The following is a 144179-nucleotide window of genomic DNA, read 5'->3' as shown; positions in this document are numbered from 1 at the left end:
GACTCCTACAGCTGATAAATACCTTCAGTAATGTGGCAGGATATAAGATTAACCAAAAAAAAAAAAAAACAAACAAACAAAACAAAACAAAAAAAAAAGCAACTCTCCTATATACAAATGATAAGTGAGCTGAGAAAGAAATCAAGGAAACATCACCATTTACAAGAGCCACAAATAATATAAAATACCTTGGGGTAACTCTTAACTAAGCAATTGAAAGACCTGTATGACAAGAACTTTAAGGCTCTGGAGAAAGAATTTGAAGAATATATCAGAAAATGATGTATCTGCTAGTGAATGGTGTCACCCACATTCAACTGAATCTTCCCACATCAATAAATTTAATTAGACAATATCTGGATGGCATGCCTGCAGGCCCATCCAAGGTAGGGAATTCTTCACTGAGACTCTCTTCCCAAATGCTGGGTTGTGTCAGCTTGACAATTAAAGCTTGCCATCACAGACAGTGGATAAAGTAAGGGGATCAAAAGGTATCTCAACAGCCTTGCCTTAAAATGGAGAAATTCCATGGGGAGCTGACATGATTCAACAGGATACACCAGCTTTCTCAGAACAACTTTTGGGTTAACACCACAGAAATGAAATTCAGTAAGATTCAGATAAGAACATTACAACATTATGAGAAAAGATCTGGATCCTTTAAAAAATAAATAAAACACCAATAATAGCGATGATCCAGAGAATTTCCAGATTCTGATCCCTGTAGAAGCAGTTTGAAAATACAGCTCCCAAGGCTAGCAAGAGAGCTAAGTTAACAAAGAGTCTTGAAAGGAAGATTTCCTGAGTTTGATCCCCAGAATCCATAATAAATAAATAAATAAATATATTAAAGAATAACTACCAAGCTTTTACAGGTATAATTTTGTAATCTTAGCTCTGGGAAGCTGAAGTTATGCAAACTCCTGGAACTTGCTGGCCAACCAGTAGAGTCTACTTAGTAAGTTCTAACCCAGTGAATATCTTATTGCAAAACACAAACAAATAAACAACAAAAGTGGGGTAAATCTGGTAAATGACACCTGAAGTTGTCCTCTGGCTTACTTATACATACACACTTACAAACACACACACACACACACACACACACACACACACAAACACAAACACAGATACAAACACAACAAAAAAATAGTCACTCTTCAGTTGAAGGGCATCTAGGTTGTTTCCAGGTTCTGGCTATTACAAACAATGCTGATATGAACATAGCTGAGCAAATGCCCTTGTGGTATGATTGAGCATTCCTTGGGTATATGCCCAAGAATGCTACAGCTGGGTCTTGGGAGAGATGGATTCCCAATTTTCTAAGAAAGCACCATGTTGATTTCCAAAGTGGCTGTACAAGCTTGCATTCCCACCAGCAGTGGAGGAGAGTTCCCCTTGCTCCACATCCTTTCCAGCATAAGTTGTCTTCTGTGTTTTTGATCTTATCCATTCTGACAGGTGTAAGGTGGTTTCTCAGAGTCATTTTGATTTGCATTTCCTGGATAATTAGGGATGTTGAGCAATTCCTTAAATGTCTTTCAGCCATTTGAACTTCCTCTGTTGATAATTCTCTGTTTAGTTCTATAGCCCATTTCTTAATTGGACTGTTGGATCACGCCCTCTGGATAAGTGAGACAATTGAATAGCTTGAACTGTTTGGGAGGCATCCAGGCTGTGGGACCAGGACCTGTCCTTAGTGCATGAACTGGCTGTTTGGAACCTTGGGCTTACACGGGGACACTTTGCTCAGCCTGGAAGGAGGGGACTGGACCTGCCTGTATTGAATCCACCAGGTTTAAATGAATCCCCAGGGGAGTCTTGGCCCTGGAGGAGATGGGAAGTGAGGGGAGGGGATGGGGGGAAGGTGGGGGTGGGGGCAGGAGTGGGGAGGACAGGGGAACCCATGGCTGATGTGTAAAATTAAATAAAAAATATAATAATAATAAAAAAATTAAAAAATAGTCACTAAATACTTTGACATCCCTACCATTGTGATAATCAGACCATATTCTCATCAGCATAGATACTTAAGTTGATCATATCAAAGATCAGATCATGCCCTTTTCAAACTTTCTTCTGCATTAGAAATTTTGTATCTTGCATCTTAACCTTCAGTTTAAAACTTAGCTACTATGGTACAACATAGCCCATATATATTCCTCTCTATGTTGTGACTTCATAATGAACAACAAGTGAAGAAGAGAAATTGTACCCTGATTCAGAACTGTCATCACAGGATAATGGGAAAAAAAGGTGTGTATTTTTAACATTCTTTCCATGGATTATCAGTTAATGAAGGAATGAAAGAAATCTTCCCACTGACAAATCCTCAAAAACTACACCTTGTTTTTATTTATCTGCTAGGGAGATATGGCCTTGGGTCAAGATGCATACTGATTTGTAGCAGTGACTAATAGTCTAGTCAGATATCTAATAAAGAAAGAGCAGTAAGAAGGATTTTGTGGTAGAGTCTTGGGGAAAGAGGATGTGGCTAACAATCAAAGAATGAACTCAGAGCAGTGCTAAAAATCACTGTTCATGACAACATAGATCCAAAAAAGATAAAAAAAAAATAAAAACCAGGTCTTTCATTGTAGATTCAATGTACTTAGAAAGTGCTTTTCAACACATAAAACTATGTGTTTATACACAAAGACTAACTAGTATCGTTCAATCTGCTTGCATATTCAGAAAGAAAGGCTAAGCTCCAATACGTGGATTTTAGCCTCCTTTCCCAGCCAAATCAGTTTTCTCAATGACCTTAGAACCAAGAAAAGAGATAGAAAGAGATGGTTCAGTGACTAAATGTTGCTCTTGCAAAGGACCTGAGTTTGCTTCTCAGCACCCATGTTAGATGGCTTACAACAACCTGTAACTCCAGCTCCAGGGGATCTGACACCCTCTTCTGGCCTCCACAGGTACCTGCACACACACAACATGCAGTCACATAGATAGATGGCAGACAGAAGTAAATGACATAATAATCTTTAAATTAATATATTATTTTATGTGTACGGATGTTTTGCTTGCATGTATGTCTGCACCACATTTGTTCAGTATACACAGAAGTCAGAAAAAGGTGTTGGATTTGTTATAATGAGTTACAAATGATTGTGAGTTCCCATTTGTGGGAGCTAACAATTGAACCCAGGTCCTCTGGAAGGGCAGCCAGTGCTCTTAACCCCTGTGCCACCTCTCCAGTCCCAATCATTTCTTTAAGAAAGCAGTTAAGGGGAGTGTATCAAGCCTATCTGTGTGTTTAACTACATGGGCATTCCCCTTAGGAGGCTCTACTTCACTATTGCTCTTGCTGAGGTTACCATTCAATCTGTAAGATGCCACCACACATTAGAGTTCCAGCTAGCATTCTAGTTGTAGGCTGATTACATGTGACCCATTTCCTTGCAAAGGGGGCAAAGATTTCTCCCTACCAAATAGACACCTAATCTAGATGTGAAGTGACTCTCCTTGCCACTGTCAATATCAGCCATCCATGAAATTACTCAGTGCCTTCTGTTAGGATCCAACCACGAAACCAATTCAAAATAAAATAGAGGCCAATGCTTGGGAGGTTCTTTGGCCTTATTTTCTATCTCTCAAGCTGTAAGCAACTGATTTCCTATATAGGGGAAAAATCAGCTGGAATTTGGAGAGACAACACATTTCAGTGAGAGATGTTGTGCTTCTCCCATAGAGATAACTGAAGTGCTATGAATAAAGAATTCACAGTTGAGTAGGCAAGGGCAACTGCTAGTATTATAGTCAATAATCCATTTCAAATGTGTTAACTTCTTCACGTTGTCAAATTAGGGACCTTACTGTGTAAAGCATAGAGCCCCTAATCATACCTTCACTGAACTACAAGCTAAAAGGATAACTCAGCTTTGTAGTACTCCTAATGTAAGTAGGGGAAAAGCTGGAGTGGAGGAGAGAAGTATTTATTACTATTGAATTTATTCATATTTAATCCAACTGCCCATCACAAATCTGATAGGAATAGTAATATCTAGAATATGGGAAGGTTTGGCTGAAGAGATGGCTCAGCCATTAATGACTATGCTCACAACCAAAATTATAAGAAAATGGGGAGGTTGGGGGAGGGCTGGGGAAAGGGAAGGGAGGGGAAACTTTGGTTGGAATGTAAAAACAAACAAACAAAAAAACAAAGCAAGAAAGAAAATGAATACTTCTCATTGACTTACCTTCTATTTTACAATCTTGGTGCTCAAGAACATTTTTTACTCATTTTGAACTTATTTCTAATTATGTGTACGAATGTGTGTGGATATGTGCATGTAAGTGCAGTAGACTGCAGAGTACAAAAGGGGGCATCAGAGTCCCAGAACTTCATTTTCAGATAGTTATGAGCTGCCTCACATGTGGAGTGAGAGCTGAACACCAGTCCTCTGCAAGGGCACTATGCAATTTTTACTACCTAGCCATCTTTCCAGCCCCAAGACCCTTCTATTTAAATTGAGGATTTTACTTCTACTAAAGTGAAATTGTGTAGTAAATTCATGTGGCACATGGAACAGAGAGTAAAGACAGTAATTCATGCATAAGTGTCATATGCAAAATCATGAGTATCTGTCCCACCATGCAATTTCACAGTTGCCAACAATAAATACATTAAACATTTTAATATGGATATTTCTTTCATTCTTCCATCTTACGTGTATAATCTTGTGAAGGGAAAAATTTCTATTATTCCTCTTCTAGATAAAGTAAATTGCATCTGGTCATGATTAAAAAATTAGTATCCTAGGATACTTTACAGTTAGAAAATACAGTGTAAATGAGAGTTTGTTGGGCTGCAAGCAGCAACATCTAAAATCAAGCTTATTTTAACTGTCCTATGACTGAACAGTCATAAATAGTGGTATTTTCTCAGCTTAGCTTCTTACCTCTCTTCTGTATGTCATCTCCCTTTTCTATATCATTTAGAAGCTGGTAGCCTTAAATAGAATGTTCTTTACATGATAATATACGAATAATACAGTAAAGGAAACCACTACTTCCCTCCTGTCTTTGTCTAAAATTTGGTTATTATTTTTAGTAACCTTTAGAAATTTCTTCTCAAAACTCACTAACTAGAATTAAATTGTATTTCTAATGCTAAACATCTCTGGGATATAGAAGATGCTGCTATATATATAAAACATGGAGGCAGGAGTACAGTCACTGCTGAAGTATGTGTGGTAGTGCAGGAAAAGACAAAAGATACAAATTACCACTGATGGGGTGATGTTTAAAAGGGCAAAACAGAGGCATATGTAAATAGTTAACCAGTAATGTCTACTATAATCACTACGGTGGTTTGAGTGAAAAAATGTCCCCCTTAGGCTTTTGTATTTGAACACTGATCCCCAGTTAGTAGCTCTAATTGGAAAGTTACAGAACCTTTAGTAGAGTCCCCTTACTGGAGGAAATATGACATTGGGTTGGGCTTTGATAATTTTTTTAAACAGTCCTTTTGGGTTCTCTCCCTGCTGTCTGTGTAGGGCTGAATGCATGATATCTCTCCTTCTTGTTCCTGTTGCTGTGCCCACTCCCCATAATTGACTCCACTATGAAACCCAAAGCCTAAATAAATTCTTCTGTAGAAGGATTTAGGTCACATTTTATCATAGCAATAAAAAGTAAAAAAAGAAAAGATAACATTTAAATGCAGTATGAAGTTGGATGCAGGCACTGGCAGAGAGTATATCACATTTCCTATCCAAAAAAAAAAAAATGTATAGGCTTTTTAAGATAATACATAGTGATGTTTGGATAGTCTCTTCTGTACAGTGTGTGAATATGTGTCACAGTTTAACCTCACCTGCCTAAGACATCTTCCAATTGGTTTAATAAAGAGCTGAACAGCCAATAGCTAGACAGGAGAGGATAGGTGAGGAGAAATAGAAACCCTGGGAAAGCATGAGAGGCACAAGAGATTCTCAAGCCAGGGGTGGAGGAATTTGGGCATAAAGTACTGAGGAGAGGTAATGAGCCACATGGCAAAATGTATAATAATATAAACATATTAGTTTAAGTTTTAAGAGTTTGTTGGGAACAAGCCTAAGCTAAGGCCAAGCTTTCATAATTAATAAAAATTCTCCATGTCATTATTCAGGAGCTGGTGATTCAAAGAAATATCTGCTACATAGTAATGTGTGGGTTGTGGGAGAATAATGTTATTGAAGTATCTTTGAGTGTATGAAAAATAGTATTTTATACTTCACTCGGGGGTGTACCTCCAGGTACTGTCTTTGGGACATATAATTCAGCTCCTTTACTCACAGCTGAATCACTTCACCATAGACTCTTGAGCCTTGGGGCCAGTTTAGAGAATGTTGTCTCTAAACGTTGAAGTTTTAATGCAGTAAATCAAAACCTGCATCTCTCATCCACTTCGCAGGAACTTAGAGAAGGAAATCCATAAAATAAATCTAACAAGAAGCTGGAAATGTGGCTCAGCTGAAATAGCACTTGGACAGTTCATGTGAAGCAATAGGTTCATATACATGTAAGCCCCAACTCTTGTGAGTTGGAGGCAGGCAGATCTAGAGTTCAAGGTCGTTCTCACTACATAGCAAAACTGGAGCCTTTCAGCTATATGAAGCCCTGCCTCAAAGTGTGTTGGGGGAGTAGAGGGGCAGATGGTAGATAGCTCAGCTCATTGTGATCATTTATCACTGGAAATTTGCTTGTGTAACAATTCTACCCAGGCTGAAAAGAATTTTAGTGGTCATGTTCTGTTGTCTATGCTTTTATTTTCTGGTGCTATATTTTTGCTGATATTGCTGTTGTAGACACAACCTGTCTTAACTTTGAAGGTAAAAACACACTGTTAAATAAAAAAATTATAAAGAAGAATACTGGAGAGTCTAAATAGATTCACACAAGAAGACTTGGGCTGTTAGAAATTAAACTGCAATTAGAATCCAATGCCACTAACTATGGCCAATTATTTGTTTTCAGAGACACTTACAAAAGCATGCAACACTTGACATCATAGTGCCAGGTTTAGTGTAATATCTGTAGTAAGAAAGTACTTAGTCTGTCCTAGTTCTTAAGCAAACTAAGAGATCACTGCCACTGCTAAAAGCGCCCTGACCAGTATCCTGACATTTTCTCAGATTTAGAGTCTTCTTTTTTGTCTTATAGACAGTTTTATTTTTGAGAACCCCATCCTTCAACCATTACAAGATTTCGCCACTTTAAGACAAAATGTGGTACATATACACAATGGAGTACTACACAGCAGAGAAAAACAATGACAGCATGAAACTTGCAGGCAAATGGATGGAACTAGATAATATCATCCTGAGTGAGGTAATCCAAACCCAGAAGGACAAACATAGTATGTACTCACTCACAAATGGATACTAGATATAAAGCAAAGAACAATCAGACTATAACCCACAGAACCAGAGAGGATTTATGGCAGGGGGAACTCTAGGATGCCTGTGGCTTATAATAAGTTTAGGTTTTACTCAATTATTGGGCAAGCCTCAATGAAACATTTCACTATCAGGATAAGAATTTATTCTGTATCAAGCTGATAATAAAAATATAAATAAATAAATAAATAAATAAATAAATAAATAAATAAATAAAATGGGGAAAAGAATACATCTGAGAATAAGAGTATGTTCTGAATGCAAATTGGACATAGATCCCTTAAGTTTAGTTTATAATGTAACATGATTGTTAGTTTTCATAAGTGTAGTGAAGGGAAAACATAAAAATACAGTTTTAAAAAAGAAAAGACAACAAAAAGATAATGAAAGTCTTGATAAATAGGTATGTGAACTAGTAGTCATGGATGACAGATAGGCTATAGATTACAGATAGAGACAGAGAGATATATAAATTAATAAATTATAGATAACATACAAAATAGAAGATGATAGATAGAAGATGGATAGATAGATAGATAGATAGATAGATAGATAGATAGATAGATAGACAGAATGACAAATGGATCCTAAGTTGTGAGTTCATTTCTGAAATAGTTTTTATTCTGAGATGTTAATCTTTTGTGAATTTGTATACTTCTTTGAAACAGTCGTGGCTGGTCTTTATCAAGTGTAATTTAATTCTGTTTGTTTGGACCTTGAAATCTTCTAAACATCTAGGACATATTATGGGTGTTTATGCTTATTTTTTCATGGATCATAGAACACGGAGAAAAATTGAAGCTCTTAACCTATGACTCTTTTTCACATCAAGGACACAGATTTAAATGTGTAAAATAAAGTGTCACAGACATACTCTGTGCATCTCACAAGTCAACTATATAAGTGATTCGTTGGTAAAGAAAAAAGAAAAGGAAAATGTGTAAAAATATTTGGAAGCAGAGGTCATGTTAAAGAGTTCATCTATCAAGCGTTTCCATGATTTCAAGCACTCTTTAGCTTTAACTTTGTGTAATAGACATGGCTTAGTCAGAAGGACTCATACTCTACATTGTAAGCACTTGTCCCCAGACAGTGTATTGATGATAAGACATCCTGTAAGCAGGAATCAGTTGGTCTTCAGATATCAGTCTCTGTATTTTGAACACACAAGTCCCTGTGCCTGTGTCACAGAACTAACATATTGTCTGGCAATTTCCTATGATATAAAGCCCTGCATTTTGGAGGGAAGCTAATTATCAAGATACACGACATTCCAAAGGGAAGTAAAACATTTCATCATATAGGGAGATCCCTTAAGGAACAGAGTGTTCCAAAGAAAAATGCAACATTCCAACCTGGAGGGAAGCACTTTACTTTCCATAAGTAAACAACTCCAAAGCTTCAGGGAGTCCCTGAAACTGACCAGATCCACTAGACCCTTCTGACCCAAAGCATACAGAATAGTAAGAACTGCTGAAAATCACTGACAGACAAGCTGGGATAGCCAGAAGAGTCTCAAATCAGCCAAGAAGCTGAAAGAAGCAGTGATCAGCAAAATTGCCTAGAAGCAGCTCAGAGTGATCTGGAAAGGACATTCTCTAACTTGTTAAGCTTCCTTCAGCTGGCAGTGCATTCCTGGTTTCCATCTTTCATGAGATTCCAACTGTGCTAAGCTAATCTTTTGATGATGTCTTTGTCAGAATCATTTTCTGCTCCTTTTAGTAACCCATTGCCTCATATCCTCTAAGAAAATTCAACAGAACCCTTTGGTTCACCAAGTTGAATATTTTGGTCTGCATTTAATCCCCTTTCTGCTGTGAATAAATATTTGCTCATGTTCCTCCAGACTAGTGTCACACAACACATGTAAACGTCTGACTGGGTGAAACTGTAATTATTTGAAATGAATTTGAAAAATTGCTCTCAATTATCTCTGATTCAGTCATATTAACAATAAGGTTTGGATTAGAACTATACTGGCAGAAAACCATAGGCTTATGTGTTATGTAATAAAGGTAAAGTTGCACTCTGCACTTAGCACCGAGGTAATGCATCCTTAAGCATAATTCTTAGTGTCCCAGATTCAGATCTACCAATGACTTGATATGGTAGGACTATTGTAGCCCTTAGAAGGTGGAAAGCAATGTGTTCACTGCACTTAACTCTTTTCTTTGCTGAAAAGCAGTGTAAATGTAGGAGGGGTACCAAAAGGACATGACTTAAAATAATAAGGTGGAAGCCTAAATCAAACCAATGTTGATCAGAGCATCTACCTGCATTAGTACAGTCCATATAAAGACTGGATGCCAACTTCTGTATGCCTTCATTTTTAAGCAATGTAAGTAATAAACTAATTAAATTTTCCAGAAAGCACTGGCCCATTCCCAGGTTGTTCAATTGTAGAAGCCAAAAGGACATTGTCTCCTTTTATTCAGGGAGGAATTGATTGATTCTGAGCAACAGTTACAAAGATTTGGTCAGAAAACATGTTTTATTGAAATGCTTTGACATTGAATGAATTTACCGATAAGCCTTGTTGGAAATATAGAGTGGAGAAGAAAACTCAGTGAATGAAAAAATAAAGTGCCTGCAAGTGTGAGGACTGGAATTCAGGTTCAGAACCCAAATCAAATCAGAAGCCTTGGCAGCCTATCTGTAATTCCAGTTCCTGGAGAAGAGAGAAACAAGGAATCCCCAGAGCAAGGTGGCTAGTTAGACTACCCAAATCAATGAATTCAAGGTCAAATGACTTTGCCCAGAAAAGTACAAAGCACGCAAGGAAGATATCTAACACTAACCTCTGGTTTCCACACACACATTTGTACACACAATACATGCTCAGATGAACATGCAGACACACACATTTACATAAAACAAAATGAAACATCTGCCTTCTATATATAAGTCAGGGAAAATGACCCTAAGTTCTGTGTCTTTGTGACCTCTTACAACATTCTCTAAAGCAGATCAAGTCCTGTAAAGCAGTCAAGGGAATTTAGCATCTTGTTAAAAACAATGAGAACTCAATAAGTTCATCAGATTTATGCCTCTGCTCAGATAATTAGGATCATGCATTCTTTTTATGAATCTTTCTTTTAAATTCTACTGTTAATGTTTGAGTGCTCATCTTGCTTCTCAGTTTAGGTACTGATTCCCAAGAATTTTTTAGACATAACTTTAGTACCTCACAAAACACAGGCAGATAAACTGTAACTGAGTCTAAACCTAACCGGTCTCTTTTTGTAACTCAAGCTATATTAAGCAGCCATGTCCATTTGTTTATGAGTTATCTGTGGCTATTATCCTCTATAATTGGCAGTATTTGACAGTTGTGACCGAAATTATATGGCCTGTAAGGCTGAAAACATTCACAGAATAAGTTTCTTGGCTGTTGAACAAAACCAAGTTCTCACTATGTGATTGGGTATCTTCACCCACAGTTTTTATTTTTATGTTATAATTTCATCTCTCTGAAATAACTCATTTTTTTCTGAAATTCCTTTGCATTTTTCTTCTCTATATACATAATTTTTAAACTTTCAGTTTCACAGTAATTTTAGACACACATATACATCTGTTATAGCCAATGTTAGCAAGCAGTGCCCATGTTTTGTTTGTGTGTCCTTAGAGCTTTAAAAAAATGTTTATTTTATTTTTAATACTATGTGTGTTTATATGAGTGTGTATGCACATGAGTGCAGTTATCAAAAGAGGCCAGAAGAAGGCATTGGATCACTTGGAATTAGAGTTACAGGTGGTTATTAGCTGCTTGGTGAGAATGCTAGGAACTGAACTCAAGTCCTTCACAAGGACAACATGTACTCTGAATCTCTAACATGTGGTTCCTGACCCCTTCTTAGTTTTTTACAAATGTCCTTTGCTATGGCATGTTTTTCTGTACCCTGTAAATATAGTTTGCTCTCATTGGTTGATAAATAAAGATGTTTGGATAAGTCCAGGTAGTACATTCAAACTAAAGATAGAGATGAAGAAGGGTGGAGTCAGCAAAAGCTGTGAGCCACTACCAGGAGAAGCAATATGTGAGAGAACAGGTAATGCCAGGGAGTCACATGGCAAAACATACATTAATAAAAATTGGTTGAACTAAGTTATAAGAGCTAGTTAATAATGAGCCTGAGATGAAGGCCATACAGTTTGTAATTAATATAAGCCTCTATATGTTTTATTTGAACAGTGCAGCCACAGGACCAGATAGGACACAGGAAAACTGCTGGTTATGGTCTTTTTTTTTCTGTCCCAGGACTCTATAACATTGCATTTGTTCTCCTTGTAACTTTAATGTGTTTCAAATTTAGATTCTCAGGATTTTTTTGGTTTTGATGGCCCACTATGTTTTAGGTGAGCTTCAATGAGGACCATGGTGTGGAGTGCTAGTCATGCATTTGGTAGAACTTCAAATTCAGGTTGTCTAAGATGTTTCTCATTATCACACAGTGGTTTAATGTCTTAAGGTTAAGGAAGCCAACTGCTGGTATTGGAGAGTTCCTGTCCAAAACTCAGCTAGCAGAATTTGACAGATGTTAGACAAGATGAAGATGGGGCCTATGAGAGCTTATTTGGTTTTGAGGGCTCCTTACTCTGTGAAAGAGATAAAGGCCCTCCTAGAAGAGATAATTTATCCTTCTCTGCCTTTTCCACTACTTCTACCACAGGAAGACACAGCTCCATACCCCTTCAGAATGCAGAAGCAAGGTACCATGTTTGAAGGACAGACAGATGAAGATCCTTTTAAACATACTATTCTTCTCTTTTGAGCCTTTCTAACTATTCAAAACTTATTTTATCTTCTTTATAAATTACTCATTCTACATTCCTTTGGATTAATACAACCAAAGAGGTAAAGTGGCATTCTCGTGTGATTTCAAGTGGTCCTGTGATCAAGGCAACCTACTATGACTAATGTTAGTTGTGATGGCTAATGTTGACTATCAATTTGACAGGATCTAGAATCACCTAGGAGATAATCCTCTGGGGCATGAACATGAGGCATTATCTAAATTTGGTCAATTGACTTAGAAATACTGACCCTGCATGTGAGTGGCATGTCCTATGAGCTGGGATTCCATATTATATAAAAGGGTGAAAATGAGATAAAAGTGATGTTGAATTTAAAGGAAATAATCTGTATTTGTTTGCTTCCTGTTGCTATAATAAAGACCATGAACAGAGAAAACCTGATAGGAAAGGATTTATTTAGCTTACAGATCCTGATTACAGTTCATCATTGAGGAAACCCAAGGCAAGAACTCTAACAGGACAGAAACCTAAAGGCAAGAAATGAGACAGAGGCCATGGATGAATTCTGCTTATTGGCTTGCTTCTATGGCTTGCTGAGATTGCTTTCTTATACAACTTATGACCAGCTTCCCAGGCTTGGCAAAGTTCACATTGGGCTAGGTCATCCCAGGTCAATCACACAGCTTGAAAATATCCCATAGGCTTCCCTACAGACCAATCTGATGGATATATTTTATCAACTTTATACCCAGAAAACTCTAACTTGTATCACATTGGCAAAAACTAACTAGTATATAGAGTAATTTGTTTGACAGAGAAAACTTTAAGATAGGAGCATAGTCAAACTGTGGCATAGCTATTGCCTATTATACTTATCCAAATCTTTAGTCATAAAAAGTAAAGGGTTTTGCAAAAATTACTTAAATTTTTAAACAATGGGGATTTTTGAAATTGTAGAAATATATTTTACATGATGTAATAGCCATAAGTCCATAGACAAGTAAAGGAAGTTTACACTTTAAAAGAAAAGTATTTGGGTGTCAAACTGACCAGAGCTGGAACAGTGATGCGTAATCTTGACTTTCAAACTGGCAGTATGTAGAAGAATACAAGCATATAAGTCCTGGAAACTATGTATTGTCTAGATTAGGTCAATTCAGAAGAGAACACACGTGTTAACTGAGGCCAATGAGTGGACTGGGGTCTTGAACAAAGTTAAAAGAGAAAACAAGCTGAGCATCATCATTTAATCACTCTGCTTCAAGACTCAAGATGCAATATGACAAGTGCCTCAAATTCCTATCACATAGCTTGGCAGCTATGATAGATTACATCCCCTTCTCTGTAAACACAAGTAAACTTTCCCTTCTTTAAGTCATTTTGCCATGGTATCCATCACATCAACAAAAAAACATAACTAAAATATTCACATTCATCAACTGGAAGTGGTAATGTCGTTCAGATTTCCAAAGGAGGAAATTATACCCTCTATGTCTTACTATGGCATTCAGAAGAAAGTTGCTAGGCATTCTTGCTTGCATTCTATCAGATCCTCTATAACCACGAGTGATCCTTACATTTTTGGTCAGATACAAGATCCTATTTGTTTTTTATAATGCCTGTATGTGTTCATATCTATTTTACATTGACAGATGCTCAAATTTTGAACACTGTATGCAGTTAGCTCATAGACTGTTTGCATGTCCCTACACATACAGGCTTTCTCCATCCTTGTGGACCTATCTACTTTCCAAATATTGTTTTCTGTGGCTTTGATTTGAGGGTCTTGGCAATCGAGGCAAATCATAGTGTATGTTAAATAGACTTCACATATACTGAGGTAACAAAGTAGAAAGACAACCAAAAAACTGTTACCATTAAACTTTAACAACATGAAATCTAACATTGATTAAAATATGTTGAATTAGTGGTGATAGGAAGACACCAAAAAGACACTTGAGTTAGTGAGCATATGGAAGCATATGAATGAAAGCTCTTGAGAGAATTAGATTTATAAAATTCTTGAGAAAAGTTGGGCTCTTGGGTGAGATAATGGATATTAATGACATATAATTACATTCAAGCTGTAGCATAATCTATAATTATTTCCTTTCAGCATAGGTAAAATTGTAACTAAGCTTACAGAACCTTGGGATGGGAGTTGCCATGAAGACTCACAATGCAGGGTATTAGGAAATACATTACAAAACATTTTAACTGATTCAAAATTGGAGTGTTATATAGACAAGATAAGGAATCTAATTAAGCAAGAAGTCTACTTTCTTCTTAACAAACTAGAATATAGAATCCAGTCTAGATGTCTGTCAATATAGAAAATGAAAACACAGAATACACATACAATGTGGAATACACATACAATGAAATTAAATTCATTTATAAGTAAAAACAAGTTTTATATGAAAACAGATGAGGAAATTGTTAAATACAGTTAGGTGACCCAGACTCTGAGAGACAAATATCACATGTTCTTACTCATATGAAGATTCTATCTTTTAATGTTTATAAATATGCATGTATGAGTGTTGGTGGGACTATAGGCTATGAAACTTTCTAGAGGGGGAGGAATCTTAGAAGATTTGTGAAGGTCAATAGAACACATGGGACATGAAAATGAGAAGAGAGAGAGAGAGGGTCACGAGGAAGGATAATGGGATGGATGAGAAGACTTAATGAAAACAAGCGTTTGAAAATATCATATTCAAATCTGATGTTTTGGATGCTACTTAAAGCTAATTGATTGATAAATTTAAAAAGAAAAATCTAATGCACACGGTATTGATAAAAGGTAAATACTTAGAAGATCATTGAAATGAAAGAAAACATTTAAATCCTCCTGTCTAAAGGGTAACTTGAGTTTGAACACATGGCATAGCCTTAGATCTAATCATAGAAGCTATAATGGCTGTCAGTGTGAACAAATCATCCATCAAAGTACTATTACATCCATCCTTGTCAGGATTAATAATAAATAATTTAATTAGACATTGAGTAGGTTTTCAAAGTGTTTTTTTTTATTTCATTATTTTGCTAATTTAAAATTCCTTTTTTTGCATCCCCAGTCTGCTAACTCCAACAAGGCAGCATGTAAAACTGCTAAAATCTACTACACACTTTTCCTTTTTCTCAAAGACTGTTAGATTTTAGTGGATTTCTATTAAGAAAAACAACAAATTACATTGATAAACATTGCAGTTAAATATGCTGGGGACTCCAGCTGTGTGTTTTCTCATCAAAAAAGAGATTTAGGAAGAGAAGGTAACCTTGTTCTCCTGGCTTTTTGTAAACTGAAGTTCTTCCCTTTGGGATAGGTGATAATTAGAACAAGGAATGAGGCATTTAACCAAAACATTTGACTACATAATTAGATACCCTTAGTCTTATTGAGATGGCGCAAAGAATTCTGCAGTGTTCTTGAAAGAGATGGGCAGACACCCATACCCCCCTCCCCCACTGGACTCAGTGTTCTACAGAAACTTTGGAAGACAGGGGACTCAGGCATGGGTACACTGATGGTGGTTGCATCATTAGCCCAGCAATGCCAGGGGAGGCAGGATTTGCTTCATTATCCTGTCAGAACTTGTTTTCATCTCCTTGCTTTGTCTCTGAATACATCCAGAGGCTTTGTTTCCCTTTTTTTGTGAAGCTCGTTGTTATCCACAAGAGTTCTGAGTGAAATGCAAAGGCTATAATTGCCTTAGTGAAATACATAAATGAATTAATAAAATACTTCCCTAGGGATATGCCTGAATTATTCTATTCTTTTTTCTTTAAGAAAAGATTTATTTGTGTGTGTGTGTGTGTGTGTGTGTGTGTGTGTGTGTGTACATGAGTGCAAGTACTCACAGAGGCCAGAAGAGAGCATTGAACTCCCTGGACCTGAAGTTACAGCATTTATGAGCCATCTAACAGCTGAAAATTTGAGTCTTCTACAAGAGCAGTATGTACTCTGAACTGCTGAACCATCTCTCTGGGCTTTCTATTACTTTAAATAGTGAGAGGGAGTAGAGAAGATTGGTGTATGTGATCCATACAATTGATCAATTCTACCACATACTTACCTTAAAATTTTATACCTACCAAATATCTACGATGTTTGCTTGTTGTTGTATCACTATAATTTATCTTTTGTTTTATAATCTTGGTGATCTGCTGCCTTTGACTTTGGTGTTACTGCCATATTTTATAGCTTGGGCTTTAGCATTATAATATTCTCATGATTATATATGCTGTTAATTGCTGATTCAGAAATGATAGCAGTGCTCATTCTTATAAAGATAGTATTTTTTTCAGACAAATTAAGCTAAATTGAAATAACAGTTCTCTTACAAAATAATCTTCCATTCATGACCATTTCTTAACAGATTCAGAAAATAAGACCAGGGGAAACAAAGACAAGTACTCTACCTCAGTTTTAGGAGAGGGGCTGTATTTTCATGTGCATATGTTTTATTCCACCTACTTCTCCTCTTTTTCCACTTTGATCTCAATAGATTAATGATGCCACACCATGTTTGCCTCTACTTAGAAGAGTGTTGATAAACAGTGGTTTTCTGCCCAGTTTCCTGGTATTCTACCATAGAGAGTTTTCAGACACATTGGGCATTGCTCCGCTCTTGTTTCTTTTTTATTTTTATTTTTTATTATTATTATGTTTGTGTTTTAATTTTACACATCAGCCATGGGTTCCCCTGTCCTCCCCCTCCCCCCTCACCCCCACCTTCCCCGCAGCCCCTCACCTCCATTCCCGTCTGCTCCAGGGCCAAGACTCCCCTGGGGATTCATTTAAACCTGGTGGATTCAGTACAGGCAGGTCCAGTCCCCTCCTTCCAGGCTGAGTAAAGTGTCCCTGTGTAAGCCCAAGGTTCCAAACAGCCAGCTCATGCACTAAGGACAGGTCCTGGTCCCACTGCCTGGATGCCTCCCAAACAGTTGAAGCTATTCAATTGTCTCACTTATCCATAGGGCCTGCTCCAGCTGGGGACACCCCAGCTTTTGGTTCATAATTCATGAGCTTCCATTCCTTTGGCTATTTGTCCCTGTGCTTTTCCAATCTTGGTCTCAACAATACACGCTCTTACAGTCACTCCTCTTTCTCGACAATTGGACTCCTGGAGCTCCACCTGGGGCCTGGCTGAGGATCTCTGCATCCACTCCCATCAGTTATTGGATGAGAGTTCCAAGAGGACTGCTAGGGTGTTAGGCCATCTGATCACCAGACTAGATCAGACCAGGCTTTCTCTCTACCATTGCCAGCAGTCTACAGAGGATGTATCACTGTGGATTTCTGGGGACCTCTCGAGCACTCTGCCTATTCCTATTCTCATGTGGTCATCATTTATCATGGTCTGTTATTCCTTGTTCTCCCTTTCTGTTCTTGATCCAGCTGGGATCCCTTGCTCCCCTAAGTGAGCTGAGTGGAGAAGCATCATGGCTTTGAGTAGGCAGTTTTCCTCTGGGAAAAATCAATTTCTCATTCTAATTTTGCAATGATAGGATCAACCTTCAAGAAAACTATTTAAGAACAAGCTGAAAATTCAGCATCCAGTTTTAAACTAAATACACAAAGTCAGTATTTCTTTTATGGTGACCAGATGTATTTGAAAAATTTATGTTGGAAATTCAATAAAACAAACAGCAATTAACTAATAAGAATTAAACATGATAACTCCCAGTATTTCCACTGATACAAAAGATGCATAAAATGGTCTGGAGATGGCTTATCAGGTAAAAGCACAGGGTTATTGCAGAGGACTGGAGTTTGGTTCCCAGCATCCATGTTAAGTGGCTCACATTTGCCTGCAACTCCTATTTCAGGGGATCCAGTGCCCTCTTCTGGCCTCCTCCTTCTTCTGTCTCTGTGAACACTGTACTTGTGCACATATTCACCCACCCCATGCACAAATACACATAACTAAAACCTAAAAATATATCTTGCAAATATGACTCCTAATGACATTCTGCTATACTTACAGATCAGTGCTTTGTTTAGCTGTCACAAGAGAATCATCCTCCTGCAGTAGATGGGAAAAAATACAGAGATCCACAGCCAGACACTACTCAGAGAATGAGGGTCCTTGGAACACTCATCCCTAAATGAGATGTCTTCATCAAATCTCTCCTCTAACCCCATAGAAGAAGAGGCAGAAAGAATGTAAGACCTAGAGAAGATGGAGGATACCAAGAAAACAAGGCTTTCTAGATTAATATGACATGAACTCATATATATGGAGTCAGCAAGCATAGGGCCTACATAGGTCTGCACCAGATGGGGGGGTCTTAGAGCTGAAAGAAGTAGACACATCCCCCATCCCTAACTCAGAAGCTATTTCTAATTGATGACCACTTGCAAATGAAAATTTAGTTTACCTCAAGGGAATCTCACTGGAGAAACAAATCTCTCTGAAGAGTAGGTTTCACGGCCAATAGACGGCCAACAGAAAATAATGTCACATAATGTCATGTTAGGGCATTTCCCCCCTAAAAAAAATGCAAATTCACCTTATTTTTTGTGGTGATATTGTATTCCCCAATATATAGTGCACCCTCCTAAACTTAGCTGGGGTCGGAGATTAGAATAGCCACTAGATATAGAGGCCAGAAAAAGGTGGCACACACATCTTTAATCCTAGCATTCCAAAGTCAGAGATCCATCTGGATCTCTGTGAATTCAAAGCCATACTGGAAACAGCCAGGCACGGTGACTCACAGTGACTCATGCCTTTAATCCCAGTAAGTGAGCCAGGCTGTGGTGGCGCATGCCTTTAATCCCAGCACTTGGAAGGCAGAGGCAGCTAGATCTCTGTGAGTTCAAGGCCAGCCTGGCCTACAGAGTGAGTTCTAGGAAAGGCTCAGAGAAACTCTGTCTCAAAGAACCAAAAAAAAAAAAAGAAAAAAAGAAAGAAAGAAAAAAGTCTCAGGAAGTGATGGCAGGAAACAGAAAGGTATAGAAGGCGTAAGGACCAGGAACTAGAGCTGGTTAAGCTTTTAGGCTTTTAGCAGCGGTTCAGTTGAGATTCATTCCAGATGAGGACAAGGAGGCTTCCAGTTTGAGCAAACAGGATTGGCTGAGAAGTTGGCGAGGTGAGGTTAGCTGTGACCTGTTCTGTCTCCTTGATTTTTCAAAATTCACCCCAATACCTGACTCCAGGTTTGTTTTTATTAATAAGACCTTTTAAAATTCATGCTACAATTTTTAATTTTTATTTTTCTTTATTCTAATTATATTTTTTCTCCCTCCTACGTGTTCTTTCTATATATATTATGGCTTCCAGTTTAATGTTTTTATGGGATTCCTGAGTGTGTGAACAAGTGGGGCTCTGTATCTATGTCTGTTTCAAATGTCTTTATTTGAGCTCTTTTTCTCTGTTTGTTTTGTCCTGCTCTAATTTGTTAGTTTTTGTTTCATCTTTTCATATTTTATTTTATTTCATTTTAATTTATTATTGTCCCTTAAAAGCCTGTTTGTTTCCTAATGAGAGGCAGAAAGAGGGTAGACACAGAAAGGAAGGGAGGTGGGGAGGAAGGGGAAGGAGTAGAGAGAGGGAAAAATATAACCAGAATATGTGAGGGGGAAAGCTATTTTCAATAAAAGGAAAAATATACGTAATTAAAAAGACCACATTTTAGTAGGTAAACTCCAAATTACACTATGATAACTTCAGTGAGTAAATAATCAGGAAGATACTGGAATATGCTATAGCTTTTTAATGGCATCACAATAAAATTATGAAGAGGTAATAAAAAATAATTTTATTATATGTTAAAATGGTTCAGAAATTGACAGTAGGTATTATAGTCACATTCTCCTTAATAAAGTAATTAAATAAATAAGCTATACACTGACTCAAAAGTGTGTAAAAGAATTTGTTTGCAATACAACAATTTAATTTTTATCTAGGCTACTATTAACTGATCATGTAAATGGAAAATTCAAGCTTAGAACATAGTTTATAAAAATGTAAATAAAAAATTAATAGGTAAATTTCTCTAAAAATACCATTTTTACCTTTCTCTTTTGTAATAGTAAATATAAAAATCAGAAATCAAAACAAATTTTACTATATGGAGACTTTAAACTTTGGTTAACCACAAACACCTTTAAAAATTAAGGGTAATATGCTAAGGAGATGGTTCAGTGGGTCAAGTTCTTGCTTGAACCACAGCACCCATGTAAAACTTGGGTTAAATAGCACATGCTTGTACCCAGGCTCTGAGGCTCTAGCAAGGCAGAGACAGGAAACTGGTAACTCACTGACCAGCCAGTCTAGTTGAAATGGAAGGCACTAGGATCAGTGACAAACATGTCTTAACTAATATAGAGAGCAAAAGGCAGTACAGGAAGAACACCTCACTTGGCACATACATAGTGGAGTGCCCCTACACACAGATTCTCACACACGAATGGATGAGTGCTCCCACACACAGGGATACAGACATGCATGGGTGAGTGAGCCCATACATATAGGTGGACATGTAAGCATGTGTAGGTACATAAAGGTACAAAATCATACATGTGTGAGTGTGCTTGTACACACAGGTGCACACATATACATGAGTGAATGGACCCCTCCACACAGATGCACATGTAAGCGTGCACCACACACACACACACACACACACACACACACACACAGAGAGAGAGAGAGAGAGAGAGAGAGAGAGAGAGAGAGAGAGAATAAAAACATTAATAAATATTTTTAATTAGAGAAAATGGCAATGTTTATAACTAAGTGACTATTGTTGATATTTAAAATTTTGTAAAAACAAATAAGATGTTGTCAATGTTGATTTCACTGAGAAATACACAATTCAGAACCCAGAAGACAGTCTTAACTTTTATTTTAAGCAAATAAGGAAAGCAAGGTTAAAGTATAGCATTGGAGTGTGGTGTGGGGACTGAAGTGATATAGAGAGAAAGAATATGTCCTGTTCTTGCATAATACTTGGGTTCAGTTCTCAACACCCACATGCAAGGTTATAGCTTCTTGCAGTTCCAGCTCCAGATCTGAGTCCTCCTCTAGTCTCTGAAAGTACCTACACACAAATGCAGACATATAATTAAAATAAAGTGAGAAAATTATGCTGTATAGTCTCTAATATTGCCTAGAGAATAAATTAGACATAAACTAACCATAGTAACCTATACACATCCAGATTGCCTATATCACCTCCACAGAACCAATAATGAGCAAATTTGCTAACCCATCATTGTGAATCATTCACAGAATCAAAACAGCCTTTTGCAGCCTCTTTAAATCATTTAATTTTATATATTGAATTCTGTAAATTAAATATTTAATAGTTACCTAATAAAGAGAAGGAATTTCAAAACTTGCCCCCATCCAATCAGAGCACCAAATTCTAACGGAGGATTTATGTGTCCTGCATTTTGGAATGGACAGACTACACCCCAAGGCAGGGAAGAGAATCCTCAGAACCATTTCCCAAGCTTTGAAGCCACCACCACCACCTGTCCCCTCCTTCATCTCCCAGTAATGACTGATCAGGTCACTGTTCTAAAGTGTGCCAGATGTCTAGGAAAAAGACAGCAATGGAGGATGACAAAGGACTTTGTTTACAATGGAAACACCTGAACAAAAAAAAAAAATCCCCCAAACAGAAAGCCTGCTTCAATAAATCTCCAGAATTAAACCCAGTACACTGTTGGGCATTGTAAATAAAAGATGTTTTCTTTCTTTTACCAACAAGAGGCCAATGAACCTCTGCCTGACAAAAGACTATGCTAGCTGGGTGTGACCAAATGTTTTAGAGCTCTGTAAGGGCAGATGGTCAAGTTAATGAACCATCAGGGAGACAAACACTTTTGTCCCAAACTTTTCAGTAACAGATTAGGGCACTTGGGACTGGTTGATGATTCCTGTATCCTTTATATTAACTAAGGAATAACTGTGCTTTCCCTACACATTTTGCACTTAATAGAGAATGTATTTATTACACATTAAATGATTTATTCATTCATTTCATAGTACTGAGAATGAAGCAATTAACAAACACTGGACCAGTATCTGTGAAAAATCATATATACAGTATAGTATTTGTATATACACACATATAAAATATACTATTTATATTTATGCATTTTATTATATCATATTCTATTAGGAATTTTTTATTGCTATGATAATACACCATGACCAAGGAAACTTATAGAAGGAAGGTTTACTTCAGATTTGCAGTTTCAAAGGGATAGGAGTCCATCATGTTAGGGGAGTGGCAAGCAGAAGGGCAATTGGAATGATATGTTTGCTGCGTGTTCACATTTTAACCTGGAAGCAGGAAGCAGAGGGAGAAAACTGGGAATGGCTGAGCCTTTAAACTCTCAAAGCCCTCTCCCAGTGACTTCCTCCTGCAATAAATCCACACCTACTAAGCCTTTCCAAACAGTGCCAGAGCTTATGGGAGACATTACATTCAAACACACACACACACACACACACACACACACACACACATTATGTGACATATTATATAGTGTATTTATGCATATATGCAGAGTACTAGGTTAAATTCAAATGCCAGAGCTGATGAGGTTCATTACATTTAAACTCACACACACACACACACACACACACACACACACACACTCACACACACACACACACATATTATGTAACATATTATACAGTGTATATATTCATATATGCAGATTACTATATTGTATATACACATATATTATATTTAGTATACTATATAGTACGTTTATAGAATGTATTATATAATGCATACATACATACCTATATGCACACGTGAATGTGTAAGTGTATGCATTAAATTAGACATTTCTGCCAGAAACCAAAAGTTTTAATTAATATTAGTGCTCCAGATTTCACTGTTGATTATCCCAGTTTCTGCCTTATTTGAAAGGTTCACTTTACTCATAAATGCCCTTTATGTTTCTGAAAAGGCGGTGTGCAGAAGCTGCCAAACATATTTTTGGGTCAGAAATACAAGTTTCATTCTAATAGCTGCTGTGCATGTCGCTATGCTTTGTGCTGCTTGTTCAGCACTTTGAGGTCTGGGCTTTTCTCTTGCTCCAGGGTAAAGCTTTGTACCTCTGTCCTCTGATTCCTGAAGGGAGTCTAGTCATTCTGAGGAGTACCTTGAAACTGTTCTGAGGGGTGGATGCTCTGTAGCTTAGAAAACAAATAACTCTCCATAGAAAATAACAGCATGAAAAATCATGAAGCTGTCCCCCTTCCCCCCCTCTCTCTTTCTCTCTCTCTCTTTCTCTCACTCACTCTCTTTCTCTCTCTCTCTCTCTGTCATCAAGTTAACACTAGGCAAATATTGAGATGCTTCGATCAATCATGTCACTTAGACAGGCAAAAATCACAGAATCAACAGACTCAGTGGCTCATATTTTAATAACTTCAAAATGAACTGCCAGTCCTTATTTACAGCTTGTCCATTGACAAGCCACTTAATTGTTATGTATTACAACTAAAAAAATGTGTCATTGTAGAAAAGAGAGTTTCAGAGCTGAGCCAGCAACTGTGGGGAGTTTTAAATTAGACCGAGGCACTTCTGAAAAAGTTGGCAAAGGCACATGAGCCATTATCCTTGTAATTTCTTCCTTTCATCACTTATTACCCAAACACAATTTATTTTCAATCTTTTCACATAAGATGTGTTACTGGATTTTCTTTAAACTTTTTAATAAAATAAAGAGACATGTACACTCTATTTCTGTAACCAAGTTTTTCATTTTTGATAGTTTTCTTCATAATTGATATGGCAATTGTACAGATTTATAGAGGATCCCAGTAAGTCAACACAACATGTAATGCTCAGATTGGGATAACTGGTATAAATATCATATCAGAAGTAATGTATCAGTTATGAACATTCAAAATCATCTGAGATTTTAAAATGTATCTTTTTTTAATTTTATTATATTTATTTACTTTACAGATTAACTTAGGCCAAAGCACACATATTGAGGTCACAGGAAACTGTGATACTTGATTTTTTTTTTCCTTCTACCACGTGTGTCCCAAGCTTATACCTGGGTCCTCAGACTTGGCTTCAGTCTCCTTAACCATGGAATCTTCTCACCTCCTGTACTGTTTTCTGATAAATGCTTTTAAATTATGAATGTGAGACTAGGGCTTGGGAGGTGATTCCAAGATAAAGGATTTGCTTCCCATGCATGGTCACATACTTCACTTAAATTCTGGATCATTGAAAAAATAGGAGCCCTCTGAGAAAGTTGACATTATTTATATGTCTCGGTTGGGTAAACTTCACCTACAAAATGCCAATATATGTTGATACCTCTATTTTTTTTTTTTACTCCATTCACTAGAGTGAATTGTGAAGTCCAAATTTGTTATATGTAAGGCTCAAGGTCAGACTGAGGTCCCACAAGGGATGGGGAAAGAAACCAGTCAGCACATTTAATCATGTGTCTAAGGCCATTCTCCCAACCTAGATTTCACCAACAAAAAATCAAACATTCTATTTCCATTGATCTATTTCCATCTTCCTGCATTTTCTTATGTGTACCTGTTTGCATTTATGTGCATGTGGGGGTACATGTGTGGGGACAAGCACATACATACTTTGTGAAGGTGGAAGTCACAGGACAACTGTGGGTGCCGGGCCTCTGGTACTTTGCACATTTTCTTTGAGACAAGGTCTCTTGAAAGTTCACCATGAAAGCCAGGCCAGCTGGTCCATGAGCTTCCAGGGATCTGCCAATATTGGTGTCTATCATTTCTGAGGTTGCAGGGGGCCAGCACCTCACCCCAGCTTTTCACATGATCTGAAGAATACTAACTCAAGTATTCAGGCTTGTGTGGTAAGCACCTGACAGAACTCATAGCCTCCTGCCAATTAATTCCAAACATGGACAAAAAAAAATAATGGCATATACTGACTGCTAAGTTCAACAATGTTAATAAACTATGCTACATTTTGACAGATACAAATTATTAAATAGCTAGTTAGATATCAGCAGACTTGCAGGACATTGGGATTAATTCCTTCCTGATCATTAAGCAAAGGATGGAACAGTCAGACTCTAATTGTTGGTCACCAAAATGGGACCTGAGTCATATTCCCTCCTCTGGGAGAAGTGACTCACAACCTGCCCTGAAATGATACTAATGGATAACTATCTGAGACTAGTTCAGATGCCCTATACCTTATGGGATTGCCATTATCTACCTGGGAGCTCTCAGAAAGAATAAAGACACACTACTGAATCAATCGAGCTGGGCCTGTCAATAACCTGGATATGGAAAATCTCTCCTAGGGAGCTGAGTATTCAGATGCTTTTGAAATATTTTGAATCCTGCCTATACTGAATATCAGGTGTAATAGGTAGCTATTCTGTTTTGACCTGGAAGTACTACCCCTAGTGAGACTTCTGGTAACTGCCATGCTTACCATATGATGCACCCTTGGGGCAGGGTCAAGATGCGAGTCCTTAGAACCCAAGATCCGGATGTTCCTGCCCTCTTGGTGACTGGTGATCCTGGATGCTGGAAGACAGACTGAGTCAGAGTTCTCCAGAGAACCCTGCTGGAATTCGCCTAACCTCTCCTAGATCCTGTAATCAACCCCTTTATTGGCTGTAAGTTACCCTAAAATAAACCTTTTCAGGTGGAGACTGGACCTGCCTTGGCTGAATCTGCCAGGCTGGGCTGACTCTCCAGGGGAGACCTTGCCTTGGACAATGTGGGAGTCGGGAGTGAATTGGGGGGGGAGGGCTGAGGGGGAGGAGGGAGGATGGGGAACTCTGTGGCTATGTGAAATTAAGTTAATTATAAAATAAAAATAATATAAAAATAAATAAGCCTCCTTTTTAACTATGTGGAGTTACCTTGATAAGTCTCCACACTAATCAGGACAGTGGTTTCTTTGGACATTGTCATTCTTTGAGAATGAGTTTGCTCTGTAATAAGTTATGCTTTTAGTGTGCATCTGATTTACAGTTTCACCTCACTGGTTTTGATGGTGAGTACAAGGGCTGAGGCTCAGAGGAGAGTTGAGAGGGAGACAGCACTAGCATACATGGTTTCAAATACACAGGGACATTTCTGAATATCTTTAGAATATAAATATGCATGTAAAGATGAGGCAATTTGTGTTTATAATTAGTGTGTTTCCTTACTGCTTGTCTTAGTTACTTTTTCACTTTTGTGATAAAACACCATGACCAAAGCAACTTATCAAGGAAAGCAATTAACTTGTTTCAGTGTCATAGGGTTAGTCCATGATGTAGTCGGAGCAAAGGCATGAGAGCAGGAAGAGATGAGAGTTCACACTCTGACTGACAAGTAGAGAGGTAGAGTAGAGGGCAGAGGTAGAGAAAGAGTGGGGATGACACAAGCCTCATGAAAGCTCAAGCCCACTCCAGTGACACTCTTCCCCAGCAAGGCTGTGGTGATACTGTGTTCCCCAATATATTGTGCACCCTAATAAACTTACCTGGGGTCAGAGAACAGAACAGCCACTACATTAGACATAGAGGCCAGAAAACGGTGACACACACACACTTTTAATCCTAGCCTTCTGGAGGCAGAGATCCATTTGAATCTCTGTGAGTTCAAAAGCCACACTGGAAACAGCAAGGCATGGTGACACACACCTTTAATCTCAGGAAGTGATGGAAGGAAGCAAAAAGGTATCTAAGGCCAGAGGACCAGAAACTAAGTCCTGTTAAGCTTTTAGCTTTTAGCAGCAGTTCAGCTGAGATCGATTCAGATGAGGATTCAGAGGCTTTCAGTCTGAGGAAACAAGATCACCTGAGGAATGGGCAAGGTGAGGTTGGACGTGGCTTGTTCTGTGCTCTGTTTCTGATCATTCAGTATTTGCCCCAATAACTGGCTCCAGGTTTGTTTTTACTGATAAGACCTTTTAAGATTCATGCTACACAAGGCCATGTCTCTTAATCCTTCGAAAACAACTAGGGACAAACATTCAAACACATGAGCCTAGTTCATTCAAACTACCATACTAGTTTTAACTTCTTAAACAATAATATATTTATTTAGTGTGTGTGTGTGTGTGTGTGTGTGTGTGTGTGTACGTGTGTTTGCTTGTGTATATGTGTGTGTATGTGTGTGTGTGTGTGTGTGTGTGCATTGTAGCATGTGTGTGGAGGTCAGAGAACAATTTGAGGAAGTCAGTTCTCTCCTTCCAGAATGTTGGTCCTGACAATTAAACTTAGGTCTTCGGGCTAGACACCAAGCTCCTTTGCCTGCTGAGCCATCTTATAGATACTCCTTTCTACTTTTGAAATCTATCAAAACTAATTTAGTTACATACCACTTTCTCCTAAACATCCTTCATCTCAGTAATTATTGCCTTTGTTGATTAATATCTTCCCAACATCATTAATTTTGTGTGTATCATACAATATTTGTACTTTGGCCAAGTGTATCTATTTCTGTTGCTGTGATCGATTACCCTAACAAAAAACAACTTATGAAAGAAAGGGTTTATTTTAACTTGAGGGCTCCAGAGGGTTGAGTCCATCATGACAGATAAGACATGGTGACAGTCAGGGACAGCATGGTGGTAGGAGCAGGAAGTAGACTGGTCACATTGTCATCCATACACAAGAAGCAGAGGGAGAACAGGAAATGAGGCCAGGATATAAACACTCAAAGTCTGTCCTTTGTGGGCCTCTTCCTCCATCATGGCTCCACCTCCTAAAGGTTTCATAAGCTTCCCAAACAGCACCACCAACAAAGAGCCAAGTATTCAAACACATAAGCCTAATCCAACATAGTAAGCTATCCAGAAATGATAAAGGAGTCTTAGTTTTGGATTTTAGTTTTGTTTGCACATTACATTTTATGATGAGGTAATGTCAATTTATAGCCACTTGGAAAAGAATGGTCTTATTTCATTTTTCTTTTCTCAGAGTACAGTCATTTGGTTTTGTCCATGATGCAAATATATAAAACAAAGTCCCTGGAAATGCCCAGGAATTGTATGCAACTCTAGTTCTACCAAGTGACATGAAACATTGACTCTGAGGTTGTTTAGCACAGAAAAATAGAGAGTGTTTGCTAATGGCTGAGGAATTTATACCCTGCAGTGTTTGTTTTGCTATTTAGAGCACATCCTAAGATAAGCATTCTTCTCTGTCATTCTGTTTCTGTTTGCCACTTTTTATTTTAAGTTAGAACCAAATCTTTTTATGAACATGAAACTGGTTCAAGTATAGGACAACTGTGCTCAAACAGATCTGTCGATCATAAGCCTCAACTTTATCTTCCTTGTAAAGAGTAAAGGAAAGACAAAACCACGAACAAACACACACACACACACACACACACACACACACACACACACACACACACATATAAAACAAATATCTGTTTATTCTTCTCACAAAAAATTTTTACAAAGTTAACTCAGCTAGAGAGACAGAGAGAACTGTAAACTAGAGCATTGGACTATAAGAATTGACAGCAACATTTTAGAATGTTAAACAAGTAAATATTTTAAGGTCTTTTGAGAAGGTATGATGAAAAAATTCTGTATCACCAAATTACTTTTACAAAATAAGAATAGTGAGGATTTAGCAAGATGGTTTAGTGATGAAGGGTCTTGTGGCCAAGTATGATGACCTGAGTTCTATCAGCAGGATCCAGATAGTGGAAGGAGAGAATTTACTCCCCAAAACTTTACTCTGACCTCCACATGCACAGAGATGTTTGTGCACACATATACATGTAAACACAAATAAATACATTTAATAAATAGTATTTTGTCTGGTAGACATCTGATAACTGTAAAACCTACAATATACAGATATTCATAAACAGGTAAATATTTAGAAATAGCACCTACATACTATTGAAAAAAACACTTCATTATTTTAGTTGGATTTCATTTAAAAACAAGATTCAGGGCATTTAAGCCCATCATGAATTATTTTCTAAAAATTAGTGTAAGAATAGTGTCAGTATCTAATGAGCCATCTCATTTTGTGTTGCAGATAACCACTTTTTTTCCTGTCATCCTCATATGGTGGAGGAGAGCAAGTAAATTCTCTGGTGCTTTTCCTCACAAGAATGCAAACCCCCTTCTTAAAATAATGGACTGTGATCTCACCTTTATTTAACCTAAAGTACCTCTCAGAGCCTTCACCTCTGAACTTTGTCATGTTAGGGGTTAGTCTGTGTGCTTGTTAGTTTTAACTGTCAACTTGACATGGCCTGGAATCACAAGAAAATATAGTGTTTGTTTGTTTGTTTGTTTGTTTGTTTTGGGAAATATAGTCTTAATGAAGAATTATCTAGATCACATCAGCCTGGGGGTTGTTTGTACAGGATTGTCTAGGTTGTTAATCAAGGTGGGAAGACTCCCCTTGAATGTGGGAGGCACCGTTTCATGGGCTAGCCAAATATAAGCACAATCAAACTTGCAAAGGTATGTAGTCTCCTTTTACTCTTGTCTGTGGAGGTGATATGACCATTCTTGAGTTCCTGCCTTGACTTCTCTTCAATGATGAATTCTAACCTTGAATTGTAAGCCAGATAAACCCCTTTGTCCCTAAATTTTTTTATAAGCATATTTTATCATAGCAACAGAAAAAAAAAACCTAACACAGCCTTCAACATGTGATTTGGGGAACACAGATATAGTATTACATGACAGGAAACAGATGTGAAATCTCATGGCTCCCCTAAAGAAGCTGATAAAACATTGTATTTTAAAGAGGGACCATGCTGTGTTCCTCAGGTAAGGTGAACTGAGACAGAAAAGCTCCAGGTTTATAATATTAGAGAAATATGAAGATCTTTGAGTCTTATCCTATGATTATGAGAAGAGAGTCTTGTAGTACAGAAACTATCTTGTACAGAACATTGCCTGATTATCCTAGGCCTCTAGTTGGAACATAAGACATTGTAAATAAGAGTCATCAACAAAGGAGGAGGAGGAGGAGGAAGAGTGAGGGGGAAGATGCAGGAAAGGAAGGAGAAGGAAGAAGAGGAAGGGCAAGGCAAGAAGAAGGGAGGGAAGAAGAAGTTGAAGAAGAGAAGGAGGAGGAGGAAGTGAAGAAGAAAAGAAAGGAGGAAGAGGAGATGTTGTGCTGTGATTAGGAGGTCTGAATATTGGTTAGAGTATGTTCCTCTCCTGCAAAGGACCCAAGTTCAATTCCTAGCATTCATGCTAGGCAGCTCACAACAACATAAAGCTTCAATTTTAGGGCATCTGACAACCTCTTCTGATCTCTGCTGCCGCTTTCTCTCCCTCTGTCATACACACACACACACACACACACACACACACACACACACACACACACGAGGTGGGACAGCATCAGATAATTAAAAAAAATATTTTAAAGAGAAAAGAACTTACTAAATTGATCAGGTAAAGAATAAAAGTAAGCTATGTTGCATTTAAAAAATCAAGGATTATACTGAAAAATTTGTTCAAGGATAAAAATGATCGTGTCTCACTGCTGCTCATACTGGGCTTGGTGTAGGGCTCCTAATGACACAGACAGAGGTGTCCTTCAAGACTCCCAGCTTCTGTTGGTATAACTATGATAAAGGGATGGATCCTGTGGTGATCAAAAGTCTGATGTTAGAACCTGACCCTATTGTCTTTCATGGGAATGACTGTCAGCTCAGTGAAAGAAAGGCTAGTGTGCCCCTTACTTCTCAGTATGTGGAGCCTCGCTTTGTAGAAGGAAGTGGTTGACTTCTGATTCAGTCAAGATCTCTTGCACAGAACAGCTCAGCAACTGCCCCTATGAGAACTTCTGTGATCCGCTAAGCAAGTACATCTCTCCTGGGGAACCCTAAAAAAAAAAAAGGCAGAGCTCTTAAACACCTACTAACTTCAAAGACACTAATAGCTTCATGGTGCCTGACCTGGAGCTGCCAGGCTGGGTGAGCACCAGCAAATACATCATAACAGTCCATCCTGAGTCTGGCCCCTCTCATGGGCAGCAGCTGTTGCAGAATGAACCAGCACCAGGAAGGTGTGCCCCTTCTTCTCTGTTCCAGGGTCAACATCTGCCCACTTTAGGTTGGTTCTCCCATGATTCCATTACTCTTGCTGCAAATCACTGAGCAACCCAATCTGAGAGAGGATGGACAAGGAAAGTATTGACATTTGCTGGGGTGCAAGGCATGCCCCCTCTCTACGCCTATAATTTTCTATGCATTTCTTTCATGTTCTAAACAGTCAAGAAATGACAATCAACTTGCTTGGGAATCTTGAGTTCAAACTGACCCAACATTGTCCTCCTGAAGTAAACCCCAACCCTGCCATCTTTTTAGTCACTGACTTAAAACCAGAACAATAGTATTAACTTTTCTCATTCAACCCTAAATTCCTCCTCCAGCAAAGAGGCTGTTCCTCCTTCAACTTCCATGATTAATTTGTATTTTTTCTTGGCTTGCCTAGCCAACGCTGGAAGTGGTGAATCCTGTAGAGGCAGGGCATTGTGTAGCAGAATCTCTGTGGGAGTTATTATAGGCATACTCTACAGCCAGAAGTTTTCCTGTTAATATTAAGCCTCTGAGTGATTATTTTAAAAGCGGCTGTGGGACTTCAGGACCGGGGCAGGACAGAGAAAAGTGTCCATTAAGCTTGTTACAAGTCCAAGTGCCTGCAGGGAGAAGCAGGAGACCCAGGGAGCCAAAGCAATTAATCCCAGGCATGACTTCCACTTTTCCTTTTTTTGGTGTATGACACATATAAGGAATAGGATAGCATCCTTATAATAGACAAAACACAAAACACAAATCCCAGTAGTACATGTGGTCTGGCATGTCTAGTCCTTCAAAGGTGCAGTCTAGATATGACCAGTTAGTGCTATGTTAGAATGTACATCAAACTATTAAACTATTACATGTACATTAAACTATTAAAAAGATATTCAAGAGCTATTTAGCAAACCTGTAAGCAGCAAATTACAAATAAACTCTGCAGGTCAGCTCATCATGGAGAAACTGCACAACCAAAGACAAGGGGGAATTATTAACAGTCATAGGGAATTGCAGCAGACTTCCTTTGAAGAACATGAAGTTGATGTGACTCACCCACAGCAATGAAGTAAAACAAAACAAAATATTGAAAGATCTGTTTTGTTTTGAAATTTTTATTTTATTTTTAACAACAATGGGATCTATGCAAGTGAGAAATACAAAAGAGAATGGTGGAAAATTATGAGTGATTGTATTACAATGGTGCTTACCATATACATACAGAACAGAAAAATAATTTTGTGTATAAGGACACTCTGATGTCCTTGAAAGCAGCTGCTGGGTATTTAGGAACAAATGGTCAGGACAAGAAAGGTCCATTTACAAAACTTTGTTTATATATACATTATTACAATGAATTTATGAATGTTATATTCATTCAATGAATGTTATATATTATTATAATGAATCACTATTTCCATGGACATAAATGGTTTCTGTTTGACATCTGGACCCATAATTACTATTTTCTTTTAATTTTCTCTCTGTAGAGAGTGTTCTTTCCTGAAGCTATTTCAGTTATTGACTTTGAATCAGTTACTTCTAGATTTACTATATAACATCCAATTCCTTCTTCTTTTCTTTTGGTTAAGTGATTTTAATTTAAAAAAAAAGAATGTGCAACAGATATCTCAGTCAAAAAAAAAAAAAACTTGCACTTAAGTCAATAATGTTATGAAAACAAAGAGCCCCTGGAAAGCTGGCAAAAGATTTGAAGAAATGCATTAATAAAGAAAGTACACAAATAACCAGGAATTTTCATTGAAATTGTTCTGAATGACAGTTACTGCCAGGAAATGAAGATTAGGTTTGGATACTATACATCTCTAAGCCTGTTAGAATGGGAGGAAATGACCAAATGATGTTGAGGATGAAAATGACTATAATTCACATGCATTGTTGTTGTGAAAACAAAAAGGAGTAGCCACATTAGCCCATGGTTGATTGGATTATACTAATTGCACATACATCTTCTACACCACACAGACATTATACGTTTATAAAAGTACTCAAATATGTAAAACAAATATTCATGAAAATATTTATACAAGAAAATTTGCAGGAAGTCCGACCTCTGAAACAAATGCCATTGCTATCTTAATCAGAACCTCTGTCATTATCCACTAGAGACTTTCAAGATTGGGCCTATTTACATTCCCTCCTAGGATGGTCTTTGGACCCTCATCTGAGCTTCTAGGCACTCCCTCTTGTTCCTTTATGGAAGCTGAAATTCTACCTCAACTGAATGTGGTCTCCAGAAATGCTGGAGTACATATAGTAGATGAATTTTATCTGACCATGGAGAAGTTGTTGTCCATGCTGGGTTGATACTTTGTAGTGATACAGCTGTTTGGTGGTCAGCAATAATCTTATGAGTAATCCCTTGCTCATTTTTTCTGTGAGTAACTACAATAAACTCATTGTCTCTCTAAGCATGACTCCCATGACCTCATTGCTCTTGTCTGTCCTTGGTGGCCTATCTAGGATGAGTTGACATTTGCTCATGCCTTCCCAGAAAATGTTACCATGATAGTAAACACTTACAATAACCCAAATGTTCTGCAAGGGATGAATACATACAAAACTTGTGTTATATCTATATATAGTTTGCTTACAGTGATATTATTTAGAAGAACTGCATTTTATTTACAAACTAACATTTAGAATATTGTTATATTTACTTATATTGACATGGTTGACTTATAGTAAAAATAATATTGAATGAGAAAAGCCAAATTAATGTGAGAGCATAGTATATGATGCTATCCATATATATTCTAACAAACTGCATACTTAACCAGCAAAAACAGGATGGAGGGAAAGTAGACTGTTAGGGAGTACAAAGATATATTAGTGGTGATGGAAATGTCCACTGCCTTGTCCATGCTGAGCTAAATACATCATTAAGAGTAAGATTGAAGACTTGAAATCAGTGCAGTATTCATTTGTATATGAGAATAAAGTTAAAGAATGACCTCTCCTGGTTCATTTATATTGTGAATGCAAATGTCTTTTTGAAACCCAACCAGTAAAGACTCAGATACTTCATTCAGTCCTCTGCATGACTAGGTCTACATGAATCTTCACCACAGAAATGGTGAAATAGAAGACTTTCACAGCCGCCTGTAGCATTCTTGCTGTGATGTTCTAATTTACTATCTGTTCTTGAGTCAGTATTTGTCATAGCTTCTCCTCTGCTTCCTCCCACCTTGTTGTGGGAATCTTAGGAATGAAGAGTCATTTTAAATTTTCATCTATTCCAGCACTGACCGCCTGGAGAGACACACGGTGGATATGGAAACCACACTTAGATGAGGTGGTAAAAATGTATGCTAGTAGTTGTGCTCTTTGTGGGGGTTTTGATGTGTCTCTAAGCTCTTGACTCTGTATTTTTGAGATTGCTTGAAAGTCCAGGTGTTGCTTTTAACGATTTTATGTCCTATAAAATTTACAATCCGCTGATAAACACTGGCAAGCAATGATATGAGGGAAATGTCTTCATTCTGTATCTTCTGTGTTTACATGGCAGGTTTTATCTGCATGCTGTACCTGGTGTTCAGGAAAATGAGTATCATTTCCTGCTAAATCTTCCATTTGTTTACAGAAATCATCATCTTGGTGTCATCCTCAATGGCAGTTATTTCTGATTCAGCCTCCTGAGCTGCAGTGTTTACTCACACAATCTATATTTTGAGAACTGTAACATACTTCTTAAGCTGTTTTCAACCACTGGAAGTATGTTTGTGACTGTTTTCTGTGTCTCTATTGTCTTCTCAACTAGGAATCTATAATGAAAAATAGCCTGCAAGGCTTTTGTCAGAAATATCATAAAAGAATACGTTACAATGGGAGATGCAAAATTCCATTAGGACTTATTCTCAATTGAGGAGATATATTCAAAGAAGGAACAATATTATCAGCCAGTACTACACCACAAAGAGCATGTGGATTTTTTATTAGCTCTTTCCTCAAGGAGAGAGAAAGCTGATGGAAAACGTTTTTGCAAGATAAGTGCATAAATAAGGAGTTTTGTGGTGAGTTCTCTACAGCCATTACATTATTGCCCATTAAGAGTATTTATGGAGTACTCAGTGACAAGAAAATTGTTTGATGGACATGTCCCACATAATGAGATTTTTAAAGAAATTATAGTTTTATTTTAAATCAAAGTCTACATATGTCCAGAACAATATTTCCAGATGAAAGGACTGTATCTTGTGGATTTAATGGAGGCTCATTTAACCTTTAACATCCCAGTAAGTAACAGCATGCTTAGAAGAAAAATAAGAAAGGAAAAAATTAGTCTCAAACTAATGATTATTTTTATTTAGAAAAACACACATATGAGGATTTTGACAAATCGAGCTTTCCCAAGGTTATTAAGCTACCATGCTGAGGCATTTAAAATAAATTCTTTTATACCAATTTCAAAAAAGCTTTTACACACACACACACACACACACACACACACACACACACACACACACACACACACACACACACACACCTAAATCCTGACTGAAATGACCAAGAAATATAGAAAAGTGGGGAAATAGGCACCAAGCATTCTGTTCGCCAAATCACACCTGATCCCCTTCTCCCTCTTACAAGAAGTTGGTCTTCTGTGATTCTCCACTACATTCTTTCTCCCCGAACCTCTGGGCCTGTGACTATAGGCACAGCTGCCTTTTTTTTTTTTTTTTTTTTTTTTTTTAATTAAACTTGGTCTTCCATTGCAGTTCATTGCAGTTCCCTTCTCAGTCCTCCAGGAGGCAATTTCTCTTATTTCATGTTTTAACTGGAGAGACAAGACTCAGTTACTCACTTATTCATTCTCCCAGGTACACTTTCTGACGTGATACCATTTAGTCTCTTCATTTTACATGAAATTTGTTTGACATTGAGTTACAAACTCACAACTCTAAACATAACATCTTCTTTAAGCTTCAAGCTTATATCTATAGAGCATACATCTACGTGTATATGTAGTGGACTGAACTGGAGTATAATATGATGAAATAATAAGCAACACAGGGTTTTAGCCTATTATATCAAAGGTGCTGGAGAGATGGCTCAGGAGTCAAGAGTGCTTGCTGTTCTTGCAGAGAACTGGATGCAGGTCACTGCACCCACACAGTAGGTCACAACTGAATGTAACTAAAATTCCAGAAAATGAAATGTGATTCCTTCTTCTGAGGTCTGAGGGCATGCATATACATATGGTGTATATATATATTTAGGCAAAACATTTAATTAATAAACAATAACCTCATTAAATTCATCAACTCTTTACCTGTTGAAGAGCTGTGATCCATGTCTGCCTTTGTCCTTGAATCTGGATATAAGGACAGCTCTTACTGGGGATATGCCACTTTCAGTACACTGAGGAAAGGCACAGGATGGCTGCTCACATCTTCATCAGCAGTGACATGTTGTTTCTACTCATATTTTATTTTCCAGTGTAAACCAAGTGGCCAAACTGTATATGGACAGTGTAAAGGAGCATAAACTCCCCATATAGGATGTGTCTAAACAGCTGAGATTAATGATATAAGCCGGGGAAAAAATAATAGCGGATTCAAAGTCAGAAAGTTCATAGTTGAGGTATTCATTTTCCTTCCTCCAAAAGAAATGTATATGTTATTTCCTCCCCACAAGGTAACACTTCCTTGCACTCATTTGACTCAGTAAAAGATCTAAGAGTCTGGAAAGATGGCCTAGCAGTTAAGAACACTTGATGCTTTTTGCAGAGGGGCAGAGTTTGGTTCCTACCATCTATATCAGACAATCCATAATTCCAAGTTCCAGGGAATTTAACACCCTCTTCTGACACCCTGGATACACCCCTACCCAACATGTGTGCATATGTACACACAGATACACCCATATATACATAAATTTTTAAAATAAAATTAAAGTTAAAAAGATCTGGGTAGAGAAGACAGGTGTTTCTTTCTCTCTGACCATCTATTATGGGGTATTCATGATTCCAAAGATGCAAATCTTTCCCTCAGCCTGGATATTGTATTTATTTAAACTCTCATCTCTGGTCTCCAGGTACTATAGCTGGAGCTCCTTAAAGATATTCTCCTGTAGTCAGTCAACATACAACAACCAGTTATCTCTATGAGCACCACACTGAGGAGCACCAGTTAAGTGTTTCAAATCTTTCCATGTGTGTAAAGATGACTAAGTTCTCGTTGGTGGCCCCAGGAACCTGTAGATTTGCAGCATAATAACCCCTCTAATTTGGCATGGAATCACTCCCCTCTATGTTCATTGTGCTCATATTTTACTATTCTTAGACCTCACAACATACAAAATTCTGTCCCACATGCATCACTACACAGATGTTAATAATTTCTTCGTAACCTGGATTCTGTTCCTGTCTCTTAATTCTCAATTCCAAGGTGAAATTCTGCTGTTTTAGAGTTTTTCTTTTGGAGATTGAGAGATGTCTATGGGGTTAAAAGCACTTGCTACTCTTGAGGAAGACCTGAGTTCTGTATCTAGCACCCACATTTTGGTTCACAACCATCACTCCAGTTCAAGGACAGTTGATGTCCTCTTCTAACCTCAGAGAGAACCCAGCACACATATGACACACATATTTACATAAAACACATAAAATAAAATAAATCTAAAGAAATATTTTAAAAACACAATCTTTATCAGACCATCTTATCACAATTAAGGAACCCAGTTCCATACCCTACTATCTATATTTATTTATCATAGAAAATATATAATAGTTTGAAGTTGAACTATATTGCCTAGAAGGTGTATAATTTAATGATTTAGTACTCAGTATGATACCAATAGGAAGTGCCAAATCATGGACATTTAAGTAACAATTAGTTAGTGATAAAATTCTAAATCACTGGAGGCATGCCTGATGACAGGATTGTGTGGTTTTGGTCTCGTCAGTTTTCCTGTTCTTCCAAGACCACAAGGTAAGCGACTTGTTCTTCCTTGTATCCCTACTGTTATGTGTCGTCACCCTCACCAGCGTCCCAAAGAGTTGGGCCTCCAAATCTTGGACTGCAGTCTCCAAACACAGTCTCCAAAGGCACAAGCCGTAGCAATTGACCTTTCTTTTTAGTTACACATCAATGTTCTTCAGCCTTGTGTGTGACTTCAATTCCATTTAGTAGTCAGGAAGAAGAGATGAGGAATGGGACTGTCAAGAGTATTCTTCCTCTGAAACACAACCAGAATTCCAGGTAGGTTCAGGTCTGTTGATAAACCACTGAGATTGTGGTTTTCCCCAGGACATGGAAACGTACTAACCTTGTGGAAAGCGGGGAAGTGATGAGCTGGTTGATGTTAATACAGGTTTCCATTTCAGGTTAGTAGGCAAGATCACTAATATCTCTTCTCACCCCTAGTAATCTTTCTAATGGAAACTTGATCTAGTGCTGATGGAGACATGAGATCTTGGTGTAAACTGCTGTTGTTTAATATGTGCACACACACACACACACACACACACACACGCACGCACACACGCACGCACGCACACGCACAGGCACACACACACCAAAAATATAAGGTAAAAAGAGGAGGGAAAGACAGAAAAAGATAACCCTCCAATATTTTAATGTTCCCACCAGTTTTACATAGATGATGGTAACAGCTTAGATTCGAAATATATTTTCCAAAAATCTTGAGACTCAGCAACTTAATACCTGGAGGCATGGATTGAGAGAGTGACTGTGAAGGAACACCGCTCACTGGCTTGCATAGTCTTATTTCTTATAGTAGCCCAGATCCTGCCCAGCAGTGTCACTGCCGACAGTGAACTGGGCTCTCCTACACAATCAGCAACCAATAAAATGCCATTATAGGCTTTCCCACAGGCCAGTCTGCTGGGGGCATTTTCTCAATTGAGACCTCCCCATTTTTTCTACTGACATGACTTTTAGACATTTTTTGATTCATAATTTGTTTTCTTCCTTTTCCTCAATAAATGTTCAGCATATCCATACTGATACATATCACACATATCATATTCATTTATCAGTTTCCTACTGTTTGATTTCTGAACTGTTTCTGACAATAACATTCACTTTTGTTTTATGTTGTTTGTGCAATTTCTAAGACAATATGTCCTGTTCAGACTGGACTTTCAAGACTTATTCAAGGCAGAATATTCCCTATATGTAAGTCATGGAAACAGTAAAAGATTATTTTTAAATATGTATTAATTTTATCTTATGAGTGCTTTCCTTGCACATATGTAAGCATACCATGAGCATCCTGGTACATGGAGAAGACAGAAGACTTGTTTCTCCAGAAACTGGAGTTATAGACTGCTTTGAGCTGCTAAGTGAGAGCGGGGAACCTAATCCAGGTCTCCTGCATGAAGAACAAGACCTCTAACAGCTACACCATCTCTCCAGCCCTCATTGGAATATGACTGTTATAATTTAAGTAAGTTGTTTCTATTTTAAAATAACTAAACACTTATTTAGTTTTTCTACTGTGTGTATTTAAGACTGAAGACTAAAAATGACTATTTTTGTTATGTTTCTTTAAGTTTTCTTTCCTTCATTTGTATTGAAATGTGATTTTATTTGTATGTCAATAAAGTTGCCTTGAGGTCAGAGCAAGCCAGAACAGAAGCTGGGTGGTGGTGGGGCACGCCTTTAATCCCAGCACTTGGGAGCCAGAGCTAGGCAGATCTCTATGTGTTCAAGGACACAGCCAGCATGGCAGACACACGCCTTTAATCTCAATACCAACCATAGAAGACCTGGAGGTCTGTACAAACAGGCAGTGACGAGGAGGTCATGTGGCTGGGTTTACAACCAATGAGGGAGGAGAACAGAAAGTCTTTAAATAGACAGGACGCAGAGAAGTAGGTCTCTTGTGGAGAAGAAGAACCGCAGAAGTAGTGAAGGGTAAGGTTTTCCGCTCTTGCTCTGACCTCGTGGTTTTTATCTCTGCAATCGGTTCTGTGTTTCTTATTTAACAAGCCGGATACATCAACATACAGGCATTTCTTTCAAGAGGCAGTGAATACACACACAGGTGACTCTGTCTCAATACTTCTGTCAATTCATCCTTATCATCTTTTTTGTAAGTTATTTAAAAATAAATTCAGTACAACTTTCTTTAAACTTTGCTGTAGTCAGCTTTCTTTCAATGAGAGACACCTGACATGTGTGTGCAGCTTAGGAAATAAAGAGAAGCTCGTCCTTCTATGGACTCATGTCCAAGATTTGACAGCCCTGTTGGTACTAGGTCAGAAGAAAAAGATGTATCATGAATCAGGAAGCAAAAAGAGAAGGGAGAGGGCCAGACATTGATAATTCTCTGAGACCCAAGTTCCTAGAATTAAAGATGGCTCATGAGGCCTCTCCTTCTAATTGTCTACAGCACATCCCAGTCTTGCCACTTGGGGACTGAGCCTTTGTCTCTGGGCATATGGAAGACCCACGATGACATCCATACCTAAAGCACAGTAGCCACCACCCTGACTTCTGTCTCAGCATCAGCACTGTCTTCTCTCTTGCTTTACTCTCCTCAGCCAACTACTGCCAAGATTTCTTTCTGCCTTCTTATTGTCCACTGCTTTAATATTTTGCATAGAGTTGTTTATTTTTGTAATTCTGGATGGATACTTGAATTTTATATAAATATCAAGGTACTCTGTGTCATTCTGAACCTAATATTATATTTGTAAATTCATTAATTTCTCTCACTCTCTGTATACATACATACATATATATATATATATATATAACAGATTTATATATTATAAATTTTATTTAAATATATGTATCTATATAAACAAAAGTTTTATATATTTATGCAACATGTGTTTTATACACATGTCATTTGTTTAAACTTTCAGTGATACCCAATGACTTTTTCCGGTTCCCCATTGTCATACTCAAGGACCTCATACCACTTCTATTCAAACTCCCAACACATTTTCTCTTTCAATTTATCAGAAGTATAAATACCCAGCAAAAGCACACCCTCATAGCTTTCACTATCAGTCTCACTAGACTGACCCCTTACCCAGGCCTCCCTTTGAATAAGGAACACATAGTTTGCATGCCTATTGTCAAAGACATCTTTATGTACATAGACAACAGGTTGTCTTAACTTTTAATTCAGAAGCTTTTCTTCCACGTTCTTTTCAGACTTATCCTAGGATCATTCTTGTCCACTCCACTTTTCACTCTATGGCTCTCACAATCCCTCTAATTACTTCCAGAGATCTTTTGAAATTACATGTGGGAGTTAGTTCCTTCAGCTTAACACAACCTGACATCATGTTAAGGGCAGCCCCAAGGAAGGACTATCTAGATCAGGTTGGGCTCTGTGTGTTTCTGTAAGAGATTATCTTAATTGTCTTAATTGATATAGAAAAACCCAGCCTGAAAGTGAGTAGCACCATTCCCTAACTTGGGGTGTCAGACTATGTAAGAGTAGAAAAAGGTAGCTCAGTACTAAGGCTGCACACATTCATTTCTTTCTACTCTTGAGTGTGGATGTGCTGTGACTAGCTGTCTCAAATACCTGTCACCTTGACTTCCTGAAATGATGGACTATAATTTCAACTAAAATAAACCCTTTATCTTGTAAGTTGCTTTTCTCGGGGTCTGTTTTTCCCACGGCCATAGATACTAGAACAATAGGTATGGACATTTTGTATCCATTCCCATTCTTCCTGCTAGATGTCATGCATTCAATTTTGCCTTTTCTGCAATGTATATTCCCTGCTTCCATACATTTCTAAGGAGTTATATAGCATATCAACAATATATTTCTTTAACCACTTTTTAGACTAAAAATGTTTTGTGATTTTAAATGTCTTTGGATCATTTTCAGCACCAAGTATATTACTAATGAGAAGTTAAAGGTTATTTGGAAGAATAAAAAATGTGTAAATGAAACGTGGGCAAGCTAATAACCTTGAAGAATTAAAAGGGAAATATTTTGCATAGTGTCATGTTAATGCTTAGGACTCACTGACTCCTAAGCATTTGTAGCAATGAAAACATTGTGTTAGTGAAAGAGACTGGTTAAGGAAAATAGATGTCATTTACAATGACTTTCCACTTATCATAAGTCAGGAGGAAACATGTTCTACTTAGTGTCTTTTTGTCTCAAGGACTTGTAGCAGTATTCCAATGCCGAGAATAATTCACTTGAGGCATAGTTTCCTTCGAGCAGTACTCTAGCTAGAGTGACTACTTCTAGAAGAAAAAAAAATTACTCATGAAGCTAAATTAGATTCATGGCACTTTAAATACAATCCCTTCAGTATCCACAGGGGAATGGTTCCAGGTCTCCCCTGTGGACACTAAAACCCACAGATGCTCAAGTTTCTTATATGAAATGGCTTTGTATTTGCATATAACCTACTCAGATCTCCCTATGTACTTTAAATCATGTCTAGAATGCATATAATATTTAATTCAAAGTATATCTTATATAAATGGTTATATTGCATTGTTTAGACGACAGAGATAAGAAAAAGTCTATATGTGTTTATTATACATACACACGCTGATACACACAGACTCACACATACACATACACTCCCACATACATAGTCATATGTATTTTTGAATAATGCCTTATATAGCCCAAGCTAACCTTGAACTCACTTTATAGCCAAGTTTAACCTTGAACTTATGATCCTTTTGCCTCTACCTCCGAAGTACTGGAATTGAGACATGTACCAACACACCTGCCATTTGTGATACAGAAGGAAGGACTCAAGCTTTGTGTAAGTTAAGCAAGCATTGTACTATCTGAGCTTTATCATAGCTCATTTTCTAAAAATAATTTTACTCGTATTCGACCATATCTGTGGAAGAGGAAGCATGATTCTGGAATGACAAACATATCATGAAGACATCATTGGCTTCCTCTTTTCCATCTTTTCTTTTAGGTAACTTCTGATACTAGAGTCTTACAGATTGAAGTGTCTGCTTCAGTAGTACACAATGCTTAAGTTATCCAAATAATTGGGTGAAATAAAGAAAATGAAATCATATTAATAACTACAAAAGAAATAGACCATTTTGAATCTCTTGTGTGTGCATGGTACATGTGAGTACAGATATGCACATGTGGTGAACAGAAGGACAACTTTAGGGCCAGTCTTTGCCTTCTACCTTGTTTTTCATACCTCCATATGCCAAGCTAGCTGGTCTGGAGGCTTCATAGTATTTTCCTGCTTCCAACCCCCATGTCTCCACAGGAGAACTGGGATTGCAGACTCGTTATCATTCCTGACTTCCTGTGAGTTCTTAGGATTTGCCTCAGGTGCTGTACTTTTATTACAAAATCTTTACCAACTGAGCCCTTTTCTAGCCCTAAGAAGTGGGTTTCCATGAATTCTAAAGTAAAGGTTTTATTTAGAGAAGGGAATTTCTGCTATCTGACAATGTCTCAAAAAATATTCTAATTTTACTAACAGTTTTCATTATTCTTTTGTCATTTTATTTAGAATATGACTTTGAAACATGAATTGCCAGAAGGGATGAAGTTGACTATCTTTGCAATGATCAGTCCTGGCCTTAGCACTAGCTGTGTCTCCTTCAATTCAACTCAATCTGACGAACCCATCACTACACTGCTGTAGCCACTGGATGTCTGTCCTGTACTGGATCTAGAGTGTCCATGTATCTTTTTGTTCATGGAATTTGTAGCCCAAAGTGAAAGAAGTTGAGACAAAGCTTATGAAAGCTCACAGATTTTAAAGTTAAAATGTATTACTATTATTAAGTGTGTGTGTGTGTGTGTGTGTGTGTGTGTGTGTGTGTGTGATACTTTGCACCTATGGATGTCAGGAAACTTATGGAATCTGCCCTCTTTCTCTGACTGTGGGATGGGGAGATCAAACTCAGGTCATCAAGCAAGTATCTTAACTCAATGAACCATTTGTCACCCCACTGACGTTCATAGACTATGGAACATGTGATAAGGAGGACAAATGATATCCCAAAAATAGAATTTAATATGAAATTGAAGAAAATGCACCATTTAGCCAAGTGGCAAAGAATTTCAGGCATCTATAATAAAATCTAACATGGACCAATGCATTTAGGAAACAAAAATAAACTAAACCAACATGCCAGGCTGGAGCAGGACAGGTTGAAGAACGTGGCATACTTTATAAATCTAAGGAGAGTGAGATAACATTACAAGCTGACTTTTCAACCACATGATAAAAGGTTTATCATAATATACTGATTCATTAACATACAAGTGACTCTGTGAGAACAAACTGTTATATTTTCAGAGATAAACTCGGACTAACCACTTAGTGTGGAGGCAAAGTGAAGCTGTCTGCCCCTCCAAGGAAATAAAGGAGGTTGGGCTGCCTTTCTTCCTTCTCTTCTTATTTTCAAAGAAATGATATAGATGAGAGAAAAGATGTAGGGGAGTAAGAAAGGAAAACAGCAGCCTGTCTTAATTAAAAAATTCTCAAGGCAGAGCTGTAGATGTAGTTTTCTTGGGAGCTAATCTGGTGAGGTGGAATTGTCATCTTGACACAGTCTAGACTCATTTGCAAAGAAAATCTCAATGAGGAACTGTCTACATCAGGTTGGCCTCTGGTAGAGTTTTCCTAACAGGGTTAATTGAGGTGGGACAATCCAGACCATTTCATGAGCTGAGCCTTGGACTGTTTGGTTTGGAGAATATGAGCTGGGCACCAGAAGCATGCATGCATTTATTTCATGTTACTCTTGACTGTGGATGGGATGTGACTAGCTGTTTTGTATCCTGGCATTGACATTCTGCACAAAGATGGGGTCTACGACCTGCCATTGTGAGCTGAATAAACTTTGTTTTCTCATCGGAATAAAAGTTGCTTTCTGTCGGGACCTCTTTACCACAGTAAAAGAAGTAAACCTAACAGGAGCAAACTGAGGGGGAAGGAAATGAATGGGGAACAAGGGTGAGGATTTGTGGAAGGGAGCAGGCAATGGACTGGAAAGGAACAAGGTCACCAAAGCCCCTGCTCATGAGAAAGTCATGGTTGATTTTCCATTAGTGGGAATTTTTTGAGGAATCACAGCACACAGTCCTCATTAAAAGTTAAAAAGCACTTCACACTTTATTTGCTACTACACACAAGTCAAATGAGTCCTACCATCTAGAAAAAGCCATGAGGCTAAAAAGGTGAGATCATGAAAGATGTAAAGAATTCTCCACCACACCTTCCAGAAATCAGATGCCATGATGACATGGACAATGTGACATTAAAATATTTGCCCTTTCAATCAGCTACATGATTAAATGTGGGATTCTGAAGGAATGTAAAGCAGAGAAACACCTTGATAATTCAAAAGCCTGACATATAATTTATTCCATGCAAGTGCTGACATTCTCAGTCTTGATCTGCATCATTCTCTTCACAGATGTCTAAGAGAAACCCCACCATTACCACTGTTCTCTCTCTCTCTCTCTCTCTCTCTCTCTCTCTCTCTCTCTCATACATACACACACACACACACACACACACACACACACACACACACACACATTGCAATACCCATCCTTCATAGTGTTATTAGAACATGTTAAGGTATTAATTGATGCTTATTATCCCCATATTGTTCAACTGTAACACCCCTGTCACAGTCATTGGGTATTGACATTGTACAGCCTTATTTACTTGAAGAATGTTGTAAAGTTCAAGAATGTCTGGAGTCCCAAAGGGCAAAAATTCCAGATACAATATTCCAGATTTGATTTGGCAAAAGAATTCAGAAATCATTTAGTTTACACCAATTACCACTCTAGATCAGATATCTTAAATCTAAATTTTATGAAGAACTATTCTTTCCATAGAGTAGAGGGTTACTGTGGTGGTATTGTGTTCCCAAAAAATATTGTGCACCCTAATAAACTTATCTAGTGTCAGAGAACAGAGCAGCCACTAGATACAGAGGCCAGAAAATGGTAGCACTCAAGCCTTTAATCCTAGCATTCCAGAGGCAGAAATCCCTCACAAAGGCCACATTGGAAACAGCCAGGCATGGTGACTCATGCCTTTAATACCAGGAAATGATGAGATGTAACACGAATCTTAAAAGTTCTTATTAATGAAATCAAACCTGAGGCCAGTTATTGGGGTGATTGCTGGAAGATCAGAGAAGCAGAACAAGCCAGGGCTATCTCATCTTGCTAGTTCCTCAGGTGATCCTGTTTCCTCAGGCTGGAAACTTCTGAGTCCTCCTCCACATGAATCTCAGCTGAACTGTGCTGCTCCAAAGCCTGAATGCTTAACCAACCAAATGCTTAACATGCTTTATCTTTTAGATCCTGGTCCTCACGCCTTATATACCTTTCTTTTTCTGCCCCACTCCCTGGGATTAAATGTGTGGGTCACCATGCTTAGCTGTTTCTAAAGTGGCCTTTGAACTCAGAGATCCGGCTAGCTCTGCCTCCCAAGTGCTGGGATTAAAGGTGTGTACCACCACCACCCAACTTCTGTTATGGCTTACTCCTGTCATCCCAGTGTTAAGGAGGCTAAAGTAACAGAATCCTCAGCCCTGGCTGCACAGCTAGAGTCTGTCTCAAAGGAAAATAAAATTGAAACTCCAGGTGCAGTTTCTTAAAATAAGAAGTAATAGTGACTGACAGAACTTCAACAAGAAGATGATACATTTAATTTTTGTCATAGCTGAATACTCTGTAAGGGGAAAAAAATCTATTTATAGTCAGTGTGCTGGTTGTTTTTTGTCAACTTGACACAAACTGCCATCACCTGGGAAGAGGGAACCTCAGTTGAGGATTTGCTTACATAAGATTCCCTAGTAGGCAAGGCTGTGTGGCACTTTCTTGAATAATAATTGATGTGGAAGGGTGCAGTCCACTGGGGGTGTTACCTTGCCTAGACAGGTGTCACCAGGTTGCCTAAAGCAAACTGAGCAAGCCATAGCATGCAAGCCAGTAGGCAGTGTTCAATGGCTTCTGCTTCAGTTTCTGCGCATTGGTTTCCACTTGGCGTGCCTTGGCTTCTCTCAGTGCCAAACTGTAACCTTTAAGGTAAAATAAACTCTTTCCTCCAGAAGTAATTTTTGGTCATGGTGTTCACCATAGCTGCAGGAAGGAAACTAGGATGGCCAGTAAGAGTCATATGTGTCTTACATATCTAATAAAAGAACAGTGAGTGAAAACAGGGTAAGAGCATCTAGGATTAGACTAAGCTAAAGAGTAGAAGAAGAAAGGAAGGGAGATAAAAAAAGATAGGAAGAAAGGAAAAAGAGAAGACTGTGTCGGTGTGTATGTGTGAGGTGGGCATGGCAAGAGGAAACCAAAGAGGAAGTAGAGAAAGATCAACTGGAGATAGAGCAGGACAAAAGCAGGTGAGGAAGAAGTTGGGGAGGACTAAAAAAAAAGATGTGTCTTAAGGTGAAAAAGTAATAATTCTAGAATTCTGAACATTCAAGAACAAAGGAAAAATAATACTTGCTCTTTAAAAAAGACAAAGCAGGAGCACAGGCAGAGTAAAGCTAAAGAGATTTGGAGGAGATGCTAGTACCACAGAAGGAGTAGACATAAATATCAAACCAAGTCCCTTGTCCTGAAGTACTGGAGGCCAGCATTCTTGGTGGGGAGTCTTTACAAAGCTCAAATATGCCAATGATTAAAATATGCCCAATAATTTCAACCTGAAGCTCATGGTGGGGAGAGTTCCTGGGTGGTTTGTTGTATGTAGAAAAACAGGTCTTCGGGGAAGCAACTGACCTCAGGTACGTAGCTGAAGGGATTAAATTGTAACCAAAGACTCCAAAGGAAATACACTAATGCCAAAATCTCAGAGATGAGGAACTGCTTTGTAGAGTTTAACTTGACTGACACCATAGAGTAAATATCAGGAGCTTGAAGACACTCCTGAGCCAAAGTCACTTCAACACATTAATAAGGCATCCTCAGGCAGAGGTGCAGGCATACTGCTGCCACCCATGCTCTTGGGAGTTCGAAGCAGGAAGCCAGCCTCACCTACATAAGATTCAGTGTCAAACAAAACAACAAAAACAGCTTCATATGGCAGCTTGGCTTCAAAATGTGCACTGAAAATGGAGCATTTTGTCGCCTGCCAGCAACACCCCAAATTAACAAGGTAATAGGAATAGACACATCTTTGTGAATTCAAGACCAACATGCTCTACACAGGAAGTTTCAGGCCAGGCAGGGCTACATCCTGAGACCATGTCTCAAAATAAAATAAACGTTTCAGAGAAAACCCAACAGAACATTAATTGGAATTTTGTCTTTGCTCATCACTATGACACTTATTTAACGCTAATCAGAATTTCATGTTGTACATATGACCTTGACACAAATTTGTGAGAAGTTATAAATTGTTGCAGCCATTACAGAAAACAGAAAAACAGTATGGACGTTTCTAAAGAAAGGAGGAATGGAACTAATGGGTGGCACAGCAATCACACAAAGTGAAATCCAAGACCAGAACAGGCCCTGCCCTGCTACCCTCACTATGGTAGGACTCACAAAAACCAAGATAAGGAAACCATGAGAATGTCTGCCAGTAGGTTAGTAGATAAAGAAAAATTGGTGTGTGTGTGTGTGTGTGTGTGTGTGTGTGTGTGTGTGTGTATAGAAAAGAATTTGTATTTGGCCTCACAAAATGAAATCCTGCCATCTGTCATAAAGAGGTTTGCCAGAAGAATGTTAGTGTATGTGTAATGATACAGATACAAAATAGAGATCATCGGCTTGTTAATAATCTCTGATTTAATTATTAAGAAGTAACATAATTTTCATCCCATAATATCACATTGTTTACCTTAATTTTAATTATATGTGTGTTTTGTCTACAAGTGTGTCTATGTATCCTGTGTGTGGCTGGTCCCCATGAAGGCCCAAAGAAGGTACCAGATCCCCTAGAACTGGAGTTACAGATGGTTGTGAGCTATGTGTGTTATTGGCACTAAATTATAGTCCTTTGTCCTTTGTAAGAACAGTGCTCTTGACCACTGAACAAACTCAGCCACACATGTATACTTTAAATTTATGCACAATAAAACTTTGTTTTAAAAGAATGGACTAGGGAATGTATTCACTATGGTTTCACAAGGCTTTGAACTTAACAGGGTATTCTCACGACTCAGTCTTAATCTTCTTTATATTTCTATTTCCTTTTATTATTTCTGAAATATAATATGCTCAGAAAATACTGTAGTTTATTGAATATTTACCATAAATATTGAATATTTACTGAACTTCACTGAGTCAAATAAGAACATAGATTGTAGTTCCAAGATTTGATTAATTATAAAGTTATTTTAATAGTTTCTTCCTATTCAGATTGTGCAGGGTTTACCACTAAACTATTTTATGTCTAAGAAACATGTTTCTGTGACTGAAAAAATGATGTGGAATGTGTATTTAGAAGTTGTTTTAGGACTGGGTGTAATATGTGGTTTTCATTAGTAGGTCTAGCAGATTAAAAGACAATTTCTCTCCTGCTCTGTTCCAAGTCTGTGATTATCAATAGCTCTTTAACTCTTCTGTTGTTTTCCTATTAAAGTTAGTTGATCATACTTGGGGAGCGTCAATGGTTCTATGTGGCTTTTATCCAAACTGCTTGCTAATCAGCTACATCAATGGGTCAAGACCCAAGTGGCTTAGGCCAAATAGGAATCCATTTGCCTCTCATGTAAGAGTAAGTATAAGAGTGTAGGAGGCACCACTGCTTTGTGTGTCCATCCAGAGACTCTGAGACTTCCAATTTGGTGGTATTGGTCACTAAAAAAGTAGTTCTTAAACTTGATGTACATTAGAACTTAATGGGAAACAAGTCAAAATATAACTAGGAGCCCACTCCTGGATCTCTCCCAGTAGGGTGTAGTTGGCCCTCATAATTGGCACTGAGAGTGCTTTCTCTTTATGTTGTCATAAGTGGGATTCTGCCACCCATGTGGAAATCACCAGCAGTATCGCGTCTACATTGTACTCCTTACCCAGTTTATAGAAAAGGACAGAAAGAAACACATTCACCCAGTGTTGTAGTTTGCTTTATATTGCTGTAGTAAAACACCACAACCAAAATCAACTTGTTGAGAAAATGGTTTATTTGGCTTACATTTCCTGATTAAAGTATATCACTTAGGGAAGCCAGGGCATGACTGCAAGGTAGGAACCTGGAGGTAGGAACTAAATCAGATGGCATGGAGGAATGCTGCTTGCTGGGTCACTCCTCACAGTTTGCTCAGCTAGTTTTTTAAAATACAATCTAGGGTCACCTGCCCAAGAATGGCACCACCCTCAGTAAGCTAGACACTCCTATACCAATCATAAATTGAGAAAATTCCCTCATAGTCTTATCTACATACTAATCTGATAGAGGCAAATTCTTCAGCTGACATTCCTTCTTCCCAAGTTTGTATCAAGTGGAAAAAATAAAACATGCTCAGTATTTTTTAAGTTGTGTGTGTGTGTGTGTGTGTGTGTGTGTGTGTGTGTGTGTCTGTAATAGATACAGAAAGAGAGATAGACAGAGACAGAGAGAAACAGAAAGAAAAGAAAAACACACAGAGTAAACTTACCAGAGTTGGTTCTCTACACCCATCACATGGGTCCCAGAAAATAAAGATATTGTCAGGCTTGTCAGCAAGCACCTCTACCTACTGAGCCATCTCTCTGACCATCATGCAGTCATTTTAATAAAATATATAGAGATGCATATATTTCAACTCATGTCTTGTTCAACGACTTACATGACATAGAAAATGTAATTGCACATGGTTACAGAGAAAACACTAAATATTGTCTCTAGAAAGACACAAACTACATCAAGGTAGAATTCTTCACTAAAACTAAAGAGAGTTTAAAACTGAAATGAGAAAAGAAAAAGCTTGGGAAAGAACATAGTAGCAGGATCTGCCACAGCATTGGAGTAAACAGAAGAAGAGATGCAGTGAGGCATGGATCCTGCAATCTTGGCCCTAACTGCCATCTTGTTCACCAGGTGACTATGACATGCATTCTAAATCTGAAAGACAAGTAAGCTTGTCACCAAAGGCATCCATGTCAGCTACTGACACCCTGAACGATCCTCAGCAAATTTTGGTTATATGAATGGTTTCTTCTAGCTGGTGCCTGCCTACCTTTGTCTAGTCAAGTACACAAATCCTGCCTCTGACCTTCATGTGTGGAAGGATTCACTAGTCTTGATTCTGCCAACAAATCTCTAGTGGATTTGTTGGATCTTTCTTCCTGTCTTGGATGTCACCTTCTTCTGTTTGCAGTCAGTTCTCATGTATCTAGTCTAGACTAGGCTTTCCAGAGAGGCATCTACACCTACAGCATCAAAACGAAGATTAAACCCATGTTTAGAGGCACAAAATAATAGTAACACTCTTCAATGGTCAGTGCTTTAGGGCTTCCATTTCTCAAGCTCTGTTCTAAACAGAGTGTACATCATGCCTCTCATTTTCACAGGCAGTCTATCATGCAGATCACACAATGCTCTCTATAGCTACAATTTCCACAGACAGAACCTAATTTATTTTTGCAATTTTCTAATTGTTTGATTTTGAAATTAGGCTGACAATCCCAAAATTCCATTAAAAAACTTTCCAACTTCTGAACTAAAGCATTTAAAATTATTTTAATTCTACTATAAATCCATTATAAACCATTTTGTTTTTAATTTTCCAGTGTGTTCTCTAAAAATGTAGTGTAAAAACTTACTGCCAGGCTAGTAAGATGGTTCAGAAGTTAAGAGCATGTACTGCTCTTGTAGATGATGTAAGTTCACCTCAAAACACCCACATCAAGAGACTTATAACCCCTAATACCCTGGCTTCAGAGGATCTGATACCCTCTTATGGCCTCCATAAGCATTCCACTAATATGCACATACCCACACATAGATCACACACATGTACACGTTAAGTAAAAAATAAAAATAAATCTTACAAAATTATCCATATCAATAACTACACATTAAGTGTTTAGTATATGACAGGCTCCATTCCAGCTTGTTTGCTCAGCTGTTGCTTATTAACTTATTAATTCATTCAGTCCCAAAGACCACGCTCCTTCACTTGACAGTGAAAAGACATAGACAGAACATGCTCAGCTCACAGAGCTCATGGAATTTGGCCTGGGATTTAAATTCCCAAATTCAGTGCAGTATTTTAGTAATTGCTATGAGATTATGTAGTCCCCCAAGATAAATCATTGTAATATAAGGAGTAATAAAGCAATTTTGAACATACTGTAACTGGATAGTAAAGAGAGGTCAAAGGACTTTCTCACTCTCTCAAACATGTCTTTCACTTCAATATGATTCTGTGTGGCATATATTTTAAGACATGTTACTAGGGAGTTGTACTTGAGTTCAATGGAGCTAAAATGGATCTCCAACTGAGAAAACAGGACCCATCTGGTCTGCTTTCATTTCTAAAATGCCTGTGATTTTATTGTATGTTAGCATGAGCCCACAAAAATCTCTCTCAAAATCGTTACTGACATTTTACTGGCAGAATACTGGCAAATCAGAGTGTCATCTATGCCAGGATTTCTTCAACTTTTTCCACTTTTACCCCCTTTTTAAAATAGAAATTTTTACATAACCCTGGGCATATCAACATATAAAATAAAACATTTACTGAAAATGCTTCATAAAGAAAATTATCTTTTAACAATTATTTGGTAAACACAAAACTGTTCTACTTATTAAAGATTAGGGAAATTTTCACACTGATTAAATGGACATGTACATAATTTTCATATAAATAGTTAAGTCTTGACTGGGTGTTTGACTCTGTAGGATTTAATGACATCATCAATATTTTTTAGATTGAATCAATACTTTGAATTTTTAAGCATCAGTACTCATAAATAGTCCCTTTGAATATATGCATTACAAAATGTCATAAGTTAGTTTAGAAGCATTTCAAGATTGTTGGAATGTTTATAATAAACTAAATCCCAAAATGCACCCAATGATTTTAAATAACACTCAAGTCAGCAACTCAAGCAACAAATTTTGAAGTCAAACAGTCTAACGTAAAACAACCCATATCTGAATAATTTGATACTTATAAGCAAAAGAAGGGGGCTAGGAAAGTATTTAAAGTCTTTTTGTTCTGCAATTAAACTATTACACTTATATAAGAATGGAAAACTTTGTATGCACAGCACATACCTGCAATTCATAAACTGTGGTCATCTCAGATCTAAGCCAGGTGTCCAGGCCATGTTTAGTGGTGCTAAACTGGTTCAAGATATGCTAGTAGTGTGCTCAGAACCAAGGCTACAGTGAAGTCCTGTGACACAGTGCTGGCAAGCACGGTCAGAAATATTATGAGCTTGCCACATACTTTATTTTGAAGAAGCTTTTTGTTATATCAGCTTTTACTGTGGCCCAAGTTTTTTCAATCCCCATATTCAGTTGTAACCCACAGTTTGAAAAACTGAGTGGTGATTGATACAGAGACTCATACATGGTTAGAGTACAGGGAGTGACTATGGAGTTCTCATATCCGTAAATAGAAATGCTATATCACACCCTGTCCCCTCTGAAGCTCAGGGAACATTTCAGAAGAGGGTAGAAAAAATTGTAGGAGCCACAGGTGAAGGAGGACTCTTTTAAAACAGTGTTTTCCAGACATGACAGCATTGTTGTACTCATGAATTAACAGCAGTTAATGTAGTTGCTTGCATAAGATCTGGCCAATCAACATCGCATCATGGAGTCAGGACCTTATGAGGCCCTACTCCTGATAGCTAAGTATCTACTCACAGTTGATGGCTACTTGGGCAGAGAGTCCAATTTCTTCAGGATTGTGGCTCAAGGTGCTCCAGGGGAAAGCCCCACATCCAGATTTGTATAAACAGTACTTATTAGATTCAGTTGGTTTTTTACAGAAAAAGAAGAATGCATGAAGTAGGAAACTGGCAGGGTATCAGGGTGGAAGCTTAGGGGAAGTGGAGGGAGCAACATGGGGTGGAACTAATTTAAATATGCTGTATACAGGTATGAATTTTACCAAAGAACAATATTATTAAAAAAGAAACTGGAATTTGTATGTTTCCAGTTCAATTTCTGCCTCCTGCCCTCTGTTAAAATCACTATGGATGGGCCATGCACTCACTGCATTACCCTTGTCTTGCTAAAGTAACTCAGGAACACACACTCTGGCTAAGTTTCCTAGGTATGTGTACAGTTTGTCCAGGCCATCTGCTCCATCATCTCACATGATGTGCCTTATCTGTGTCCTCTATTGGCAACCATCTCTCTCCCATACCAAGAATTTCCATCCTCACAGAGCTCCGTTCTTCATACCTTTATTAACTCTGTTCAAGATACACTTACCCCTATAGCTATCAAAACAAGATTCCCAACTTGTACCATTAGCTTGGTTTTTTTTCTCAAAGACTCCAACCTAATTTCCAGCAGCCCACTGGACATTCCCTGCAAATCTAGGACTCCATCACAAACTCAACACTTATAAAACCAAACTCCAGACTTAACCTCCAACAGTACTTCCACACAGCATCCTGACCATTTTAATGAAGAAAAGCCTTATGCTTCCACTGCTAATCCTTACACTATCTTACCCTAGGTTAAACACATGCAGCTAGAATTATGCTGCACACACATGGTAAGAACACAGTGAACCCTTTAAACATGTTACATTTATTCATAGGCATAGTATTTGAGTGCATGCTATGACACACATTTGGAGGTTATAAGACAACTTGAGGGAACCAGTTCCCTCTTCACACTCTATGTGTCCCAGGAATTGAACTTAGTTCAATGGCAAGAACTTTTACCTGCTGAGCCATTGAAATCTATCTTTTAAATAAATACAAAATGATAACCAAAAAAGAAACAGCTGAATAATAAACAGCTAATGTCAGATGCTGCATCCATATGCTAAGAAATCATACTTTTCAAAATTTATATTCACATATTTGTTTTAATAATTAAGAATAAAATATTCTCTGACATATTAATTTATTGAATAAAATAATTAGCAATATATTAATTAAGTTAAATCTGCTATACCCATACTAAATAATGGGCTATTAAACAGTGTATGTCACAAGCATTATGAAACATATTGTAGTGATAACACAGACTGTGAGTTGTTAGTCATAACTAAGTATATACAACTGGACATTCTAACCTATGATTTCTATGCATCAATTTTATCACACAAAGGCAGCAAATCTGGCATTAACTATTATTTCTCACTCATCTCAGATTTCTCCCTGTTTAGTTGTCTTTACTTTGCATTTATTTAAAAAGTAGATCTGGCGAGACAGCTCAGCAGGTACAAATACTTGCCACTAAGTCTGATTATTGATCCTATGAAGTCAGGAATTTTCCATGCACTGATGGGAAATGTTTTTCACATTCTAATAGAAAAGAGGGGGATCAGTATTTGTTTGGCTTGTTTGGATGGGGGGTGGGTGAAGAATGGATGTTATCTAGAGATAAGTTTTTATTTTATTACTATGTCTATTTCATTCAACTGTCTTTGAAGTCTTGTCTTTCTGCACAATGGAATCATTTTCCATAAGATATATTTTTTTCTGTTGATTATACACAAACTCAGGAGGACTATGCATATTTCACATCAAATCTACTGCTTGTTCCCTGGTCCTGCTCACACGTCATAACTGCTAAGAATTTGCTTCTTAATGACAACAGAAGAATACAGTACTGACATCTTCATGCTTTTTCAACCCTCCCTTCTTGTCTGAAATCCATTGGAGCAATTTGTGTCAGACTAAACAAAATCAAGTGAATGGCAAACAAATCTGAACTTCTGATCACATAGACAACTTCTTCAAGGTAATATTTTACTGATAGTGTGTGTGCTTGTGTGTGTGTATGTGAAGCACACACTTCCCTCAACCAATACCTGTAGTGGATAGCCATCCCAGCATTGGACTGGAAGTTCCAACCCCCATTGAGGCTTTGGTAATGGTCATGCCCACAAGGCAGGGTGGAGGAGGAAGCGGAAGACCAAGGATCGAGAGGAGGTCTATCTCTCGGTTCCGACCCTGGACGCTGGAGGATGGAGCAGATGGAACAGCACAAGTGAGTGGCAGGAAAGTGAGTTGATGGCCACCAAGCAGGAGGGGAAGATTAAGATCTTTTGCCTTTATGAGGGGTGAACTAGGGAGCTGTGATAGGGTTGTGAGGGCCAGGGGATCTTGTTGTAAAGCACTCTACCTGAGAGTGACATTTTTTTGTGGGGTAAGACTAGCAATGCATCCATGATCCTATAAATAGCCCCTTCGCCCATGCTCTTGTAAGCATTCCCAATAAAATGCATTGGGTCAGAAAAAGAGACATCAAAAGAGAAGGAAGACTAGTTGTGAGGAGAAAGGGATCAGCTGGACTCCAGGGGGGACTTGAGAGGGTGATGGTAGTGAATATGAGCTACACATATGAAAATGTCAGAATGAAACCCATTCATTGTTTAATTAATACATACTGAAATTATTTAAAGAACTAAAATAAAAACTATACAAGACTATACAAACAGTCCACACTCCTGATGACTGAGCTTCCTGAAAAAACGGACATCAGGCTAATTTTCAAGGCTTTAAGAGAGAGAGAGAGAGAGAGAGAGAGAGAGAGAGAGAGAGGTGTTTGGTTAAATTCATACCTTTGACACCTTTCTGTTAATGCATGGCTTGGCAAAGTCAGGTTCTAGAATTTTTCTATGGATTTTTCTATTGCTATTCTTGGGGTATATGCACACTCAATTAACAAAAAGGTTATTACAGTCAAATCATCTTTTATTTTTCTGTAAATATGTTTAAGTTTATATTTTACAATTCATTGATTCTACTGTTCTGTATCTCTCTCCTCTTTCTCTCTCTCTCTCTCTCTCTCTCTCTCTCTCTCTCTCTCTCTGTGTGTGTGTGTGTGTGTGTGTGTGTGTGTGTGTGTGTGTATGTGTGTGTGTATATGTGTGTGTGTGTGTGTGTGTGTGTGTGTGTGTTCAGGTTCAAGTATCATGATGTATGCCAAGCATAGGAGTCATAATAGAAGTTCTCTCCTTCTACCATGTCCATCTTGGGGATCAAATAATTCAGGTCACTTGGCTTAGTGGAAAATACCTTTACCTGCTGAGTCACCTCATTCACTCCCTCTTTTTATTTTAATTAGCAAAAAAATAATAGCGTTCAAAATGTGTTGGTTTGATTTTTCCCTGCTTCCTTTGCCCTCTCATACTAGCAGACTTTCCCTCTCTACTTTGATGCCAAGTGTTCTGTTGCCCTCCCCACATTCTCCAATACCCCCTCCTTCCTATTGCCCTTCTTGTGTTATTTTTTTCTAGTTTCATAGCCTGTATCTATAGTCAAGTCCATTTACTTACACACATATGTATCGTATATGTATGGTCTGCCTGTGAGAAAGAACATGAACATAGTATTTATCTTTTTGATTCTGAGTTACCCTGTTTAAAATGTTTCCATATTTGGGTGATCCCTGGGTCTTTCCTTTGGTCCCATTTTCTAGGTAGCCTCCCTGGAGTTGTGTAGCAGTCTAGTCATCTTTCTTTTACATCTAGTATCATCCTATGAGTGAGTACATACCATGTTTGTCCTTCTGAGTCTGGTTTACCTCACTCAGGATGATTTTTTCTAGATCCAACCATTTGCCTGCAAACCTCGTGATGTCATTGTTTTTCTCTGCTGAGTAGTACTCCATTGTGTATATGTACCACATTTTCTTTATCCATTCTTCAGTTGAAGGGCGTCTAGGTTGTTTTCAGGTTCTGGCTATTACAAACAAAGCTGATGTGAACATAGCTGAGCAAATGCCCTTGTGGGATGATTGAGCATTCCTTGGGTATATGCCCAAGAGTGCTACAGCTGGGTCTTGGGGGAGATGGATTCCCAGTTTTCTAAGGAAGTGCCATATTGTTTTCCAAAGTGGCTATAAAAGCTTGCATTCCCACCAGCAGTGTAGGAGAGTTCCCCTTGCTCCACATCCTTTCCAGCATGAGCTGTATTCTGTGTTTTTGATCTTAGCCATTCTGACAGGTGTCAAGGTGGTATCTCAGAGTAGGGATCACCCAATGACAGAGAAATGGATGAGATCTGCATGAACAACCTGGACGACAGTGGGAGTAATGCAGGGCAAGATTTGAGGGAAAGAAAGCTTAGGGGAGCAGGAGATCCCAGCTGGATCAAGAACAGAAAAGGAGAATGAGGAATAACAGACTATGATAAATGAAGACCACACGAGAACAGGAATAGGCAGAGTGCTGGAGAGGTCCCCAGAAATCCACAATTATATATCCTCTGTAGACTGCTGGCAATGGTCAAGAGAAAGCCTGATCTGACCTAGTCTGGTGATCAGATGGCCAAACACCCTATCAGTCATGCTGGAACTCTCATCCAATAACTGATGGAAGTGGATGCAGAGATCCTCAGCCAGGCCCCAGGTGGAGCTCCAGGTGTCCAATTGTCAAGAAATAGTAGGGACTGTAAGAGCGTGAATTGTTGAGACCAAGATTGGAAAAAGCATAGGGACAAATAGCCAAATGAATGGAAGCACATGAATTATGAAACAAAGGCTGTGGAGCCCCCAGCTGGAGCAGGCCCTCTGGATAAGTGAGACAATTGAATAGCTTGAACTGCTTGGGAGGCATCCAGGCAGTGGGACCCAGACCTGTCCTTATTTCATGAGCTGGCTGTTTGGAACCTTGGGTTTACATGGGGACACTTTGCTCAGCCTGGAAGGAGGGGACTGCATCTGCCTGTACTGAATCCACCAGGTTTAAATGAATCCCCAGGGGAGTCTTAGTCCTAGAGGACATGGGAATGGAGGGGCTGGGGAGAAGGTGGGGTTGGGGGCGGGAGGGGGGAGGACAGCGGAACCCATGGCTGATGTGTAAAATTAGAACACATAATAAAAAAATGTTTCCATATTTGATTTTAAAGAGAAGGACAAAGACTGAATACAAGAATCGACAAACAAGGCATGATAAGCTTGTTCTACTCATTGCTACTGGCAGATATTGCACATGTGGTCTCTTTATTAGTAAAATAATGCTGCCTGCTGGGTGTTTTGCTGATTTAAACAGACAAAGCAATGTAGTTTCTTTGATGTCCTGATATATATATATCTAAAAAATGTACATAGACCCACTTCTCTTGCTATACAGTAACTTATGGGGGTGAAATCTCTGCCACTGATTTGGGGTCATCAAACCAGGAAATCTAAGTACAATCCTGTTATCGTCCTCCTCGGGTGAAAGAATTACAAATTAAATACCTTTCAAATTCTCCACAGGAGGAGATCGCAAAACAGCTTTTCTGTGTAACATTTGGCTCTCAGCAGAAGTCATGTTAAAAAAATGTTTTGTTTTGTTTTTTTAAATGTAAACTCTAGGTCAATGATCTCCAATGTTAATGTAGAATTTCACAGGGCAAGTGAACTAAGGAGAAATGTGAACTGGATCTGAGACTGGACTTGAAAGAATAAGAAGAAAGCTCAATCCCAATTAAACAAAGTCTGCCTTTGCCCAGTGCTTTCTTGGATTTGTCCCAAATCTTTTGTAATAGAAGTTGTCCCTGCCCTGAGCTCCTCAAATCGGTTCCTCGGTCATAAGCAATGGTCCAATGAAACACTGAATTTTAAAGCAATTAAACTCTGGCCTTGACTTTCTTTCTTCTTTGCATTAAGATGCATTTTAGTTTAACACATTTTCACTTTGCTGGCTTTGGAAACTCCTCACCAAGGCTCATGGGAAAGAAAATACATATACTAAAAGAGACTGTGGTGTCAAAAATAAAAACCAAATCCTATATTTCTATGTAAAAGCTCTAGAAAGAGTATGATGGATTGAATGCATGTTGATACTTTATTTTTAAGTTCATGCTACATTAAAAAGTTTTCTTAAAGCTATAAAACTTAGGGCTGGAAATACTGCTCAGTAGTACAGAGTGCTTACTGCTCTTGAAGAAGACAGTTTGGTTCCAAGCATCTACATGGAGCTGCTCACAAATCACCTTTAAATCCAGATCCAAGGGTTCTGATGCCCTCTTCTGACTTCAAAAGTACTGTCCCCATTGTCAACATCCACACATATACACACATGGTTTAAAATGAAATAGAATCTACTTTTAGAAAGGTGGAAAACCCACATGATGACTACATCTGATATTCGGTGAAATACATAAAATTCTAGCCTGACCTTTCACTTCCTCATGTGTCCAATCTCCTTTCCCTGGATTATTTCAGTGATTTGAAAGTTACTCTTTAATGTTGTGGTGCTATCTTAAATAAGTGTTGTCACATTTGGACTTTACCTCACATCTACTGATCCATTGTCTTGGTTTCATTTCTGTTGCTTTGATAAAATATCCATATTAAACGCAACTTAGAGGGGAAAGGTTGATTTGGTTCACAATTCCAGGTTGCAGTCATCATAGAAGGAAAGCAAGGCAGCAGAAACTGGAAGCACCTGTTAACATTGTAGCCTCAGTCAAGAGCAGAGAGAGATGGGTGCATGTATGCTTCTTCCTTGTTCATTTCCAGCTTGATTTCTTCACTCTTATCCAGTTTATAACTCCCTACTTAGGGAATGGAGCTACCTGGGGATTCCCACATTTGTTTAAATTACTAAATACCACAACCTATCAACACAATGTATTATAAACTGCCCTTGCCTCCCCATGCTTATTGGAACCTGCAGCTCCCTGCTGCTGCCCAATAATACAAGAATATGTCCTATAACCTACTCCAAATGTACAGCAAAGAGTCTACTGAGTGCATATAACTCCCATGCCATTTTAAGATCAAAGCATTATAATTTGAACCATTGTTATCTGAAACAGTTTCCAACAAATATGAGGAGCATATCAAAACAGTGGGCTCTCTAGCTAGCCATAAACAGCCAAGAAGAAACAGTTAAAGTTCACCTAAATCTACTATGTAGAATTGATGACAGTTCCTTTTCTCTTATTTAGCTCTATTACAGGTCTTGGACATGGTAATTAAAAATGAAAAGATACTATATGGATTAGAAAAATGCCAAGCATAAGGTCCTGAGTTCAAATCCCTAGCACCCACATAAGAAACCAGGCATAGGGTCAAAACATAGCTTAAATGAGATGGACTTAAGAGGCCAGGATAGAGGGATAAACACAGTGATGTATAAATAACACTGAAGACTTTTTGAAAAGAAACCTACAACTATAGAAACTTCCAAAATTATTGACATGCACACATATAAAAAGAGTTTAAATGGAGTTTCCCTATAACAAGAGAACAATAGCCCTACTAGACACCACAAACAAACAAATGAGCATACCAGTTCCAGGAATGGATTACATCTTTGAGGGTTGTTGGCCAGTGCAGTCCCATATTCCCCAGACATTACAAGCTATCTGTAATCCTCTAGAATTTGAAGGCAAGACACTATTGGTGAAGACAATCACACTTAAATCATAAAACACCACAGAAGCTTCATCCCCACTGGTTATTGTACAGAGTGCTGGAAGGTGCTATGCATGCTACTAGAGGATAAAAGTAATCACCAATATCACCCACCTGTGAACTCTTGAGCCACCATAATACTGGTCTGCTAAGACACACCCACTAATGTGACAGTTGCATGAATGTCATGGGAGTAACCAAGCAATTTCTGATTGGATTTAAGGCCTGCTACCAAAAATGAAACCCATTGCTGTCTTTCTTTCGGGGGAGGGGGGGGGTGTGGATATGAGATAGGGTCTCTCTGTGTAACAGCCCTAACTATCCTGAAGCTCATTTTATAGACCAGGTTGGCTTCAAACTCACAGAGATTGACCTGTCTCTGCTTCTCTAGTGCTGTGATTAAAGGCACACACCATTCTTATTGGAGATAAGAGCCTTTGGCTAGATAGACCATATGCCTAAAAAAGAGCTCAATACTGTGGATTTGCTAAATGAACCTATTATTACACTAACTCCTAATGCTTTATTAGTATTCTCATAGATCAATGCTTGGGTAAACCCTCATTGGGTCACTTATATTTGTAGTAGATGGTGATTAAAACAGAGACCATAGTTGAGCATGTATCTATGTGGTATGATTGAGCATTCCTTGGGTACATGCCCAAGAGTGGTATGGCTGGGTCTTGAAGTAGTTCGATTCCCAATTTTCCGAGAAACTGCCATACTGACTTTCACAGTGGTTGTGCAAGTTTGCATTCCCACCAACAGTGGAGTAGTGTTCCCTTTGCTCCGCATCCTCTCCAACACTGACTGTCATCAGTGTTTTTGATCTTAGCCATTCTGACAGGTGTAAAGTGGTATCTCAGAGTCATTTTGATTTGCATTTCTCTGATGATTAAGGATGTTGAGCATTTTTTAAAATGTCTTTCAGCCATTTGTGATTCTTGTTTTGTGAATTCTCTGTTTAGCTCTTTAGCCCATTTTGTAATTGGATTGTTCAGTATTTTGATGTCTAATTTCTTGAGTTCTTTATACACTGTGGAGATCAATCCTCTGTTAGATGTGGGATTGGTGAAGATCTTTTCCCATTCTATAGGCTGTCTTTTTGTCTTATTGGTCGTATCTTTTGCCCTGCAAAAACTTTGGCTATGGGTGAGTTAAGACTTCTGTTGGTCTTTTCAGTGTTGAACACACAGATTGCCAGCCCGGCACCACTTAGAGATCTTTGGCAACAGTTAATTCTGCAGCTCTCACAGGATTGAGCCTGTATGATAATGAGTATTCAGAGACAGGTAATACCGGGGGGCACTCACCAACCTAAGACAGAACGCCTGTGTGGCCTGGACAGGTGTCTCCATGACAGGTAAGGTCACCTGCTGATGTCCCATGCAACCTAAGTCAGAAGCTCATTTTTTTAGTAAAAGGGGGGACCAGTAGGGTCCTGGCCCCTGTTTTGGGTAACTGTTGCATTGCTTGCTGACCTTGACCTTGATATCCTCCCTATGCTAATTCCCTGTGAGATTCCACACTCCTGAATGCTCAAGGGAAGCTCCTTGTCTGTGTATCCAGCATATTGGGTGTTAACAGCTTAGATGCAAGATTGTAATCTTGGGGTTGGGAACTTAACTCAGTGGTAGAGCACTTGCCTAGCAAGCACAAGGCCCCAAGGCCGGGGGTTCATTCCTCAGCTCAAAAACAACAACAACAACAACAATAATAATAATAATAAAATTTTTTAAAAAATCAGAAGCAAACTTCTGCCATCTGCGGTTCTCCCATTGTGCTGACCCATGCTAGTTGGAGCTCACTGACTCTGGACTGACAGCTCAGGAACCTGTATGGGACCAAACTAGGTCCACTGAATGTGGATGATAGCTGTGTGGCTTGATCTGTTTGTGGGGTCCTTGGCAGCAGGATCAGGACTTATCCCAGGTCCATGAACTGGCTTCTTGGATCCCATTCCCTGTGGTGGGATACCTTACTCAGCCTTGATACAATGGGGAGGGGCTAGGCTCTCCTTCAACTTGGTATGACAGACTTTGTTGACTACCACGGGAGGCCTTTCCCACTCTGAGGAGTGGATGGGGGTACAGTGGGAGGGAGGTGAGGAGGCAGGAGAAGGGAAAGGAGGGGGAACTGGGGTTGGTATGTAAAATGGAAAATTTTTAATAAATAAATATATTTAAATTTAAAAAAAACAGAGACCAGCAATTAGTTAAGGTGTAGAGAATAAGAAACTGTGGAATCCTCAGGTCTAAATGGGACATCAATATCACACCAGATTTTCCACAATGCTCAGAGATCACTGTAGAAAAGAGGGTAGGAAAAGTATAAGAGCCAGAGGCAGTGAATGACTAAAATGAAATAGAATTTTTCTGACACAACAAGGTAGATGTACATATAAACTCACAACTGTTTGCAAGGCATACACAAGACATGTGCCAGTTCAAACCAGTCAAAATTCCAGCATGGAAGTGGGATGTAGGCATGAAGTTTTGCCCCTAGTGAGAAGAAATATTTGCAATTGATAGCTTCTGGGAGAATAGTAGTTTTCTTTAAGGGTATACTTCTTGGTAGGTCAACCATGCTCTGGTAGAAGGTCCCATCTCAAGAGTATGTGGGCATTACAAATCATACTTGATGGGGAGAAACAGATGCAAAGTTAAGTATGGCAGGACCTGGGAGGAGCTGTGTGTGTAGGGGATATGATCAAAATACATTGTATGAAATTTTAAAACTTCTAATAAGTGAAAGCAAACTATTAAACAGATTTCTATATGGTTATAAGTTACTACCACCCATTTTATATTGAGTCTATTATATTGTTATACATGTAGGCATCAAAATATAAATATATTGTATACATCAAGAATGTGTGTGTGTGTGTGTGTGTGTGTGTTTCTTCTTATTCCATATTAAGCCTGGCTAAAAGAGTTTGGCTATCATTTCTCAGTCAAAAATGCTGATGCACATGGGGAAAAATAACTCTGACACTGACACACATAACAAAGACACAGTCTGGGTAGTAATTTGTCTGATGAGTGGTCCCAGTTCTGTTTTCCCTTCATGTTGACATCAAACATGGGTCAACATTGGATGTGCTCAACCATGCCCACCAGACATATTTCTTTACACAAATTCTATGCCAAGCAATAATCATTATAAGAATAGCATATTTCACTTTAAGAGAACATTTATATTTGATTTATTTCATTTAATGACCTACAAAAGCAATTTGAGACAGTTGGTATATTTTAACATTTGTGGCATGGTATTAAATCTGACTAATATACATGCTGAGAAGGGATTTGGCTAATCAACATAGTACTTTTTTTTCAAATCAAAATGAATGCTATAGCCAGGTTCATTTTCATAAATATTAAAACTAGTATTTGCTGGCTTTGGGTTACTTCTCTCAGAGGGCATATCTAAGTCCAAATATTAACTTTGGCAAGAGATTATTTCAAACCATAGCCTAGTTGCCATTTGGCTTTTTAAATAATTTGGAAAAATTTCAGTTGGCTCTTTGATTTTTCTTGGAGACAATAAATGTTGGTAGGACCTGCATAGTAACTATTGCTTTAAAAAAAATCTCAGGTGGATTTGACTCAGCCAACCTATGAGGAAGTCTCCTGCTGCAGCATATTTCACTGGTATAATATCCTACCAACAAAGAACTCCCAAGCCTAATCAGGAAGTAGTATTTTCCAGTATTATGAAACTCTTTTATATCCAGTGGGATTTTCCCCATCAATTATACATGGAGAATCATGTAAACAAGAGCTAGAGAACCAGCCTTGCTTTTCTTTTGCAAAAGTATTTGATATCAATAACATTACATGGCAAATGAAGTAATACATTCCAAATAAATGAAGTAGCCTACCTAAGTCCTATTTATGCAACTACATCGACGCAAACAACTACTGATTCATTTTCACAAAATGCGTTACTTTAATACTCATTTTGGTGCTGGGGAAGACTGGAAAAAAGCATTTGATCCTCTGGGGTTGAATTCACAGGAGATAGTAAGCTGTTTTTGTGGAACTAAACATGGGCTTCCAGAAGAGCAGCAAGTGCCCTTAAGCACTGAGCCCTCTCTCCAGGCCCTGGAATGTGTATTTTTAAACCAATCCTTTGTACTGCTTTTTTCAGGTTATTGAAAAATGTATATATTTTCAATTTTTTAAATGAGATTTTCTGTGTCTATATACAGTGATAAATTTGTGGGGTTTTCTTTAGTCAATAATATAGATTTTGTTATTGCTGTCATTAATGAAATCTGGTTTTGGACAATTTCACACATGTGAAAAATGCCTGCTTCCCACTGCCTCTCTCTCCGTCCTTTAATCACCCCTGACTGCCTTCAACTCCTCCCCACAAATCTCTCTTTAATTTTTATATCTACTCATTTTATTTTGTGATCAACTGTGATTAAGTAGTGCTATCTGTCGATTTGGAGCTATCTGTTAGAGCCTGGTGGGCTCCAACACTGAGCACACGCTAAAGATGTGATTCTCCCTTCTCTAGTATTTACTAGTAGTCAATAACTCAGAGGTAAATGGCTGCCCATTCAGCCTCCCCATCTTGACCTAGTGTTGATAGATCATGTGTTGTACCATCTCTTCACACTTTAGTCAATCCAATGGTGCATGTTATTTTAACCTTTATATTACTATTGTATTATTATTGTAATAAAAATATGCCTGAGAACTCAGACCTATGGCTTATCTTAATTTTAAAATCCAACTAAGTATCTCAAGATGATTCCATGGAAATATTGACAGTAATTACGGTATCCTAGGAGAGCCTACATGTTGAGCCACCACAGTGGGATCATGTATACCTCAAGCTCTGTCTTCTCTTTATATCTATTCCTCATCCTTTGTACTTGCTGGGGCACTGTCCCTATTTTTAATTTTTAAATTTATTTTATTTTCTTTTATTAGAAAAGCATTTTTATCACAACATGGTAACATAAAACACAGTTGTCCATAAGTTTTGAGATTTTCCAGAGAGCTGCACTACTGCTCAAAAAAGGAAAAAAAAAAAAGATCTTATAACATGCAATATCTCCCCATAGGGAACTTTTATTACTCACCTTGCTCCTTTCAATTGAGTCAGAACTGTTTCTTAGGGATCTTTTCTCCTTCCAACATGCATCCAATTACCCGCTTCTCTGTGCAACTCTATAACACGCCCACTTTATTTTTCACTTAGGGAAACAATATATTACTCTTTTTATCTTCACTTTCCTTATGGTTTAGGTGAGTCACTTAATACATAAGCAAAAGGTTAATTTGCTTTTTTTTTTTTTTTCTAAATTCAGGATTCATCTAATTTATCATAAGGGACCAAGTTTCAAAAAAGAAAAAATCCAAAGTACAGGACTAGAGAGGTTGCTCAGTGTTTGAAAGTGCATCATTCCCTGTAGAGGACCCAAGTGAGGTTCCCAGCACCCACAATGAGCAGCTCCAGAAGCATCTGGTGCTCTCTCCTAGTCTCTGTGGGCACCTGCACACAGTGCATACACACACACACACACACACACACATACACATATACACACATAAAATATAAATTAAGTAATTAAAATAAAAATAAAGTAAATCTTTGACAAAATAAATAAAATAATACAAAAAAGTTACGGTTTCAAATTTTTCCTTTCCCTGAATTAATAATCTTCTTTGATTGAGTTCAACTGATAGATTTTTGTGTGAGCCATATAAAATCCTTGAAAAAGGTGTTATAAAAACTATCCTAAACTGGAGATTAATGAATACTTAGAAATGCATGCATATATAATTTCTGCCTTTCAAGTTTTTCCCATTACCTCACACACCCCATATCAAGCTTGCCTAGATGTGTGGATGGCAGAGAACATATAAACAAGTTGCTTCAGAGCATTACACTTGTGCTAAGATACCTAATGATATTGAGACTTGTTTCTGAATGATTTAGAAGTGATAGTGTTCACTCAAAAAGTGCTTTTCCTCCAGTAAATTTTTCATAGAAATATTATCAGTGTTCATCTGCAAAGTCTCTTAATGTCCCCAACGTACCTAGTACTGAAGCCAGCACACATGCCCCAAAACGTCCAGTGTATAAAGAAAACCACTTGGATTTAAGTTTTGTGCACGGTGATAGATATGTATCTATTTGCAGCCTTCTACACATTGACATACAGTTATGCCAGCACCATTTGTTGAAGATGCTTTCTTTTTTCCATTGTACATTTTTGGCTTCTTTGTCAAAAATTATATGTTCATAGGTGTGTGGGTTAATTTCAGGGTCTTCAATTCAATTCCATTGGTCCACATGTTGGTTTTTATGCCAGTACCAAGCTGTTTTTATTATGGTAGCTCTACAATAGAGCGTGAGGTCGGGGATTGTGATGCCTCCACAAGTTGTTTTAAGGTACAGGATTCTTTTGGCTATCCTGGGTTTTTTGTCTTTCCATATGAAGTTGAGTATTATTCTTTCCAGATCTGTGAAGAATTGTGTTGGTAATTTGATGGGAATTGCATTGAATCTGTAGATTTCTTGTGGTAAGATCGCCATTTTTACTATGTTAATCCTGCCTATCCATGAGCATGGGAGGTCTTTCCATTTTCTGACATCTTCAATTTCTTTTTTCAGGGACTTAAAATTCTTGTCATATAGGTCCTTCACATGTTTAGTTAGCGTAATCCCAATGTATTTTATATCATTTGTGACTATTGTAAAGGGTGATGTATCTCTGATTTCCTTCTCAGCCTGTTTGTCTACTGTATATAGAAGGGCTACTGATTTTTTTGAGTTGATCTTGTATCCTGCAGTGTTGCTGAAGGTTTTTATTAGCTGTATCACTTCCTTGGTTGAATTTTTGGGGTCACTCATGTATACAAACATGTCATCTGCAAATAGGGAGAGCTTGACTTCTTCCTTTCCAATTTGTATCCCCTTAATCTCTTTATGTTGTCTTATAGTTCTGGCTAGAACTTCAAGTACTATATTGAATAAGTAGGGGGAGAGGGGACAGCCTTGCCTTGTTCCTGATTTTAGTGGTATTGCTTTGAGTTTCTCTCCATTTAATTTGATGTTGGTTGTTGGCTTGCTGTAGATTGCCATTATTATGTTTAGGTATGTTCCCTGTATTCCTGATCGCTCCAAGACCTTTATCATGAAAGGGTGTTGGATTTTGTCAAATGCCTTTTCTGCATCTAGTGAGATGATCATGTGTTTTTTTTCTTTGAGTTTGTTTATATGGTGTATGACATTGACGGACTTTCGTATGATCAAAGACCTCAACATAAATCCAGCTACTCTGAACCTGATAGTAGAGAAAGTAGGAAGTACTCTTGAATGCATTGGCACTGGAGATCACTTTCTAAATATAACACCAGTAGCATAGACACTGAGAGAAACAATCAATCAATGGGACCTGTTGAAACTGAGAAGCTTTTGTTAGAGCAAAGGACACGGTCAACAAAACAAAGTGACAGCCTACAGAATGGGAAATGGTCTTGAACAACCCCACATCTGACAGAGGGCTGATATCCAGAATATATAAAGAACTCAAGAAATTAGACATCAAAATGCCCAACAGTCCAATTAAGAAAAGGACTATAGAACTAAACAGAGAATTCTCCACAGAGGAAGTTCAAATGGCTGAAAGACATTTAAGCAATTGCTCAACATCCCTAATTATCCAGGAAATGCAAATCAAAATGACTCTGAGATACCACCTTACACCTGTCAGAATGGCTGAGATCAAAAGCACAGAGGACAGCTTATGCTGGAGAGGATGTGGAGCAGGGGGAACTCTCCTCCACTGCTGGTGGGAATGCAAGCTTGTACAGCCACTTTGGAAATCAATATGGCACTTCCTTAGAAAATTGGAAATCCATCTCCCAGCTATAGCACTCTTGGGCATATACCCAAGGAATGCTCAATCATACCACAAGGTCATTTTCTCAGCTATGTTCGTATCAGCTTTGTCTCTAATAGCCAGAACCTGGAAACAACCTAGATGCCCTTCAACTGAAGAATGGATAAAGAAAATATGGTACATATACACAATGGAGTACTACTCAGCAGAGAAAAACAATGACATCACGAGGTTTGCAGGCAAATGGTTGGATCTAGAACAAATCATCCTGAGTGAGGTAACCCAGACTCAGAAGGACAAACATGGTATGTACTCACTCATAGTAGGATACTAGTTGTAAAACAAAGATGACTAGACTGCTACACAACTCCAGGGAGGCTAGCTAGAAAACGGGACCCTAGGAAAGACCCAAGGATCACACAATGACAGAGAAATTGATGAGATCGACATGAACAACCTGGCCGAGAGTGGGAGTAATGAAGGGCAAGATTTGAGGGAAAGAAAGTTTAGGGGAGCAGGAAATCCCAGCTGGATCAAGAACAGAAAGGGAGAATGAGGAATAACAGACCATGATAAATGAAGACCACATGAGAACAGGAATAGACAGAGTGCTCGAGAAGTCCTCAGAAATCCACAATGATATATCCTCTGTAGTCTGCTGGCAATGGTCGAGAGAAAGCTAGTCTGGTCTGGTCTGGTGATCAGATGGCCAAACACCCTGGCAGTCGTCTTGGAACTCTCATCCAATGGCTGATAGAGGTGGATGCAGAGATCCTTGGCCAGGCCCCAGATGGAGCTCCAGGTGTCCAACTGTCGAGAAAGAGGAGGGTCTGCAAGAGCATGAATTGTTGAATCCAAGATTGCAGAAAGGACAGGGACAAATAGGCAAACGAATGGAAGCACATGAATTATGAACCAAAGGCTGTGGAGCCCCCAGCTGGATCAGGCCCTCTGGATAAGTGAGACCATTGAATAGCTTGATCTGTTTGGGAGGCATCCAGTCTGTGGGACCAGGATCTGTCCTTAGTGCATGAGCTGGCTGTTTGAAACCTTGGGCTTACAGAGGGATACTTTGCTCAGTCTGGAAGGAGGTGACAGGACCTGCCTGTACTGAATCCACCAGGTCTGAATGAATCCCCAGGGGAGTCTTGATCCTGGAGGACATGGGAGTGGAGGGGAGGGGCTAGAGGGAAGGTGGGGTTGGGGGCGCGAGGGGGGAGGACAGGGGAACCCATGGCTGACATATAGAATTTAAAACACAAAATAATAAAGAAGAAAATTTTTTAAAAAAGAAAGAAAACCACACTGTAGTTGCTATGCATGTGGTCATAATATAATCACTTAATTTCCCTGAGAACATTTTATCTTCAACTCTGAATCTGTTGTTTTATTGTTGTGATAGAGAAGAGCAGTCTCCAGTCTCCATAATTGTATGACTGTTTGGGGAAGAAGGGATTTTTTAGCTCTGTATGTTAAGCAATTCACTTCCTGTAGATATTACTTTGAAAGTCATCAAAGACAATCAATTTATCCACTACAAATATGAAGAAAAATGGGCTATGTAATGGGGTAACTGTAGTGCTTGCTGCTTTCCACAAAGCTGGCTGGCCAGAGAGCCCCAGGGATTCTCTGGTCTCTGTCATGACTGTGCTGAGATTAGGAACACATTGCACCATGCTCAGCCTTTCACTGTGGGCTCTGGGGACTAATCTCACAACTCGTGCTGGGGAGGGGAATGCTTTACTGACTGAGTCCTCTGCATGATCTCTAAGTAGACTTAGTAAAGTCTATTACACTGCTTGGGATGGAGAGTATAATATAACTAGTTTAAGTACTTTAATAGATCTGTGTTCTTACTATCATAGAATTGATTTGAATTTTCAATTCCAAAAGTCTTCTCAGAAAAAACATAATAGGAAGCAATAAGAAAGCACAGAAGCCTGCTGAGATGGCTGAGTCCATGGTTAAGAGTGTGCACTGCTCTTGCAGAGAACCCAACTTTGGTTACCAGCACACAATCCAGAGGCCTACAACCACATTCACCCTGGCTGCAGAGGAAATAGTGCCCTCCTTCAGGGTGTGAGAGCCCTGCACTCATGGTACACACACACACCACACACACCACACACACACCACACACACACACACACACACACACACACACACACACACCCCTAAAAAAAGTATATATATATATATAATCTGCTAAGAAATCAAGAACAATTTGAATATCTGAATACAGTAATTGTTGATATATATATATATATATGTATATATATATATATATATATATATATATATATATATATGCCATGATATAATGTATTACAATTAAATGACCCACAGTTTAATAGGTTTAATAGATTTCCAATATCCTGGACTATGAGCAAAAATATTTTACATCTTCGTATGCCTCAATTTCTCAACTGAAAAATAGCATGAACATTTTTTAAACACACTTCTTAGCCAGTTTTTCTTCTTTTGAGAATTCCAAGTTAAGGATATAGGCCCATTTTTTTTTTTTGAGTGGGTCATTTTTTTTGACTATTTGTTTTTTTATATACATATACTTGGATGCATGTAACAACAATAAATGAAAAAAGAGGCCATAAATTTGTATAAGAGTAAGGAGAGGAATTGGGGAGGTTTGGGAAGAGAAAAATGATATGATTATATTATCACAAATTCAAAGAACTAAATTTAAAATTCCACAGAAATAGGTCCCTCATGTAGTTTGCAGGAGTGGAGGGTGGTAACAGTATGGTGGAGGAGTTGGAGAAGTGGATCAGTGGTCAACACTGTTTGCTGATCTTGCAAAGGACCAAATTTTGTTCCCAGAACCTACTCTGAGGGGCACATAGCAGCCTGTAAGTTCAGCTATAGTGTATCCAATAATCCTTTCTGTCATATACATGCAACCTTTTTCAAGTTCCTCCACATATGTAAATAAAATTAAAAAACAGAATATGAATAAAAGTTGTTCAAAGATCAAAATACTAAGGGTTTTTTGTTGTTGTTGTTGTTGTTTTGTTTTGTTTTGTTTTGTTTTGAGACAGGGTTTCTCTGTGTAGCTTTGTGCCTTTGCTGGATCTCACTTTGTAGCCCAGGCTGGCCTCGAAATTATAGAGATGTGCATGCCTCTGCCTTCTGAGTGCTGAGAGTAAAGGCGTGTGCCACCATTGCCCAGCATCAAAATACTAAGAATTTTAAAACTCATCATTTTCACAAAATAAGAATTAGTGTGTGACCTTTTTCTTTATCATAATATTCTCCCAATTTATTTTATAAATACGTCTTTTATAATTATGTATTTCACAAATAAAAACTTGTTAAACATGTAATCAAAGAGTTTTATCTGATTCTGTTGATATTGCTTTCACTGATTCATACACCTATGAAGGATGTGGTGAATTTCAGATCACCTTTATACAGATGCTTATCCAGAGAGCTATGCTGGCCTGGCCACCACCCTACTTTGCTAATGGATGTCCTACATTTTTTCCCACAAAGACATTTATATTCCATTTTCATGTTCTTGTCCAGTTCATAAATTTTATTTGCACTCCTATTACGGGAAAAGGTGAAGTATAAAAGCATATCCTAATCTTATTTTAGTTTATAGAATACTACACATCACATGCAGATAAACAGAACATATCATGTTCACATAACTTCTCTCTCATTACTTTGTTTACTTGATCAAGTAGCAGAAACAGGACACATTTGGTTCTCAGAGAGCAGAAAATGAGAAGAGCATGTTCTGATGATGGAGGAACCTCTGTTTTCCAGGGCATCCACTGTTCCTTCACATTCCAAATCTTCTTCTGTCCTTATCCAGTCAATCCTGATTCTTCCCTATTGGGCTGCAGAGAACAGGAAGGAGCCTGCCTTTTGTACCACCATGAGCAGCTGTTCCCATTCTTCAGAGAGCAAAGTTTTCACAACTATAGACATCAAACTTACTGAAACAAAAGATGTCTACCAGGGTCTTTTCAGTATTTCTCAAAATAATATCAGATAATAATCAAATGTTATCACACTCAGGGGTATAGTCAGTGAAGTCCAGGATAACTCCATCCTGAACTGCATTTTCCATTCAACTCCTTGGGAATCAGTAAGGCATCCTGGTAACCTGTCACTCTCTGAACCCAGATAATGGGTAGAGATGCATCTCTTCACCATTTCTCCATATTGTGTAGCACGAATCTTAAAAGGTCTTATTAATTTAAAAAAATCCAGAGCCAAGCATTGGGGTTATCACTGAAAGGTCAGAGAAACAGAACAAGCCACATCCAATCTTACCTTGCCAACTTCTTAGCCGATCCTGTTCCCAAACTGATCTCAGCTGAATTGCTGCTAAAAGCCTAGAAGCTTAACAAACTTAGTTCCTGGTCCTCTTGCCTTATATATCTTTCTGCTTCCTGCCATCACTTTCTGGGATTAAAGGGCTGTGTCACCATGCCTGGCTGTTTCCAGTGTGGCTTTGAACTCATAGTGATCCGGATGAATTTCTACCTCCATAATGCTAGGATTAAAGGTATGTGTGCCACCATTTTCTGGTCTCTATTGTCTCTCTAGTGACTATTTTGTTCTCTGACCATAGATAAGTTTATCAGAGTGCACAGTATATTAGGGGACACATTATCACCACAGTATTGGGTTCTGTTGTTGCTATTTTTATCAGTATTTTTATCTAGTAAAAAGCAAAATTATCTCAAATTGCTGTGAAATAGCTTCTGCACATGGTGAGCCTGTAGCAGTCATGAACTCACAACAGATCTTGTTGCCTCCAGAAGATCTGCACAAGATCAAGCCAGTCAGCATCCTCCATGAAGGATTGAGGAACAGACAAGGCCCTGCCTTTGTTGTTAGAGTTATTTGCAGTCAATGGCTGCTGAGGGAGGGGAAGTCAGTTTTCTTCTGTAGTATGATCCCTGGTAGACTGTACATGCACTTACAGATAGCTCTACATGGTTGCACTCTCATTCTTGGTTCTGTCTTTGGTGTGCTTCAGGCACTAATAATGTCTCGGGAAGGGAATAAGTTAGTCTTTGTCAGATAAGCAGGTTTGCACAGTCCTACAATAAAGGAAAGATTTACACCTGATAACACAAGGACACAAACCCAGATATGATTCTTCAGCATTTCCTGAGTCTCCTAGCTCATCCGATTCACAGACCTTCACCAAGTCTGTTACCACAAAGGTTAGTTACAACTACTTCAGTTACAGTACCCTAATACAGAAGATTAAATGTATTTTCAGAACCTGGCTACCTTGGATTAAGTGCTAGTTTGTAACTATGAGCTTTTCAGTCTATTAATTTTGAAAACAATAAACATGGTTTGTTGCTTTCCAAAATATCTTTGACTTGTTTCCTACAAAGTAAAGGATATATCTAAAGGATACAGGAAAAAATTTATTTTCTTATACTACAAAATGTATATTTTATAGAAGTAACAGAATTTACACATCATATTGTATACATTGCATACTATTTCCTCTTAAGTCCAATTAGTTTTTACTGTTTATGTTCACTGAATGTCTCATACTATATCTCAAAACTCTATACCAGGATAAAAGGCAAGTTCATGATCATTTTTGAAATGTCATGGAAGAAGTAAGATATAATTGTCCTTCCAATTATGAGTGTATCAAACAGTAGAGATGTTATAGAGGCAAATTTGTGTTAATAACCACAGTATGTTGAGGTGAATACTATATGGGAAGTCAATCTTTTACACAGGATACAAAGAGCATTGCCCAGAACCATGAAGGACTCTGCTAGAAATTTCTTTTGTTTTCATGAGTGGCATTGCATGTGTTTCAGTCACACGAGTTGGACTTCCACTAAAGTTTGGGCAAATGTTTAAGTTTCTTTCATAGTTTTTAACTTAACTTGAAAGATAGCAAGACCTTGTAGCTTTGCATTTCATACAACTTACCTATAGTCGTTTATTGAACCACATTCATCAGCAAAGCAAGAAAATCCAGACAGCATTTCTTCTTTAGTTTTCTTTGACAGAAGCAAACATCTATCTATATTTTTAAAGCAAGGGCTTGGTGTTAAAATACTCAGTTTCTTTTTTTTTTTTTTCAGTCTGTAGACTGAACACCACCAGACACATTATCTGTAAACAACAAACATATTTTGAATCAATTCACTTCTTCCAAGTGTCTCTCTCATCATCTCTAGTTAGATGTTCAGCTTGACCCTGAGTGTGAGGGCAACCGTCCCATGTCTAACTTCATCACCCTCTAGACTTCAGGAATGGTCATACCACAGAAAACCACCAAAATATTATGGTGCCAGATTCCAAATCTACCAGGATCTCTGTGTATCTTGTAACCATAGTGCCCATGTTGGATAATGGCAGAAGTACAAAGCCACCCCTGGGAAAAAGAGCAGGACTCTGGGAGTGGTCCACTTACACCCAATCCCTCATCTTTCACCTTGATAAAATAACGACGGTCATCCCCCAAATGGCAGGTGCATAACTGAGCTCAGAGAACAGCACTTTTACCCTAACATTTTTGATTCCTCCCATTCTTCATGGAGGAAATAATTAGGGAGTTACAATCTTACATGTCAGTCACCTAGGTCTTTCCCTCTGCCTCTTATCTTTTTAGATTTCTTCACCAAGACAATGCACGGGTTAGTCTGTGTCTTACAATTTTATTTTGTAAAGTTTATCAGACAGGTGACTTTTCAGCCAAGGTTGAATGTTAGTAATTTTTCCATGCTAAATTTTATTTTTAAAAGAGGAGGGGCTAGCCAGACTAGCATAATTTACGTGTTTTTTTGTTTGTTTTTCGTGGAGCTGAGGATCGAACCCAGGGCCTTGCACTTGCTAGGCAAGCGCTCTACCACTGAGCTAAATCTGACTAGAATAATTTGTTGTGGGGTTAGTTTAGTTAGCAGACCTAAGACGGGCACCTAGCCATTGTTCTATATTTGTATTTGAACTTAAGCTGGATCACAGCACTTTTGAAAACAGATCACTGTCTTGTTTGCTACATATACCTCGTGATATTGCTGTGAAATTTAATCAAATACTACATTTATGACGTTTTTACATTAACCATGGACAGAGTAAATTTTCTAAAAACAGTATTATTATCACAAGTTTGTTCGAATAATTAATGACATGAGCATTGTTGTCCTTCACTAGTTCTCCTGTCCATTTTCAAGGATCTTGCGTCTTCTGTCTGCTCCCCAGTCTGCACCGTACTTCCCAAGGTCCCTCTGCTCTTTGTATTCACAGCTTCAAGCAAAGGCCAGGCAGGCAGAGCTCTCTGGATGTTCTCCCTGACATAGGCTAGTGCCCCAGCAAAATGCGTGTGTCATTGAAAGAAGCTTCCAGAAACATGGAAGAAATGTTCCCTCCAGTCTAAAGAATCCTTCTATGTGTCTGAAAGGAGAAGAGGAAAGAAGAACAAATTCTGTGGGAGCCAGAGACAACAAAAACCCACCACTGTCTTCTGAAAGGCTGGCAGGCCCCAACTGGGAAGCATTCCCCACATCACTGAGGACAGCAAGCTCATTGTGTGTGGTCAATGTTATTGACTGTAATATCATAAAGTGAGTTATTTGTAGCTGGCTGTTAATAAAAGTAGATACAGAGCTGGACTGTGGCCCTGTGATAGTCCCATCTCTGGGGTGCTCTTCCCCTTCCTTCTGATTAGTCAGCAAGATAGACCTGTCACTCAAGGCATCAATTTCTTTCTTTCCAGCCCTCATTCTTAAAGGATATCAGAGCACTAAGGTAAAATTTGTCACCCTAGAACAGGTGTTCTCATATTCCTAAATCACACTTACTTGGGATAAGATGAGCTTCCAAAAAAAGATTGCTATTTTAATGACACTCATCACAGGCACAACTGGCTCAGGGCTTTCAATCTCCTCCCTCAACTGCAGCAAATTTAGAAAGGCTGCATTTTTTAAGGCATTCTAAAAGATTCAACGGTTTTCTCTATGTAATCAGAGGCACTAATTATCAAGCTTATTTCAGATAAAGTAGTAGTTAATGGCAATTTATCAAGATGGGAAATGAATCTGATTTTATTTCTATTGCGGCTGCCCATAGGCAGGTGGCTTAAGGCAAGTGTATTTAGTTTAATGAGACTCTAGGGGATAAACAGTCGAAGTCTGAGCACCCTCATTATGCATCAGCAAATACTGGGACCTGCCTGCTGCAGGAATTCAATTTCTACCCACACAAAGCATGGCCATAACCAGTGCACTGATATAATCAAGCATATTAGACTCCCTTCCCCAGGTGGATATGGAATATTCCTGTCCCAATGCTTGTATGTCATGTTTATTTGGGAAGTCATTTCCTGTGCACTAAAGGCTTGTTGCTCTGACTTTCCTCAAAGCTATTATTTTCTAATTTTCAGGTATAGGAAAGAGACTAGAGTGCTCCTTTGTGTTTTAGTCATTAGTATGTTTCTGTCATGAAAATTTCAGGGACTTAATATCATGTAGACTCATAGCTGCTCAATCCAACACCTTGGGTTTCCTATAATAAATGAGCATAAAAGAAAACATTAATTCATAACTCCAGTATCCACAAGTAGACCTGGTGATAGCTCAGTGGGTGAGGCCTCCATGGTTCATCATACTTATCAGGAGACAGAGTCAATTAGGAGGAAAGACCAGAATTAATAAAAAAAAATTTTAGTGTTTTTGGTTTTGGTTTTGTTTTTTGTTTTTGTTTGTTTGTTTGTTTGTTTGTTTTTACTTAAAGGAGAACTGTTAGCCTGATATACTTAAGCTAAATTTTGGTTCCAAAGCTCCTAATGTCTTGCACCTTGTTTCCTAAACTAAACCTGATTCCCAACTTACCTCAATAGTTAGAGAAGTGGAAATGATTTTGATGCTGTTAGGTCTCAGAAACACATTAATTCTGCCTCCTCATCCCCTGAATTATAGCCATGTCACTTTCTTTGATCAATAGAATAATTGATGAGTGGTTATTTCAATTTACATTTGGAGAAGTTTTAAGAGCCAGTGGAGACAGGCTAAGCACCTCTTTGTGGGTGACTAAAAATACTGTCAGTAGGGTATGCCAATCGGTATGACCATGAAGACTGTATGAAGCTGAGGTCCACTTGTAATGGTCAACAGATACAATCCAGTTAAGAGTACTGAGGCTAGTCTATATTTATGATGAAACCAGGTAGTCAGAAGAGGGCTTCCATAGTGGCTCAGAGCTGTGAAGAGAAGCAAAAGTTATTGAAGAATGAAAAGGTGGTTGGCCATAGTAAAAGGATGTTAACATTTGATAAATTGTTTCTTGGAGGTTCTGCACAGAATAGCATATTCTTGAAAAAATCTGTAGCAATATGAAGAAGTGAGGCAAAAATGTTGACGAGGAGTATGCTGGTGAGTGCAGGCTGTAACAAAAAAGATAAAGTAAAGAAACATACAGTTTATAGTCAGTCACTGAGCAGAACCTTAAAACTCACAAGTTCAGAGATGTGTGGAGTTCAAAGAAGTTAAAAAGAGGTGGGTGTATGTTATTCTCTGTTGCTGGGGTAAAATATAACCAAAAGCTGTCTCAGGAAGGAAGGGTTTATTATTTTGGCACTCTCTCTCTCTCTCTCTCTCTCTCTCTCTCTCTCTCTCTCTCTCTCTCTCCTTCCTGTGTGTGTATAGACATGTGATCAGCCAGCTTCCTGTTTCTGCACCTGCCCTGGCTTTCTCACGGTTTTGGACTCTCTTCCTCTAGACCCATAAACAAAACTAAGCTCCTCCTTCATTAAGTTGCTTTTGACCATGGCATTTTACCACAGGAAGGTAACTAATACTATTAGTACGTGCATGTGTGTGTGTGTGTGTGTGTGTGTGTGTGTGTGTGTGTGTGTGTACTTTTATGGGTGTTGGTATATAACATGTGAGTGCATGAACATGGAAGCCACAGGTTGAATTTGGGAGTCTTTTTCACTTGCTTTCAATTTTATTCAATGAAACAAGCTCTTGTGTTGGACCCCAAACTAGCCAATTTAGCCAGTCTGGCTAGCCACCTGCCCCAGTGATCCCATCTGTACACTTCCTGAGCCCCAGTTACTGTCAGAATGCCATGTTTACAAGCATTTTATGTGGGTGCTGCAGATGTGGGTCCTGTACTCATGCTTATGTGGCAAATCCCTTTCCCACTGAGTCTAGATACCAGAAGCAGACACATTTTTATGTATTCTAAAGTGGACATATATTATTCATATGATGAAATAATACAAGGTTTAACATGATGACTTTTAGAATCACATTAAATATGAAGAAACTGAAAATTAGAATTATTATAAAAAGTTAACAGAAATAAATTATTCAGTAAATAGTTCTAGGGTAAGAGCCTTTGAAAGAAAAACAAAATATTTGAACCTTACATTTCATTCGTACAATATGAAGCCTGAAGCATCAGTTGTGAAAGCTTCACCACATCTGTGAATTCCTGGAATTTGTGTGACACTCACAACTGGTGACATGGCTACTCTCCATGTCACTTTTGTCATAGCTGAGACCAAATGCCAGGCAGGAATCAACTTAAGGAAGGGCTCATTTCAGCTCATAGTTGAGAGGATTGTCCACCCTGGCAGGGAAGACATGCCACAAGTGTGGGAGGCAGCTGCTCACACAGCATCCAGCTGAGCGTGAAGAGGGTGGCTACTCAGTCCTCCTCCTCCTATGGGATGCTGCTGCCCACATTTAAAGTGGGCATTTTGACTTCAATTAACCTAATCCAGAAAATTCCTCACAGGTAATTCCAGAGGTGTGTTTCCATGGTGATTCTGCACCCAAACACATTAACCATCATGTGATGCTGCTCTCTGGGTCTAACGTCTCTTAACGCTTTATTGTTAACATCTCAGTGTGGTGAACAGCCAATAGTATCCTTTCTGTTTCAAATGACAGAGGATGAATAAATGACCCAAGGTCACATTGCTAGAAAGGGACAGATACAAACAAGGACCAAGGATCCACTATTGCTGTGATGGCTTCATGGCTTCATGATTCCTTCAGATACTACTCACTTGAAAAGGTATCCTGTGTTAAAAAATCACATGCAGTCTTTTGTAATGGTTTGCTCATATTTATAATTTTAATAAAAGAAATAGAAAAATGAAAGTAATAGAAAATAAATATAGCATATGATTTTAATGCCCTTGAGAAAAATATGGAAATCATTAGGCATAGAAAATTGTAAAACCCAGATCCACAACTGTAGACAAATCACAGGGTTGAATTTAAGCCAACCGTCTGTGTGTTCAGCTGGGAAGGGAAACAACAGAATGGAAGAGCATCTTGAAAACACAAGAAACATTTACTGCTGGTTGGATCTCAAAAGAGAGACATGGAAACCCCTGGAAAGATGGCAGAGTGTGTCTGAATTTGTATAATTCCTTCCCAGAAACAAACTGCAATTAACAAGCTATTCAACAAAAGAGCAGGATGTTGGAAAGTCAGATGTGGCTATAGTGTATGCCATAGGCCTGAAAGACTCATAAAAGGGATGTTGCGTTTGTCTCATGGAACCTCTGACTTATGTCACACTTGCCAGATTTCTATCCTGTGAAGAATCCTATCCTTATTTTAGCCTTTTATGTTTGTTTCAATTAACATAATGTAGAAAGCAATGTGCTTCATTATAGCATTTTTATACATACATGACATCTGATGTGTTCACTTCCCCTACTCTTTATCCCTGTGTCCTCTGACCTTTTCTAACCGGTTTTCTTTCCTTCTCTATAATGCTAGCTTCTCCTTTCTTCTTATTTTAAAGCTTTATTTTATTTTCATGTTGTGTGTGTATGCACATGAGTACAGGTGCTCCCTGGAGGCCTCAAGTGGGTGTTGAATGCCCTGAGCATGAATTGTAGGTGATTGTGAGTTATCTATTTTGGGTACTGGGACCTGAACTCAGGTTATCTACAGGAGCAACAAGCACTCTTAGTACTGAGCCATCTCTCCAGCCCCTATTGATATGTATCCCATCACTCTTTCCTTATCCTCTTAAGACCCTGTCCTCCCCTCTCTTGATCCACTCTCTAGTTTCAAAGCACACATGAACTATGCAAGTACATATATATTATATATGCATATATTTATTTATTTATACAAATATATATAATTTGTATAAGTAATTTAAATCCCGGATTCTCCATATAAAAGAAAAGAACATTTGTCTTTCTGAGTCTGGCTTATTTTAGTTAACTTTATGATCTCCATTTGCATCCATTTTTAAATCAATGTCATGGTGCCGTTTGCCCTTAGAGTGGCGTAAAATTCCATTGTGTCTCTGCACATTTTCACCACCTAGTCCTCTGTGGCTTAGCCTTTCATGTCCTTAAACAGCTGTTGCCTTTCCTCTGTCACACACAGCTGCCCAATTCCACCTGACCCCGGACAGCCACTTACCAGCATATCCACTTCTGTTGGGGGAAGCTTTTCCAATATGGCCACAACTATCCTGATGTGTAGTGCCCTTGATTTGAATCCTTGAGCCCTTTCTCCAGTTCCTTATCCTTTCATGACTTATTAACCTATAGGTGTAGTTTGCTGCTCTGCTGAGAAGAATGCTTGTTACAGCATACAGATCTCTCCATAAACATTGACAGTCTTCACCAGAGACTTCCTTGTTGTAGTTTTGTCTAAAGTGTCTCACATCTTACTCTACAAGATGTTCAAATATTTCAAAATCTCTTTAAGCATTCTGTAGAGGCCAACAAACTTTCTTTCTACAAGATTTGCTATTTTTAAAAATAATGTGCTTGTGGGGGGTTAAGCATGCAAATGTATGTGCCCCTTGGAGTCCAGAAGATGTCAGATCATTTGCAGCTGGTTTCAGGAAAATGTGAGCTGCCCTGTGTGGTTATGAGAGCTAGACACTGAACTCAGGTCTCCCTTAAGAACAATGTTGTTTACTGTTGAGCCTTCTCTCCTGCTCCCAGATTCTTTGTTGGGGGACAGGAGTTGATAATAACAGCAACAGTGCAAACACTAGCATGATCCTGGACTCATTGAATTAGAAATAGTTTCAGATTGGCATCCAAACCTTCTGTTTGTAATTGTGTACTGGCATACTCAGATTCCAGAAACAATATATTGCCCATTTCAAACAGTTTATAGGTCAGAATTTGGGGAAAAGTGGGTGGTTGGGAAGACCCCAAAGCCCAGCTGACATCTTATTTAATAGAATGTTTCCTGTATCTTTGTTGATTTTGAGATGCTGAATGCACCCTTTTCATAGCTCTGTCTCAACACAAATAAATCAAGAGCAGCATCTACAGTAAACTTCCTGTCATTCAAATGGCATCTGTTTCTCTCAGCCATCAGTTTTCTCCTTTAATGTATCTAAAGCATGTCACTTCTAAAAGGTAAATGGCTCTCCAAAGGCTAAATAAAGCAGAAATAGTACTCATAGGAGCAACTTGCCTTTTAAGACTAAATACATCAAGTGTGGGTGCCAGAGGTCTCATGGAGGTGTTTATTTACTTTATAAATCTTACTGCACTGAAAAATATCTCTTGGGTGTGTTCATATTCATTACAGGAAGCCCACTGATAGAAAAAGATGTCATGTTATGGAATTGCAGGGTACTCTGCATTATAATGTTGGGACATAAGCTGGCATCCTATATGACCTGCTGATCTCCTAGTTCCCAAATGCTGGGTAACAGTGAGGTGCTGACAAGGAATGCACCCCACTTCATTTTCTGTTCTGCTCAAAGGATTTTTTCATCTTGTCTGTGTCATGGAAAGTGGTCAGCAAAGGCAGTTTTACCCTCTTGAAATAATCATGTTAAGAAAACAATGTTAAGGTGCTTCTTTTAGAAGGGCCAGAGAGATGACCTGGTGCTCAAAAGAATCAAGTTCAGGTCCTGGCATGCCCATCAGGGGCTCACAGCCACGTGTAACTCCAGCTCTGGAGGCTCTGCAGACACTCCACACTGGCACATATTCCAGCCCCACATATAAACATAATCCAAAGTAAAACACCCTTTTTTGGACAGGCTAGTAATTTTACTTTATTTTTTATTAAATAATTTTATTTATTTTATATACCAACCTCAGGGGATTTTATTTTATTTTTTATTTATTTTACATATCAACTACAGTTTCCCCTCCCTCCTCTCATCCTGTTCTCTCTCCAAAACTCCTTTCTACTCCCACCCACTGTCCACTCTTCAGAAAGATTAAGGCATTCCACGGGAGTCAACAAAGCATGGCATACCAAGTTGAGGCAGGACCAAGCCCCCATCTCGCTCCCCTTACTGCATCAAGGCTGAGCAAGCCATCCCACCACAGGGAATAGGTTCCAAAAAGCCAGCACATGTGCAAGGGACAGATCTTGGTCCCATTGCTAGGGGCCACAAACAGACCAAGCTACACAACTGCAACCCACATTCAGAGAGCTCAAGTCAGTCCCATGCAGGCTCCCTAGCTGTGGATCTAGAGTCTGTGAGCTATCAAGTTTTCTCTATCATGATCTTGACCATCCTTGCTCATAGAATCCCTTTCCCCTCTCTTCAACTTGACTCTCAGGGCTCAGCCCAGTGCTTGGCTGTGGATCTCTGCATCTGCTTCCATCAGTTACTGGATGAAGGTTCTATGATGACAATTAGGGTACCACCAATCTGATTATAGGAGAAGGCAAGTTCAGGCATCCTCTCCACTATTGCTAGGAATCATAGCTGGGGTCATCCTTGTGGATTTCTGGGAGTTTCCCTGACACCAGGTCTCTCCCTAACCCTGTAATGGCTCCCCTCTATCAAGATTCTCTCTTTCATCTTTAATTGCTCTCCCTCTCTTTCCCTTCCCCACCCCAGCCATTCTGATCCCTCTTTTTCCCATTTCCTATCCCCTTCCCTCTGCCACCTCCCTGCCCCCACTTTACCCAAGAGATCTCATCTATTCCCTATTCCTAGGGTGATATCGCCATGCATCTTTCTTAGGGTCCTCTTTGTTACCTAGACAAAACCAGGTCCATTCACAAAATGTATGCTGGATTTCATCTTTTCTCTATATGAGTGGATTATTTCTTCTAACAAAACTAGCTAGCTTCTCCATGTCATAATTGATTCGCGGCTGCTCGACAGAGCTGTTAAAATACCAATTCTTCTTTAAAGCACATCTCTATGAGGTTCATTAAAGAACATACTGTTTAAGCATTCTTTGGGGAGCACACCCCAGGAAATAGATCACCTGGACACTGAGATGAGGTGGGCTCTATTTCTATCTTTGTAGAAATGGGACTGATTATTTCTGGAAGTTCTATGAAAATACTCTCTTTTGCAACATCCAGTAAACAATTGGTCTCAGTTGTAATGGTTATGATCAGAAATATCTATTTCAAAACATGTCCTTAGCACATTAAAGATGCAGGAAATTAATGACATGCGTGAGTCCTGTGCTCTGCTGCTCACAGAACAGATATTAATATCTTGTGAGAACTCCAACACAGACCTCTGTTTTCTAGCCTTTCCAAATCATAACATGTTGGAGGATTTTTGATGTCCTCAGGAGGTAGAGCACCATGTAAATTGAACCTGTTATTATCAAAGGCTTTCTCATTTCAGACCATTTTACTGGGCATCATCGTTCTCATTTACATGCAGGCAAAAGTTGTGGCTCTTCATTGTGCTGTATGCTACCACTCCCTCTGTGGTTAGTTTTACAGTGAGAGAATTGCCATGGTTGACTGTGCCACTGAAGTTGAAAGGCTAATGTTATCGACTGAGTGAAATGAGGGGACTTTCATCTGATGCATGGTAATAAAAATAAGTTAGTGCTGCATGTAACACTTTGATTGTTGGGAATAGGGAACTTGTAAAGAATGGATTTTAAAAGAAGAAAGGCGGAGGAAAGAAAGAAATTTGATATTAAATCCCAGATATTTCATCTTTTGAAGGACTATAATTTTGCATATCTGATTTTTTAAAATTGAAATGTCAACATATACAAGTGTATTACAAGTGAGTTCTACTATGTTATTAAAGTCACACTGAATGTTTATGTTTAAAAAGTTCAATAACTGAATTTCTGGTTCTGTTGCTTAATCAGCTAAAGCACCTGCATGGTGGAATAAATTCAATAATTATTTGTAATTATTTTTCCCAGAAGTTCATCTTACTAATTTATTGGAAGGACTAAAAATACCTGGATAAATATATTAATTTTTAAAATGCTCTAGGTGGAATAAACATGGGATTAAGAAACAAAAGAGAGGGCATCATAGAAAAGGGGCAGGGAGAATACAAGAGCCAGAGGATGGGACAGTGAGGTCTAAAATTCAGTCCACTGGACATGACTGGCCAATGTAATGATGAGAACACCTTAGCATGGCCACCTGCACCAGATCTTCAAGAAAAGATTGGAAAGTGATGGATGGAAAGAAGGTGGCCAGCAGGAGGGGAAGGAGGATAGAGAGGACGATGGTAAGAGTATGCACATATAATTGCAACCATGTATGAAAGTCATGAAAATGTAAATAGTGAAAAAATAAATTTTAAATCTTTGCATTTTACTCACCCTTTAGAGTTCCCTAATCCCCTTTTCTCCAAATAAAACTTATTTAGAAAATATTCACTGGGAAATTATAAATAAGTAACAAACGCATGTGTCTATATGCACACATGTCCAGCATATCTCAAAGACCACAGACAATATTTCACATTATATAGAAAGCCAGCCTTAACAAACATTTTTTTAAATTCTTGAGATTATAATAACATCACCTCTCCATTCCCTTTCCTCTCAACATATCCTCCTGTGTCCCTCCCAGCTCTCCTTTGAATCCATGGCCTCTTTTTTCACTAATTTTTGTTTTATATATATCCATTTTATAGCCTGTTCAGTCTGTATAACATTACTTGCATGTCTATGCATACATGTGTACATGAATCTGCAGATCACAGGAAAGATCCTTGGATAGCCTGGCACTGGAAATGCAGGCTGTTGTGGACAGTCTGACTTGACTAACCACACTCAGGTCCTCAGCAAGAGCAGCAAGGACTCTTAAAAGCTGAGACATCTCTCCAGTACCCTCATCTAACTTGTTGAATGCCTGAATTCAGTGGAGAAATTTCCCCATGTTATATTCCATGGTATTAGGGCCTAGATCAGTTGGCCCAGAAAGTTACCTACTGTGGGACACAGAGGCAGCTCCCCCATTGGTTTGATCCACCTTCTGGCCTGTCTCCACAGGTTCACAGGCTCATTACATCTGTGTGGGATCAATATTCCCCTATCCAGAATTCTGTGGCTCACATCTTCATATCATCCCGTGAGCATTTTGACTTGTTTGTTTTCTGACCTGGCTGGATGAGATCCAAGTTTAGGACAGATCCTTCTGAAGTTTGCTCCCCAGTGGCTCCTTCATGCATCACCTACACAGAACCACAAATCTACCCTTTCTGTCTCCATTTCTAAAGATGGGCATTGTACATTTTTGCCCATTTCACCTTGTCTCTAAACTGTCTTAGCCCTCAATTTGAATGTCCATCCTGCATCTGAGACCATCAGTTCGGGTCTGACTGTTTCTGTTTCCAGAAACATTACCTGTCATGATCAGTTCAAAGTAGACAACAGAGTCCACTCAACTCAGATACTCTAACAAAGGAGCTATGCTCCCAGAATGTTAAAAGCTCAGAGTGCTAGAGATCAAGAGATTCTTAAACACTGAGCTCTTGGAGGAGAATAATTCAAACTTTGGGTTCATCCTGGGCCTTTTCCTAGTACAACCTTCCTAAATTCATTGGCACAGGAATAGATTCAGGATTCTTGTGAAAACTGAGTCTGTAAACAACCAGCCAGGTCAGTTTTCATCTCAGACTGACCTGTGCTCTGTGTACATAATCCAAGAAAAATCACCTAACTTTTCTGAGTCTTATTTTCTTTACTTTTAAAATGCAGGCACCTTCACATTCTAAATCTGCTTTGATTGCATATTATATTAATTAAAACTGAAAGGCCACCTAAAATCATGGTGCAAAATATGGATATTAGGTCAGTATTTGGTATTCTTGACTTATATGGACTATTACTAAGCCTGTACAGAACATTTCAAAACGGGTTGGCTTGTTTAGGACTCAAAGGAATCCTATAAGATTACCCCATAATAAAGAAAAGGAAACAAATTCAGAAACATGAAGCATGCCTAGTATCAGCTTGGACTTTTCTCCAATCAAATAAAGTATTGGCTATTAAGCTTCCTTCGACATAATTACAAGAGGAAAATTAAGTGGTGGACCAAGGTTACAAGAATCATAGTGAAACTTATTGTCTTCATTTTCTAGCAGGGAAAAAAACTACTTGAAAATCTGGTGTCTAAACATTGCCAATTACCATGTGATGAGAATAAAAATGGTGAAATTAAACAGAGGTGATGAACAATGCCAGACACTTGGCCACCCTACAGACAAAGTTAATAGAAAAGTAATTGTTGGATATAAGTGCAATGGGCAGTTGTCTCCATGCAAGTTAAACCCACAAATAGCTATTAATCCCCTCTGGACTCCCATACTAGCTGTCTATGTCACTTATTTTTCACTTATCTTTTGCTGAATTGCCTTATTAATTAACTTCAAATGTGCATCTATTATCTCTCCAGCACACCTGAGACCCAGCAGCACAGCCAGCCCCTTCTCTGCCCAGAGGATCAGCTCCTCGAGAGAGACTCTGCTTGAGCTACTTCACTGAGGACACAGCAGGTCAGTGACCCCCAGGTCCCCATCCAAGCTTCTGAACCCACATAGTCTTCCTCTTCCCTTCATGTTTCATCTTAGCTTTGGAGCAAAGAAAAGAGAAAGGAAGATATCTTGGCAGGGGTTGGGGGTGCTAAGTACAAAGTGCAGCCAAACAACCAAAATGAAAATAAAGAAAGAGTATGCTGTGAGTCAGGATGGAGGACACTAATAGGAGGCTAGACTGCAAGCGGCCCCCTCTTTAGTTGTGTCCATTGCCAAATGGGTACAAGAAGTCCTCGTAGTCAGTTCAGTTCTCTCTCTGTCTCATTCTTTTTTTGTCTCTTCTACTCAGAAATGTGTCTTCCTCTCCTTTGTCAGAGTCAGACCTCACAACTCAGGAGGAGACTTGGCAGGGAAAACATTGGGCTTGAGCACAGAGTAGAGGGATTTCTTCTATTAAATGTTAATTGTTCACCAGTTAAGTATTACCACTCACTTCAAAACACATAACAAAGTCATGGTAATTAAAACAGGATGGTGTTGGCATGGAAACAGATGCATTACCAAGTAGACCAGGACAGGCATCCCAGTGATAAATTCGTACATGAGTGGTCTATTGATTCTTGATAAAGGTGCCAGAATAAAACATGGACAAAGGGCGGTCTTTTCGTGAAATAGTGCTGGGTAAATGGATATCTATGAGCAGATCTCATTATCTATGTGCAGTGCTCATACATTCCACCCTGGTCCTACTCAAAGGGCACAAACAAAGCAAAGAACGCTTCTGACTCCTCCTTCTGGCCTTCACAGACACCGGCACACACGTGGCATACACATAGACACACAAATAATTTTTTAATCTTTGAAAAAATCCACAAATATGTAAGGTTAAAATATCTAATAGTGTAAGAGTAAGGCAATTTCTTCCAAGAACCTTAAAAATATCCAAAATTTAACTCAGCTAAGAAAAGCAAAAAAGAAAAAAAAAAGACATATCACATACCTTATATAAGAATTAACCTCAATAAACACAGACTAAAAATTTTAAAGACTCAAAACTATAAAACAGAATAAAAGAGTGAAAAGATTCTATGACATTGGGCTGAGAAATGCTTTCTTGGTGGACCCTTAAACCACAAACAATTAAAGCAAATATGCAAATGTGCTTGCATGATAAACCAGAAGATAATATGTTAAGTAAGCAATCCACCAAGATAATAACACCATATGTTTCAGTATGTGGAGCCACAGAAGGAGGAAATAAGTGTAGTTACTGGGGACTAGGGAAGCTTTGGGGTTCTTTAATCAATAAGCACAAAGCCAGAAGTAGAGAGGATAGACTGTGTTGTGTTATCATACAACATGGTGACCACGGTAATTGCAATGAGCAAATACAGAGGATTTTAAATTTTCTCATGATAAAAATGACAGATGTTTGGGACAGTAGGCAACACAACAATCATTTCATGCTTTATACATCTATCAAAATATCACATTAGGGCTGGAAAGATGGCTCAGCAGTACCAGCACTTGTGGCTGCTTTTGCAGTGGCTGAAAATTGCCTGACATCCTCTTCTGGCTTTCACAGGCACCTGCATTCACACGCACACACCAACGCAGACACACACACACACACACACACACACACACACACACACACGCACACACCAACGCAGACACACACACACACACACGCACGCACGCACGCACGCACGCACGCACGCGCGTGCGGCATGCATACACATAATTAAAAAGTAAAATAAATATATTTAATCTTTGAAAAATAAAACAAAATATAAATGTAGAAGAAGATGAGAAATTAACAAGAATATGCTCCTCCAGAAATTTAGGTCCCAGTTCTGGGGTAGAGGAGAGTGTATAGGAAGACCGGGAAGAAATGATCTTAGGATTAGCACCCAGAAAAGGAAACACCCTAGACCAGGCAAAAAAAAAAAAAATTAGAGTTCCCATGATGCCTCTGTTATGCCAAGGTGGCCACAGAGGATGTTCTGGAACTGCAGAGACCACCCAGATGTGTGCAAGTTGGAGCAAAGGAGCCAGGCCTTCCACTCGTCCTCATCTCCACCAGGCACTGTACTGGGCACACCCCAGGGACTGTGTGGCCGTGGGAAGAAGAGCTCTCTCTAGCCACCGACAAAGATTGCTGAGAGCAGTTCCCTGCTCTCTGCACAGCAAGTCAAGCCTCTGTCCCCTGGGGATCAGGGCAGCACCAGAGCATGCACCAGACAACTCTTCAAATTTCTACAAATTCCTGAGGAGTAGCTCACTGCTAGAGCTTTGCTTCACATACCAAGGACTTGGGTTTAATGATAAACTCCTCCAAAACAATGAAAAATAAAAAGACAATAAACAAGTAAATGTCTAGAAATGAATTTGACACTCTCAGTGCTATTTTTTATTTGAAACATTCGATTGAAGTATTGTAATTGCAAGATGTTAATTCAGCACTGACTTTTAAAAAATACAAATTTTAACTCAATAAAACAGAACATAGAGAACATACATAGCCGTCTAATTAGTTATCCTTGTTGTTGCTGTGATAAAAGCAGCTTACGAAAGGAAGGGTTTGTCCTGTCTCACCGCTGTGAGTGCAGTCCACTGTGGCACAGAAGGCAGGCTGGCGGGAGCCTGAGACACTAGTTTGCATTGTGCCTGTAGCCAGGAAGCAGGAGAGGTGGAGGCTGCAGCTCAGTTTGCCTTCTCACCTTCCTTCAGTCCTGATTCCAGACCGTCAAATGTTACATTCAAGGTGAGTCTTCCCTTCTCAATTCATCCAACGGAGAAACTTCCTCAGAGACAAGCCAGGGGTTTGGATTTGTTTCCCTGTATGTTTCTAAATCCTATCAAGCTGACGATATTAACCATCATAGCCATGTTCCCTTCCTCTCACCCTCCTTACTTTCTTTTCTGTCTTTCTCCTTCCTCCCTCCCCCCTCTCTCTCTCTTTCTTTCATTCTTTCTAAAAATTTCTGCCCCAACCCTTGAACTGAATTCAGTTTTGTGGTGAGCTCTAATGAGATTGCAAAACTAATCAATGAAGCTTCAAGCCAATCCCACTTATGAATCCAGTTACCAAGGAGAAGTATAACCCAGCTGTGTTTAATAAATGCTAGGATTTGTTAAAGACTTGAGTGTTACAATTTAATAGAAATTATGATTATATTGACAGATGCCCTTAAGGGGATGTCTATTTATACACACTCTAGGGGTCCATTCATAGTTACAAAGTTAAGTTTATACTTTATTAACTATTATCCAAATGACTTATTCTGTAACAAGTTAAAGGTCTACTAATCTCAAGTCAGCAGTTAGCACCCCACATTGAAAATGTGAAATACTTCAATACATTACCAATTAAAGAGGGAGATAAGATAGATGCCTGTTTTCATAGCAACTAGCTGTCATTGCTCCCTAGGGGCTAGCTAATGCAAATGGCTTTTCTTTACTTTTTCTCTCTCTCTTGCGCTCTCTCTCTCTCTCTCTCTCTCTCTCTCTCTCTCTCTCTCTCTCTTTTGGTTTTTTGAGACAGGGCTTCTCTGTGTAGCTTTGTGCCTTTCTTGGAACTCGCTCTGTAGACCAGGCTGGCCTCAAACTCACAGAGATCCTCCCGAGTGCTGGGATTAAAGGCGTGCGGCTTCTTTACTTTCTCTTATCAGACTTACATTTGGGAAGGATGACAGTCCAAGAGATAGAAGCTAAAGTACTAGGCAAGCACCCTACCACTGAGACATTTACCTTCTGGACTAATTACTAATCTGGAAAACTCATAGTATTCTGCTCTACCTCAACAAATAACTAACATTCATCCAGACTATCTTAAACCAGGTATTCAGCAATATTTTCTTTAATGTCAAGACTTAACTGTAACTTTGTACACATTGTGAAGAACATTGATCTCTCCCTGTATTACTGACTGGGACCATTTACCTACAGCACATGCTATAAAGGGCCTTCTACTTCTTAATATTAATTAGCAACTAGGCAAGACCCAGAATTGTCCATGAGAGAGTTTCTAGATTAGGTTAAATGAGGTGGGAAGACCCACAGTAAAATGTATGAAGGGCACCATTCCACCCAGGTCTGAACAGCGAGGAGTTGGCCAGCTGAGCACCAGCATACATCTCTCTCCGCTGACCTTACACCTCTCTGACTTCCTTGCTACGATGCATAGTATCCTCAAACTATTAGACAAAATAAATTCTTCCACCCTTAAATTCTCTTCTTATGTTTGATATTTGGTCTTTCCAAAGAGAAAATTAACTGACACACAACTCCAGAGATGAGTAACAGGCTTGGAACCCATGACTGTGACTTCATGCTGTTTCCTTAAATAATACTAACTGCTTGCTTGCTGTTTCAGACTTCCAAATAGCTAATTCTCCAAATTTTCTTTCCATGTTCCCATGTGTGTACATATTAAAGCTGTCCATTATCTTCATATTGGAACCCCAGTTGTCAGGTGGTATTCTATAACTTTACCAACTATTTGCTAGAATTTCTTTGTTCCTGGAACTATTTGACTCAAATGCTATTTGTCCTATCCTTTGGAAAGATACCTGTCCAAGTGAAAAGAGCTACAAGACAGCACGAATTTAGATGACCATCCACAGAAGTATTGGAAGCTGAAGATGAAATCAGCGAGAATGTTAGCCTAAGAAAACCAAAGTCTTACCTGGCTTCTTCTGTTCCATATTCTCAGTGAATAACAACATAATATATGGAAGACAATCCATAAATATTTGTTGATATAGTACAGTAATAGTGAGCATGGGAATATGTTGTAAATAAAGTGATCACCTGTGGCTGGGAAGAGTGTGAGGAGAAAGACAGAAAAGGTAAAGTCAATGGTAGGTAATCCAGAATGTGGATGGATGGAAGAATAATACCTAATCTTCCAAAGCACAATGGGATCACTCTGAGTGACAGTAAGGAATTGAATGTTTCATAATAGCTGATAGAGAAGATTTCAGATGTTTTTATTACTAAAAAATGATAAAGCTTTCAAGTGATACAAGGCAAATAGTTCAATCAGATAATTATACATAGTATAGCAATATTGAACTATAATACCGCTAGGCATGCACTGTACCATTGAGATACATCCCATTCCTAGTGCCACAGAGCACTGCACAAATCTGCACATTTATAATGCATCAATAAAGTAATATCAATATTTAAAAGATAGCACCAGGAAGTGCATTGTCTAGTTGAGAAGTGATGGAATGATAAACCCAAGAGAGAGAACAAAATTTGCTGTTGGTTTAAGCTATTGGGAAAGATCGTTGAACCCTGGGAACTTCGGTTACTATTACATTTCAGGAGAACAAAGTGTGCTGGGATAACAGTGGTGAGATGACAGAGAGCATCCTTGAGACAAAGGACCTCAGTGTATAAATAGCCAAATGTGTGTTCTATTCAGTGTTAAGTAACACTGGTTCCTTTTCCCTTGATAATTCCAAAGGGCTTTGGGATTCTCCTGTCTTTTAAGAATCATGAATTTAGATTAAAACATTTGGTTAAAAATAAAAACTAGATGGCTATGATGCTTAAGTTCCTATGCCCTCTTCCTGCTTGGGAAATTTCACATTTACAGAGGGAAGGCGCTCTCCTGGAGAGGACCTCTGTGTTCTCTGAGGTCTGCATATTCCATAACCCTTTAAGCAGCTGAGACTTCATCTTCAACAATAAAATGACACTCTTCAGGCACAAGGAACAGCCTGGGGTGTCTGTCTTAGTGATTAGAACATAAAGATATACAGGGTGATTCTGGCCACTGTTGGAGAGACATATGCTGCCTCAATCTGGTTTATAGCATCATCTGCCAAGCAGAGAAATTATCAAAGGACTCTGCTGGGCAGATAAAGCCTGTCACAGCTGAGCTGGACCTGAGCATGCCTCAGTGAAGTCCAGGATGTGGAGTCAAATGACATCCTAGCTGCAGAAGTATATATTTTTTTATCTATTATTTAAGAGCTTCATGCACACTCACAATGTGTTTTAATCAATACAATCCCCATGCCCTTACCTCCAACTGCTCCCACATCACTCCAAGGAAATGTGTATTTTTAACAAATTAATGTAACCAGGGAACTATGGAGACAAATCCTAACCATCGCTGGAGACTCAGGCCTGATAGAGAGAAACCAGAGCATGTTATGGAGTTCAGAAAGCAAGGAAAAACAACAGGAACTTTGAAAAACCTGCAATAAATGTGGAAAGAATTTAAACTTTAAAACGTATGTGTATGTTCATGTGCATATATGTTTACGTGTTCCTGTGTGGCAGATGCACCAGAATGTTTGTGCAGAGAACGTATGTACAAAGCAGAGGACACTTTGGGTTATCATCCTAAGAAACATTAACCAGCTTCTTTAAAAAAGTCTCCAGGATCTTATCAGATGGCCTAGACTGCCTTCTCAACAAGCCCTAGAGATCCTCCTGTCTCTGCTTCCCCAGTGCAGGCATTGCGGGCACATGCCAACACATCCAGAATTTTCACATGTGTTCTGAGAACTGAATTCACGTCTTCATGCTTGCGAGCAGTTTACTGACTGAGCCATCTCCCAGGCAAATAGTCAAAAATTAACAAAATAAGAATCAGAGGCATATGAAGGAACAACCACCAAAGAAATACAGTACTATTGAATAAAGTGTTTGTTGACACCCCAGAGAACACCAGTGCCATAGACCTGCATGACAGTCTCCAGGGGAAAAAAAATCAGGCGCCAAAGCAAAATTCAAGATGGAGTCTTTCCCATGTCATTTTTGCCACAGCAACAGCATCTGTGTGTCATGTTGCTTCTCACACAGAGACCACCTAAAGAGACTAATTAAAACATAGATTCTGAGCTTTTGGCCTCAGAAATTCTATGCTGATTCCAGAGGAACATGGCCCTAGACAGCCACAACTCAAAGAAAGCAAATCTGTACTGGGTGAATGTTAAGCCGTAAAGAGTGAAGTGAGGCATCCAGCCATCCACAGCATCATCCACAGACCAGCAACATCAGCAACACTCAGTTGCTTACTATTTTATTTTGTGTGTGTGGGTTTTTCCCTGTGTGTATGTCTGTGAACCATGTGCATTCAGTGCCTGCCAGGCTAGAAGCAGACACTGGATCCTGTGGAATCCAAGATAAAGATGTGGCGGCTGTGAATTGAACCTGGGTCATTTGGGAAAACAATTAGAGTGATTAACTACTGAGCCATCCCTCCAGCCTCTCAGCTGTTTATTAGAAAGGCAGGATCTCTCAGGTTGGGAAGCTAGTTCAGCCAAGGAAGTGTCTTACATGCAGAAAATCTTGAGCTCAATAGTCAGAAGCCACATAAAAAGACAGGTATGGTGCTTGTAATCTCAGCAATGGTGAAGCAGAGATGGAAGGAATCCCTAATGCATACTGGCACGTCATCCTAGCCTAATTGGTGAGTTCTGCGTTCAATGAGAGATCCTGAATCAAAACAAACAAACAAACAACAACAACAACAAAAAAAAAACAAGTGGGATGATACCTGCTGAATGACACTGGAGGTTGTCCTCTGCCCTACAAATACACAGGTACAAACATGTATGTGCACCCACACACTAAAGAACATGCACATGCACTCACACACCAATAAACACATATGGTTGTACACATACATACAAAAAATTAACAAAATCTCAAGCCCTCAATGGGCCAGATATCTCTAGATAATCTGCATGCAGAGTCAAGTTCTAGACTCCAAAACTTCAGAGGCTATGGTTGATTTCAGGATACACTAACTCAGCATTCACTATAAGGTGACTTCTAAGCTAATGTTGGGCCTCTAATCACAGAGGTGGCAGATAGCATGTTTGGCAGGGGACCCTGTGTTGGTGGCTGGAACATGTCTGCCTAACTTGCACAGAGGAGATTCTACCTGGTACATGTACAGGTAACTTTGGAGGTTGGAAAAAATTTAAGTCAGAGGAGTGATGAAACAGCTCAGCAGGAAAAGACGTATTTGCCCAGCCCTGATGAACTGGGTTTGATACCCAGAACTCAGATGATGGGAGGACAGAACCACCCCCTGTAAGTTACCCTCGGATCTAGACATATGTAAAACACCGTCCCACTCTGCTATTGCAAAACATGATGCAAATTAATGACTGGAGAAAATAGACAGCCCAAATAAAATTTAATTTTTTTAATTTAAAACCACTCCAAATTAAAAAAGAAAAAGACAAACTAATAATGGTTATATTGAACACTTCAAGGACAAGACTCCAACTTATAAATTTGGGTCCTTAAAAAAAAGATAGGTGCTTTAATAATAATGTATTTATATTCAAATTTCAAAAACCAGTACATTTACACAGTGTCCTGTAGATAAAGTCAAGAGTTCATATGTATATCTTCTGTGCTTTTATTCCTTAAATTTGTATATTATATACATATACACTGTATCATATACATTATTTCTTAAACCTTATTTATAAGGACATTGGCCTGGGGCTGTAGATCACTGGTAGAGAACTTGACTAGCAGGCATGGGATTCGACACACGTAGGTTCAATCTCCAGTCTTATCTATCTATCTATCTATCTATCTATCTATCTATCTATCTATCTCTATCTCTCTATCTCTCTATCTCTATCTATCTACACACACACACACACACACACACACACACACACACACACACACACAGAATTTTTTTTCTAAATACTAAGGATGACTGTCCTCTATACGCATGACTTCATCTGGAAAGATCTGGCATGTTCACTGATGTGGGCTCTTGTTAGGACCAAATCATGACCAGCTGTCCCCCATTTACTTATTTAAACACTGTCTCTTGTTTGTGGCTGTTGAGATTATTTACAGAGTCTGTCACATTCTGTGACTTCTCATTATCTCCCTAATTCTTTTTTATGTGAAAAAAAATTGCTGCCAGGAAATGAAGTTTTCCAGATGCATCTCTCCATCCTTCATGATTCAGAGCAGCCAAGCCCCTGGGCTCTATTTCAGCCATTCTTTCCCACATCTGTCCACCAAGCTTTCTCTTTTCTCCGTTCATTACTTTGCTTCACTTTCCCCCCTTCCCATTCCATTTCACATTGGCTATTTCCCTGTTACCTTGGGAACTCACAAAGCTGCCTCAGATGATGATCAAGGTGAAGTAGTTGGTGACATATGAGCAGTGGCTTTCTCAGCAGTGTGACCCCCTCTGTATGCAGGACAGCTCTACCCCCTAGGAAAACTGAGCTATCGTTTGTCTCAAGCAGTGGACCCACAGTTTGCTTGGATCCATGTAAGTTCAGAATGTGGCTCTCTTTTTAAAACTTGTTTAGAATTCTGAGAAAGCAACAGCAAAGTAGGCCCACTTTGTGCAGAAGTGGTAGTGTCTCTGGAACTTCAATCAGAAAATCTTTCTTTTTAATAATTGTCAGTCTGTTTTGCCAGTTGGAAACCTTGGGCAAATGCACTTTTCTATTTCTTTCTCACAGTATGAAGCCATCCATTTCAGCATGTCCAATTATTTACTGATACCACACCAAAGTTAACACATGAAAAAGGGAAGAGGAGAATAGCAAAATTTAAGAACCTTCAAGGGATTACGTTGACTACCAAATAAGAAAAGCATTTAAAAGACATAATGGCCAGCAAAACAACATAGTGGGTAAAAGTACTTGCCATGTGCACCTGAAGACCTGAGTGGGCCCTCAGATCCATGTGAAAGTGGAAAGAGAGAACCAGCACTACAAATCTGTGCTGTGTCCTGCACATACACACACACCAACAACAACAACAACAATAAATTAAAATCTTTAAATCCGGGTCTACTCACGAGTGCTAGAGGCTCATGTTATAAGTTGCATATACTATATATAATTTCATCAATATTAAAGGAATTCAAAGCCACCTAGCTATGGAAACAAATACAGTGTGTGAACAAATCATAACATACATGATAGAATATTATATAGCCCTAAATAAAAATCATAACTCATGTCATTTATATCAACATAGATGAACCTAGAGATCATAATGAAATCTGTTATGTTTTATTTTGAGACAAAGTCTCATGAAGCACGTGTGGCACAGGTTGACTTCAAACTCAATATGTAACAGAGGCTAACCTTGAACTTCTGACCTTCCTGCATCCTCCTCCCAAATGTTGGGATTACAAGTGTTTGCTACCACTCCTTGCCACAATGCTGAGTAAAATAAACCACACAGAATGACAAGTACTACAAGATGTGTGGAATCTAAAACAACTGGCCCCATGAAGTAGAGGAGAGAAAAGTGGTCACAGAGGCCAGGGAGGATAAGTGAGTGGGAACTATGAGGAGAGTGACTAAAGGAGACAAAGGTAGAGCCAGATGGGAGCCGTGTGCTCTGGATTTCTGTTTCACAGAAGGACAGATACAGTTAACAGTACAGCAAGTGATTCAAACCAACTAGGTTTTCTTTCAGTGTTCCCATGACAAAGATGTGATAAGCATTTGACATGCTGGGAAACCAAGTACTCCATCTGGTCACCAGAAATGCAGAAATATGATAGAATTCCACACTGTACTTCATGAAGATGTTCAGTTAGTATCTGTCAATTTTAAAAATCAGTTATTTAAAAGGAGAAAGAAAAAAGAGAAGAGAAGAGAAGAGAAGAGAAGAGAAGAGAAGAGAAGAGAAGAGAAGGAGAGAGGGAGAATGGAGAGAAGGGACAGAGAGGGAGGGAGGGAAGAAGGAAGAAAATTTTGAAGTCTTTTCCTATTGGCCATGTCCCTAAAATTCAGATGCGCTCCTGTTGGCTGATAAAATGTTCATCACTAGGAAGGAGCAGCTGGACTGTAGCTAACTCCTGGCATGCTGCCATAGATACATTGTTGAAAGCACTGATTTATCCTGTGTTGTGTGTCTGGGAATTCTCTTCTGTCCATCACTGTCCTCAACAGACTTTCATAGAGTTGCCCCATTCTCTCAGTGTTATACTATTATATACCTGTCTCCAACCCTAGATTCTGAGAGCCAGTGGAAGTAGCTGGATGCTTGTTTCTATCTTTTTCAATCCAAAGGAGAAAAGAACTTTATGGCATAGGAAAATTACTTGAAACCCAAATATAAGGGCTACAACACAGCCATACTCAATCCTTTACATGTTTTCTGTGATTGCTTTGGCAAGCACAGTGGAAAAGTTGGGATAGAAATCATATGGCCATGAAGGCTGAAATATTTGTTGTTATCTGTTATTTGTCTTACAAAAAGATTGCCAAACCCCATTTCACTTTGAGGCCTATGTCTTCCTCATGGATGAGCTGACTGAGCCCAGCACGAACTGCCTTCCATTGTATGCCCATGTTTATAGGAATATGGAGACAAAAAAGTGGGTTCTTTATGCATGTGACACTGTTTCAGCAGGTGGTCCCTCCATCTTCCAAGGCTCTTTTCATGGTGACTGCCAATCTCTGAATAATACACACTCTCTCTCTCTGTGTCTCTCTCTCTGTGTCTCTCTCTCTGTCTCTCTCTCTGTCTCTCTGTCTCTCTCTGTCTCTCTCTCTCCATCCCTCCCTCCCTATCTCCCTCCTCTTCCTCTTTGCAAGACTGAATAATTTATTAGCTGTCACTTCATTAACAAAAAGTCACATAACCACAGATAAAGGTAAATTTATCTATACACCAGGAGAGAGATTCAAAGCTTGTTTTCATTCTTTTACAACTACTGATATAATAAATATTCAAGTATAGATGTCTTCTTAGTGTTCTATTTTAATTTCCATTATGCTTATACACAGTACCAGGATCATTGGATTTGTTGGATTACAGGGTAGTTCTAGTTTCAAATTTTCCCCTTTTATTAAAAATAGATTATTTTCTCATATAATATATACCAATTACATTTTCCCCTTCTTTTACTCCTCCTAAGTCCTTCTCATCTCCCTTCCTATCCAGATATACTCCCTTTCTGTCTTTCATTAGAAAAGAACAGGCTTCTAAGAGAAAACAGCAAAACACAAGAAAATAAAATATAATACAATAAAACACAAAACATTACATCCATGTTTGGAAAGGCAAGCCAACAGAAGAAAAAGGGCTCCAAGAGCAGGCAAGAGAATTAGAGACTCACTTGTTCACACAATCAGGAGTCCCACAAAAATAATGAGCTGAAAGGTACAATATATACTATCCAGAAGAACTGGTGCAGACTTGTGTAGGCGCTGTGCTTGTTTCCTCAGTCTCCATGTATGGATATGTGCCTTTCTCAGTTGTTTCAAAGTACCTTATTCTCCTGTTCCTCCATCCCCTCTAGATCTTATACTCTTTCTGCCCTCTTTTCTGCAAGGTTCCCTGAGTTCCAAAGGAAGGGAATTGAAGGAGATGCCCTATTTAGAACTGTATGTTCCAAGGTCTCTCTCTCTCTCTCTCTCTCTCTCTCTCTCTCTCTCTCTCTCTCTCTATCTATCTCTCTCTCTCTCTAATGTCCTACTGTAATGTAATGTTTGTGGGTTTCTGTATTTCTTCTCATCTGCTGCAAGAGGAAGTTTCTCTGACAATGATTGAATAAGGCACTGATCTATCACTGATCTATGATTATAGCAAAATATCACCAGGAATCATTTGATGATACTTTTTTTAGACCATCAGTATTTGGTTTTACTCTAGGTCTCTGGGCTATCTAGTCTCTGGTTCTTGGTCATCCAAGCAGTATTGGTTATGGGTTTCATCTCACAGAGTAGTGGCCCTTAAATCAAATCAGAAATTGATTGGTTACTTCCTCAAGTTCTGTGCCACCATTGCCCTAGTATATTTTGCAGGCAGGACAGAATGTAGGTCAGTGTTTTGGGGGCTGGGTTTGTAGCCTACAGAATACCTTTCCATGTAAAAGTCACTAGAATGTCAAGGTTCTAGTGGGGATGAAGGATCTGGGTAGGCACCAGCTCACCCTTTCCATGTTCATTGAATTGTGTGGGAGGTATCATCAGCAATATGTAGATAAATTTCTAAATGGTCTTATTAAATAAAAAACACAGAGCCAAATATAGGGGTGAAATCCAGAGAGATCAGGGAAAATAGGGAAAGACACCAGCCAACCTTACCTCACCAACTCTGCAGCTTCCAAATGCAAGTTACTTCCTGTCTATCCATGCTTTTATTGCCTTGCTGTTCTGCCCTATTATTGGCTCTCTTAGCCCAGCTACCTCACTTCCTTTTTCTGCACAGCTCTGTTACTTTCTATATGTCTGTACAGACTTCTAGATCTCTGTGGTTGGTGCTGGGATTAAAGGCATGTGTCACCACACTTGGCTCCGATCCCTTGTATGGCCTTGAACATACAGAGAACCTACCTGCTAAGTGACAGGATGAAGGGCCTGTGCTACTACTGCCTGACTTCTTTGTTTACTTAAAATGGCTTGCTATTTCCGCTTAATGCCAGGCAAACTTTATTTATTAAAGCACAAATAAAATATCACAACAGCAAAGGGGCCTTACTGTCAGTTATGAAGAGCAACCTTGGAAACAGCCTGGGTTGTTTGGGGGATTTCCATGGTACCCCTTTAGCCAAAAACTCAATTAGATGCAACTCAGTCTCAGTAATGGAAGCTTTGTTTGGTGAAAAAAGATGGCAGGAGTGCTGAGGAACTCTTGAATTGTGACTTAATGGTCCAAATAACATATTAACACATATCCCATGTTCTAGGCTATGTTGCATTCCTATTTTTCAAGGTTCCATCCCATGTTCTAGATCATGGTGTATTACTATGAAATATTTAATTTTCTACATTTATTTGAATTCCTATTTTCCAAAGACACATCCCATGTTCTAGATCATGAGAACTTATTAATTGATAACATGGCTGTCTTAGTCAGGGTTTCTATTGCTGTGATAAAACAAACATTGCCAAAAGCGACCTGGGGAGGAATTGTTTTGCTTTTGCTTTTTTAAACTTTTATTCTTCTCTCATACATTACATTCTGATTGCAGTTTCCCCTCCCTTCACTACTCCCAGTCTTTCTCCCTATCTCTTCTCACCCCCAGATTAAGTCCTCCATTTCCCTTAAAAACAAAACAAAACAGTAGATCTCCCAGGATATCCACCTACTATGGCCTAACAAGATACAATAAGACTAGGTACAAAAACCTCATATTAAGGGTGGAGAAGGCAATTCCTGAAAAAGGGTCCCAAGTGCAGATAAAAGTTAGAGTCATTCCACCCTCATTGTTGGGAGTCCCATAAGAACACCAAGCTGTACAACCATAAAGCATATGCAGATGGTGTAGCTCAAACCTGTACAGAGTCTGTGTTTGTCACTTTAGTATCTATGAGCCCCTAGGAATCCTGCTTAGTTGATCCTGCAGACCATGTTTCCCTGGTGTCCTCAACCCTCCGGTTCCTACAATCCTTCCTCCTCCTCTTATGCAGGGTTCCCTGGCTCTGCCTAGGGTTTGGCTGTGGATCTCTGCATCTGCTCTCATCAGATGCTGGATAATGCCCTTCTGACGACAATGGGGCTAGGCACCAATCAATGAGTACAACAGAATATGATTAGAAATCATTTCATTGTCTTTTTTGCCAGTCTTTTTTGCTTCTATCCTGAGTATCTGGGCTGCCCTGCTTCTGGTTCCTGACCATCCAGGCAGGGTCAAGCATAGGATTCCCCCTTTCATGGTGTGAGACTCAAGTTGGACCAGTCATTGGCTGGTCACTTACACAAGTTCTGCTCTGCTGTTGCCCCAACACATCATGTTGGCAGGATAGATTGTAGATCAAAGGTTTTGTGGCTGGGTGTGTGTCTGAGTCACAATGACAGAAGCCTTGCCTGGTTACAGAAGATGGGCTGTTCAAGCTCCATATCTCCCATTACCAGGAGACTTTGCTAGGGTCACGTTAGTAGATTCCAGGTAATCTCCACCACACTATGTTTCTACATAACTTCCTAAATTCCCCTCCTAAAAATTTCAGTCATCTCTCCCAGGACTGTCTCCCTCCCTCCCATATACACATCCCTGCCTGATCCCTTCTGTTCCCATCCCTATCTGTCCCCAGTACACCTGCAAAATCTATTCTATTTACCCTTCCCAAGGAGATCCATGTATACCCCCTTGAGCCCTCCTTGTTGTTCAGCCTCCCTGGCTCTATGGATTGTAGCATCATTATACTTTCCTTAATAGCTAATGTTCACTTATAAGTGAGTACATTCCATGTTTGTCTTTCTGGGTCTGGATTACCTCAGTCAGGTTGATCTTTTCTAAGTCCAGCAATTTGCCTGAAAATTCCATGATGTCATTGTTTCAACAGCTGAATAATAGTCCACTTTGTAAATTTACTACATTTTCTTTATACATTCTTCAGTGGAAGGACATCTAGGTTGTTTCCAGTTTCTGACTGTTATGAATAAAGCCACATGGACATGGCTGAGTATGTGTCCTGTGGTATTATGGTACATCATTTGGATATATATCCAAGAATGGTATAGCTGGGTCTTTAAGTAGATCAATTCTCTTCCCAGATATACTGATATTTGAAGGTTTGTGTCAAGTTGTCACATATCAACATCTCATGTGCTAGATCATGTCACAAGCCTATTAATTGGAAACATAGCCATACATTCTACATAGTGTTACATTATCACTAATCATGACCATATTACCATGTTCTACATTGCATTAAATTCCTGTTAATCAAAAACACATCCCATGTTCAACATCATGTAGCAAGCCCACTAATCAAGGAAGTAATAAATCAGTAATGACATTGGCAGTACCACACTACTTACAAAAATCTTAAGTTTCATATTAGCTACTGGTATCCTCCCAGGCAATGGACCTGAACATGTGAATGTGATAAAACAATTTAGTTTAGAAGGTAGAGTATACATTTGCACCATATGTACCTTCAAATATATTGATTATATAGAAAGAAGTCAGGGAGGGACCACTGGAGTAAGTGGGCATTAGGAGGACAATGTGAAAATCTAGCACAGTGGAAACATCATGGACCCTATGAGGGTGACCATAGTGATGATTCCCAGTAATGGAGGATATGGAGCCATCTTCTGTAACCAGGCAAGGCTTCTAGTGATGGAACTAGGACACCAATCCAGCCACAAAAACTTTCACCCACAACTTATCCCAAGGATGTGCTGGAGCAAGAGTGGTATTGAGCATGTGGGACTGGCTAACCAATGACTAGTGTAACTTAAAGTGAGGTCCAAGCCATAAGAGCAGACCATGCCCAACCCTGCCTGGATGGCCAGGAACCTGAAGCTAAATCGTCCAGAGACCTATGATAGAATCAAACTCAAACCCAACCAACAGATAAATAATGTTACTAAAAGTGACTCACTAATATTCTGCTATACTCATAGCCTTATCATCATCAGAAAGGCTTCCCCAGCAGCTGATGGGAGCAGATGCAGAGATCCATAGCCAACATTAGGAGAAGCTCAGGGAACCCCATGGAACAAGGAGAGGAAGGCCTGGAGGAGCCAGAGAAATCAAAAATACCAGGAGAACATGGCTCACAGAATCAACTAAGCAATGCTCATAGGCTCACAGAGACTGAAGCAGTAATAACAGAACCTGTATGGGTGTGCCCTAAGTCCTCTGCATACATGCAGTGGTTCTTTCGCTTAGGGTGTTTGTGGGACTCCTAACAGTGGGAGGGGGCATCTGTGACTCTTTTTCCTGCTTGTGAGACCCTTTTCCTCCTACTAGCCTTGATATGAGGGTTTGTTCCTAGTCTTATTGCATCTTGTTATGTCATGTTCAGTTGATGTCCCTGAGAGGCCTGCTCTTTTCTGAAGGGAAATGGGGGAGGAGTAGTGTAGCTGGAGTTTTCTCCAGTCCTGCCTGACCCACAGTCTAGACAAGTCTCTCTCACCTGCCAGTCCTGCAGCCACTCAGACCCAAGCAAGTAAACACAGAGAGACTTATATTGTTTACAAACTGTATGGCCTTATCAGGCTTCTTGCTATCTAGTTCTTCTATCTTAAATTAACCCATTTCTATTAGTCTATACTTTGCCACATGGCTTGTGGCTTACTGGTACCCTACATCTCATTGTCATGAAGGCATATGGCAGTGTCTTTCTGCCTCAGCCTTCCACTTCCTCTCTGCTTGTTCCACCTATCCTTCTTGCCAGGCTACTGGACAGTCAGCATTTTATTTACACAGAGCGATATTGACAGTCCTTCCCCTTTTCCTTTTTTTTTTCAAAAAGGAAGATTTTAACTTTCACATAGTAAAATTACATATAACAAAACAATTGTCAAGCAAGAATTACAGTTACAATATTAAAGAATATATCCTATCTATCCTATATTTGTGAATCTAAGGTTCTATATCTAACTTATCTTTTATCATAACTAAGGAAAGTATAACTATCTAGTCTTCAGCTACACCAAAGACCTCAGAAGGATATACTATTACCTGAGAAATGGGAGAAGTACACAAGCAACTTTCAGGAGTCTTGCAAGATTAGACAGAGACAGCTAGCAACCTGGACAGTTACCTAATGTTTCTTTGTAAAGTTGGGGCATCTGTCTTCAGCCCACAGGTATAGAGTCTCTCAGTCACTTCTCTCTGTGTCCTGTAGAATGTCTGTGAAGCAAGAACCTGAAGGGACATTTTACCAAGCAAAGTTCAGTGGTCATCTTCCCAGGTGTCCTGCATGTCCAATTGATCAAGCAGTCCAGGCAAGAACAGTCTCTTGCCCAAATGTTTGTTTTTCCCAAGGTGAAGATAAACTATATATGGAGTGTCTTTGATGCTCATCCTCCTCTTCATCCACAGCAGAGCAGATCTGGGGAGAGGAGAAGTGTGGGAGGGCCTGAGAGGAGTGGAGAGAGGAGGCAGTGATCAGGATGTATTGAATGAGAGAAGAATAAATAAAAAGAAAAAAGAAAAATCATCTATATGGATTGTTGTTTGATCCTTAACTTCAAGGGTCTGATACTTATTTTTCTTTTTCTGAAGATTATTAAAATGGTCTCCATCTTTAGCAGGATCCCATGGAAAGGAGAACTTTCATTCAGTTATTTCCTTTGCAACCACACACTTCACCAAATTGCCTCTACCTTCAGGAAAAACACTAACAGGCTGAAGAGATGGCTCAGAAACTAAGAGATCTTGATGCTCCTGCTAATGGCCCAGATTAAGTTCCAGGACTCATACCATAGGGCTCACAAACACACACAATTCCAGGAGTTCTGACACCCTCTTCTGTCCTTCCAGGGGATTCCTTTGCATGTGTATGCACACACATGTATGTGCTGCACACATACACACAGAGACACACACAAACACAGGCACACACACATGAGAGAGAGAGAGATTTAAAATAAATAAAATCTTAAAGGAAGAACACTAGCTCCTCACAGATCCACTTTGAATCATTTCCCATGCTGGTGTCTCTGTCCATAAATGTAAAGGCAGACTTTTTACTTTCTAAAATAACTGGCTTTATTATGTCCATTGGCTCATTACTACTGACCTACAAAATTTTATGTCTTTTTATTATTTAGAGAAAAAATAGCATGCCATTTCTCTTTATATTCTTTTAGTTGAAAAATAGAAAGTATGTATAGTAGCACATGCCTTTACACCTAGCACATGGGAGCCAAGGTAGGAAATTACCAAGTTCAAGACCACCCTGAGCTATATAGTAAGAAGATGTCTTAAAAATCAATTTTTAAAAGAAAAATGTGTCAAATAATAATGCTTGACTCATTACACAATCATGGTACTTTTCAGAAATATAAATGTTGTGCTGAATATGGTCTCAAGGAAGAGCCTTAGAAAACAGGAGTTTTCTATCCAAAATAACCAGAAATGGAAATTAACAGAAAGACTAGAAAATCAGGTGAAAGAAACATGCATCTGGGTGGAGAGATGGCTCAGGGGTTAAGAGCACTTGCTGTTCTTCCAGAGGTTCTGAATTCAATTCCCAGCAACCATGTGGTGGCTCACAACCATCCATAATGAGATCTGGTGCCCTCTTCTGGCCTGCAGGCAGAACATTGTATACACAATAAATAAATCTTTTAAAAAAAAAGAAAAGAAATGTACATCTAAGCCACAACTCTCATACTATCATCTAAAAGGAGCTGATCTGTGCCAAAGGAAGCTCCCCCATCAGGAATCACAATTTATAATCCACTTGCCCAGGATAAAAGTCCTCAAGTGGTCACAGAGGAGTTTGGTTTTATAGATGAACAAAAGAGAAGCAGAGGAGACGGCCCCCTTTGGGAAAGTCCTTGCTGCCCACAGAGAAGGACAGTGCCTCAGAATCCACATCAAGAAGTCATGTATGGATGTTTAAGCCTGTTATCTCAGAAGAGGCAGAGAAAGGTATATCCCTTTGGCTCAAGGGCATGCCAACACAGAGAATAAGTGTTGTAAATTCCAAGTAAGATAGCCTAGCAATGAGCATTCAATGCTAAATGCAGTCCTTGTCAGACAAAGCAGGTATCACCACCAACTTGCCATAGCTACTTTATTGTTCCTTTGTTCATTCATTCATTTGTTCACTTATTCTGTGTGTATGTGCATGTGTGTGTGTATGTGCATGTGTGTGTGTGTGTGTGTGTGTGTGTGCATGCATGTGTGCACATCAGCATATGGAGTCATTCCTTTGACAGCATCTTCTCCACTTTTTTAAGGAAGAATCTTTCAGTAGCCTAGTACTCTCCACGTGACCTACAAGCATCAGTGAGTTATGGAAATAGCTAAATATTTAAATTAACTAGGACTTTAGAATCTGAGAGAAAATGATTGTTGACTTCAACCCATGCCCACCAGGCTTGATGGGGTTTTCAGATTCCCTTTCTTTGTTAATGTCTTTAAAACTTTTTTAAAAGGCCATAAGGGGCATGAATACCTACAGTTGTTCTATCAAAAAGTCTGCAAAGCATGCAAATCCCAAAGAGACTTCTCAAAGTATCCCCTTTGCATGCACTGAACTGTGTTCCTTCAAAAACCAATGACCAATATCCTGATCTCATTGGCTCAGAAACTGACCTCACTTGGAAACAGAGTTATTGCAGATGTCATGGGTGAACATGAGATGATAACAAAGCTGGGTGAGCAGTCATTCAAAAAGAGTTGGGATCAGAGACATGCACATGGAGATAATACCAGAAGAAGATGGTGGCAGGGAAGAGAATGTCCTTCTGACAGCTAAGGACTTCTACAAGCAAAGTACTACCAAAGATGAGTAGCAAGCCCCCAGGGCTTCCAGGAGAGATAGGAAAGGGAACCTTCCTCTGAGCCCTCACAAAGTTATATCCTGCCCTCATATATCCAGATTTCGGGACCATGAAACAATAAACTCTTCTTGCTTAATCCAGCCAGTCTGTGAGACAATGATAAAGTTGCCTCTGGAAATGAATACTTGTAGATGAACAATCTTATTAAATAAGAAACACAGAGCCAAATGCAGAGTTAAAAGCCCAAGAAGTCAGAGCAGTAGTTAAGAGCTGATACTAAAAAACATTTCTTACCCTTTGCTGCCACTGTCATCCTTCCCCTCTGAAAAAGAGCTACTTCCTATGTCTGTCTTTTTATTGACTTTCTGTTCTGCCTTCTCTTTGGTTGGAAACCCAACCACATGACCTCCTCATCACTGCTTGTCTATACAGACCTCTACGTCTCTATGATTGGTATTGAGATTAAAGGTGTGTGTCTCCATATACTGGCTGTATCCTTGAACACACAGAGATCTGCCTGTCATGTGATCTGGATTAAAGGTGTGCATCACCACCACTGCCCGGCTTCTGCTATGGCTTGCTATCAGCTCTGAGCCCCAGGCAACTTTATTTATTAACATACAAATAAAATCACATTTCAGTACAAATAAAATATCACCATAAATATTACTGCTAGATACTAAAGCAGCGTTCCTTTTCTAGGCATCAGTCATGCTAGCAACTGTCTGTAGGGATGTGGCCTCCTTCAAATGCAAATAGGATCCCTCTACTCCTAAAGTGTCTTTCAAGGGACTACACACACTGGATGGTGCTCCTTACCATGCTCCCAAGGGGTAACCATTGGCTGCTGAGTAAGATGAGAATCACAGAATCTTCAAGTTTCCTGAGTTTCCAAAGCCAATTGCAATCTACTATATCCTTTAGTGATTTAGAGTCATTTTTTTTTTTTTGCTGACAATGATGCCTTTCGCACTTTAAAATGACTGAGAACACCTACATAGCCTTAAGCACAATTAGATGTCTCTACACACACTGCCTGTGACTTTGAGTAAAATCAAGTGTCTCTGTATACATAGCCTATAATTCTGAATACAATAAGGTACCTATACACACACAATATGTGACTTTGAGAATAATCAGGTGTCTTTTAATGATTGGAGCATGTTCTGAACAATTTGTTGCTAAGTGATGTCATGTGTCACCATCAGCAGTATGCTTATAGCAACCTGAACAGGAGATACCAGCCATCCACTGCAGCCTCTTGACACAATCAAAAGACACAGCAATCATACATTGTATGAAGTGATTGCCACCGTACATACCCCATTGATTTACAGACATTTAAAAAACCTGCATCTCATCTTTAACATTTTCATGTGTGTACAAGGAAATGTGATAAATCCATCTTAGTAAAGGTTTTTATTGCTGTGAAGAGACACCATGATTATGTCAACACTTATAATGAAAACATTTAGGGTAACTTGCTTACAGTGTTAGAGATTCAGTCCATTATCACCATGCCTGGGAGCATGATGGCATGCAGCCAGACATGGTCCTGGAGGAGTAGCTGAGAGTCCTACATCTTGCAGGCAACAGGAAGTCAACTGACACACTAGGTGGTATCCTGAGCATAGGAAACCTCAAAGTCCACCCATACAGTGATACACTTCCTTCAACCAGGCCATATCCACGCCAACAAAGGCACACCTCCTAATAGGGCCACCCACTATGAGATTATGGGGGCCAATTACATTCAAGCTATCATAGCATCGCTAACTCCATTACTCCAATTCCCCACACCCCCACTGCAGCAGAACTCCACACCAATTTCACGTCTTTAAAAAAAAACCAAACCCCTGGAATGCAGGTTAGTTCAAGACTGATTTCTTTATGTCCTGCAAATCAAATGTGTGGTGTTTTAAGCAATAGTTGTTGTTGTTGTTTTTTCATTTACTTCTGGTGGGCAGCCAAGAGCAAGGGCAATATTTTGTTTCTTTTGGTTGTTTCTGGGGCCTCCTTGACCAAATTGTAGGGTTACTTATGGGAAAGTAACCCATGCCTGGCACTGAGATTTTCATTAATAAATCATGTCTTTTGTGAGCAGCCTGGTTTGCACATGTGGGATACCTCTGTCCAAACTCCTTTCAAATGAGTTCATTAAAATCATTATTTAAAAGTATGCTATTAAGATGAATAAACCAGTAATACAACCATTCATATCATTTTCTATCATTTTCAAAATATATTTGTGTGTGTATATATATATATATATATATATATATATATATATTGTGTGTGTGTGTATGTGTGTGTGTGCACACCTGTGGAGGCTAAAGCATAAACACAGATGTTATTTATCACTGTTTTTTTTTTTTTTTACACAGTCTCACCTGACTTGGAGCTTTGCTCTCAGCATAAGCTGTTCAGTAAGCAAGCCCCAGCCTGTCTTTGTCTCCCCAAGCACTGAGAATACAAGCATGCAGCACTACACCCAGGTCTTGTAGCTAGGTTCTGGAGATTGAACTTGGATCCTAATGCCTGCATGCCAAGCACTTTACTGAGTGAGTCATCTTCCAAGCCCCTCATGCTATACTTTTATATTACTCATGACCCAAAGACTAATTTGACACAGTATGCATTGCCACAAACAACTAATTCATTGAGCTGTGATATGACAGGAACACTGCCATTGAGCACTAGAAATTCCTCTGTTCTGTTATGCTCTGATGGGACCACCAGTGCACATGTCCTATCACTGAATACCAGTTGGTAGGTAGCACGGAACAGTATACAAAATAAAACTGAAACGAAGCTGAGAACTTGGTGACATTTTTATATAAAAACAAGACTTTCTCCTTATTCATGTAGACTCAATAAATATACATTGAGGAAGGAATTTTACCTGCCTGGCTAAGACATTCTTTACTACATGGGGTGTTTGATGTATTGCCTCTGTCCTCTTGCAATGAGTTATAGGAGCCAGGACTCTCCTTTTCTTATCCCCAGGGGTCTATAATCCACAGGCTTAGAACTATTGTTTTCTTGTACAAATGATTTATTGGAAAGGCACAGTTCTATAAGAGTCTAAACATGAAATGGTTTTCTCTCTCCAGTCCTTACTTTCAGTGCAGGTTTGTTGAATTATTCTGATTTACCATCCCATAATTTCACAGTCCTCTCAGTTACAGCAAGTTCATTTTCACTTCCAACTTCAATCATAAATTCATTTCAATCTCATTGTTTTTGCTCTTTTCCAGCAAGGCTGGTAGGGTCTTCCCTATGAGGTTTCCTACTATTCTTTTGCAGTATGTAGGTTCTTGGCTCCTCTGAAACAGAGATGAGGCAAGGACTAGGAAAGTGGTCCCAGGGGCTGACTCTCATTGATAGCTGCTCCCAGGGTTGGGAGGCACAGGCTGGGTAGAAGCCCCTTCAAGTTCTGTCTACTCATATGTGTATCTGATTCTCACAAGTCTCCTGCCTGGGATACTCAGCTCTAGCATCACCCCTTCACCCAGTAAGAACCTTCTCTTGCGATTCCTTGAGTAGGGGACAGCCCCACTGTGCTGGCTACTTTTTTTTTCTTGCCTTTATTTTTTGTAATTTATTTTATTATTATTATTATTATATTTGTGTTTTAATTTTACGCATCAGCCATGTGCTGGCTACTTTTATGATAACTTGACACAGGCTTCTGTACTTCTGGAAGAGGAAACTTCAATTGAGAAAATGCAACCACAAAATTGTCCTGTAGAAGGACAATGGTACAATTTTCTGACTGATGATTGATGTGACTGGGCCCCTCCATCCCACAGAGCATGATGTTACTATGGGTTGGTGAGGGGTGGTCCTGGATGATATGAGAAGGCTGAGAAAGCCATTAGGAACAAGTGAGTAAGCAGTGTTCTTTGATGGCCCCTTAAAAAGTTCCTGACTCCAAGCTTCTGCCTTGATTTTCTGCCCTAGCTCTCCTGGATGATTTCTTTTTATATGAATCTGGTAACCTGAAATACACCCTTTCTTTACCAAGTTGTTTTTGGTCATGATGTTTTAGCACAACAATAAAAATCTAATTAAGACACCCACTAAGTATGAGATTCAGCAAGACCATTCCATCCTAGCAGCCATATATGACTTTGTTTTTCTGCATGTCAAATCTAGTGGTCCAGGTCTTCACCTAGCACTCTCTGCCGAGTTTCTCCTGCATGAACTAAGTCAGGGAGTTTGATGCAAAGTGTATCCAGGTCATCAGCAGACCCTATTACTGATTTTTGTTACATTGGATAAAACACTGGCAAGAGAGCATTGACTATACTGTTTAAAATCTGGTCATGTCACCACAAGTAAATTATTCTTCAGTGTTGATACCAGATGGAAAATGAATAATCACGAATACCTAAACCTGAAAATAAATTTCTATTTTCCTTTTTACAAGGCTTGCCCTGAGACAGACATTATTTCTAATGGACATGAAACTGCATTCAATATACAAAAAGGAATCCAATCACTCTTGGTTTGTTTGTTTGTTTGTTTGTTTGTTTGTTTGTTTGTTTTTGGATTCACCTCTCACCAGTATTGATCAAAAGAGTATGGAAGTTTTGTGTGGTGACCAGTGCAATACATGGTGGCTTCCTCAAAGTCTTCTGGTGTTACCTATATCTTGGTAATAAGTTTCTAGACAGTTGGTAAGCACTGTCCCTAACCTCTTACTAAAACAAACAAGTAATAGCAAATGACTATATAGACAGAAAGACAGAGACAAATAGATAGGTGGGTAGATGATAGATAGAAAGGATGGATGGATGGATGGATGGATGGATGGATGGATGGATGAATGCATGGACAGACGGACAGACAGAGTGAGCTTAAAAAACTACTCTGATAAAAAAAATATCTTAGGGGAGAAAAAGATTTATTTAGCTTTTAGTTCCAGGTGACAATCCATTATTGTAGGGATGCTAAGGCAGGGATTTAAAACATCATGTTTACTCTTGTTTGCCTGGTCTCAGCTAGCTTTCTCTACTATTATATAGTTAAGAGCCTAGCCTAGAGAATAGTGCTGCTCATAGTTGGCTGAGTTAATTCACAATCAGGAAAACCCTACACAGAATGTTCACAGGCTGATTTGCTCTAGGAAAACCTCAACTGAGATTTCCTTTTCAAATCATCCTAGTCAAGATAGATACATGGATAGATGGGTGGATAGATAGATAGGAATAAATGTGTTTTAGGGAAAATGGGATAATGGAAACCATAAAACTTAAGAACCATGTCTTGCTTTTTCATTCATTTATTTGACAAATAGTTATTGAACATCTCCCTTATGCAAGATCTCAGGCTCTTCCTACACACTTACTATAGGAGAAAGGCTAGCAATTGAGGGAATTACTATAGTCTCATCAAAAACCAGGGTAGAGAAGAAAGCAAAGAGAAAATCAGCTCAAATTCAGAGGACCTTAGAAGACTTCTGGAGGTACATGTGGACAGTGACCCAAGTATAGTGATGTTTTATTTGTACTGAAATGTGATTTTATTTGTATATTAATAAAGTTGCCTTGGGGTCAGAGCAAGCCATAGCAGAAGCTGGGCGGTGGTGGTGCACGCCTTTAATCCCAGCACTTGGGAGGCAGAGCTAGGTGGATCTCTGTGTGTTCAAGGATACAGCCAGCATGGTGACACACACCTTTAATCTCAATACCAACCATAGAAGACCTGGAGATCTGTACAGACAGGCAGTGACAAGGAGGTCATATGGCTGGGTTTACAACCGAGAAGGCAGAACAGAAAGTCTATATAAAAGACAGGACACAGGAAATAGGTCTCTTGTGGAAAGGAAAGACAGAGCAGCAGTGAAGGGTAAAGTTTTCAGCTCTCAGCTATTGTTCTGACCTCCTGGCTTTTAACTCGGCAATTGGCTCTGTGTTTCTACACCCAAGGTTTGAGAAAAGTGAGCAAAATCAAGATGAAGGATGAATGTTTAAGAAAGAGAACACACGTAATCTTTTGGTTCTTTGTCGCATGTTCAAATTGGTGTGTGTTGGGCTGGATTACAGCACTATCTAGAGGCCTAACATCAGAAAATATGGCTTTAAAATAATCTGTGTTCCTGCTACTACAATATTTTTGCTACGTTTGTCTGAATGTTTACAATGACTGTGATCAGGCTTAGGAAACAATGAAAGGTGACGATCTCTTTGAAACTCTTCCTCTGCTTTCTGCCATAGTTGTGAAACAATACCCTGAAAGCTAATTTTACTTATATGGTAATAGTTCTTTTGCAAGCTTTAATAAGGTTTCTGCAATATCAGGGTCTGATTACTTTCCTGCTACAAATCTGAAAATTACGTAAATCTAGAAAATACAGAAAAGTCCTGGGCGGCATCTTCTTACAATTTGTTTTCATATGTAGCTGTAGTTTCCAGTGTTTTCAATACTGTCCAACATATATCTATAAGGGCAAATGTGCAATGTCGTCTTCAATAAAAGAAGAACACTAGATGGTATCTTGTTCTGAAGACTTACTGAGTTGAGCCTGTGAGGAAAAACAGAAAGAAAGTTGTAGCATAAACCTTATTAATAAAATCAAACCCAGAACCAGGTATTGGGGTAAACGCTGGAATATCAGAGAAGCAGAACAAGCCATAGCCACCTCTCCTTGCCAATTCCTCAGCTGGTTCTGTTTCCTCAGACTGGATGCCTCTCAGCTGAACTGTGCTGCTCAAAAGCCTAAAAGCTTAACCAGGCTATAGTTCCTCTTCCTCATGCCTTAAATACCTTTCTGCCTCCTGCCATCACTTGCTGGGATTAAAGGCGTGAGTTACCATGCTTGGCTGTTTCCAGTGTGGCTTTGAACTCACAGAGATCTAGACAGATTTTTGTCTCCGGAATGTTAGGATTAAAGGCAGGTGCTACCACTGCCTAACCTCTATGTTTAATATTGTGGCTGTTCTGTTCTCTGACCCCAGATTAGTTTATTAGAGTGCACAATATTTTGGGGGACACCATACCACCATAGAAAGTAAATTAATTTAACTATCCTAGGGAAGAAGCCAAAGGTGTTTTTTCCACTAAAGGACATGGGTAGGGAGCATCAGGATATGAATAGCAATAGAGTCGCCCCACATCTAGATAAAGAGCTACAGAGCAAGTTCTAAGACAGCAAGACAACAGACTGAGACTTAGATGTCTAGTAGATGATCAGGGTGGAGAAGGAGCTCTTCCAAGGAAGGGGAAATGGGGAATATTATTATAAAGAGATAAGGGGAAACTAGAAAACAGAGAGTTAAATGGGCAGAGTACAAGGGGGAATATGGGAAGCAACAATGAACACTAAAGTCCTTTTAAAAGTCAATGGGAAACCTACTTCTGTGGAAGCTTTCTAAAATACATTTATGAAAAGAATTTACATATAGTTGCAGACAATGCCCCAACTAAGCATCTTATGCCACCAAATAAAACCTCCAGTACCAGAAACATTTTACATCTTGTTGAGTAATTTGCCAAAGAAGTCCCACAAACACCCTCCCCACAAGACATCACATGCTATTGCCAACATTATTGATTACTCTCAATACCCTGATGCCGAGGCCCTGTTTCTGAGGACACAACTTGAATATATCACGAACATGGAAAAATCAAGCTGATACCCGACTAGAAGATCTCCCCCTCCCCTCCCCCTGACTAACATTTGTGGTGCTGGGAGGTACTCTGCATGCTATTGGAGAAAAGAGGCAAGCATCTGTATCACCAATCTATCAACCCTACAACCTACAACAGAGTCCTACCAACAAGAAATACTGGTACAATACCAGCATATGTTATGGGAGTAGCCAACCACTTGTTTATTATATTTAAGGTCGACTCTATGAGATAGAACCCATATATGACACTACCAAAGTGGCCAAGGACCTGAGACTAGGTTATGAACCTAGAGGAAAACCTACTGTTATTATTCTGCTATAGGAACAATGCAATGAACTGACCCTTAGCAGTATATTTCTATACCCGTACTCTCATTAGAGAAGGTTCTTCTTATAGGAAATGGTAATTGACAAAAATATCCACAACTTGTCACTATGAAGAGAATGAGAGACTTTAGTGAACTCAGCCCTAAATTAAATATCTTTATTAAATCCACCCCCTCACAGTTTAGGGATCTACAACAAGGAGGAGTCAAAAATATTGTAAAACTCAGAGGTGGTAGATGACTCCAAGGAAACAGTGTCTTCAAAACACAACAGGGCTGGCAGACATATGTATTTACAGAGACCAACAGCATATGGAAGACCTACACAGATGCAAACCACACAGAAATCCAGGCACCAAAAGAAAGAAGCAAACACAAAGTACCATGCCTAACCAAAAAGCTATTTGCAATTAATACCTGTTGGGAATGGGAACATCAGTTTTCTCCAATGGAGTGACACTGGACATATCCACCACACTCCAGGGCAGTCCTTATGCCCAGGAGTAATTGGTAAACACAAAACAGACTCCATGGAGTGTGTGTGTGTGTGTGTGTGGGTGTGTGTGTTTGTGTGTGTAGGCAATTTTGTTTTGTCAGCTTTGGTACTTTTGGTCTTATTGATTTCTTTCTTACTTTTTTGTGCATGTGTTTTCCTTTTTTGACTTTTTTATTATTATTATATTTGTGTTTTAATTTTACACATCAGCCATGGGTTCCCCTGTCCTCCCCCCTCCTGCCCCCACCCCCACCTTCCCCCCAGCCCCTCCCCTCCATTCTCATCTCCTTCAGGGCTGAGACTCCCCTGGGGATTCATTTAAACCTGGTAGATTCAGTACAGGCAGGTCCTGTCCCCTCCTTCCAGGCTGAGCAAAGTGTCCCTGTATAAGCCCAAGGTTCCAAACAGCCAGCTCATGTGCCGAGGACAGATCCTGGTCCCACAGCCTGGATGCCTCCCAAGCAGTTCAAGCTATTCAATTGTCTCACTTATCCAGAGGGCCTGAATTATGAACCTTTTTTGACTTTTTGTTGTTGTTTTCCTCATCTTATGCTTTGCGAGAGAATAAGAGTCAAAGAACATGAAATTGAGTAGGTAGGGGGAGGATCTTGGAGGAGCTGGGTGAGGAAAAATAGTATGATCAAAATATATTGTATGAAAACAATTAAATACAAATTTTTTAAGCAAAAAGGAGCTGGGATGATAGATCAGCAATTAAGAGCAGTAACTGTTTGTCCAGAGATCTGAGTTCATTTTCCAGCTACTACATGATAATTCCAGTTCTGTGGCACCCAATGCCCTCATTTCCTTTCATGGACACTGTACTCATGTGATGAGCAGACAAGAACAAAGACAAAAAACACTCATGCACTTCAAATGAAAATGAAAAAGTCTTTTTCAAAGGCTACAGTTTTATAATTGTCAAAGCTGTGGTCTATGGATCACTGCACCCAAATGCCTGTGGCCACTGATGCAGGCTCTGGAGAAAGTTGCTTCTATAAATATTTCAAAGTCACTTTTCTCAATATGAAACCGGAGGACTCAGTAAGTACTGTGCTTGCCTTCCAAGCATGAGGATCTGAGTTTGACCCCCCAGAAGTCACATTTTAAAACCTGTTCCTATTGCATGTACTTGCTACCCCAGGCCTGGGGAGGCAAAGACAGGCGGGTGCCCAGGCTTGCTGTCCAGCCAGCCTGCTGTGGTTGTTGAATGTTTGTTTGTTTTATATGCTTTTGTTATTTAAGACAATTTTTTCTAAGTTTTTTGTTGTTGTTTGTTTTTTTGTTTTTGTTTTGTTTTGTTTAATTTTTCGAGACAGGGTCTCTCTGTATAGTTTTGGTGCCTGTCCTGGATCTCACTCTGTAGACCAGGCTGGCCTCGAACTGACAGAGATCGTCCTGGCTCTGCCTCCTGAGTGCTGGGATTAAAGCCTTGCGCCACCACTGTCTGGCTAAAACAATTTTTTTTTCAAGACCGGTTTCTCTGTGTAGCTTTGAGCCTTTCCTGGAACTCACTTTGGAGACCAGGCTGGCCTTGAACTCAGAAAGTTCCGCCTGTCTATGCCTCCCAAGTGCTGGGACTAAAGGCGTGTGCACCACACACACAAAAAAAAAGAAAGAAAGAAAGAAAAGAAGAAAGAAAGAAAAAAAGAAAGAAAGAAGGAAGGAAGGAAGGAAGGAAGGAAGAAAGAAAGAAAGAAAGAAAGAAAGAAAGAAAGAAAGAAAGAAAGAAAGAAAGAAAGAAAGAAAGAAAAAAAAGCCTGTAGAGTCTATTATGTTTGCCAACTACTCCTGAACATGAGGCCTGGCCATTTAGGGCAAAGTGTACCAAGGTCTCCCACTCTGTATAATGTCTAGCTGTGGGTCTCTATATTTGTTTCCATTTGCTGCAGGAGGAAGCTTCTATGCTGATGGCTTAAAAAGACATTGATAATATTGATCTTTCTAGATTGGGCATACCTTATTCAAGATAATTTTTTTCTAGTTCCATACATTTGCCTGCAAAGTTCGTGATGTCAATTTATTTTAGACATTGTGTAAATATGCCACATTCTCTTTATCAGTTCTTCTGTTGAGGATATCCATGTCATCCAGACAAAAACTAAACAGAGAAATGCTGGAGCTCACTGAGATTAGAAACCAAATGGACCTAACAGATATTTACAGAACATTTTACCTAGACACAAAAGGATGCAGGGTGTTATTTTGATTTTCTTATATACTTAGACACAAAATTAAGCCTCAACAGATAAAGAAAATCAAAATAACACCCTTTGTCTTATGTGATCACCATTGATGAAAGCTGGGTATTAACAACAGCACAGAAACCAGATATTTTTCAAACTCCTAGAAACCGAACAACTCTCTAATGAATAAGAAATGGGTCAAGGCAAAAATTAAAAAGGAAATCAACAATTTTCTAGATTTGAATAAAAATGAACATACAACATACCCAAACTTATGGGACACTAATAAAGGCTGTTGTAGGAGGCAAGTTCATAGCACTAAATGCCTACATAAAAAAATAGAGAAATTTCATGCTAGGGACTTAATAGGACACCTGAAAGCTCTAGAACAAAAGGAAGAAATCACACCCAAAAACAGAGATGGCAAGAAATCAGCAAACCAGGGCTGAAATCAATACAATAGAAACAAATAAAATAAACCAATACAAAAAAATAATAAAACGAAGAGTTTGGTCTTTGAAAAAAATCAGTAAAATAGATGAACCCTTTATCCAAACTAACAAAAGGGCAGTAGGAGAATATCCAAAGCAACAAAATTAGAGATGAAAAGGACTTAACAACAGACACTGAAGAAATCCAGAGACTATAAAGACATACTTTGAAAACCTGTACTACACCAAATTGAAAAATCTAAAAGAAATAGATGATTTTCTCAATAAATACCACTTACCGAAGTTGAATCAAGTTGAGACCTATAACCCCTAGTGAAATAGAAACAGTAAGTCTCTCAATAGAGATGGGTGAGGAAGGAAGGGAGGGAGGGAGGGAGGGAGGGAGGGAGGGAGGGAGGGAGGGCTAAGGATCAGGGTCAGAAAGTTTTAGCACAGAATTCTACCAGTTTTTCAAAGAAGAGTTAATGCCAATACTCCTCAAATTATTCTACAAAATAGAAACAGAAGGAACACTGCTCAATTCACTTTATGAGGCCTGTTACCCTGATACCAAAACCAAACAAATACTTAACAAAGAAAGAGAATTATAGATCAATTCCCCTATGAACATAAATGCAAATTTTTCAATAAAATACTTAAAAACCAAGTCCAAGAACATAGCAAAAAGATCTTTCACCATAATCAAGGAGACTTCAACGCAGTGATGCAGGGATGGCTCAACATAAAAAAAAAAATCAGTCAATGTAATCTACCATATAAACAAACTAAAATTAAAAAAATGCATGATCTCATTAGATGCAGAAAAGGCCTCTGACAAAATCCAAAAGCCTTCATGAAAAAGTCCTCAAGAAATTAGGGACATACCTCAACATAATACACGAATTTTTCAACAAGCCAGCATCAACTTAAATGAAGAGAAACTCTAAGCAATTCCACTAAAATAAGGAAGAAGACAAGGTTGTCCAATCTCTCTATACCTAATCAATATAGTACTTGAACTCTGAGCTAGAGTAAAAAAGACAGCAAGAAGATCAAATGGATACAAAATTGGAAAGGAAGAAGTCAAAGTATCGTTCTTTGCAGATGATATGATAGTATACATAATTGACCCAAAAAATCACCAGAAAAACTCTTACAGCTGATAAACGCTTTCAGCAATACGGCTAGTTACAAAATCAACTTATAAAAGTCAGTAGCCCTCCTATATACAAATGACAAACAGACTGAGAAAGAAATCAGGGAAACAGAAACCTTTTGCAATAACCTCAAGTAATATAAAGTATCTTGGAGGTAAAATGAAAGATTTGTGTGATAAATCTTTAAGACGCTGAAGAAAGAAACTAAAGAATTTATCAGAAGATGCTCATGGACCAGTAGGATTAACATCTTTACTATGTTAATTCTACCCAACACAGTCTACAGACTCAATGTAATTCCTTTCAAAACTCCAGCCAGCCTTTTGAATTGGCATGCTCCAAGGCACATGAGAGGGGGTCTCCAAAAGTAAAAACAAGGGAAGTGTCCCTAAAGAAGAAAATGTGAGGTTTACCAGTGGTAGCTGCATATGCACACACACACACACACACACACACACACACACACACACACACATACACACAATCAAAACCTGGAAGAAAGAGATGGCATCAGCTTTGTCACAAGATGACAGAGTGATGATGAGGGAGTGACTGCAGACCATCTCTGCACAGATGGGATGACCTGTGCTTCCATCAATACGACGGTCTACCTTATTTTTGTTACACACACAAAATTGTCTTCTTCTTGTGAAGGATTAGCTCCCTCTGCTACACCAAGACTGCCGGAAAAGTGAAAGTGTTGATGCTAAAACAGTTCAAGGGTAAATAATAAAAGAGTTTGTATAACGTTACTATAAAAATAATCAGAACACCGGGCAGTGGTGGCGCACGCCTTTAATCCCAGCACTCGGGAGGCAGAGGCAGGTGGGTCTTTGTGAGTTCAAGGCCAGCCTGGTCTTCTGAGCAAGATCCAGGAAAGGCACAAAACTATACAGAGAAACCCTGTCTCAAAAAAACAAAAAATAAATAAATAATAATAATAATACATTTTTTTAAAAAATCAGGAAAAAACACCGTGTGACCATATCACCACAGGCCCAGGGCATTCTACCTTCATAAGCTGTATTTTGGAAAGGAAAACAATATATACCTGGTCCATTTATTAAGGGTCCAGCAGACATCTTGAGACTGAAGACATCATTAGATAAGATCTGAATAGAGGATGTCTGAGAAGAAGCATTACTTAGCAACACCATAAAAGCCCATTTTGTGCAATATTCTCTTCCAAAGGAGCATCATATCATGCAGGCTCATCCTGGTGCTGTGGAAATGAATCACTTGCTCTCATTGTCTCGTCCAGGGACCTGAGTAAACCATCCTGCCTGGAAAGTTACTAAACCAGCAGAATGAAAATTAACTTTCCAGCATACTTATTTAGATGACTGTACCTGCGTTAGATTAGATTACCAGCTTAATTTTCTTAGTCAGACTTGGGGATTTTATTCAATTCTCTCACACACAACTAAGCACCAACATGTGACAAAAGCATCCTGGGATCTTGTGCTGCATGCTTTATTTTAGCGGTGAGCTGCTCCTCTTTCTCCATTGAGATACACCTCTTCAAAGTACAATGGTCCTTAAAGTTACTTTTCCTATCCCTTCATAAAAATACTCATTTAAAGATGAGCCATTAGCCTGTAGTTCCTATCTCCACCTTTGTCCCAAATGACAAAGTGATATGTAAGCTGTACCTCATGGCCAAGGGTGTAGTCTTTGACAGCACTATACCCTCTACATTGTAGTAAGACATGGGGTAAATTACCAAGAAGTTGATATGTTATAGTAATCTGAAAGTAATCTAATTAAAATGATGCATACTCTGTGTCTAAGTATAAAGATGTGATTTAACTAAGCAAATTTATGCAGAAAAGTTACACTTAAAACTCTACTCGGTATAAGCAATCTGAAATTAATTTGCCACTTTAAACAGGAACTGCTTGAAAAGAACAATTTAATTTTACACTAAAGAGAAAACATCCCAATAAAGTAAGAAATTACACATAGATGCAAATTTTCAATGACTACTCATGTCTATACTTTAAAATGCCAATAAAATCTGAGGACAGTTACTGCATCTCTGTGAGAGAACCAGGGCAGTAATTCTTACATACACACACTTGGTGAATTAATGTTTGCACACTGCTATGAGTTCCTGCATGTTAATACATGTAGCAGGATAAAATACACTGACATGAGCACCAGAGTAAGCCACTTAAAAAGTCTGTCATATGAACGATAGCCAAGTGTCTGGAAAGATGGCTCAGCAGTTAGGAACATGTGCTGCTCTTCCAGAAGATCAATTCCCAGCATCTGCATCTGGTAGTTCAAAAGTGGTCTGTAATTCTAGTTCCAAGGGGATCCTATACCCTCTTCTGGCCACTACAGACCCCTCAACACATGTGCTCAACACACACACGCACACACACACACACACACACACACACACACACACACACACTAAATCTTTTAAAAAGTAAGAAAAATAATTGTTCCAACCACCACTAAGAAGAAAAGGATAGGTCAGTGTACACTTCCAACAAAGGAAATTTAATTCTTTGCTCCCAAAGAAAAACAGAAGCAGAAGAAATATTGACCTCAGACCTCAGCCTCTCCTGGAATAACAAGTCCCTTTTTCAGTCATTTATTTTACTCTCCGTTTCAAAAAGGTCTTGAATTCACAGATGCACTGTATGATTAATACCTGTTGTTCTTAGCTGGTTAACATGCATTGACAGAATAAGAGTGCTATTGGAGATGCATATAAGACATTCTCCATGTGTTGGAGAGATGTCTATGTTGATAAAGTGTTTGTCTTCAAGCTCAAAGACCTAAGTACAAAACAGGGATGGAGACATGTTTGTAACCCCTGTACTAAAGAGGCAAAGGCAGGCAGATCCTTGCACAAAGAGATTAAGAGACCCTGTTGCAAAAAAGAAGATAAGTAGGCATAGATATAGATGAGATAGATAGATATAAATGGTATATACATAGATATATAGAGATGACAGAGATAGAGATGATATAGAGATAGATATGAGTATGAGTAGGTATAGATTTAGGTGATATAAGTATAGATAGATAGATAGATAGATAGATAGATAGATAGATAGATAGATAGATGATAGATAGATAGATAGATAGATGATAGATAGATGATAGATAGAAAAATAGATGATAGATGATAGATAGATAGATAGATAGATAGATAGATAGATGATAGATAGATAGATAGATAGATAGGTGATAGATAGATAGATAGGTAGATATAGATGATAGATGATAAATAGATAGATAGATGATAGATAGATAGATGATAGATAGACAGACAGACAGATAGATGATAGATAGATAGATAGATAGATATAGATATAGGTATAGATGTAGACATAGATAGATGTGAAAATAAAATGTGAGAAACAGCACTCAGGGCATTCCTTTGTCCTCCACCAGCATACAGTACAAGCATGTGCACTTGCATGCTAACAAGAATACAAATGCAATATGCCCACACAATAAATAAATAAAATGAATTAACATTATTTTATTAAATAAACATTTTATCCTTTAATGCTATTATTATATTAGTACAATCTACTGATTATAATAGGTTATATTAATACTATCATTCCATGGTTACTATCAATAACTGTTGGAGCAGTTATTGATATATATTTAACAGGTCAGGAAATAAGAGGGTTTGCTGAGCTATGACTATTGCCCCAAAGAGTCTCTTAGTCTCTCTCTTTCATTACACAAATCCCAAATTCTCTTCTAAGGCAAATTCTTTTTACACCATCAGGCTATTTTGACAAAGAACCTGTAGCATATAGGATTTAATAACAGGTGGCTGCCGGGAGCTGAGCTCTCTCTCTGACTGTTTCAGATCCAGCCAAAGTCACCAATTACTGGACTCTCTGGAGACCAGACCTTGCAATGAGTTTGCTGACCCCATGCGGATTTAGATAAGCTTTGGATAAGTTCTGTTCTGTGACATGAGCACTGAGTTACTTAGCTGTAAAACTCTCCTTTTCTCCATCTCAGCAAACAACATTTCCCAGGATTTGTGAATATGCCACTGAAAGAAGTTGCTGAGAGTCCCAGTGTAAGAGCAATTTTTACCACTCTAATTTTACCATCCTAACATGAGTTTTAAGACCCTGAGGTTGTTTTTATGCCTTCTGAGTCCTGTCCTGGGATCAAGGACCAAAGGGACAGAACACTATCAATACATCTTCTTCCCCTTTTCCAGAAGATGAGGGCAGTGCCAAGCAGAATGGGCTTTGAAGAAACGAAAATTCTTACAGATGTTTGTTAGACCTCCTTAAGAAGAGTGGGAATATATGGGAAGAAAATAATAAAGGATTTTTCTTCATTGTTACTTTTTTATTAAGGAATTTTCATTTTACATACCAACTACAGATTCCCCTATCTTCCCATGTCCCACTCTTCCAGCCCTCCCCATCTCAACCTACTCCCCATTCCCCTCTCCAACCAGGAAAGGTCTCTAATGGGGAATCAGCATTCTGGTCCATTCAGTAAAGGCAGATCAGAGCCCCTCCCCTCCCCTTGCATCAAGGCTGTACATGGTGTCCCACCATAGGTAGTGGTCTCCAAAAAGCCAGTGCATGCACCAGGGATGGATCCTGATCCTACTTCCAGGGGACCCCTTAAGCATCAAGCTACACAACTGTCTTGCTTATGCAGAGGGCCTCCTCCAGTCCCAGGGAGGCTCCACAGATATTGGTCTAAAGTTCATGAGTTCCCACTAGTTTGGTTTGGTTGATTTTGGGGGATGATGGTAAGCAAACTTTCGAGAAGGTGTGCAATAGATATGAAAAGGGAAGTCTCTCAAGAGGGCTGCATTGATTCAGGTTACAACTCTGTCCCTCCTGGTAGGCCCTCTATGACTTTGATCTCCATCTATAATAAAGGGAATATTAAAATGAGTCATCTAATGGGAAAACTGGGATGAATAACACATGGAGGGAGGAGAGGTTTCTAGTACCACACCCCTTCTTTAGGAGCCATTGACAGTTTAAGGCTGCTGAGGGAGTAGAGTCACTTTCTTTAGGAGTGTGGCCTCGGGTAGCTTGCCCATGACCCAGTGTTATCCATTACAAGGTGGAAGGCAGGGCCCTCTATGAGCAGGCATGGTACCCAAAAGGCCAAATTTAAGGTGAATGTTAAAGAAAGAATGGTTTCCACTAGGTCCTCTTTTATAAATAGATTTTCCTGGAAAGAGTGTGATTCACACCTGAGGGAAAGATGAGGCTATTGGCGTCGGACTCCATACCTACCCTAGGCTGAGGGATGGATAAAGATGGCTCTATGCATCACCACTCAGCAGTCTCTACAAGGAGAGTTGGTGTTGCTGTGCTGGTTTACAGATATTTTACAGAGGAGAGGGCAATTAAGAATGATGAGGCATCTTTAGTAAGATGAAAAGCTAGCAGGAAGGACTAGAGAGAAACTGTCTTTTGGACAGGACAGGATCCCTACATCTATGAACTCACAGCAGCTGTAGTTACATACATAGGATCAGCCAGTCACCACTCCAGCATGGATTGGGGAAGGGCACACGAGCACCCACCCAGAGCTGAGGCACTAGTGACAACTGATGGCTACTAGCAAGGGGAGAGCTCAGTTTTCTTTAGCCATGTAGCACCCTGTAGGTTGACCATGGTCCACTAGAATGCCCCACATCCACGAGAACATGCAAGCACTAATTACACTCTGTAGATTATAAGTGGGGAAAAGGAAAGCATGAAGTTGGGAAGAGCGCCAAGGAGGGGTTGGAGTGGAAGAGTGGGGTAGTGAGTATGTTTGAAATACATTGTATGTTTGTATGCAATCCTCTAGGAATAAATAAAAGATACTATATTTTACAAAAGCTGTTTATTTGAAGAAGTCTAGGGTGTTCAACAGCCAGTCCATGTCTTATCAGAAGCCCGCTTTCTCTAAAGTAGACATCATAAATGATTCATTTCTTTTTATTTTTTTATTTATTTTATTGTATGTGTGTGAATTTCTGCTTGCATGTATCTATGGGAAGCCCATGTCTACAGAACCTATGGAGGCCAGAAGAAGGCATTGGATCCCCTGGGACTAAGGTACAGATGGTTGGGAGCCACCAAGTAAGTGCTGGCAACTGAACCCAGTTCCTCCCAAGAACAGTCAGTGCCCTTAACCACTGAGCCATCTCTCCAGCCTCAGTTGCTTAATGGAACATAGATTTAATCACATTATTGTCAATATGTTGCTTGTAGTTCTATCCAGAGCTTGAGCTACAGCACCTGAATTGAGGACCCCACACACACTGAGCGGCTGCAGATATGTAGAGAGAGGGCTGGAGAGGTTGAGAAGCAGAGAGCTACCAGCCCTCATTGTTAGTCAGCAGGCCATCAGAACACTACAGGCCACTTGCCATGCTGGAGGCTGACACAGGTTTAGAGTAACAAGCAGTTAAAAATGGATTTTGCCATCAATTCAAGGCAGTTCTGATTAATGCCTTCCACTCTGTTCAGAAGCAAAGCCAGTTCATTTTCCTTTCAGAAGGCCCCATACCTAGGAGATTCTGTAAATACAGCTCTTAATTTAACTCCCTCAAAGGGATGGCAGCATCTCCCTGAGTCAAATTACTGCCTTTTAGAAGCACTATCTCTCCCTGGCTGCCTCTGCTTCTTCCCCAAACACTCCTTAACCTTCCTCTGGGTAGTGAATGGTTTTGCACAAGGCCCTCAAATTGGTGGTGTCCTTAGGTTGAAGGACATTTGTTACCCATACCCCACCTGACTCAGGAATGATGTATGGATGGAGGAAATTTTTCTTTGTCCATCTTAGCTGCATGCTCATTGCTCTTTCAATAGAATGGCTATGATCTTTCCTTTCTCCTCAAGTCCTATTCAGGAAGCAATGGGGAGGCATAATTGTCTTCTGGTCCTTGGCATCTCCTTAGCATGACACATGCAGAAATCAAGACATCTTACTACCAAAGTAGGGATAGTCTTCATAATGTACTTAAAATAGATTTGGGTTAATTAGCAGGATTGCCAGGGAGCGTGGAATAAAACGTGCGTGGGCAGCACAGAGGGCCAGTTCACAGAGTGTCGCCATACAGCAGGCTGTCAGCTGACTGATGACCACAATGAGCCTTCTGGGGCTTTCTGAGAGAAACTGTTTCTCGGATTTCTGGTTTTGGAAGACATTCATGGCATTCCAAGGATTTTTTTTTTCTGGTTGCTGCGAAGAATTAAAGAAAATGTCAAATAACTCTGTGTAGAGGACGCCAAATCTCTCCACTGCGACAGTCGCAGCTAGAGGTCCTATAGCCCTTGTCACAGGGGTGTCAGGCTGTGAAATGCCAGCTACCACACAGCACAGGCTGGCCCAGGACAACGTCGTTCTCTGGCTTTTGTTAAAGGAAAAGAAACAAAGAAGCATCACGCCCCCACACACATGCACAGAGAAACAGGTATGACCACAAGGGAAGGGAGTGATGCACATTCTTTTTTTATTATTTATTTATTATATTAGCACTTTGAGATTTTCATACAATGTATGTTGGTCCTAAACACACCCTATCCTAATTCCTCCAGGATCCATGCCCCTTCCCTACTTGCAAGTTTGTGTCCTTTGTAAAAAGAAAAAAAATCCATAAAGTCCAATTTGAGGTGTCCATACCTTGTAGAGTGTGTGGGCATCCACTGGAGTGGGGTCAACCCACCAAGGGCAATACTCCTAAAGAAAACCGACTCTTCCCCTCCCAGCAGCTCTCAACTGCCAATAGCTTCTCAGCTACGGATGGGCCTTTCTACATATTTGAATTTTATCTGGGTTGAGCTTGCATGGGTCTTGTGCATGCTGTCATAACTGTAGTGAGTTTAGATGTGCAGCTGCTCTATTGTGTTCAAAAAAATCTTTTTTAATAATTTCACCAAAATAACTAAACTCATCATCAGTCTCATTCAGATTGGCTCTGGACTGAAAGTGAGAGTAGACTGATCATCAATGGCACCTCCTCAATTACCCAGCGTCACAGCTTAATAATAACTGGGAGAGAAAAGAGGAAAACAAGCCAAGAGCGCTAACTGCCACCATGCGGAAGTCAGACTCAACACAGATGAGAAAGGGTTTGTCTCGAGACATCGCTGGAGGAGACTCAGCCGGTCAAAAACTAAGCAGGATCTAACAAGCAAATCACACCCCCAAAAGCTCACTACTTCCTAGCTGTGTGTCTGTGGGTAAACTGTTCAACGTTGTGGTACATTGGTTTCCCCATTGGAAAAGAAGTACAATACTGTATCTGTAGACTGGGGAGATAGCTCAGCCACTAAAGTGCTGGCCTTATAAGCAAAAGGACTTGAGTTTTATCATTGGAACTGGTGAAACAAGACAAAACAAAAAACAAAAAACAGGTATGATAGTTTAGCTCATAATCCCAGCACTAGAGAAGCAGAGTGAGGAGGAGACCTGGGGATCACTGGACAGCCAGTTTAGCCTGTTGCTGAGTTCCAGGTCTTTTATTTTTTTTCCTTTTTTTTTGGTTTTTTGAGACAGGGTTTCTCTGTATAGCTTTGTGCCTTTTCCTGTAACTCACTCGGTAGCCCAGGCTGGCCTGGAACTCACAGAGATCCACCTGGCTCTGCCTCCCAAGTGCTGGGATTAAAGGCGTGTGCCACTACTGCCCAGCCAGTCCCACGTCTTTGATAGAGACATCCAAGGGTGTCCTCTGGCCGACAACTGCCGCTTAACTGTGTACACCCACACCCAAACACACACTCACACTGAAAAAGGAAATATCTAGATACTATCAGACATGTGAGACTTTTCTCAGTACTTAGCACATAACCTGAGATGTAGATAACTATACTTAAGCCTTATCTGCTTAACTAGATCTTTCTATTCATATTCTGTTTATTAGTCTTTCATATCTAGGCATGTCACTTTACCACTACACTCCGGTATGGAAGTCTCAGTTCTTATGCTTCAAAATCAACCTCTGTATCTCCCTCTCCACCATGGCTGTATTCACAGCTATCTTCATTTGAGCTGTTCAGCTCTACCTAGACTAGACATGCCTTCTTCTGCAGGATAGTATATGGTACAAATGACCTAGCTGATTGTTGACACAGGACCATAATGCTCTCTGGCATCACCAATGTGTGTGTGTGTGTGTGTGTGTGTGTGTGTGTGTGTGTGTGTGTGTGTAGAGCAGAGACATTTTTGTCTACTTCCTTGTTACATTTTTTTCTTTAGATATTTCTGTTCCTAGGAGTAGGTATCTGGGGAGGTAGCTCAATGAGTCAAATTTTTGCTGTATGAGTGTAGGCACCTAAGTTTTGATACCCAGAACCCATCTGAAAGCCAAACATTGCAGCATACTTCTGTATGCTTGGAGTTGGAAACAGGCAGATCTTAGAGGTTCACTGGCCAGCTGGAAGAGCAAGCTCCTAATCCAGTGAGAAACCTTCCTCAAAAAAATGGTGGAAAAGTGATTGAGGAAGACATCCTGATACATATACAACATACACGCGCACACACACACACACACACACACACACACGCACGCACGCACGCACGCACACACACACACACACACACACACACACACCTTTCTTTTCTGTTCTGGAAGATTTCCCTGTGTTGCAAGCTAAACAAATGGTAGCTTAGCTCCCATGTGTTCTGTCTATCAAGAGATTTTCTAGATGACTTAGTGCCTCAGGAACAATGAAAATGGATTTTTGAGTTTTGGGGTGATTCACTACAGCAAAATAAGAACACTGTTAGCTGAACAAAATAAAGAATGGATAAGAAGAGAAAGGTCTGTCTGGGTATGCATGCAACAGAGTCAACACTTGAAGGGCAAGTGAAAGAAAGAAATGCTCACCAGGAAAACAAGTCTTTGTCCTAGATCACAGCACTGGAGATTGAAGGAAATACAGGAAATACCAATGAGAAGCCAAACCAGTATGAGTCACCATTCCAGAAATCTCAGGCTGCAAGGATTGTCAACAACACTGGTTGAAAGCTAGTGATGAAGACATCACTTCAGTAAGTGTTCCTACCACACTGTCATATTCTGCGGGGTCTTAAAGTAAAATATCAAGCATATTGACCAACTAAGTAATGCCTTCAGAACATGTGGGAAGCTGAGTCAGTTTGAAAATAGGTGATAGACTGTTACAGGAAATTGAAGCACATATATATATTATGTAATTTATAAGTTACTTATATAAACTCATTAACTATAGGCCTTTTGTCTTTAATAATCACAGTCTTCATGGACATAATCCTTGTGTGGGTCCTAAGGACAGTTTGCTGCCATACCAGCACTACAATTAATACAACAGGATGAAGAAGGTTTGTCCTTCTGTAAGCAGCCAGTCTGACAGGAATGACCATATTTTAAAGGGATACTTATGTGTTCCCCTCTTTGGCCATCAAATTACTGAAAGAATGAACCTGAAGGCATTGGTTGATACCAACAAACACAGGTGTTATCAGGTAACCATTGAAGTCTCCAAAATAATACTAGACCTTGCATGGTGGGGAGATATTTTCCTTCCTGGCCCACAGTCAGGACAAAGCTCTTTCACCCGCCAGGCCCATAGACACTCAGAATCAACCAAGTAAACACACAGAAACTAACATTGTTTATAAAATGTATGGCTGTGGCAGGTTTCTTGTTATCTATTTCTTCTATCTTAAATTAACCCATTTTTATTAATCTATACTTCGCCACGTAGCTTGTGGCTTACTGGTGTCTTTACCTGTTGCTTGTCATGGCAGCAGCTGGCAGTCTCTCTCCATCCCAGCCTCTATTTCCCAGAATTCTCTTCTCTCTTGTCCCGCCTATACTTCCTGCCTGACCACTGGCCAAACAGCATTTTATTTATACAGAGCGATATCCATAGCACTTCCCCCTTTTTTTTTCTAAAGGAAGGTTTTAACTTTTACATAGTAAAATTACATATAACAAAACAATTATCAAGCAAGAATTACAGTTACAATATTAAGGAATATAAACCATGGTGGTCTGATAGAACACAGGTTATTCCAATTATTTTATATCTGTTGAGATTTGCTTTGTGGCCAAGTATGTGGTCTATTTAAAAGAAGGTTCCATGGGGTGCTGAGAAGAAGGTATATTCTTTTCTGTTTGGGTGGAATGTTCTGTAGATATCAATTAAGTCCATTTGAGCCAAAACATCAGTTAAGTCCATTATGTCTCTGTTAAGTTTCAATTTGGCCAATCTGTCCAGAGGTAAAAGTGGGTTGTTGAAGTCTCCCACTATGTGATTTGAGCTTTAGTAATGTTTCTTGTACATATGTGGGTGCCCTTGTGTTTGGGGCATAAATGTTCAGAGTTGAGACTTCATCTTGGTGGATCTTTCCTGCGATGTGTATGTAATCTTCTTCATCACCTCTTTTGATTGATTTTAGTTTGAAGTCTATTTTGCTGGATATTAGGATGGCTATACCAACTTGCTTCTTAAGACCATTTGATTGGAATGCCGTTTCCCAGCCTTTTATTCTTAGGAGGTGTCTGTCTTTGAATTTGAGGTGTGTTTCTTGTATGCCGCAGAAAGATGGGTCCTGTTTTTATATCCATTCTGTTAGTCTGTGTCTTTTTATAGGTGAATTAAGTCCATTGATAATAAGGGATATTAATGACCAGTGATTGTTCATTCCTGTTGTTATTTTTATTTTTTGGTGGTAGTGTGTGTGTACTTCTCTTCTTTGGGGTTTACTGCTGTGGTGTTATCTATTGCCTGTGTTTTCATGGGTGTATCTGCCTTCCTTAGGTTGGAATTTTACTTCTAGTGCTTTCTGTAGGGCTGGGTTTGTGGATAAGTATTGTTTAAATCTGGTTTTGTCTTGGAAGGTCTTGTTCACTCCATCTATGATGATTGAAAGTTTTGCTGGGTATATTAGTCTGGGCTGGCATCCATGGTTTCTTAGTGTCTTCATTATATCTGTCCAGATCATTCTGGCTTTCAAAGTCTCCATCGATAAATCAGGTGTTATTCTGATGTCTTTGCCTTTATAACTCACTTGGCCTTTTTCCTTTGCTGCCCTTAATATTTTTTCTTTATTCTGTAGGTTTAGTTGGTTAATTATTATGTGGCGAGGGGAATTGGGGGGGGGGTCTAGTCTGTTTGGTGTTCTATAGGCTTCTTGTATCTTCATAGGCATTTCCTTCTTTAAGTTGGGAAAGTTTTCTTCTATGATCTTGTTAAATATATTTTCTGTGCCTTTGAGTTGGTATTCTTCTCCTTCCTCTATCTCTCTTATTTGTAGGTTTGGTCTTTTTATGGTGTCCCAAATTTCTTGGACATTTTTTGTCATGACTTTGTTGGTTTTAGTGTTTTCTTTGACTGATGAATCTATTTCTTCTAACGTATCTTCAACACCAGAGATCCTCTCTTCCATCTCTTGCATTCTATTGGCTATACTTGCATCTGAAGTTCCTGTTTGTTTACTCAGAATTTCTATTTCCAGCATTCCTTCTGCTAGGGTCTTCATTTTTTCTATTTCCCTCTTCAGGTCTTGGACTGTTTTCCTTGCTTTTTCATGATTTTCTTTCAGGGACATATTGTTTTCTTCTGCTTTAATTATCCTTTCCTCTAGGTTTTTATAGTGTTCTTCCCATTTTTTTGTTTGTCTGTTCCTCCACTTTATTTTTGATTTCTTTTATATAAGGCTCTAGCCTCTTCGTGATGTTACTTATAAGGTTGTTTTTTTCTTCTTCTTCCATTCCATGATGTTCAGGTCTAGCTGTTGGAGAAGGGCTATGTTCTGGTGATGTTGTATTGCTCTTTATTTTGTTGTATGTACTTCTGCCTTGATGTCTGCCCTTCTCCTTGTGGGTTCGTTCTTGGTCTTATCAGTGTACTTGGTCCAGACAGAGCTGACAGATTTTGGGAGCCTCTCTCTGGTCCAGATGGAAGCTCTGGGCCAGATGGGAGCTCTGGTCCAGACGAGAGTGCTGGCTGGATAGGAACTGGGGGCTGGACTCTGAGTCTCAGGAAGTCCCTGTAGTCTCCTTATCTTGTCCAGATGGGAGCTCTTCTTGCCCAGATGGGAGTTCTGGGACAGGATGGAATCTCTGGTACAGATGGGAGTTCCAGGGCGCATGGTAGCTGGGGGCTCTCTGGTCCAGATGGGAGTTCCAGGATGGATGGGAGCTGGGGGCTGGTCTCTGAGTCTCAGGAAGTGGCTGGGTTCTCAGGCAAATGGGTGTGGGGGCAGGGTGTTGCGACTGCAGGGTCTGCCTGTAGTCTTAGAAAAGTGGAGCCTTCCTGCAGGGCCTGATGAATGGCCAGAAACTGGGGCCAAGTTGGGCAGGTCCTCCAGGGATGCCTGGTGCCCATGGGTACGACCCAGAGGTGGTTGCCTGTCTGACTACAACCCCAGGCACTCACCTCTGGTCCAGATGGGAGTTCTGGGGCAGGATGGAAGCTGGGGGCTGGTTTCTAAGTCTCAGGTAGTGGCTGGGTCTCCTGCAGATGTGTGTGGGTGCAGGGCATAGAGGTTGTAGGGTTCACCAGAGGGTCTTGGAGTGGGGGAACCTACCCGATGGTGATGGGGGGTCCTGCCTTATGGCCAGAACCTGGGGCCCAGTTGGGCATGTCTTCTCTGGAGTGCTTGGTGCCCAGGGCTGTGACCCAGGTGCGGGCCTCTCTGGGTGTGACCTCAGGCACTCACCTGTGGTCCAGGTGTGAGTTCCAGGGCAGGATGGAACCTGGGAGCTGGTCTCTGATTCTCAGGAAGTGGCTGGGGTCTCGGGTGAATGGGTTTGGGAGCAGGGTGTGGAGACTGCAGGATCTGCCTGCAGTCTTGGAAAAGGGGAGCCTTCTCACAGGGCCGTGAAATATTACTTTAAGATGAGTTACATTCATTTATGCTGTAGAATATGTGTTTAATGATTCAAAAATGTGTTGCATTCTTTTATGTTTCATTTGTCTAACTCTGAAAAAACTGTGTTACTTTGCCTGCCTAAAACACTTGTTTGGTCTAATAAAGAGCTAATCAAGAGAGGAATAGGCAGGGCTGCCAGACAGGGAAGATAAATAGAAGGAGAAATTTAGGCTTGAGAAGAGGGAGGAGTGGGGAAAGAAAAAGGAGAGAGGATACCAGGGATCATCCACCAAGCCACACAGCCAGCCATCGAATCAGAAGGAAAGAAGGATGTATAGAATAAAGAAAGGTAAAAGCCTAGAGACAAAACATAGTTAAAGAGAAACAATATAATTTCATTTAGAAAAGGTGGCTCGAAACAAGCCAAGCGAAGGCCAGGCTCTCATAAATAAGAACAAGTAACCATGTATGTATTTGGGAGCTAGGTAGCAGGACCCCAAATAGTTTTAAAAAATCTACAGCCAGAGATAGTAGATGACTCTGAAACTGTATCTTCTGGACACAACACAATAACTGCACATATCACTCACAGCAGTTACCCAGCATACATAGAAAAGTCCAAGTCAGACCAAATTCCAGCATGGAGAAGGGAGATGGGCAGGAAATGCCACCTGACCAGAGGATCATTGGCATTTGATAGCTGCTGAGAGAAAACAAGCCAGCTTACTATAAGGGTGTGACCCCATGTAGGTTACTTGACCAAGGTCCTGTAGAAGGCCACACATCCAAGAATGTATGGATGACACAAAATAGACTCTGTGTTTTGTTTTGTTTTGTTTTGTTGACAAAACTAAGCAAAACCAAGGACCACACAAAGTTGGATGGGCATGGTTAAAGGGGGTGGATACATTACATGAAATTTTCAAACTGATAAAATATTTTAAATAAATAGAGACCAAATGTCTTGGAGCTGTTTCTCCCAGTAAATTTGCAGCAAAGATTCCAGCTATGGCCAGGGCACTACCTCTACCCAATTCTTTCTGCATGTGTTCTCAGTCCAACAGCTTAGAGCTTCTATGAACCAAGAGATTAATCTTATGCCTACTTGAAGTCCTTCCAAAAGGGGATCCTAGGTAACTTAGCCAGTAGAATAAATTATTTAGTTTTTGGCATTTGATTTGCTTTCAAATATTATCTAAAACATAGTTTTCCATTGCCTTAGATGGTATTCATAAGACAAAGGTTTCAGGTTCTTTCGCAAATATGCACACATCCCCTTAAAGTGAACTAAAATTTAAAATTTAATTAGGTTAAATCTTTTTAAAAAATATTCATTCCCTACTGTGAAGGAGGATACCAAAAAAAAAAAAAAAAACCAAAAACATAAAAATATGGCTTGGTGGTGCCAAACACGGTGTCATGGAAGGCTGTCAGTGCTGAGATACTGTGATGAAAGGGAGATCCGGGAGTGTCTGCAGCTTTAGCTGGCTGAAATTAGACTGCAGGCATAGTGCTGAAGCCTCGCTGGTCAGAGTGGGGATGCTCGACTTCCCCATGCTCTCTCTTCAGAAATCCATCCTATCACACTTTAGGGAAGAGGAACACTGAGACAGGTGTGGATGGAGGATGCTTAGGGCAGGGCACAACAGACACACAAGGCAGGTGCTGCGGAAACATTAGAATTTAAACAGCATCATCTGCCTCTGAACACCTGTAAAAGAAAAGGAAACAGATGCTGTTTCTTGGATACTCATGCTGAGCATGTCTGTCACTAGTTCTCTGTACTAACCCATAGCTCATCCATGACCAATTATCCCCCTAAATGTAATGTCCACTGCTGAGAAATACACAGGAAAAGAAAGGGATGCCCATTATAAAAAGTCATTTCACTCTTGTAGTTTTGAATAATTATTTTTAATGTGACAAAGGAGTCTCCTATGCTTTTATTGGTACAATATTTTACTTATTTAATGAATAAGATGTCTTAGGGGACAAGAGTTGGGTACAATTATGAAGATTTATTCAAATAATAATACTTGGTGTCTGCATACAATTTTGAACTCCAAAGTCATTCATAATCTAACATGCCTTGCTGCATCTGTGAGTCATGCAAAGATCCTCATATGTACTAGAGTAGGGCATGGTCCTAAGGCCACTTTCCAGCAGCAGCAGTAGCAGTATTTGAACAGAGCTCATCTTTCCCTTAATTTAGAAGTTATAATGCCAAAAATTGGGGAAATGGCTCAACAGTCAAGAGCACATACTGTTCTTGCAGAGGACCAGAGTTTGTTTCCTATTACCCATGTTGGTTGGTTCACAGCTGCCTGTAACTCCAGTTCCAGGATATCAAATGTCCTCTCTGGAATCTCTGGGCATTGTACGCACACATGCATATTCCCATACACAGACACATATGTATACATAGAATTAAAATATAAACAATAAAAGAATTCATAAATCTGACTAATATGCAAATGTCAAACTATATGATGAGAACTTCATTCCATCTACTGTTCTGAGAAAATGAAAATGACGAATACTTTTCCAACTAAAATGGGGACTGTAAACCCAGAGAAACATACACATGGAATAAAATACTGTGAACGAGTACATACTGGGTCAGGGAACTCTCTCTGCTTCCTTTGCACACTCGTCAACCCACATACTCCACCATGAACTCGTCAGAACCTGTGGCCTTGTCAGCTCCTAGAGAACCCTAACACTGCCTCAGAAGCAGTTTAGGAGCTCACTGAGGCTCAGTGCTGAGTTCAGACTCAAGGGAAGTTCAATATAAACCAAAAGCATAGCTTTCAGCACTCACCCCATAGTTGTGAGTGGAATGTGGGGGGAGAGTGGACCTGGAAGGAGTCAAGGGAAATGCAGGACTTGAATATGGTCAAATTATGTTTTATCAGATCCTCAAAGAATTAATGAAAATATTTTGAAAGTATTTTAGCCATAAAAGAATATTAACCTTAATAGAAAATAGAAATAGTAAAATGATATTTGATAGATCAAAATTCCCCCCAAAACTGAACCCAGTCCTTAGAATAGAACCACCTATTAACTGTGTGACAAGCTATTATAAAATTTATTGGGAAAAATAATGCTGATACTTTCTATGGCAAAGTCAGACAGACAGTACACAGGTGGATGATTTGTCTGTGTCTTACAATGGCAGAAGCCTTAGCAATGAAGACTTAAGTTCTGTATAGTATGAATGATAATGTACAACAATCATACTTTGGATATTGAATCGGCAAATATATTGAATGTATAGAATAGAAAGTAAAAGTTAAAAAATTAAGCAGCAAGTAGGAGACAGCAAAACATTATCAAATCAGGGACTCCTTGAATCCAGCAGAAACTGACTGAGGTAGCTGAGGGAGTCAGCTGGAGTTATCAATTGAGAGAGTCCCAGGCAGAAAGATTTTCTATCCATGGGTGAGCTTGTGGTTTCCCAGTGAGAACATTTTTATAACATAGGATAAAGAATAGTAATTTCTGATAAAATAGTTGATCTTATAGCTATTTTCCAGGGCATAATAGTTTTGTTCTCAGACTCTTTGCTGTTTTCTTTTCTTCCTGTTAGAGTTAAGGGAACAGTCTGCCCCTGGACAGGGAATTTTAGAGGACATTTTGGAACTAATGTGCCTAGAATTGAAATGTGAAGAAGAAACCCTACTTCTAAAGCCAGTTGCTCAGTGAGTCCAAATGACATATGATGTGGTGATACTTTGTTTGTGCTTTGATAAACAAAGCATGCCTGGAGATCAAGGGGAAAATGCCAGCCATTTTAATTAAACGAAGTCAGGCAGCACATACCCTTAATCTGATCATTTGGCAGGCAAGGTGTCTGTGTATTCAAGGCCATACTAGGAATAGAGCCAAGTGTGGTGACATATGCCTTTAATCCCAGTAATCCATAGAGACCTAGAAGTCGGTACAGATAGGCAGTGACAAGGAAGTGAGGTTGCTGGGCTAAGAGCCAATGAGAGGGCAGAAAAGCAGGGTATACAAAGATGTGGGAAGACAGGAAATAGCTCACATTTGGAACCCTCAGAAGTAAGGTTGGCTAGTGGTTATTCCTATTCCCCAATCTCTAAAGCTTTCACCCCCATATTTGGCTCTGTGTTTTTTATTTAATAAGACCATCTATTAATTTGTGTACAACATGATATTTTACCAATACAATGTGTATCATAATCAGAACTGACTTATATTGATAGGATGATGCAGATGTTTCTTCAAGCACACATGTGAAGTAACTAATGGGGACAATTCTAAAACTGATTTAATTGAACTATTGGCCAGGCGCCCACATCTACACAGGTTCACCTAGATGCAGACCATCCTGCTTCTAGACACCAGGGCCATTCCATATCCCAGTCTTCCTATATGACATGAAGCCCAAAGTCTACTAGTTCAAAGTAATATAACATTTCATGAAAAAGAATACACATATTAAACAGGAAAGAGAAAAAAATACTGCTGAAAGTTTGGATAATATTTATTATAGAGAAAGTAGAGTCTTAGGAAAGTTTTGGAAGGGACAGAAAAATAAACATAATGGGTCAATTGTTGGCTTTTAGGAACTTACAGCACAGGAGTCTCAAAGATATCTCCATCAAAGACAGGAAATCTCTAGCTCTGATGAGGTGGTAATCAGAAGGGTTTCTGTGAATCACAAAAGAGTCAGTGTTTTCCTTTCAGCAGTGTGTTATTGCTTTTGTGTAGTGGTGACTAAATATTTTACAGGAAGCAACTTACAGGAGAATGGATTATACCTGTTCATAGTTTAAGATGATACAGTCTATCGTGGTAGAGAAGGTTCAGTGGCAGGAATGAGGGATGACCAAGATCTCTTCCTCTGTTTCCACCATGTAAGAACACAGTGAGGACTCTACAGTCTGCAACAGGAAGAGAATGCCTCCCAACACAGACTATGCCAGTCTCTGTTTCTATACACTCCATCTCTGATGTACAGAAGCATAGAAAATTAACATCTGTTGTTAACAAGACACCAATCCATGCTCCTGGTTGCAGTGGTCCAATTATTCTAAAATTCTCTGGATTTGATATTACCAGTCCTCCCACTTGCAGAAAGACAGAATTCTCATATTCCTTGGCCTTTTCCTTCATAAAATCCAAGTTCCAGTAGAAAGGTCAGTGTTTTTCAGTAATCGTTTCTTTAACTATGTTTCTAGTAGAGGACAGCAAGCCAGAGCCAAGTGCCTAAAAGTGAAGTCAGGAGTATGAGCAACCAGCTAATGAAAACCTCCATCCATGCAGCCACTGTGGTTAGGCTGGTTGTTACCTGGAACAGTCACACTATAGTCCTTCACCATAGGTAAAGGAACAGAACAAATACAGGCAAGACTGGCCCCCTTTGTAATGGAATTCTAGAATATGATGTATACAGCGCATTAAAGTTTAAAGTAAAAAAAAAAAAAAATGAAGATGCTGAAAGTGGTAGCTAAGCATCTAGGGCAAAATAGAAGAGTCCCATGTTTTAATGAATAATACCATTTAGCACTTCAAGTGTGTTTGCTGAGCATGATGTCTTAGTTTATTTTCCAATTGCTGTGATTAAATACTCCAACAGAAGCAACTTAAGGGAGAAAGGGTTTATTTATCCCACATTTCGTGTTTGCAATACATCATTAAGAGAGTCAACGTCTCTAGAATTTGAATCACTAATTGCATTGCGTCACTAATTGAATTGCATCCCAACTAATTAATATACGCATACCACTGCTCATCTCCCTTTCTCCTTTTTATTTAGTTCAGGGTGCAGTCCATGAAAAGGCATCACCCCTATTCAGGACATATTTTCCCACCTCAATTAACCTAATTAAGAAAATCTCTTATTTGGCTTTAGAAATGGTTTAGCAGTTAACCATGTTTACTGCTCTTTTGGAATACTAGTGTTGTGTTCTCAACACACATGTCAGAGGCACTCACAACAGCCTACTAACTCCAACTCCAGGGCATCTGTTGCCCTCTTCTGGACTCTACAAGTAATCCATTCACAAGTGAGTGCATATGCATGTGTACACGTACATGTACACACATACACACATATGTGCACACACTCAGAGAGAAACAAAAATAAAATAAATCTTAAAGAGAGAAAAATAAAATTTTTCCACAGATGCCTGTCTACCAACCTAATGTAGACAGTTTATCTCTGAGACTCCCTTCTCAAGTGAGTCTCGATTGTGTCAAGTTGACAATTAAAACTAGCTGTCACATATATGGGTTTCAGTTATGTGATATGGAGTTGTTTAGGATACCTGTGTCCTCTGGGATACATTATATTTCTCTAGCTAAAGTATATTCTCAGATTTAAAATCACTGGAGAGGGTACATGCTGTATGCCAGTAGAAGACAATGCATGAAATTGTGTAAATGGTTTCCAAAAACTTAAAAGCCCTGAGTTTCTCCCTCAGTTAAGGAGAGGCCAAGGAGTCCATGTGACAGTGATGTTGGTGGACTCATGGCCATCCTGTAAGAAACATGGCTCTATATTTCAACCAAGGAGTGAGAGCGAGGTTGCACAAGTACACTGTTCTGACAGTGAGATATGAAGGACTGGGCTGGTGTCAGGGGAGATAATGTAAAAAGAGATTGAGCTGCCAAGAAAAGTTCCTACCATCTGGCTAAATCCCCCACGCAGATTCTTCAGGAGTCAGGAAGGGCAGGGTACGACTTCCAGAAGAATTTCCTACTACAAGTAGATTTGAAAACTGGGAGTCAAAATGGAGGCTAGCATTTATTGTTTATGTAGCATTTGACCTTCTAAGTCACCTCTGCTATGAATTAAGATCATGACAGCAGCTCTCTCAAGCCCCTCTGCCCTGTGCCCAGCCCTGAGGAATGCTTTCAGGTTAAAAACCAAAGAACAAATACTCATAGAGAGGAGACAGGGACCAGCTGGGATTTATTCCAGTGTGTCAGTGTGACATAAGCATGGGTGAAGGCCAGATATGGATTGGTGACTCACCCACATTGAGATGCAGCCTTTGTAAAATGTTTTCATTTCCGCATCATGGAAGCAAATCTGAAATCCTTCACTCAAATGGTGGAATTTAATTTCTTTCAACAAAAAGTGACCTACCTCCTAGAGCAGATTTTGTAAAAGTCCCTATTTTGACTTCTGCTGAGTTTTCAAATCTAGCTTAAAACCAAGTTTTATTTAATTCCCAAATTAAGAAGAAGAAGAAAAAAAAAGAAACAAAGTGATGCTTATTGCCTCTAGGTAATTCTGTCTCTGCCTGCATTGTTTTTAAATAAAAATGAATTAAAGTTTGGTTAATCTTTAGCATTACATAAGCCGATCAAAATACACTGGAAATTGCATATGCTTTGGAAAAGCCCTGGTTCTGCAGGCTGAATGTCTGCACTTTAGGGAGTCAAAAGAGATAAGCAGAGTCTATCTGCCTGAAGCTAACCAACCACTCATGAAGTATTCATTTCCTGTGAAAGTCTTATCATTTCCTTAAAAGTATTTTGTAATTGATTGTGCCTGTGAGTATGGGTGTGTGTGTGTGTGTGTGTGTGTGTGTGTGTGTGTGTGTGTGTGTGTGTATAGGGAATATAGGACAATCAAGTGCCATTTTTCAACTTCCATCACTTTTTAAAAATTTTTGAGACAGGATCTTTCACTGCCACTTGGGGCTGATAGATGTGTCCAGAGTAGCTGGACAATAAGCCTCAGGGATCTTCCTGTCTCAGCCTCCCCAGTGACAGGATTGCAAGCATGCCACCACATCCAGCTCTCAATGTGGGTTTTGAGGATAGAACTCAGGTCCTTATTCTTACAAAAAGGTACTTTTCTGATTGATTATACCTCTCTCTACAAACATTATTATGAAACATTAAATATGTATACATGACCTCCAGATTTTTTGACCCAACATTGCTTTTTCAAGTTTGTGATCAAATCAGGTAGTAGAGACATTTTCACTGACCATGGAGATAATCTAGAGACTCTTGTCTATCTTAACCATATACAGTGAAGAGTCCAAAGCAAATGAAGGCCCATGGATCCCTGATAGTTATCACAATGGCTACAAAACCCAAATTCAAATTCATGTGGTATAATGTGTGAAAATTATTCATTAAGTAACTATTATTTCCTGGGTTGAGATACATCAGTGAAACTAGTGTGACCCTAGCCTTTTGGTAATCTTTATTTCTTTTGCCATCTTAAACTTTTCTTGATGGAAAAGTTGAGAGAATTAAGGTAGATGTCATCAGAGGCACAACCTAGATCCAAGCTCCAACAGACTAAGGTGCCTGCAGGCCTTGGGACTTGGGAGCAAGGGTGTGTTAACACGCACTGGTGGGAAGAAGGTCACCTGCTTGGTGAAGACCTTCGAAGGGTGAGATTAATCCTGGCAGGAACCACAGTGTGTGCATGATGCCCTGCAATTGCAGATCACTTCACAGCACCACTTTAATCTGGTTAATGAAAAAGGACACAGAGCCAACTCCAGTGGCAACGGCCTTTTCATTTTGTTGTATTGCTTTTAGTCAAGAATAAATTAAGAAATTACTGTCATTAAGATAAAATAAGCTTCCCTGGAAGACAGAGGAGGAATTCTTTGGCAAGTGAGGAGTAGAATACAGATGTCCCAAACTAAATAGTGACAGCAGGTAGGTCTAAAAAAAAAAGAACTAATTTCATTTCCTGTGGAAATCAGTGTGCTGAAATGTTATCAATGAATTATCTGAACACAGACCCCATGTGTTTAGACAAACTATGAAAAAAGGCATAAGGACTTTCATGGCAGTTTTGATGGAAAAAGACTCATTAATATAAGGTTGTGTCAATCAATTTCAATATTAAAAGAAAAAATATTTTCAAAAAAATCTCTCTGAATGTAGAGAAAATTTACCCCTAAGGGAAGGAATTTGATGGAGATATACCATCTAGAGTTGTGTGTTCCAATGTCTGTCTGTGTGTGTGTGTGTGTGTGTGTGTGTGTGTGTGTGTGTGTGTAGTTTATCTTCACCTTGACAAAAATAGCCATTTGGGCAAGAAACTGTTCTTGCCTGGACTTCTTGATCAAATGGACATACAGGAACCATAGAAAGGTGACCACTGAACTTTGCTTGACAAAATGGTCCTTCAGGTTCCTGCTTTGCAGAGGAAACTGCCAGACATTCTACAGGACACTAAGAAAAGTGACCAAAAGACTCTAGCCCTGTGGGCTGAAAACAGATGCCCCAACTTACAAAGGAACATTAGGTGACTGTCCAGGCTGCCAGCTGTCTCTGTCTACCCTGCAAGACTCCCAAAAGTTACTTGCATCCTTCTCCTGTTTCTCAGGTAATATTATATCCTCCTGAGGTCTTTGATGTAGTTGAAGCTAGATAGGTTTAATTTTCCTTAGTTATGATAAAATGTAAGTTAGATATAAAACATTAGACTCATAAATATAGGATAGGTAGAATATTTTGTTTAGTTTTGCCAAAACAATTAGACTAGATATTGTAACTATAATTCTTGCTTGATAATTGTTTTGTTATATGTAATTTTACTATGTAAAAGTTAAAACCTTACTTTTTATTTTTTTGAATTTTATTTTTATACAGATATTTGTGTTTTAATTTTACATATCAGCCATGAGTTCCCATGTCCTCCCCCTCCTGCCCCTGCCCCCACCATCCCCCCAACCCCTCACCCCCCCATTCTCATCTCCTCCAGGACAAAGACTCCCCTGGGGATTCAGCTCAACCTGGTAGATTCAGTACAGGCAAGTCCAGTCCCCTCCTTCCAGGCTAAGCAAAGTG

The sequence above is a fragment of the Onychomys torridus genome, chromosome 3 (assembly GCF_903995425.1).
Source record: "Onychomys torridus chromosome 3, mOncTor1.1, whole genome shotgun sequence".
Classification (NCBI taxonomy): domain Eukaryota; kingdom Metazoa; phylum Chordata; class Mammalia; order Rodentia; family Cricetidae; genus Onychomys; species Onychomys torridus.
The sequence above is the reverse complement of the archived record's forward strand: the minus strand, read 5'-3'. Positions refer to the sequence as shown.